Consider the following 144,179-nt stretch of genomic DNA (forward strand, 5'->3'; position numbering starts at 1 on the left):
ATAGAGATTAGCTAGGAATTGACACAGCATTATTTTGAAAATGGAGGCAAAAGATTAGAGTCACATAGCCAAGGAAATTTGATGTGTATGAAAAGAAATGGTTCAAAAGTATGTGAAGCTGTGAAGAGCAGATTGTTTGCTCTCATCTGTAATGACATAAGAACAATATGAATGCAAAATAGACCTTTTTTAGGTCTCAAAAACAACAACAAATAATATAATATGGTTTTCCAAGAAATGCAGCACTCATTGTCATAGAAAGTAAGCAAAGCAAAGAAAGTAGGAACTAGAAATTTGTACGAAGTGGTAAAAATTCTTAATAGAAAAAGTAAGGATGGGGATTGTCTACACATTTAAAATCAGTGAGGATTGCTAAATTTTCAATTTCATACTTATGCCTCCTTTTCAACACTGGGATGAGACTAAAGGCAGGAACAGGTTATTGCATGCTGTCTACTACAGGCTTCTTTAGTCTTCCTCTGAAGCATCTTGTGCTAGCCCCCCATTGGAACAGGTACTTAGATCTGAATTTGAAATTTCATCTGAAATTTTTCTAGTCTTCTAATCCTGTTTTATATTTTTCCAATCCCAGCTAAACTATTCAAAATAGTCTGAGGATCTGTCTCTCAGAAGCATAAAGTTAAGGGAACAAAAGACAAAACAACCCATACACAAACTTTCCAAATAAGATTGATTCTTTTATAAGTCAACTTAAAGTCTTCTTATGAGTTACCTTTTTCATTGCAGGAAAAAGATGGGATCTGAAGATTCTGTTCTATAAAGCCCTCTAAAGAGCATCACAATTCTATGCAATAATCTATAACTGTATTTTCATTCTAGATATCTTTTATTTTATAGTAGCATTTTAGATTCCCTTGAGTCATGAATCAAGCACCAGAGGCAAAATTCATCTGCTGAAGATGAAAAGAAGCAGACAACACCCCTCTGGAGTACATAGTTGATATTCTGTTTCAGCTGTAGAAACTGAGTAGTTATCTTTCAAGAATAAAGATGACTTTTTTAGCACTATTATACACAATTATTCTCTCTTTTAAAGTAAAACTGACAGAGCAAAGTCTTTGCAAGTTCTTGTGAGATGTGTGTTTGTATATAAGTATATGTTTAATTTTAAATAACTTTTTGTCTAGCAACAGGACAAAATTTAGGGTGAAATACTTATATTTTCTTAAGTAAAAATGATTTTATTTCTCCTTTCTCCTTATTTCATCACAGAAGCAGATTAGAGTAACGAATTCAAAATGAGAGGTTTTGCAAAGCACTGCAAGATATAGCTTTAGTCAGATTTATTATAATTTCTAACACTCAATTAAAGAAAATAATCCTTCTACTAATAGTCCAGTGAATAGGTCTATCAGCCCACAAGTGTGGCTATTGGACCAGCCTTGGGACTTTCAGCCCTCAAACCAGCTGGAAAACAGACTATCATACAGAAAATGTTCTGAGACTCGGGGAAAAGATATATAGAGTGCACTGTGTTTCTGTGTTCCCCCAGCAGCTGCTTATAGAGTGGTAAAGCAATCTCAGAGGAGTCTGCCTGCCATTTCACTTGTAGGGTGACTGCAACTATCACAGCTGCTTCAGTGAGATAAATAAAGAGGAATGGAAGGGTACAGAAGTTAACCCTTAAGTGATGTAGCTGAAAAAAAAAAAGAAAAAAAAAAAGTTGTACAGGCAGGGATGCTGAGTTGACTACCAACTGTGGGAAAACAATCTCTCTTGAAATACATATACTAAATGAAGATGTTGAATGACACATGGTCCATTTTCAATGTTTACTATAAAAATCTCATTTGCTACAGATATACTTTTTTTTTTTTCTTTTTCTTTTTTTTTCTGGAGATATACTTATGTGTTGGCTGGTGAGCAGTGTTTTGGTGTGAAAAGAAAACAGCACAAACTGAAGAATTCATCTCCATATTCATAAACTGTATTTGATTAAACACAAATCATTCAGATAAAAAGCAAACAATCAAAAAACAACAACAACAACAAACTAGAAGATGCTTTGTTATTTTCTAATTAAATAACTATTGTTTAACCTACAGAAATCCTATGCATTTTGAAATATCATTGCTTCAGTGAAGAAGTGCCTAATTCACAGATTTACTTTTATGGTAAATGAGGTTTAAATGTCTGTTGTTAGCTACCATGGAGAGAGGGAAGGGAAGGGAAGGGAAGGGAAGGGAAGGGAAGGGAAGGGAAGGGAAGGGAAGGGAAGGGAAGGGAAGGGAAGGGAAGGGAAGGGAAGGGAAGGGAAGGGAAGGGAAGGGAAGGGAAGGGAAGGGAAGGGAAGGGAAGGGAAGGGAAGGGAAGGGAAGGGAAGGGAAGGGAAGGGAAGGGAAGGGCAATAAGTGAATAAGTGTTCATGAAAAAACTGGTTGGTGAAGAAGTTTTGATCTCACTGAGCTAAAAAATGACCAGTGAGAAGCTTCTGCGAAAGGAGAAAAAAAAAAAGGGGGGGGGGGGGTTGGAGGAAATACATTTATTTTGTATTCCCTATTGCTATATGTGGCTGAAACAGTGGGTAAGTAACCCACCAGCTTGTGTCTTGGAAGAAAATTAGACATTGTTTTATACATTTGATGTATATTTCTCTGTGTGTATCTGTGTATATACAGGCATGTATATGCTTGTTATCTACTGAACTCATGGTTTCATGACCCTCCTTGACCAGGGCAATCCTAAGCTAAAACAAAACCACTGGTCCACCTATCTGGGCTTATTTCTATAATTCTGGTTAAAAGCAAAGTATATATCACACTAATAAAATCTAAAACTATCAGCCAACACATGGAATTATGTCAATATTACTTAAGGGTAAATCAGCAAAGACAAGTCTATGCATGATCTATGATAAACGACTTTTTAGACAACAAAGCCATGTCTCAGGGACCTGTGGGCACCAACAGGTTTTCATTGCCAGCCTCAATCGACACTTTCTAAAAAGTGCTTCCTACCCATGGACCCAGGGGCTTAAAAACAGCCTAAGCTGAGAAGTAGGTAGTGCTGTCTGGTTCTGACTTGCTGACTGAATGTGGCAGATTGACCATATCTGACCTTTGTGACAATCTGGTCCTGTGACCAACCTTGCTTTTCTCAGGTACTGTGTGTCTGTGCCATGTTTAGTGGCACAATGTTCTGCCTTGGCTGTGGCCACAGTTTGGTTTCCCAAGTGGAGCAGCCCCTTATTTCTTGCTCCCTGATACCAATTCAAATAAGAAACACAACACAATAAACTCCTTTTCTTTTGGGGAGGGAACAAAAGAATTAAAGAATCACAGAATCATGGAATCATAGAATGGTTTGGGTTGGAAGGGACCTTAACAATCATCTAATTCCAAATTCCCTTCCATGGACAACAAAATCTTCCACTACACCAGGCTGCCCAAAGCCCCATCCAACCTGACCTTGAACACCTCCAGGGATGGGGCATCCCCAATTTTTCTGGGCAACCTGTTCCAGTACCTCACCAACCTCAGAGTGAATTTCTTCCTTATATCTAATGTAAATATACCTTATTTTAGTTTAATAAGGTAACTTCTCAAGCTTGTCTAGGTCTCTTTGGATAGCATCCCTTCCTTCTAGCATGTCAACTGCACCACACAGCTTGGTGTCATCAACAAACTCCCTGAAGGTGTACTTGATCAATGTCCATGTTACCAACAAAGAGGTTAAATAGCCCTGGTCCTAATACTGACCCCCTGAGAAACAACACTTGTCACTTGTCTCCACCTGGCCACTGAGCTGTTGACATCAACTTTTTGACTTCAAACATCCCATCAATTTCTTACCCAATGAGTGGCCCATCCATCAAAACCATGTCTCCCCAATTTAGAGACAATGATGTTGTATGGGCCAGTGTCAAATGCTTTGCACAGGTCCAGGTAAATGATGTCAGTTACTGTTCCCCATCCACCGATGCTGTAACCCCATTGTCGAAGGCCAACAATTTGTCAAGCATGATTTGCCCATAGTGAAGCCATGTTGGCTGTCACCAGTCACTTCTCTGTTCTCTGCGTGCCTTTGAATAGTTTCCAAGAGGATTTGCTCCATTATCTTGCCAGATGCAGACGTGAAACTGACTGGCTTGTAGTTCCTCGTCTTTCTTTTCTCCCTTTTCGAAAACTGAGTTTGCTTCTCCTCTTCCAGTCAGTGAAAACGTCATTGGTTTGACGTGACTTCTCAAATATGATGGATAGTGATTTAATGACTACATCTGCCAGTTCCCTCAAGTACCTCAGATGCGTTTCATCAGGTCCCGTGGTGTTGTATACATTCAGGTTCTTTAGATGGTCTTGAACCTCATCTTCCCCTACAGTGGGTGGTTTTCCATTCTCCCCTTGCCTTCTGGGTCTTGATATTTGTGGCTAGAGGTCTTGTCAGTGAAGACTGAGGAAAAAAGTCACTGAGTACCTCAGCCTTCCCATATCCCAGGTGACCAGGTCTCATACTTCTTTCTGTTGAGGGCCCACAATTTCCCTAGTCTTTGTTTTATCACTGACATACTTAGAGAAGTCTTTCTCGTTGCCCTTGAAATCCCTGGCCAAGTTTAATTCTAACAGGGCTTTAGCTTTTCCATGACTGCTTGGATCTCAGTATTTCTCCCAGGCTACCTGTCCTTGCTTCCACCCTCTGTAGGTCTCCTTTCTTCTGTCTGAGTTTGTCCAGGAGCACCTTGTTCTTCCATGCAAGCCTCCTGGCATTTTAACCTGGCTTCCTCTTTGTTGGGATGCATTGCTCTTGAGCTTGGAGGAGGTGATCCTCAAATATTAACCGTCTTTCCTGGACACCTCTTCCCTCCAGGGCTTTTTCCCATCTAGTCTGCCAAGCAGATCCCTGAAGAAGCCAACGTCTGTTCTCCCAAAGTACAGGTCTGTAAGTTTGCTGTGCTACCTCCTTGCTACCCTCAGGATCCTAAACTGCACCATTTCATGATCACTGCAGCCAATGCTGCCTTTGTCTCACATTCCCCACCAGCACCTCCTTGTTGGTAAGAATGAGGTCAAGCATAGCACCTCTCCTTGTTGGCTCCTCTCTCACTTGGAGAAGGAAGTTGCCATCGATGCATTTCAGGAACCTCCTGGATTTTCTGCTCCCTGCTGTGTTGTTCCTCCATCAGATAACATACTGTGTTGTCCTTCCAACAGATATCTAAGTGGTCAAAGACCACCATGAGGACCAGGGCTTGTGAGGCTGTTCCTTTCCATCCATGGTGGGTCTATCTGCTTGGTCAGCCTATAGCAGACTCCCACTATAATGTCACCTGTTCCTGCCCTCTCTTTAATCCTGACCCATAAATTCTCTGTTGGCTCCTCATCCACCCCCAGGTGGAACTCTCTGCACTTCAGCTGATCACTGACATAAAGGACCATGCCCTCTCCTTGTCCTTCCCCTGCCTGTGCTTTCTAAAGAACCTGTATCCTACCATTCCCACACTCCAGTTATAGGAACCATCCCACCTCAACTTTGAAATGCCAATGAGTCATAGCACTGCAGACATGTATACATGGCTTTTTTTTTTTTTTTTTTTTTTTAACCCAGAAGATAACAAATGTAAAGTTTTATGTATGTTTATAAGTAAATCTTTGGAGGATGTTCATTGAGTATTTACACAAGATGGCCAGGCCTAATGTCTGATGTCTAATGAGGAGTTTTTCCAATCTGGAGCCCTCTGGAGAGTACATCTCTTATAATACCAGGTTAGAAAGACTAGAACAATGCAGTTGTTTTGCCCAGCTCTAATTCCTGATAACTTGTTCCTCCTGTTAAGTCTGATCAGACATATTCCCCTTTATATATGTAAAACACCAGCATCCAGGCCATTAAGAATTATGGTGTCCCTTTGATCAGAAAGTACAACCTGAACAGTCAGAGCTATGCAAGAAAAAAAAAAAAAAAAAAAAAGTTCCATTAAATTGTTTTTGGTTCTGTCTCTTGAACAAATTTATTTTTGTCAGGTTTCTAAAAAGTGGTGAATATGTGTACTGGGTCTGGCTGGAATGTTAACTTTCCCTGCAGCAGCCCATACAGTGCCGTACTCTGCACTTGTAGTTGGAACAGCAGTGTTATCACACCAGTGTTGTGTCTACTGCTGAGTAGTGCTGGCACAGCATTGGGCCTGTCTTTAACCCTCCTAGGGGGTGGGCAAAAAGTGCGAAGAGAAACATCACTAGGGCAGCTGACCTAAACCAACCAAAGGGATATTCCATACCATGTGACCTCGCACTCAGCAATAAAAGGTGGAAACAGGAAGACCAGGGGAGGGGTGGGCTCTCGTGAAAACATTGGTCCTCCTCCTGAACACCGGCTACGTGTGTTGAGGCCCTGCTTCAAGGACGTGGTCAATCATCGCTCATTTGTGGGAAGTAGAGAGTAATTTCTTTCCTCCACACTTCCACATAGCTTTCATTTATTTTATTTGTTTTTTTTCCTCCCTTCTTCTTATTTTCCCTTTCCCCCTCCCTTTTCCACTTTCCCTTTTTATTTCCCTTTAGTTAAATTGTTTAGTTCATAATAATCTTTATTTAATTATTATTTCCCTTTAATTAAATTATCCTTATCTCAACCCGTGAGTTGTTCTTTGCTTTACTTCTCCCCCTCCTCATCTAAAAAGAGGGGGAGTGAGAGAGCGGTTGTGGGGTTTAGCTGCCCAGCACGGTAAAACCACCACAATATGGTACTCACATTACACCTACCTCATCACAATTGTGGCTTGAAAGGATGTTCCTTCCTGAGATTCAGTTGTTATCACTTATATCCCAAAGCATAAAATTATCTCCCTCAGCTCTTATCATTTTAAACTAACTGCAGATGATTCACATTTCTGCAGATGTCATGCTTATCTATCAAATTTATCATATTTCTTAAACTAAGGTAAATGAATATCTGTCATTCTGTTTGTCATATTATTTTTTTCACCTTACTAACTTTAATAGAAGAGATTTTTATTTCTTTCAAACAGAATATATCTCATTGAATTAATCTTCTCATTACTGTGAAATTTACTGTCTTTTTTTACTATATATTTGTTGAAAAATAACTAATACAACAAAATATGGTGGGTTTAGAACTATGTTTTTAGAATTATTTTTTTCTTAATTTATGTTTCCATCATTGATATTGATTTTGGACTGCACACGTTCTTAAGTATATGACTTAAAGGTTCTTTAGTGATGATATTTATCAAATATTTTCACTCTAATATTTTCATTTTCCTTTTACTTTGATAAAGCATAGTAATATGATCATAGTGTATGTGAGAATCAATCTCTGGGTGTCAAATTGTCCATAATATCTGTAAAAAGCAATTATGTATCATGTCCACACATACCAAAAACATAGAGATCAGAACCTTTCATCCATACAATTTTTATATACTTCATATAATAATAATAATAATAATAATAATAATAATAATAAATATTAATCTGCATAGCTAGTTTATAGCAGTTGACAGTTTGTCCTTTACAGAGTGGTCACCAGAGGGGGATAATTATGACAATAGATAATACTAAAAGTAAACTCAGAAGTTATAATTTTCTCTAAGGAAATATTTCTAAACCTATACCCATATTGATTTTTTAATTTAAAGTACATGCTGACATGTACAATCTACAGTAATGCAGACAAGTAGTGAAGACAGAAGACAGGTGGAAAGTACAGTATTTTATGAAGTTAAGAAACACAAATCTAAAAATTATTCAAAAAAAATCTCACTAAATTTCGTAAGACTATTTATAATCATTTACCATGTGGTAGGTTGACTTAATATTAAAAAAAAAAAGGAAAGGAAAGGAAAGGAAAATAGTTTGAATGGAGTCTCGGAAAATATAGTGCCTTCTCAAGTTAAGCCACAGCATCATCAGAGTAACATGTATGTCACAAAATGAGAAAGAATAAAAAAAAAAAAAAAAAAGACTGATAGCAATTGACAGCTAGATATGAAGCTGTAGAGATGTATTCTCTAATTTACAGTAGCTATATAAGTTACGTATGGCAGAGCTAAAACAAATAAAACAATGATTTTAACTATATAAATACAGTACCTTTACAAGAAACTCATTTTATTTGTTCACTATGCATGATGTGTAATTTTAAGGATACTTTTTACTCTCTAAACACCATACAAAAATGAAAGATTTGGGAGAAAAATTTTACCACGAATTTTCAGTAGCTCATAAGTCTATTTATAGAATGACATAGCTAGGATATTCAGTAAATATTTTCCCTCATCTGCTTACTCTGAAACACTAAGTGTAGGTAGACAAAGTATGTTGAGATATCACCTTTTGTGTAACCTACGTGTATTTCTTACATAACCATGGAAGAAAGATTAAATTTATTAAAATAACAACAACAACAACCACCTTTAGAAAAAATTACTTTTCCTACAACTTAAGTTATGCTGTTATTGAAGAAAAAATATATCATTCAAATTATATCCTAGGCTTTTAAAAAGCTTCTGTTCTTGAGTTGCAATCACCTAACTGGATTGTGTGACAGAAATGTAAGAAAGCAATATCTGAGATAGTCCAAGAGTGGCTTGGAAACAGCAAAAAAGAGTGCCAAATAGCCTTCATTGACATAGTGTTGGCATAATTTATGTCAGAGTTTGTTGTTTGCAGAGTAACACCTGGAATTTTATACTGAAATAAGTGCTAAACAAATAGGGTGCTTTGTTCTTGAATCTTCTCTCTTGTAGAATGCTTCCAACTTCTTTTTCACTGTATGGGAAAAAAAAGTGATTCTGAGAAATACCCATTTTCCACTGTTCTCACTTAGGATGCCAACAGGTAGGAGCATCCAGCTGTGAAGTTCAACAGCCTACTAAGTTACTGCATTAAATCTAATGTTTCTCTCTCTCCCACCTCTCCCCAAAACAAAGAATCCTTGTAGTAAGGCCCCCTACTCTTGTGAAGTTTATCTTTTCTCAGGTATGCAATACTGCTAGCATCTCTTGGTCACTTCTAGATTTTAAACAGTGATTACATTTGCTATTTGCCAATTTCTTGTTTGCGTGACAGTAGAAATAAATACAATAATGCAACCCAATAAAAGTCAGTATCTGTTATAAAAAACTTGCATTCTGAATACTTGTAGAGTCAATGAGAACCAAAAGCTCATGCAACTGGGACTAAGACTGTGCTCTAAGAGTCCAAATCTAGTGATTTACTCACTGAATAATTCACTGACCTTTTAAAATTTTTCTTATTATTTACTTGCATATGTTTAGATGAGTATACAACAATAGATCATTAAAAGCCCAATGATGTTGTGTTTTAAGAGGGAGGCCACAGTACTGAGAGCTTTCCTTGGAGGGGTATTCACTATTCTAAGTCAAATTGGAGGTGCTTGATTTTATCAGATTATTCAGCATTTTATAGTGCTTGTACTTTATATGTTCACAGCAGATCTCCCACTGACTTCGGTTGCACCCTGAAGCTTCGTTATTTTGCTAATCAGACTGCGGTTGTCTCAAATAAGGTACTCTATTGTATAACTCCCAGTTAGACGTTGTAACTGTGAAACTTTGATTTATATGCCAAGTATCTCAGGAAGAAAATCCATTTGTTAGGAACATTATTTTGTTATTTAGGAGACAGCTGTGAAATCCATTAGAAAACTGAGTGACTCCACCCACATGGAGTGAAAAGCTCATATACCAGACGTATTTCTCACTACCTTTTTGGATAATAGGATCTTCAGCCTGTTGACATGTTCTCCATGACAGTTCTCCATGACAATACGTGTTTTCCAATTAAAGATGTATTTAAAGGAAAAACAAAACCAAACTCTTGTGGTTTAACCCAGTAGGCAGATGAGTATCACAGAGCCATTTGCTCACCCTCCAGTGGGATGTGGGAGAGAATAGGGGGAAAAAAATTAAAAGCTTGTGGGTTAAGATAAAAGCAGTATAATAGGACAGAAATGAAAGAGAAATAATAATGATGACAATAATAATAATAATAATAATCAGTAATAATAGTAGTTATTACTAATTACTAATTAAATAGTAATTACTACTAATTGTTACAAAGCAAGTGATGCACAATGCAATTGCTCACCACCCAATGACCTATGCCTAGCTCATCCACACCCCCACCCCAACCCATTTCTCCAGAATATTCTGGAATATTCCTTTAGCCAGTCTGGATCAGCTGTCCTGGTTCTGTCCCCTCCCGGCTTCTTATGCACTCCTCACTGGCAGAAGCTGAAAAGTCTGTGACTTAGTTTAATCACTGCTCTTGCAAAACTAAGAAATGGAAGCACATAAAACCAGGTAAAAAGGAAACTGTGAAATAAATCCTTATATAATCAGCAACCATTGATCATTCCATTCCTTAAGAAACCAACTGTAGAAGTTGCCTTAGTGGACAGTACTATCATCACTCATTCTAGCCTTTTACTTAAATTGGAATGCAGGGATTTGTGAGGATGGGAAAATTTGGCAGAATTTCTTCTCTGGTGAAGGCTCCTCATTCACATTCTATGATTTTTGAAAAGTAGTTCAAAAATTCATCACCAAAAAGTATATGTTGTATTCTCTGCAAAAGTTAAATATTTTCTATACTTTATTTCCACTTTTATAGAGAAACTTTAGTATTGGGTTGCTAGAACATATTTAGTGTTTTTTAGTATCTAGAAGGTCCTTACTAGACAGGTGGGATATCTCTGTTATGGTAACAAGAAACAAATGCCAGAAGACTAATCAAAAGACTTCAGTGCAATCCATGTGTCCTGACTTTGTACAGGATAATTTTACATGAACCTTGGCTCTTGAAGTTATATCAGATAATAATTGACAGTTCTGACACAGGAACCTATGGGGGTTTCTTCTTGTGACTGTCTACTGAACTGACTGAATCAGCACCTGTCTATTGTGACAACAGAAGACAGATTGTCATATGATAGAAGTCAAAGTAAAGAAAATGAACGTTCTTATAACAGATTTATTTTTTTAGTCTTGCATGGGTGTCATTATTTTCTTTAACATTATAATCATGTGATACTTATAAATAATTTTAGGTACAATTTTAAACTGCAAGTTAATCAAACCTTCAATTTATACAAATAGATATCTACATATTAGATTTGGTCCATTATCTATAGTTGGATTTACCTGTAGACACAAAAGAATGCCTATAAAATTGAAAACTGTGTTGACATAGTTTAAAATACTTTGTAGAAATTGAATCATTACAACAAAGTTAAAAGGAAAACTGGAGGACATTAGTCTGTTCATGTCAGGAGGTGAGAACAGCAGAGCTGGAGAAATTAAGGATAATCACCATTTCTAAAAAGGGGAGACAGCTGTCACACGAAATTGCAAATGTAATGGTAAGGATTTTTAAGAAGTCTATTAAATCAGAAGGGTCAGTAATGATGCATTTTCCCAGTTGCAGGTCCCATCTTTGTTATTCTCTAATTGTAAGAAAAAATGTATCACAGAATCACAGAATCACAGAATTTCTAGGTTGGAAGAGACCTCAAGATCATCGAGTCCAACCTCTGACCTAACACTAACAAGTCCTCCACTAAACCATATCACTAAGTTCAACATCTAAACGTCTTTTAAAGACCTCCAGGGATGGTGACTCCACCACTTCCCTGGGCAGCCCATTCCAATGCCTCACAACCCTCTCAATAAAGAAGTTCTTCCTAATATCCAACCTAAAACACTCCTGGTGCAACTTTAGCCCGTTCTCCCTCATCCTGTCACCAGTCACATGGGAGAACAAACCAACCCCCACCACGCTACAGCCTCCTTTAAGGTACCTGTAGAGAGCGATAAGGTCTCTACCCTGAGCCTCCTCTTCTCCAGGCTGAACAAACCCAGCTCCCTCAGCTGCTCCTCGTAGGACTTGTTGTCCAGACCCCTCACCAGCTTTGTCACCCTTCTCTGGACTCGCTCGAGCACCTCAGTGTCCTTCTTGTTGTGAGGGTCCCAAAACTGAACACAGTACTCAAGGTGCAGCCTCACCAGAGCCGAATACAGGGGGACAATCACTTCCCTAGCCCTGCTGGCCACCCTGCTTCTTATGCAAGCCAGGATGCTGTTGACTTTCTTGGCCACCTGTTGAGGGATTTTTGAAACAGCAAAAATCCCATGGCTTGCTGTAGCTGAGCAAATCAAGCTACCAGGGCAACTCTGAGAAGTTCCCATGACAGTGTTCCCACATCGCCCAATTGAGGAATGCAGAAAAATATTGTTACCAGTAGTTGGCTTCAAGGACAAGGTCTACGTGACTGCTAATCACAAGGGGGTTGTTTTCACAGAATCACAGAATCACAGAATTTCTAGGTTGGAAGAGACCTCAAGATCATCGAGTCCAACCTCTGACCTAACGCTAGCAGTCCCCACTAAACCATATCCCTAAGCTCTACATCTAAACGTCTTTTGAAGACTTCCAGGGATGGTGACTCCACCACTTCCCTGGGCAGCCTGTTCCAATGTCTAACAACCCTTTCAGTGAAGAAGTTCTTCCTAACATCTAAGCTAAAACTCCCCTGGCTCAACTTAAGCCCATTCCCCCTCGTCCTGTCACCAGGCACGAGGGAGAACAGACCAACCCCCACCTCGCTACAGCATCCCTTGAGGTACCTATAGAGAGCGATAAGGTCGCCCCTGAGCCTCCTCTTCTCCAGGCTGAACAAGCCCAGCTCCCTCAGCCGCTCCTCGTAGGACTTGTTCTCCAGGCCCCTCACCAGCTTCGTCGCCCTTCTCTGCACCCGCTCAAGCACCTCGATGTCCTTCTTGTAGAGAGGGGCCCAAAACTGAACACAGTACTCGAGGTGCGGCTTCACCAGAGCTGAGTACAGGGGGACGATAACCTCCCTAGCCCTGCTGGTCACACTGTTCCTGATACAAGCCAGGATGCCGTTGGCCTTCTTGGCCACCTGAGCACACTGCTGGCTCATATTCAGCCGACTATCCACCATCACTCCCAGGTCCTTCTCTGCCTGGCAGCTCTCCAACCGTTCCTCTCCCAGCCTGTAGCTCTGCTTGGGGTTATTGCGCCCCAGGTGCAGGACCCGGCACTTGGCCTTGTTAAACTTCATGCAGTTGACCTCAGCCCATCGGTGCAGCCTATCCAGATCCTCCTGCAGAGCTTTCCTACCCTCAAGCAGATCGACACATGCGCATAGGTTGGTGTCATCTGCAAACTTACTGAGGGTGCACTCAATGCCCTCATCCAGATCATCGATGAAGATATTAAAGAGGACCGGCCCCAGCACCGAGCCCTGGGGGACGCCACTAGTGACTGGCCTCCAACTGGACTTGACTCCATTCACCACGACTCTTTGGGCCCGGCTATCCAGCCAGTTTCTAACCCAACGAAGCGTGCGCCAGTCCAAGCCTAGGGCAGCCAGTTTCTTGAGGAGAATGCTGTGGGAGACAGTGTCAAAAGCCTTGCTGAAGTCAAGGTAGACCACATCCACTGCCTTTCCCTCATCCACCCAGTGCGTCACTTTGTCATAGAAGGAGATCAGGTTCATCAAGCAGGACCTGCCTTTCACAAACCCATGCTGACTGGGCCTGATAGCCTGCTTGCCCTGCAAGTGCTGCGTGATGACTCTCAGGAGGATCTGCTCCATGAGCTTCCCTGGCACTGAGGTCAAACTGACAGGCCTGTAATTTCCCGGGTCTGCCCTCCGGCCCTTCTTGTAGATGGGCATCACATTTGGTAGCCGCCAGTCAACTGGGACCTCCCCCGATAGCCAGGACTGCTGATAAATGATGGATAGTGGCTTGGCCAGCTCCTCTGCCAGTTCTCTCAGTACCCTTGGGTGGATCCCATCCGGCCCCATCGACTTGTGCACATCTAAGTGCCGTAGCAGGTCACCAACCAGTTCTTCATGGATAGTGAGGGCCACATCCTGCTCCCCATCCCCTTCCACCAGCTCAGGGTACTGAGTATCCAGAGAACAACCGGTATTGCCACTAAAGACTGAGGCAAAGAAGGCATTGAGCACCTCCGCCTTTTCCTCATCTCTTGTAACTAAGTTTCCCCCCGCATCCAGTAAAGGATGGAGATTCTCCTTAGTCCTCTGTTTTGCATTAATGTATTTGTAAAAACATTTTTTGTTGTCTTTGACGGCAGTAGCCAGATTGAGCTCCAGATGAGCTTTAGCCTTCCTAATTTTGTCCCTGCACAGCCTCGCTACATCCTTAAAGTCGTCCCTAGTGGCCTGCCCACTTTTCCAAAGCTTATAAACCCTCTTTTTTCTCCTAAGATCAAGTCATAATTCTCTGTTGAACCAGGCCGGTTTTCTTCCCCACCAGCTCATCTTTGGGCACTTGGGGACAGACCGTTCCTGCGCCATTAAGATTTCCCTCTTGAAGAGCGCCCAGCCTTCCTGGACCCCTCTGCCCTTCAGAACCGCCTCCCAAGGGACTCCACCAACTAGTGTCCTGAGCAGCTCAAAGTCAGCCCTCCGAAAGTCCCATACAGCGGTTTTACTGGTCCCCTTCCTGGCCTCGCCAAGAATAGTGAACTCCACCATTGCGTGGTCACTCTGCCCAAGACAGCTCCCAACACTCACATCCTCCACCAGTCCTTCTCTGTGAAGAGAAGGTCTAGCGGGGCACCACCCCTGGTAGGTTCACTAACCAGCTGCGTCAGGAAACTATCTTCCACGCTCTCCAGAAACCTCCTATACTGCTTTCTCAGGGCTGTGTTGTGCTTCCAGGATATGTCAGGGAAGTTGAAGTCCCCCACGAGTACAAGAGCTGACGATTTTGCAACTTCTGTCAGCTGCCTGTAGAGTTCCTCATCCGTCTCCTCATCCTGGTTCGGCGGTCTATAGCAGACCCCGACCAGGACACTAGCCTTGTTTTCCCTGCCGATCCTAACCCAAAGGGACTCGACCTTGTCATTCCCAGCCTCGAGTTCTACAACCTCGAAAGACTCTCTAATATAGAGAGCCACCCCACCACCCCTTCTCTGCTGCCTGTCCCTTCTATAGAGCTTATAGCCAGGCATTGCAGCACTCCAGTCATGAGACTGGTCCCACCACGTCTCCGTGATGGCAACCAAGTCGTAGCCTGCCTGCCGCACGATGGCTTCCAGGTCCTCCTGTTTGTTACCCATGCTGCGTGCATTGGTGTAGATGCACTTCAGCTGGGCCATTGCCTTATCCTTCGGCCTTGCCATCGTTCCCCCTGGCAGTTTTCTTGCAGGTGGGGTTGTTTTCTTGTAGTTGTTTTTCTGAGTGCTTTTGACCAATAATCTTGTGTGAGACACTATCTGCCCCTGTTAAGTTCACTATAAAAGTTAGGCTATTCGGGCGATAAAATGGAGCATGATCTGACTCTACTGGTGTCTGTCGTGCTTTTGGCTGTGCTTCCTGCAACAGCCACCTGAGCACACGACGGGCTCATATTCAGCTGACTATGCACCAGTATTCCCAGGTCCTTCTCTGCCAGGCAGCTTTCCAACCTACTTTCCAACAACTCCCAGCCTGTAGCTCTGCTTGGGGTTGTTGTGCCCCAGGTGCAGGACCCGGCACTTGGCCTTGTTGAACTTCATACAGCTGGCCTCAGCCCATTGGTCCAGCCTATCCAGATCCTCCTGCAGAGCCTTCCTACCCTCGAGCAGATCGACACACACACCTAACTTGGTGTCATCTGCAAACTTACTGAGGGTGCACTCGATCCCCTCATCCAGATCATCGATAAAGATATTAAAGAGGACTGGCCCCACTACCGAGCCCTGGGGAACACCACTAGTGACGAGCCTCCAGCTGGATTTGACTCCATTCACCACGACTCTTCGGGCCCGGCTATCCAGCCAGTTTTTAACCCAACAAAGTGTATGCCAGTCCAAGCCATGAGCAGCCAGTTTCTTCAAGAGAATGCTGTGGGAAACAGTGTCAAAAGTCTTACTGAAGTCAAGGTAGACCACATCCATGGCTTTTCCCTCATCCACTAAGCACATCACTTTGTCATAGAAGGAGATCAGGTTTGTCAAGCAGGACCTGCCTTTCATAAACCCATGCTGACTGGGCCTGATCACCTGGTTGCCCTCTAAGTGCCGCATGATGACACTCAAGATTATCTGCTCCATGAGTTTCCATGGCACTGAGGTCAAACTGACAGGCTTATAGTTTCCTGGGTCTGCCCTCTGGCTTTTCTTTTAGATGGGCGTCACGTTTGCTAGCCGCCAGTCTACTGGGACCTCCCCCGATAGCCAGGACTGTTGATAAATGATGGTAAGCGGCTTGGCCAGCTCCTCCGCCAGTTCTCTCAGTACCCTCGGGTGGATCCCATCTGGCAACATCGACTTGCGTACATCTAAGTGCCGTAGCAGGTCGCCAACCATTTCCTCATGGATAGCGAGGGCCACATCCTGCTCTCCATCCCCTTCCACCAGTTCAGGGTACTGGGTATCCAGAGAGCAACTGGTTTTGCCGCTAAAGACTAGAGCAAGGAAGGCATTAAGCACCTCCACCTTTTCCTCATCTTTTGTAACTAAGTTGCCCCCCACATCCAGTAACGGCTGGAGATTCTCCTTAGTCCTCTGTTTTGCATTAATGTATTTGTAAAAACATTTTTTGTTGTCTTTGACGGCAGTAGCCAGATTGAGCTCCAGATGAGCTTGGCTTTTCTGATTTTGTCCCTGCACAGCCTTGCAACATCCTTATAGTCCTCCCGATTAGCCCGTCCTCTTTTCCAAAGATTGTAAATCCTCTTTTTCCTCCTAAGATCAAGCCACAACTCTGTTCAGCCAGACCGGCCTTCTTCCCCGCCAGCTCGTCTTTGGGCACATGGGGACAGACTGCTCCTGCACCATTAAGATTTCCTTCCTGAAGAGCACCCAGCCTTCCTGGACTCCTCTGCCCTTCAGAACCGCCTTCCAAGGGACTCTACCAACCAGTGTCCTGAACAGTTCAAAGTCAGCCCTCTGGAAGTCCAATACAGCGGTCCCATTCCTGGCTTCTCCAAGAATAGAGAACTCCACCATTTCATGGTCGCTCTGCCCAAGACAGCTTACAACCATCACATCTTCCACCAGTCCTTCTTTGTTTGTGAAGAGAAGGTCTAGCGGGACACCTCCCCTGGTAGGCTCACTAACCAGCTGTGCCAGGAAGCTATCTTCCATGCTCTCCATTCTCTGGGCTGTGTTGTGCTTCCAGGATATATCTGGGAAGTTGAAGTCCCCCACAAGAACAAGCACTGACAGTTTTGCAACTTTTGTCAGCTGCCTGTAGAACTCCTCATCAGTCTCCTCATCCTGGTTAGGTGGTATATAACAGACCCCCACCAGGACGCTAGCCTTCTTGGCCTTCCTGCTGATCCTAACCCATAGGGACTCAACCTTATCATTCCCAGTCTCAAGTTCTGTGACATCAAAACTCTCTCTGATATAGAGAGCCACACCACCACCCCTTCCATGCTGCCTTTCCCTTCTGGAGAGCCTATAGCCAGACATTGCAGCACTCCAGTCATGAGAGTGGTCCCACCACGTTTCTGTGATGGCAACCAAATTGTAGCCTGCCTGCCACATGATGGCTTCCAGGTCCTCCTGTTTGTTACCCATGCTGTGCGCATTAGTGTAGATGCACTTCAGTTGGGCCATTGCCTTCTCTGCCAGCCTTGCCATTGTTCTCCCTGGAACAGCTCTAACAAGCCTTCTTTCAGCCCCATCCCCCTTCTCACCTAGTTTAAAGCCCTCTCAATGAGCCCCGCCAGCTTCTGGCTCAGGATCCATTTTCCCCTTAGAGATAGGGACCCATCTGTGGCCATCAGGCTGGGTGCCGAGTAAAGACCCCATGGTCATAAAACCCAAAATTTCTGTGTTGGCACCAGCCTCTGAGCCACATGTTTATCAGGTGGGCTTTCTGTGTCCTCTCAGTACCCCTCCCTGCCACCGTAGGGATGGACGAAAACACCACCTGTACTCCCGCCCTATCCATTAACTGTCCCAGTCCCCTAACGTCCCGTTTGATGGTCTTCAGGCTTCTCTCTTCAATGTCATCATTGCCAGCCTGGACTATTAAAAGAGAGTAATAGTCAGAGGGGAGAACCAGGTTGGGAAGCTTTCTGGCAATGTCCCTGACCCTGGCCCCAGGGAGGCAGTAGACTTCCCTACAGGTAAGGTCAGGCCAACAAATAGGTCCCTCTGTTCCCCTGAGAAGGGAGTTGCCCACAACAATCACCCTTCTTTCTGTCCTGGTGGAGGCAGTCCTGAGGTGTGGAGTCGACTTCCTCGCCCTAGGCATCCTCCTGGGTAGACTTTCTACCTCGTCCTCAGCTACCAGTGTCTCAAGCTCCAGGGCCTCAAACCTGTTGCGTAAGGGCACCTGGGAAGGTGGGGCCGGTGGGGGAGGGCATCGCCTGTGATGTCCAGCAAAGATCCGTCTCCATTCCTCCTCAACTCCTAGGTTCCCTGCCTCTGCCCGACAGCAACAGGGTAGGGGGTCCACCCCCATTTGGGGTGTCTCACCCCAGGACCTGTCCTTCAGGCTGTGCAGGGAGTCGCTCCACAAGTCTATCTCCCGCTCACACTCCCTGATATCCCTCAACCTCTTGACCTCCTCCTTGAGTTCTGCCAACAATGTGGACCAGGTCATCCACCTACTCGCACCTCACGCACACAGTCTCTCTGCCCCCCGCAGGTGGTAGCAACAGGCTCAGGCACTCCCTGCACCCAGAGACCTGAACTGCTGCAGTTTTCAGTGGGCAGTCAGTCTGGCTGTATACAGACTTCCTGGAGAGCACACTATGCCTGGTGTACGACATTGCAGCTGAGCTAGCGGTAGACCACTGCTAGAGGAGGCGTTCATATGGGCAGGGGGGAACACTCTGCCCTTCCTGCTCGCCCTGCCTTCGCGAACGGCCACGCTAACTGCCGTGCCACTCCCTTCTGATGCGCCACGCCCTGTTTGCCCATCCTGGTAGCCGCGCTCCTGATCGCTCGCGCTCCCTTGGGGCAGCTTATGAACGGCCGTGGAGAGGGCGCTGCTGGCTCTGCCTACGCCTCGTTCTCACCTCGTTCACCTCCCTCGCTAGGGCTGCGGGGTCCTGGAGGCTCCCTCGAGTGGGCTCAGTGCTGGAAAAATTAGCTCTGCCTGTCTGATCCCCTGCTCCGCTGCAGAATGCGTCTGCCCCGGAGCCAATTGCCTCGGCAAGTGACTAAGGTGTGAAAAGCTTTTGGATGAATTTAGACACTTCAAGAAAACATGCAATGAAATTGATAGATGAAGGAACGAATCCAAAAATGGATCCTGCAACCTCATCTCATATTCTTTTTTTATTATGCAAATTATTTTATGGAAGAAAGATAGGAGATAATTCTTTTGGGGGTTAGTATTTGACATAACAGGAGAAATAATAAGTTAGTATTTGACATACAGGAGAAATAATAGCAAAAATGAAGATCAAGATGTAAAGGCTTACAACATAGGTTAAAAGGTGCTTCTAATAAAGATATGTTATTCTGAGAGAACAATAGGTTTGGACGAATGTTTTTGACAAGGATGAAGTTTTGGTGTATTTAATATTCAAATTGATGAAATTGACAAAAGTAGTTGAAGTTTGCTGACTAAACATACAGGAAATGATTTTGTTATGCAATAGAACAGGAGAGGGTGTGAATAATATGTACATGTATGAAGAACCATATCAATCTGTATTATGAACTGAAACATAGTTTACAAAGCAAGGGTAGGTTTCAGTTTAAGGTTATGTTTTTACAGTCACTTTTCTCAACTGTTCTCATTTGCAGATATTCTTAAGTGTAAATGTGAAAGAAAGGGAAAATCCAGGATATTATTAGCCTTTTGTGGGATGGTTATCCTGTGGAAAATAAGCATAACTGTAAGGAGGTGGCCTTGAGGGTATGAGGTACATAATGAAGACAATCTCATTGTCAATATTGTAGACAATTCTGGCTATATATGGACATAAGAGCAAATAAGCACAAGCTGGGCATTAATACATTTAGGTTGGACTTCAAACAAACAAACAAAAAGTTGTAGCCACATGATTAGTGAGATTTCTGAAACAAACTTCAATAGAAACAGCGTGGACCGGAGTATGACAATTAAATACTAAGCTTGAAATAAATTATAGGCCTACATACTTCAGTATAGGATGGGATCTGAAGATCAAGCATGTCTGTTTATAATACTTATTATAAAATGCAACCCTGCAAAATGTAATTAGATGATGAAATATGCTTATTGGATGGAAGGCCATTTTAAAATTTTGGGTTTTGGGGAGGTGTGTGTGTTGGGGGGGGGGGGGGGAGGAGGGAGTGGAAGGGAGGGAGTATTAACTCTTGTTGTATTTTCTTTTTCTTCTATGGCCAGGAAGGTTTAAAATTTACTTTTTTCTTCAGCTTCATGATCTATTTTACTCAGTATCACTTAATAATAAATACATGAATATATATATGTTTATATTAATCATTCCTTGATTTTTCTTCCATTGGAAAAAAAAAAAAAAAAAGAAAAAAAAAAAAGTAGAGAGAGATAGAATAAGGATGTTTTCCATAAATTACCTGGAAAGCAAGCTGCCCTTGAATCTCATCCAGACGTGATATCACTGTCATGCATGGAACACAGGACTATCAGCAGTATACACTATTTCAAACACCTTTCCTAAACAATGATCTAACTTATCAACAGAATAAGAACCTAAAATAAAAATATTGTAAGAACTTGTTACATTCTTTCAGCAAATAAATTCTCCGAAGAATTCTATCTCAGTCAACACAGAGAAGTTCTCTTACATCTTCACAGATGTCAGATAAGACATTCCCTAGTTTGTCAAGTGACCAAAACTATGACACTTCATATCATATTGAAATAATTTCAATAAGGGATGTTTTGTAAAAAGGAACCATATACGTATGTCTCTAAACCTAGAGAAACGTTAACCAAAAAATACTTATTTATATACTTACTATATGATAATATAATAAGTATATAAAGGGTTGTAAGCTTTTGCTTACAACCCTCCAAAAAGTTATCTTCCTTCCAATGGGAACACTGGCATTTTATTTCTGTCTATAAACTAGATTTTTTTTTTGTTTTCCCCTACTGATACTACATGTATATATTTAAGGATATACATATATAAAGGTAGATACCTTACCTTACTTGTATGATATTGCTGATGTCATATTTATACCGCAGTACTATATCTTTCCTCATCTCAAGGCCATTTTTTTGTGGAATAGACTACTCAACAGAAAATGGAAAACAACTCAGAGAAGGTGGCACAAAAGGGAGCATTTCTTCCTCACTGCAGGCATATAAGAACCTTTATTTTACTTTTGCCTGTGATATCCTTGTTCAAGAAACTTATCTTGTTCCACAACCCTGCCAGCTGCTCTTCCAGCAGCTCTCCATGCCTGTCACAATTTGCTATGACTAGTCATATCATCATAATGAACAGCTATCTGTTTGGATCCTTGGCCAGTGATACATTTAGAGATTTCAGTCTGGCCACTAGTAATGATCTGTGACATTGGAAAAGCTCTAAAAGGCACGGGAGGGATTTACAGGTAAAGAGGAAAATGATTCAACTCTGTAGAAGCAGCATGGAGTTCAGCACCTAGATGTTTTCTCCCAGGTCACTGGGCTCCCTCATCATGAGGGTGCCACCCCCTATCCCCTTCTACAGTTTCATCAGATAATAGTGCCTGGTGATTCACTGTGGTGACAGTATTATAGATGGGTTACATGTCTGGCTCTTTTACAGCAGGGATATTTATTTGTTATAATGTCATTTTGCATACCCATTCGCAAAGCTGGGGAGAAATGAGTGTGGCACCACTATAGGGTTGCCTGCTCCACATGGGTATTTAAAATACTATTCTCCTTTACTTTTGCCTGGCAGTTTAACTGTGTGTCTTTGATAGTTATTCAAGTTTGTAAGTGTAGTCAAGAATAGTCAAGGCTTTTACACAAGGAGTGCCATGAGATTAAATTCCCAAGACTGTGTGGACAAAATCTGAATGCCTTGCAGTCATTATCACTAAACAGAGATAATAGAGGTGCAGAAAAGCTGTTTCAAAATAGAAAATTAAAGATGGGTGACTTGTGGCCTATTCTAATGTACTAGCTATCACATCATACTTTCCTTCTTAATAGTCTTTGGAGAATTAGTCCCTGCTCAAACATTTAAAAATAAATAAATAAGTAGATAATTTTAAGGTCTAAAACATAATAATAATTAAATAATAATTCAAACTTCATTGAATCTCCATTGACTTTCTGGATTGCAAAAGAAATATGAGCTCATCTCACTAACAGAGAGAATTATTCATGTCTCTGTGGTCATGAAGAGGTGTGTTTGCAGTAGAACTAGCATGGTTTTCTTTTTGAGTAAATGTAAAGGACATGAGTTAATGAGGTTAGTGGGAAAAATGTATAAAATGGTAATACTAAGCTAAAATTACTAAATGTATACTACCGAATATTCTGTATTGTAAGTACAAGGAAATAATAAAAAAGGTTGCTTATAACACTAACTGCTGTGTTGTAAAATAGTTTATTATGTTGTGAGTATTTTATTTTATTTTTTGTTGCCAGGAAGAAAGTTTTATTTAATAAGCAGCATTTTGCTGCCTTTTGCAACTTATTATGGGCATTTGTATACAGCACATACCTAGAAAAAAAATAGGCCTATAACTAGAGTATGCAGATTGAATCTACAGCTAATCGTCTCTATATCTTTGTACTTAAAGTACTGAATTACAAATGAAAACCTAGGCAAAATGTATTACTTCCATTTTTGTTTACCAAGATTCTTTCTGTACCCGTGAGATTCATACGAAATTAGACGATGTCTGGAAAGCTAGGATTTGTAATAATGGCCAAGATATTATACGGATTAGAGGAATTTGAATGAACAATCCCTTAGCTCATAAAAGAAAATGATAAAGGATAAAAGGTAGCATTAACTGTTCAAGGGTCTTGGCTATGTACTCTACTGCAGCTGCACAAAATTAAAAGTCACTCACTAGATCTCTTAACTAAATACAAAGCAAAAGGTCTCACAAGCAGGATGTTAATGAAAATAAAGTTATTAACTGTGTATTTAATTCTTTTTTCATGACATTGGTTTAGGTAGTGGCCATTCTCTAGCAGTTTTGCTTTTGTATGTTTTAAAATCAGTTTAGGATTATTATTCCTTCACTGAAGTCTTATGTTAAGACTCATATTGCTAGGTTGGGGCAATGCTTTGGCCACAAGGCAGAGTCACACAAAGGATATGTTAAATAATTTGAAAAGAGTAATTAAGAGATATTGCAAAGTACCAGGTATTGCTTCATCCCACTTCATCAAAGTTATCAGTGGCACATTAAATAATGATTAAATAACAAATGCTGTCACTATTGAAATGATAATCTGTTGCAGCATACTGTAAATTAGCTTATATTTTCTTTAACTAGAAAAGATGGTTAACACAACTCGTCTCCTTACTTCAGAGTGATTTGGAGGCCAGCAGAACCCAGGTCTTTGTAACTTTTGCATAAAATAGAGCTGAAAGAAGTAATTTAAAAGTGGTAAATTTCTTCCAAGAGGTCAGTGGAAATCCTTCAGTCCAGGGTTTCAGTTTGAGGTTATTACAGAAATGGTTATAATTGTGTCATACATATATTTTTATAAGACACTTTTAAAAGTCTGATTCCCATTGATAACCATGCTCTGTCTGTAACTTTCTCTCAATAGAGTAAAGCTCATGTGATTTTTCTTTTATATAATACTGTATAAAATTACAGAAATATTTGAAGTCATGGGAAATACTTGATATTATACTGGTATATTAGTAAAATACCTATACTACATTGGATATTTTATTTCCAGACAAAAAAAAGTCTGGAAAAAAACTCTTTTTCATAAGTAAAAGTTTATTTCAGCTTAGAAACCACTGCCTGTTACAGGGGTTCTGAATTATCAAATATATCACACAGTTCAAAAGACATACTCAGAGAGGAAATATGCAAATAAAATGTGGGTAAAACATGCAAATAAAATGTGGATAAGTAACGTGTAAATGTGAATAAGTAAACGTGCAAATAAAATGTGAGTAAGTAACAAGATAAACCCTTAACAATAACAATAACTAAAATAACAAAGTAAAGCATTTTACCAAAACCTTATACAAAGTCTTATATCTGGACAAGACTTCTTTACTGTGATGATGGTGAGCCCAGAGGAGCTGTGGATGCCCCAGCCCTGGAAGTATTTAAGGCTAGGCTAAATGGGGCTTTGGGCAACATGGTCTAGTGCTACGGGGGTTGGAGCTAGATGATCTTTAAGGTCCCTTCCAATCTAAAACATTCTATGGTTCTATGAATAAAAAACTTAGATACACAGATATTTTTATGAATTATTTGTTAACTTGTGCCCACCAAGAAAAATAATCAATGCTATCTGATGTAATAACCATGTCTAAGACGGACAGTTGGATGGACAGATCAGTGTGTGTATGTGTGTGTGTAGAGACTGACAGATGCATCTGAGACAGAGAGAGGTGGTTACCTGTATATCTACCGGAAATGATTATGGATTTCCCTTCTCTGTGATATGTTACTGTCATAACTTGTCAGTTAAAACAAATTTCAAAAGTTTACATGTCTTTTTGTTTGAACAACATTGCTCAACACAGCCTCATTCCCATTTATTACTGTTCAATAATAACATTGAAGCATGGAATCCAATACCTCCCACCAAAATAGATAAATAAATAAATAAATAAAGCAACAAACTAAATGAATGAGCTGTCAATAGATTTGTTCAACAATGCAGGAATTGGTAAATTAAGCTTTGAAGAGTGATATGATGTTAGTACTGTCTGTCAACCCAAGAAGAAGCTATAGAGGGATCACTGCGTCTTTCAGCATCACTGTGTTAACTATTAAAAAGAGAAAAAGAGTGCATGTATAACTTCTATAATATGTATATATGTGCAAAGAGAAGCAATGAGTTATGCAGGTGCTTTGACTCCATGTCTTTATCATTGCACTTGGGCTAGACTGGGATGGTAAGCAATGGTAATCTATTTTATTCAAGAATGCTATGAGAATAATTATAAAACTCTAACAATAAATATATAAAGAAGAAAAAACACAGCTTCAGATGAATATAACTGAGTAGAAATAACACGAGGGATTGCACACAAGTTAGTATTTAAGCAGATTGATTATTTTTTTTTTAAAAAAAGCCTTTTTTAATGTGAAAAAAAGTCAGATTACACGTGTTAAAAGTATTATATATAGACAAAAGTATTCAGAATACTTTGCTAGATAGTCTTTCACAGGTAACAAAGTAACCATCTTAAGTAGCAAAGAAATACAGACTTTTGCTGATAAACATCTCAAAACAGTATAATAGAGCAAACATGCATGATTTATTAATTAAGTAAGAATTTCAAATAAAATGCTACAACAGGATAACAGTAAAAGATGCAGAAAGAGACAGTGGATGCAACAAAGGAGGAAGTCAAGACTAAAAAATAGATTAAAAAGATAACTGGGGGTGGTTTATAATGGTCCTTATTCATTGGGACACAAATATGTTCTGGACTGCAGCTGTACAAATAGTAAATTTTAACTGGAAACCAAAACAAGTATATTTCAAGCAAAACATTTTTTTTTTAATTATTTTCAAAGTTCATTTAATCTTCTATATTCTACCTTTTAAAAATATTTTTCAGCTTAAAAATGTAACTGTAAAATTAACTGTAAATATAAAAATGTTAAAAGTAATGATTTTGGTTTAGTTTTGTTTCTAAATATGAAAAAAAAAAAAAAAAGACTTTCCAAATATGAGTAAATAAATGAATAGTAAACACCATGTTTTTAAACTAATCATCTTTGCCAGTTCAACCCAATTTGAGAACAAATTTGCTTCCTTAAAGCTGCATTTTTCCTGAAAGCTGCATTTTTTCAATATATGGCTTATTTAATAGGGGTCGGGCAGAAGCATTTATCTGTATTAATCTTTAACCCCGTTCTATATTACTTGCCTGGAGTCTGTCCAAAGATTATTGCAGTTGACTTCAATGTGTGTTTTGATCAGACCCTGAGTTGGGAAATATTCCTGAATCAAGGTCTGTAAGAGGAATCTTGTTCAAGGTAGAGAACAAATTGTGAAGGTGAAAAATGAAAGGGCAACTGAGAAAAAGGTCTGATAGACTGGGGAAAAAATAAAAATAATAATAAAAAAATAATAATAATAATAAAAAAGATCCAAGAAGCTCAAACATGAGAGAAACTAGACTGAAAACTGGAGATTTGTGTCTAACACGATGAATAATTTACTTACTTGGTTTGGTTCACAATTAGACAACATAAATATGGCTGTAGTAATTCTGCTGTGCAATAATGCTTTATAAACAACTAGCAATGCTTAGCTTTTTCCTATTATGATATAGATTGGTTGACATTAATAATATTCTGAGTCTGAGGCAAGGGCAATGTTTTTAAACTTCCTCTCCTGTATATACGCTACTACTTAGAATCAGAAAACACCAATATATAATCTAAGCTGTGAAGTTACCTCTGAAAACAGTGACAAGTCTGTGAGTCTATAATACGTGAAATAGTCATGGTTATTCTAGGACTGATCCAAAACATATTATAGATTTTTCTGGCGAAGAGCACAGAGTTTGGACTGAGCTCCAGTACCATGAAACACAGTGAAATAAGAAAGGATGATTAATTGCAAAGGCACTTCTGCAGCTGTTGCAAAATGTTGTATAGAAGAGGAGAGACTCTTTGTTTAGAACAATGCAATTAAGATGCAAGGAATGAAAAATAGCACCTGAGCTAGCATTTGTTTATCACTAGACTAAATGCTTGCATGTAAAGAAGCTTCAAGTTGTGAATTGTGAAATGAATTAGGAATTCAGTGAATACAGCCTTGCTTCACAAAAAGGATGATTTTCAGTGAGATATGTCTGTACTTTTGAAAAGAACGTCACATTATAACAGTATATTGCTATCTTATAATGAATAGGACACATGAGCAGGATTTGGGGAAAAATAATGTTTAGAATATTTTATGATTATGAGGAGTATTGAAAGGGAAAGTTACTTAGAGAGTATTTGGATTTTAGTAGAGAAAAAGGTACTTTTGGATACAGAAAATTGATACATATATCTCTGATTCCAGATAGAATTGAAACTGGACTCAAATGACTCAAGTCCCAGATCAGGGAAGACTGAGATACTTCCTTAAGGTTAAGAGAATGCTTGTGTTCCCTTCGTAAATAGATATGAATTTAAATGCATTCCTGAATCAAAGCCAAGGATACTAGTTTATTTTTCCTTGGGCCTCATCCTGGAAAGACTTTAGTGCAATAACTTTTGAAATGTAAAATATGTGAATGATTGCACACATAAGCAAGTACACACACACATGCTGCTGACTTTGAAAACTTTTGAGATAAAAATCTCAGATTAAATACTCTGACATATATTTATATACTTAAAAATTATTAATTTTAAGAACCCCCCAGATAATGAAAGGACTTTCTACAATGTTCTCTCTCTCTCTCTCTTTTTTTTTTTTTTTTTCCTTCCAGAGTTACTCCGTTGTAAGGCATGAGAAGAAGCATTCACATTTTGATTTTCACAGTGCAAAAAGCAAGACGTACTACTGCATTCATTGAATTTAGTCCATGTTTGGTGTAAATAAGGTATTTCCGAATAGTTTTGTAAGACTTCTTTCATAAGCATATCTCGCATAATAAGAATAATATGAACACATATTTGGTATTCCAGCTAAATCATATTTAGCAACCAATAAAGAGAATAGACAAAAGATTCTGATTAATATTATTGTGTTTCATACTTATCTATTTCTCTATTTTTATGATAAATGCATTCAAAAAATATCCTCTGTCACAATGCAAATACTTTTTTTTTCTTTTTTTCTTCTCTACAGTAATTATCAGTTCAATATAAAAAGTTTAGCCTTTGGACAGATTTATGGAATCTTTAGAATATCTACTTTTAATGCCAGAAATGTGATACAGGTGTGATATATTTGAATTTCTGACAGGAATAGGATTGAGACTAAATGGAATGTGAGAATTTTGTAAGGATTTGAAGAATCCTTAAGGAAGAAGAATGAACTGCAACTATGTGCTTAATCTGTGAATTTGCCAGATTTCTAAATAAATTGGGGGGGGAGGAGAGTGAAGAAGGGGAGTGAAGGCGGGAGGATAACAACTAATAATTGATGTTATTAGTATATTATTAGTAGCTTGGAAAATTGGAACCAAGGCCTTAAAAGACATCAGGAATTTGATAGGAGCCAGCAAAAGGGCTGGATATGGATTGTAGCACTCTGTACTTCAGGAAGCCTAGCCATTCAGCTTTACATATAATTAAAGTAATCCAGCCTAGTGGGAAGAGAAAGTTAGTAATGTCCTTTTATTTTGTACAAAGTTTCTGTGCAAACTAAAATTGAAATAAAATCATTTTGGACACAAATGCTATCAGTCCTATAAACTTATCAAGGTATACAAATGCAGTATTTATAAGAGCATTACTTGGATGAAAGAAAATTTGTGCTTTATTGGTGAAGATAGGAATTGGCCAGCACTGTGGAAATATTCATTCCTTTTTTAAATTGACATTCTGTCATTTATGATTTGACATCACAGAGAAACAATTACTCTATCTGGAACAGATAATTTCATTATTTTTAGAGCGATTGTTGTTGCATTAGATGAAAAATAGATGAAATAAATGAATATTGTTTTTCATTTTCTTAACACACGATTCTTGATCAAATTAATATAAATGTTGTGCATTATGTACTGTCATGTAAAACTAAATCGAATAAGATTAAAAACATAATGCTTGAAACTTAGATTTTTATACAAATCCAGTATGATTTAACAAAAATAACTTACCTGCACAAGCTTATGTTACACTATAAATCTCTGTCAACAGATATAGGAAAACAAACAAACAAAGAAACAAACAAAAACGAAACACCAAGATTAAGAATGTAACTGGTATCTTTCTGAAGACAAATGAGGAATGATTTGAAATTACACCTTCAGAGAGATTTTTGTTAATGAAAGCAAACAGTTTGTTTTGGTCCCCTGAATTTATTCAATTCAAGTTCATTTAACAAACACAAAGCACATGCAAGCACTAATATAGGCTGTTTCTTTTTAGAATGAAGCTACAGATCATGGAAAGATTTTTTTGATTAATCTAATATGTCTTATACATTACATAATAATTAGAAAAAGAAGAAAAAAAAATATCCTCGTGTTCCTACAGGAGCAAAAAGAATTGGTCTTGATGACAAAGCCAAAAGAGTAAATATTTAGAACTTATCGTGACCTTTTATGAGTCTCTATTCTATTACACCCTCGTATTCAGCAGAAAAATATTCTATTTAACTCACAACATAGATTTACTAAGTAGTACAAAATATACTTCACCATTGCAATGCCAAAAATAGCACATTCATAATATTGCATATTCAAATGCCTCTGCAGTCTCAGAGGATCTTTCGTATTGCATCTTGGTGAGTGAAAGACTTAGAAACAGCCTTTAAAAATTCCAGGTATTAATGATGGTTTTCTGATAATATCTTTATTGCCTCCTATTAAAAACTTTATTACATCAGTCAGACACAATGCTACTATATTATTGCTATAACACAATATGATGAATGAGGGCTACCTCTCCCTTATTACATTAACAATATATTAAGTTAATCAGATGCAGTCATAGCTTACTATGATGGATGAGATGTACACTATTGTCAGCAATTATGTATGAAAAATAAAAGTTCATAACATATATTCTCACATTTTTTGCTTTAAAGAGAGTTATATGCAGTTCACAAAAGTAAAAAGAAAATCTAACACCAGTTGTTTTTCACATTTATCAAAGCACTCTCAAAGTCTTCATTTAGAGATGGGCAACTAAAAGCTGATGGGATTTACTTCATGTTGTTGAGATTAATTGCAGTGTTGTGAACAGAACTTGTGATTATGAACTCACTAGCAACTTGACATAGGTATAGCTGTTATTGGCTGAAAGTGGAATCCCATTGAAGTTAATGAAATCAAAAATGTCAATTTTTTAGCATTATCCTCCATTATTCATGGTATTTTTTCACCTCATGAGCATTCACCATCACACAGAGGTACTTTTTAGCTAATTCAGGAAGACTAATTCACATCCAGAGAGATCAGCAAGATGTTTTTCTCAGGTTACAATGGCATTACACGTTATTATACATATACTTTATAATATAGTATTTTGCTTTGCAAGCTTATTATTTCTCTAATATCTGAAAGCAATAAGCATTTATAAAGTTTAACATGTGCATAAAGGGCATAAAGGATATAGAGACCATTTGCACGGTTTGACATTGATAAATATGTGAAAATTATAAACTTTTAAGATTAAAGGGTAAAATGTTGCTGGAAAACTATATTTGAGTGGATGGAGGTTACCTTTGATGGAGCCAGGGGAGTTTTAGGTTAGATGTTAGGAAGAACTTCTTCACTGAAAGGGTTGTTAGACATTGGAACAGGCTGCCCAGGGAAGTGGTGGAGTCACCATCCCTGGAAGTCTTCAAAAGACGTTTAGATGTAGAGCTTAGGGATATGGTTTAGTGGAGGGCTGTTAGCATTAGGTTGGAGGTTGGACTCGATGACCTTGAGGTCTCTTCCAACCTAGAAATTCTGTGATTCTGTGATTCTGTGACCTCAGAGCAGTGCATGAGGTTCTCGATATCTTAGTGATTAAAAGCAGAAACAGTTCTGGTCTCTGTGAAGACATCATAGAACAGGCTGTTAATAGTATGCTTAATTTTAAACATGCATGGCATCATTCACACTCACTCTGGTAGTATCATATTCACACAGTCTACTGAAATTAGGTCCAAAGTGAAGAAAATTAAATAAAATACAGACAAATATTTGCATTAAAGTACAAGTTATTCACTATATTTTATATACACTTTGTGTTCTTTTCTGCACTAGAATGAAGAATTTACTCAAAAACAAAATTTCAAAATCGAATGTACAACATTTGTAGAAGCTAGAGCTGAATATTTATGTCTTTGGGAATGTATATTTATATCATTCTGAAACAGCTATCTAAGAAATCACATTGTCAATCAGCTCATCAAATGTAGCAGGGAAAAAAAATGAGAGAGAGAGAGAGAGAGAGAAATAGCCATAAGAGTGAATACTTACACATAGAAAAGACAGAAATAATTTCACACATTGACTTGATTAAGCCCAGAATTTAGCACCTGCTCAACATTAACATTAAACCCTCTCAAAATTGTAGAGATTTAAAGCCACTCTTAATTGTTGTGCTGAATAAATACATTTCCAATTATTTGATGTTAAACATTTCAATGTTTGATTTTGAGTCATTAAGAGGAGTAGAAATGATTGGCTTGTTATTAATAATGAATAATTTCACCAGTATTATGTATATCCTAAGCAAGGGAAAACTTCCAAGTACAGCGACTAAATGTCTTATTACTTTCTCTGTTATCTGAAAGAAGGAAATTCAAGGCCTGAGGTTTTGATGTTTCTAGGACCTGAATAAGGAAACAAACAGAGTGAAATTACACTTTAACATATTATATTGCTTTTGCCAGTAAAGATCAACTTTAGCTGATTTTTGTACTTTTAATAGATATCTCAAACACAACATAATAAGATGTTGTTCAAATATATGTGTTCAAAATGAGACCTCCAAGATAATAACTTTAATTTATTTTAAAGTAACATTACATATACTTGATTTTATCATTACTAGATTTTTTATCATTACGCATTCCTTCATTAAGTTCTCTCCCAATGATTTTTGTGCAGGTAGTATTTAACATCATACAACTGTTATTTGACAATTACTAATGATTGTCCTGTGGATTAACCATGATTTTTATTTACTGGGAAGAACTAGTGGATACCGAGAATCAATATTTATTATTATTATTATTATTGTTGTTGTTGTTGTTGTTGTTGTTGTTATTATTATTATTATTATTATTATTATTATTATTATTATTATTATTATTATTATTAAGTAGATCTTTCCTGGGAAGCAATTTAAAATGGAAACACAGCTCTGATCATAGAACTGCATTCTATTTCAGGGTGAATTTTCTGAAAGATACATAGAAAGGCAGCTCAAAAACAAAACCACAGTAAAAACATTCCTAGCAGAACAAAACGCTTTGTGCAATGCACTACTCTCCCTTTGGAAAAGGAATCAGAGTAAGAATGCATTGAAAATGTGAAAAACGTCAGCTATTTTAGTAAATGCACTACTGACAGGCACTTAGATTTAAGAAGATTTAAGAATGTTTATAGGGAACATGGTACTAATGCAGCAAATGGCATTACATTTCAGGCTATAGTAGTTTATTGGAGCTTGTAGACCTCCATCTCCACATATATTTATCTTCATAAGAAATTCTGTACTTTTTTTAATCTCAGATTGTAAATTTTCTGTCAGAGACTAGATAAACATCAGCAAGAAAACAGTACAGGTAATAAAAGTTCTCTGAATTCATGATATTGGAACTTAAAGACTAACATCCGTACCATAAAAAATAGCAGAATCGACTTTGTCCAGGTTTTCTATTGATAAGTTTATCCTTGGGGCTATTTATTTCTAGACACTCTCTTATTTTGACAGAAGGTAAAAAGGGATTATATGTACTCTGGCTTTCTTTAAAAGCTATAAGCAAGATTATTATTATTAATTATTATTAATGTATAAAAATTAGAAAAAAAGAGAGAAGAAATAATAATTTCAGCAGGACAGATGCATTCACTAGCTTTTCTAAACCATGCTAAAATTGTTACGTCTGTATCTCCTGATCTGTTTATAATTATTAACCTAATTCTGTTTGGTTTTCAGTGCATGCATTGGGAGTTAACACCTTGAATATCAGTAATTGATGTGAGAATACTTCTCTCACCTTACACATTTTCAGGCTAGGGGGAATGATATTGCAATCAGGTATTAGCAACTAGACTATAACATAAATAAGTGTTATTTTTAAACCTAGTACTAATGTTAGTAGATTTAATAGCCTTTCAGCTTTAAATTAGAAAAATATTCTAATCAGAACGTGGTTTATATCCTTAAATATTTCACCAATTATATTATTTCCCAGTCTGAGCTTGTTTAACAAAATTATCTGGTCAATGGCTGACCATGACATTTCACACACAAGACCAAAGAAATTTTACCCTATAATTTATTATCAAGGTACTAATACATATTTAGCATGATTTTATTATTATTGTTGTTGTTTTTGTTATTATTATTGTTGTTGTTGTTATTATTATTAATTTCTATTATTATCTTTACAAGCACTCTCAGAAAGATGTCAATGTTGGCAAATGCAGGTGTATCCAAAGACAAACTTTTTTTTTTTTTTTTTTTAAAAAAAGGACCAATGAGATGAAATTTGATTTATGTATATATTAACTCTATTCATATTAGTGCTACACAGTGCTATCTGAATCTCTGATATGCATAACAAGTACTAACAGACTGACATTAAGTGAAAAGAACCTATTAAAATTTCAGTACACAGTTCACTGGGTATTTGAGTAAGTGTGGGTTTGAACTCTACCTCATTAACCTCCTCCTTTTGGCTGGTGTGTTATAGGAGGGTAGAATATGTCCCTTAGGCAAACATTCCAGGGCAGGGCATGCTTTTTAAAAAGTACCTCTAAGAATCTTTTATTTTTTTTCCTATCAATTTTTGGAAAAAGGACTTCTCTCCCTGCAGGTGACTTCCAGCACTGCCGGAGACACTCCTTCCCATGCTTCACCTCCTCACCTCACGGCAGTACTAATCTTTCATCTTCTCACATGCACAGCATGGGTACTCCTTGCCTACAAGCATGAGAAACAAGCAGCACTGCAGGAAAGGAAGGATAGTGTCCAGAGACCTTCACCTACTCACTCCATTCCTGGTTCACAAAAACTGTGGAGAAAACTCTGGAAGAGGGAAGGAGGCAGTTCTGGAGTCAAAGCAGAGTTGGACAATACAGGACTGTACACCAGACTAATATCAGTGCTTGATGCTTAGCAGTAATGCTAAGTATTATTTATGTTTAGAATTACAGTAGCACGGTGGTAGAGGGATGTCATGCACCACGAATCTATGAAGAGAAAATTAAAAGATTTCCTATGGGAATATTCATACTGCTGGGATCAGAAATGTTCAATGTCACAAGGATGGAGAAAACTGGTAGATTGGAAGAGAAGCAGCAGTACTGGTTTGTTCATCTATTTTACTCTTCAGTTTCAGAGGGACTTATACTGACATAGTTAAACTTACAAGAAAAGAAGGGACCTGTCATCTGTTTTATGACCTTTCAGTGAGATAGTGAAGTGTAAAATTTACTTAGAGGTAAATTGATATGGGTAGTAACTCTTCTCCTTCTATTAGGACATGGACGCATACTTCTCAAGGAGGTAGCCTGCTCACTTCCACTGTGTTAAATTCAGAGGATAACTCACTTGCTCTTATGGAGATTTCCATTGACAGCTTTCAAAAATGGGGGGGAATGGAGAGGCCATTCAATACTTTTTCAAACACACCACAACTCTGCAGTATATGCATGTAGTAAAACCATGTCATGTACACATTTTTAAAACCTAAAAATATTGCCCAACATTTTGGGAAGGATATTGAATAGAAAAGAGTTCTGTTTGTCTCATTTCTTCCACTTATGAAAAATCTTATTTTGTTGTTGTTGTTCTTTGAGCTCTCCAAAGGCTTTTGTTATATGAATCTATACCAAAGGTTCTACATAATTTTTCTGAAGTCTATTTTTCTTTATAAAAACACTTGCATCTATAAGTTTTTTTTTGTTTTGTTTTGTTTTTTGTTTTTTTTTTTTTTTTGTTTGTTTTGTTTTGTTTTGTTTTTTTTTAACGTTCTTTTATTTGAAATAAAGAACATGGTGGCTTAGATATACTTTAAGATTCTGTGCAGATACTTAGTGCATAAAATAAAAAAAAATAATAAAAATATTAAAAATAAGTCCCTCAACCACACAGCTTTCATAAAAGCAGTACTCTAAAAATATATATATTACAGTGTCTGAGCTGGTTATGCCATCCTGATTACAATTTGTACAAAATTCATTTATTCTCCCTAAGAAATATACTGGTTAGTATATTAGTATCTTTGGTAGAATATGCTAAATTGACTGAAGCTGGTTTAAAGATGAATAAATTGTACCCCTTGTACCAGATTTGCATTTTGCATCCTTAACAGATATTCACCCTGAAGAAGGGCAAGTAGTTTTTCTGCTGTCTTTTCTCTCTAGAGATGTTTGTTGTGATGAGGTGGCTGTAAAATTTGCTAAGTGTTTTCCAAAAATTGTACCTGTAGAGAGCATGAAGGGATGCTGCAGATCTGACTGTCACCACAAGAGCTCTTCTCCTGAGAACGCCTCCCTCTTTGAGTTGTGTGAGTTACATTTTGAAAGGCAGGGCATCTCATCTTTACTTGGAATATAAATGAATTTAAGTAAAGCTTTCCCTATATTCAACTTTTGCTGAATTGCCTAGTATAATTTGATTCCTGATTGAGCTATGACTATTTGGCCTTGGAAATGCAGGAGAAGAGCCTTTTAAACTCTCTAGCTGAATGTGTGTCTCTTTGGAATATTGCCAAAGTTTTAATACATACTTGTAATTATTCTGTGGCATTTAAATCTATTTGGCTCATTCTCTTTTATTCTTCTTGTGAAATTGTTTTCAATCTGAAACATAGTCTATGAGGTATTCTATCCAGTGAGTTCTGAGTACAGAGTTAATTGTTAGTAACAAAAGACCCACTGACGACTCATGAAAAACTTTGAAAATCATTCTATTTGTTGTTAATTTAGAACATACGCATAACTTACATGTTTGTGTACTGGGGTTACGTGGCGAGGTTTTTGTAGCAGGGGGAGGCAGGGATGATTTCTGTGAGAAGAATCCAGAAGTTGTCCCATGTTAGATAAGGGCCAGTTTCAGCCAGCTCCACAGGGACCTACATCTGGCCAGAGCTGAGCCAATAAGCAACGCTGTTTGCACTTCTGTGAGAGCACATTTAAGAAATGGAAAACACTGCTGCACAACAGCATCTGGGAGAGCGAGGATAAAACAGCCCTGCAGACGCCAAGGTCAGTGCAGAAGGGAGGCAGGAGGTGCTCCAGGCATGCAGCAGCAGTTCTCCCACAGCCTGTGGAGAGGCTCCTGGTGGAGCAGGCTGTCCCCCTGCAGCCCATGGAGCAGATCTCAGCCTGTGGAGTAGCCCCCAGTGGAGCAGGTGGATGTGTCCTGGAGGAGGCTGAGGCCCATGGAGAGCCCCTGCAGGAGCAGGACCCAGGCTGGAGCTGCAGCCCATGGAGAGGAGCCCACGCAGGAGCAGGGAATCCAGGGGGAGCAGACACTTGTGGGGACCTGTGTGGGAACAGTTTGCTCCTGATGGATGGACCCCGTGGTACAGACCCATGTTGGAGCAGTTCTTGAAGAGCTGCTGCCTGTGGGCAGCCCCCGCAGGATCAGTTCGGGAAGGATGACATCCCGTGGGAGGAAGATTTTTTTCCCAACATAGCCTTATTTGCTTCATTCTGATTGTTATATTATTTTTCCTCTATTTCATAGCCAGTCTGTATTAGCCATTGTTACTAGATAAAAGCAAATTTGTCTTCCATCTGGAAGCCTTGCGTTCTACATTTTTTATTATAAAGAGTTCTTGTAGGAAAATAATCAGGGGAATGTTCTTACTGTCTTGTGCACGTGAAATGACTAAATGACTGGGAAAGAAAAAGAAAACCTTTTTTTTTTTTTTTTTTTTTTTTTGCACTAGTCCTGCACCTAGTGAGGAATAACCCCAAGCACCAGTGTTGGCTTGGGGCTGACCTGCTGGAGAGCAGCTCTGCAGAGAGACCTTGGCGTCCTGGTGAACTACAGGCTGATCAAGAGTCATGTGCCTTTGTAGCCAAAAAAGGCCAACGGTATCCTGCACTGCATTAAGAAGAATGTTGCCAGCAGGCCAAGGGTGGTGATCCTTCCTCTCTACACAGCCCTGGTGAGGCCATACCTGGAGTGTTTTTCTGGGCTTCGCAGTACAAAAGGGACATAGAACTGCTGGATCAAGTTCAGAGGAGGGCTACAAAGAGGATTAGAGGAACGGATCACCTGTTGTATGAGGACAGACTGAGAGAACTGGGCCTGTTTAGCCTGGAAAAGAGAAGACTGAGGGGAGACCTCATTAATGTATATAAATATCTGAGGGAAGGGTGTTGAGAGGATGGAGCCAGTTCTCTTTTCAGCTGTGCCCAGTGAGAGGATGAGAGGCAACAGGCACAACCTCAAGCACAGTAAGTTCCATCTGAATATGAGAGGGCACTTCTTTACTGAGATTGACAGAGCACTGGAACAGGTTGCTCAGAGAGGTTGTGGAGCCTCCTTCTCTGGAGATATCCAAAACCCATCTAGATGCCTTCTTGTGCTATATACTCTATGTACTCTAGGTGATCCTGCTTGGCAGGGGGCTTGAACTATATGATCTCCAGAGGTTCCTTCCAACCTCGACCATTCTGTGATTCTGTGATCCCCATGTGCTGAGTAAAAAAAAAAAAAAAAAAAAAAAAAAAAAAAAAGGGTTGTGAATTTGTACAGAGATAGAAAATGAGCTCTCTAATCCTTCAGAAAACCACTGTAGTACTAATAGGTGATATGATATAGAACAATAGCTTTATGTGCATCATCAAGAATGGTGTTGCTATTTGATCAAGGGAAGTGATTGTCCCACTCTGTGTTGGTGCTGCCTGATCTTGAATATTGTGTGCAGTAGTTTGGGGCACAACAGTAAAAGAAAGATATAAAACTGTTAGAGAGTGTCCAAAGGAGGTCAACAAAGATGGTAGAGTCTAGAGTAGAAGATGTATGAGGTGTGGCTGAAGTCACTTGCATTGTTCAGCCTGGACAAGAGGAGATTGAAGGAAGACGTCATTGTGGTCTACAACTTCCTCATGAGGGGCAGCAGAGAGGCAGGCACTGATCTCTTCTCTCTGGTGACCAGTGATAGCATCCAAGGGAATGGCATGGAGCTGTGACAGGATGTTCAAGCTGGATATTAGAAAAAGTTTTTTCACTGAGAGAGTGGTCAGGTGGAACAGGATCCCAAGAGAAGTAGTCACAGCACCGAGCCTGATGGAATTTGAGAAGCATGCTCTCAAACACATATTTATTTATTTATTTATTTATTTATTGGGTGGTCCTTTGGGGACCCAGGAGTTGAACACGATGATCCTTGTGGGTCATTGGTCATCGTGTGGGTCATTGGTCAGCGGGTGGTGAGCAATTGCATTGTGCGTCATTTGTTTCGTACACATTATTATTACTACTACTACTACTACTACTACTACTACTACTACTACTACTACTAATTATTATTATTATTATTATTATTATTATTATTACATTATTATTTCTGTCCTAATAAACTATCACCATCTCAACCTACAGGCTTAATTTTTCCTGATTCTTCCCCCATCCCAGAGAGGAAGGGGAGAGGGTGAGCAAATACCTGTGTGGTGCTTGGCTGCCGGCCAAGTTAAATCACAACAATATCCTATGATTCTATGATTCTGTGATGATTCTCTTTTCCATTGGAGCCATTCTACATTTAAATGGAAGATTTATGACATTTTAATTAATTCTAGGTGTCAAAATATAAATGTCTCCATAATCTAGTCCTTATAGATTTATCTGTCTTATCCTTCATTTTATTTTAAAAAGTTGTGCACTTATTTGTCAGAAAATATTAGAGTTAGGAGTCTTGCTGCCATGCCAGATTCAATAACCCCATGGATATATTTCCTTTCTCATGGGAGAGCTAATGTAAAACATTCTCTTTTTCTCAATTCCTTTAAGTCACAAAATATATTTTGATAATTCTAATATTTTTATTTATTTTTTACTTAGAAAAATATATATTTTAATATTATTGTGGTTATTCAAAACAAGTAATGTAAATAATAATAATTATCCAGTGTTACTAAAATAATATTTTGATTTAATGGGACAGAACTTAAATACCTTTATATCAAGGGAGTGAAAGGTTTATGATCTAGTCCTTAATGAGTCTTTTGAAGTATATTTATTGTAAAATGATTTAATTTCACAGTCTTGCACTTTAGAGAATCTAATGGAACAACTTATCAAGAACACGACAAAGTCTGTAGTCTTACCCATGAGCTGATCTGCACTGTTAGATTTTAACAGTGAGAAAGAGAATTACATCTATATTATGTTTTATACATGTATAAAGAAAATTAAACGTTCTGTTGGAACGCTATTATATGTAATATATTTTTATGAAAACTATCTGCAATTTTAATTAGCCTGTATCCCCTTGAGATCTGAAAGATCTAAAGAACAAAGACTCAAATTCAGGAAAAGATGCTTTGGTTTTCATTAAAATATAATGATACCCTTAATGCTTCTTGATTTCTTTCACAATCAAAGAGTAACAATAAAAGATTGGAGAGGGATACAGACTTTTTTGTTCTGGGGTGTCATATTAGAAACATAAACCACTTTTGCCTATGAGAATAGTAGTATGATATGAATAGTAAATATGAGAGAAGGAAGGGAAGGGAAGGGAAGGGAAGGGAAGGGAAGGGAAGGGAAGGGAAGGGAAGGGAAGGGAAGGGAAGGGAAGGGAAGGGAAGGGAAGGGAAGGGAAGGGAAGGGAAGGGAAGGGAAGGGAAGGGAAGGGAAGGGAAGGGAAGGGAAGGGAAGGGAAGGGAAGGGAAGGGAAGGGAAGGGAAGGGAAGGGAAGGGAAGGGAAGGAGGAAGGGGGAAGGGGAGAGGAGGGGAGGGGAGAAGGGGAAAATATCTTAAAAAAAAAAAAACACTGACTAATAACCCACATCTGTAGAAAATTTTTCAGCAATAGGAAAATCGACTCTGGGGCAGATGCATTCCTCAGCGGATCAGGGGATCAAGGCGGGCAGGTTTTTTTTCCTGCATTGAGGCCACTTGAGGCAGCTGAGGGAGCTGCTGACCTGGCAGCAGCTCCCTCGGGTGCAGCACAAGGGTGGATGATGAGGCACTGGCAGAACCAACAGTTCCTCCCACTACAGCAGCCCCTGGGGACAGTGAGCAACCAAGAGCATGATGAACATGGCGTGGTGCGTCAGTCAGGGCCTTGTGCTGCACTTGGTATAGCAGTTTGCATGGCAGTGCACACAGGCAGGGAGAGCTGTGAGGCTGGGCAGGATCAGTCATATCTGTGTATGACCAGCCCAGACGCTCAGTTCCAGGGAGCTCCAGTCTCTGGAGGTCCCCCTAGGGTCTGAAGACAGAGGAAGATGTCATGGGTGCAAGTGTGCCCAGCTTGATGAGCTCTTCAAACAGATGGCTCAGTTGCAATAGGAGCTCACCAGGCAGCATACCATTTGGGAATCTGAGCAGGAGATTGACAAATGGTATTACATGCTGACACAGGCCGAGCAGAAGCCCTGCCTGAAGTCCAGGCAAGGAGTAGGGAAACAAGTGTGCAGCCCAACACATTTAAAAGACTCACAGGATGAGGGAGAATAGACCCTTGTCTCTGATCTGAGATGGAGGAGGAGTCTCCCCCTGATCCTGAAGTGCTCCTGCACAGTAGATGCGGGTTTCTCAGGCAGGAGAAAGGTGACTCCAAGGGAACTAGTAAAGACCCTAGAAAGACCAACCACATGGAACTCAGAAAGACTGACCACACAAAGTCGGCTCAGTCTCCCAAATGCAATAAAGCCAGTGCCACAAGAAGGCTTGAAGGGTGTTAGTCATTGGACTTTTCTCTCAGAGAGGCACTGAGGCTCCCATTTACTCTCCAGACAATCTCTCCAGAGAGTTTTGCTGCCTGTCTGGGGCCTGTATTTGTGATATTACGAAAAGGCTAACGAGTCTGGTAGGTCCCAAAGACTACCACCCCTTCCTACTTTTTCAAGTAGGATCAAATGAAGCTGTAACGAGGAAACTCCTAAATATCAAAAATGATTTTATGTTGTTCTCCTCAATCCTCCCATTTGGTGACTGGGACCCAGGAAGGAGACAAATGAGACTAGTGAATGATTGGCTGAGAAACTGGTGCCATGCCTAAGGTTTTGGGTTCTATGACCTTGAGTGTGCTTTTGAGGGACCAGACATGCTGACATCGGACGGGGCACAGCTGTTCACATTAGGCAAGAGTGTTCTGGGCAGTAAGCTGTCTGAGTTTATCAGGAGGGCTTTAAACTCAACTTTGTTGGGGAAAGGGAAGCACCTCTGAGCAAAGAAAGCATACACGAGAACACTATCATTCTAAGCAACAGCAGGGAAATACTTGCAAATTGTCCCAGTGCAATCAGGAAGGACTCTAGAAACACGATATGACTGAATGCCCAGCTGAAATACCTCTACACTAACACACACAGCATGGGAAACAAGCAAGAGGAATTGGAAACTTACCTGCTCTAACTGGAAATTTATCTGCTCTAGGGAACCTGCTTTGGCAGGGGGTGTTGGACCCGATGATCTCTGGAGGTTCCCTTACAACCTCTACAATTCTGTGTGATCCTATGAAACTATGGAGCAATTAGACAAATATGAGCTGATGGCTATTACAAAAATTGGTGGGATGGATCACATAACTGGAATATTGGAACAAAGGACTACAGACTCTTCAGAAGAGAAGACAGGGAAGGAAGGGAGGGGATGTTACTCTCTACATTAGGGAAGGAATTGATTGTGAAGAGTTGCCTTTGAGAAACAACCATGGACAAGTTGAGAGCTCAAGGCTGAGAGTTAAAGACCGCATCAATGAATGACAGCTTGTGGCTGGGGTCTCCTACAGGCTGCCTGATCAAGGGGAGCCTGTGGATGAGGCATTCTTGCTTCAACTACAAGAATCGTCACACTCACATGCTCTCATCCTGATGGTGGACTTCAACCACCCAGATGTCTGCTGGGAAAACTACACAGAATGCTGTAAGCAATTGTAGAGTGCATTGAGGATAATGTCCTGGTCCAGGTACTAGACAAACCAACCAGAGGTGAAGTGTTATTTGACCTGGTGCTCAGCAACATGGAAGAGCTCATTAAAGAGGTCAAGATTGGAGGCATTCTGGGCTGCAGTGACCATGCCCTAGTTGAGTTTGTGATCTCGAGGAATATGGGCCTGGCAAAGAGCCAAGTCAGGACCCTAAACTTCCGAAGAGCAGACTTCAAGCTATTTAAAGACCTAGTAGCTGAGATCCCTTGGAACACTAACCTTAGGGACAAAGGAACTGAGCAGAGCTGACAACTCTTGAAGAATGCTTTCCTTAGAGCACAAGAACTCTCCACCCCTCTTTGTAAAAAAGCAGGCAGGGAGGGCAGACAACTGGGATGGCTGAACAAAGACCTGCTGGTCAAACTGAGGTGCAAGAAGGAAGTGCACAGGTACTGGAAACATGGCCTGGAATGAGTATAGTGATATGGTCCGGATGTGCAGGGATGGGATAAGGAAAGCCAAGGCACAGATGGGATGCAAAGAATAACAGGAAGGGATTATATCGGTACATTGATCAGAAAAGAATAGCCAAGGAGAGTGTACCCCCTCTGATGGATGAGAAGGAAGAACTGGTAATGACAGACATGGAGAAGACTGAGATACTCAACAACTTCTTTGCCTCAACCTTCACTGCCAATCAGGCTTCCCAAATCTTTCGTTTTCCTGAACCCATAGACAGAGGCTGGGGGAGCAAACTCCCATCCACTGTAAGTGAAGAGCACGTTTGAGACCACCTGATGAAAATAAACAGGTATAAGTCTATGGGGCCTAGTTACATTCATGCCTGGTTCCTGAAGGAATTGGCTGATGCAGTTGCCAAACCTTGCTCCATTGTATTTGAAAAGTTCTCACAGTCAGGTGAAGTCCCTGGTGACTGGAAAAAGGGAAACATCAATCTAATTTTTAAAAAGGGAAGAAAGATGGTCCTGGGGATCTACAGACTAGTGAGCTTCATCTCTGTGCCTGGCAAGGTTATGGAGAAGGTCCTCCTGGAAGCAGTGTTAAGGCACATGCAAGACAAAGAGGTGATCCAAGACAGCCAGCATGGCTTCACCAAGGGTAAATCATGCCTGACCAATCTGGTGGCTTTCTATGATGGAGTGACTGTATCAGTTGACAAGGGAAGACCAATCAATGTCATCTACCTGGACTTCTGCAAGGCTTTTAATGCAGTTCCACATGACATCCTAGTCTCCAATGGATTTGATGGGTTGACTATTCAGAGGATAAAGAATTGGATTAAGGGTAAGACTTGTTCTCCAGACCCCTCACCATCTTCATTGCACTTCTTTGGACTTGCTCAAGCACCTTGATATCCTTCTTGTAGTGAGGGGCCCAAAACTGAACACAGTACTAGAGGTGCAGCCTCACCAGAGCTGAGTACAGGGGGATGATCACTTCCCTAGCCCTGCTGGCCACACTGCTTCTTATGCAAGCCAGGATGCCGCTGGCCTTCTTGGCCACCTGAGCACACTGCTGGTTCATATTCAGCCAACTATCAACCAATACTCCCAGGTCCTTCTCTGCCAGGCAGCTCTCCAACCACTCATCTCGCAGCCTGTAGCACTGCTTGGGGCTGTTGTGCCCCAGGTGCAGGACCCGGCACTTGGCCTTGTTAAACTTCATGCAGTTGACCTCAGCCCATCGGTGCAGCCTATCCAGATCCTCCTGCAGAGCTTTCCTACCCTCGAGCAGATCGACACACGCACCTAACTTGGTGTCATCTGCAAGCTTACTGAGGGTGCACTCGATCCCCTCATCCAGATCATCAATAAAGATATTAAAGAGGACTGGCCCCACTACCGAGCCCTGGGGAACACCACTAGTGACGAGCCTCCAGCTGGATTTGACTCCATTCACCACGACTCTTCGGGCCCGGCTATCCAGCCAGTTTTTAACCCAACAAAGTGTATGCCAGTCCAAGCCATGAACAGCCAGTTTCTTCAAGAGAATGCTGTGGGAAACAGTGTCAAAAGCCTTGCTGAAGTCAAGGTAGACCACATCCACAGCCTTTCCCTCATCCACTAAGCGCATCACTTTGTCATAGAAGGAGATCAGGTTCGTCAAGCAGGACCTGCCTTTCATAAACCCATGCTGACTGGGCCTGATTGCCTGTTTGCCCTGCAACTGCTGTGTGATGACACTCAAGATAATCTGCTCCATGAGCTTCCCCAGCACTGAAGTCAGACTGACAGGCCTATAGTTTCCCGTGTCCACTCTCCGGCCCTTCTTGTAGATGGGCATCACACTTGCTAACTGCCAGTCGACCGGGACCTCCCCTGATAGCCAGGACTGCTAATAAATGATGGAAAGCAGCCTGGTCAGATCCTCCACCACCAGTTTTCTCAGTACCTTGAGAAAAAAGCCCTGCCTGCCTCGATCCCACACTCCACTGCAGAATGTGTCTGCCCTGGAGCCGACCGCCTTGGTGGTTGCTAAATGGCGGCAACCAGTTTAAAGGGCCTGCCACTGCCACTGCTGACTCCACCCACACTTCATCAGCCTCCATGGCCCAGCTGGATGCAGCCTCTAGGATGGCACTTCCCTGGTCAGCCTGTTGTAATGCCACACAACCCTTTCAGTGAAGAAGTGCTTCCTAATATCCCACCTCAACCCTGGTGCCACTTGAGGCCATTTCTTCTTGTCCTGTCACTTGGTGCCTGGGAGAAGAGACCGACCCCCCACCCCGCTACAACTGCCTGTGAGGCAGCAGTAGAGAGCGATAACGTCTCCTCTGAGCCTCTTTTTCTCTTGGCTAGATAAACCCAGTTTCCTCAGCCTCTCCTCACAGGACTTGCTCTCTAGACCCTTCACCAGCTTCATAGTCCTTCTTTGGACATACTCCAGCATCACAATGTCTTTCTTGTAATGAGGGGCCCAAAACTGAACACAGGTTGAGGTGCAACCAAGAGTCAGATCCAAGTACAGGGGGACAATTGCTTCCCTGGTCCTGCACGCCACACTGTTTCTGATACAAGCCAAGAAGCTGTTGTCCTCTTGGCCATCTGCCCATACTAGCCAGCACACTGGCAATTCCCAAGAGACACAAAGCACTGCAAGGTGCTGAGGTTTGGCCTATGCCTACCGAGATGCACTTGTGAGAAACTAAGTTTTGTTTTTGCAGTAGAGAACCAGTTTTCTGTATTCAAAGGTAGTTGTGTAGTCGTAACAAGGAGAAATGCTAAGTAGGTAAGTGGACAGTAGGAGGCCTCACTGTTCCAAAATAAGGTAGAAGCTTGAGAAAAACAGGAAGAGCAGTGTGAGAACAGTAAAACAAAGACCACAAGTTCTCAAAACATAAAAAAAGGAAAATGGAGAAATTAAATGGTTGAAGAAAAAAAAAAAGGTACACATATGGTATAGAGGAGCATCAAGTAGTTTGTGAACCTGTAGTACTAAGCCAATAAGGAAACAGAGGAGGTGATAAGGTGTCAGGTAATAGGGAATAAAAGGTTATGATTTGTTTACTATAATGCGCTCCTGATTGTCAGGATGCCCACCATTGCAATCGTGAATAAAATAGCTTCACAGAAGATCCTGTCTGAAGAAAATTATTGAGATTTTTCTCACACACTCAATACTGATCCAACTCCACAGCAGACCCTGCAGCCACTCCAACCCTGGAAGACCCCAGCTGGGCCCAGAATCTGCTCCTGCTTGTGCCACCAAAGCCCCTGAGCACCCCACCAGTGCTGTGGGCAATGTCACAGTTGCCCCACAGCCTGTGGGAACAACACGGAAGGGCAAGCACGTGTCCAGGGGGCCTGGGCAATGACCCTGCACTGCCATAACTCCTCCTCACTGAGCATTTTACTGCACAGCCCCTTGCCCTTAGGGCTCCAGCCCAGGTCCCAGTGTCAAGACAAACCTGCAGTAGGGGGGGAATGGTTGTGGGAGCAGTCAGAGGAGAAATTCAGCTCCCCAGGCCCTGCCTCCTGGCCAAGACCCTCCCCTCTTGCGGGGTGCCCCACAAAGGCCTGTGACATCACAGGGCCATTGGGGACAGCATTGTGGGGCTGCTGACACCATCACCCACTCATCGTGCAGACAGTGGTGCTGCTAGTGACTAGCTGAGCTCAGGCCAGGGTGACGGCCAGAGATTTGCCTTCCTTGAGGTCAGAGCTGGGGAGGGGGTAGCACAATGCTCAGCCTGGGGCTCTTTGTGCTCTGCATGGCCTCTCTGCTCCCCAGCAGCCTTGGCTGTTCCAGCCGGCCCTCCTGCTCCACGGTCATATGGGATGTGGCTCCTGAGGACCTGGAGCACCAGGACATTAGCACAGGGTGTCAGTGTTCCTACTTGCCCTACCTGCTGGACAAGCTTTGGTCCTCCCTGGCACTGCTGGATACAACTTTTGGGTCCATTGAAGTGCTATACAGAAGCAGCCCAGCCCAGTGCCTGCTCAGCCTGCTCAGGTTTTCTTGCAGGGATTTACATATGGAGAAAAGCCAGGAGATGCCAGAGAGAGGTGAGTGGGTGACAAAAACAAAACAAAACAAACAAACAAACAAACAAAAAAAGAGCACCAGATATGTCACTGATACCTCAACTGTACATGAAAGATGTCTTACCAACTTTTCTATGAAAATCAATAATCTATTAAGTATGTGCCATACTCTGAAATACTCTTGTGACTTCAGATTCCTCTAAAGAGCTAAAAACAGATTTTGTGCATAGCTTCTTAGCTGCAGTTATAGATTGTTGGATTGTTTTTTTACAACTATACAATTCGCTTTTTTTTTTTTTTCTTCCTGTTTTCAGTTTTACTTGCCATTTGTTCTGTTTTATTCTACTTTGTTCTTCCAAGGTGAACACTTTTCAATATTCCATGAATAAATCATCATCACTTATTATTGCTCAGTGGGTCCTTTGGTATCTATAGCTTAAACTCAGTAATTAAAAGAGCTCAGAAAATCCTTAGCCTAAGCTTTCCACAAAGCAGAAAAGTGAATTGTTCCCCTAGTGTCTGTTGCTGAAAGGAAGGAAGGAAATTGAGGAAAATGGACAATTAAACTTTACACCACTACCTCATATTTTATTCAGTATGATCAGAGAATACTTAGCTAGTTCACCACTGTGGGGAAATTTTTCATGTTGATTTATATCAGTAGTTCTTAGTTTTAACTTGAAAAACTAAGATTTAAAAATATGTAATGATTTTGAACTACTTCAATGTAAAAGGCTGTTTAAGGAACCAGCTCTCACTCCAGTACAATCTCTAATACAATTCAAATTCAAATGATAAATCAGGAAGTGACTGATCACTATTTGAATGCATAGTAACTCCCAAAACCTGAATAAGTACTTCAGCAGATACTGCTATTCTAACTCATAATACAGTTTTTTTTAAGGGCTTTCATGTATAAGCGAATCATTCTGTTTGGTTGTCAATCATTCAATTAAATTCAAAATATATCAAAACAACTTAAACCAGACACCTAGGGAAGAAGACATTCTTTTCATCTGATTTCTGTTTTGATTTCATTGCAATGATTAATTAATATTCATATGTTGATTAATATTCCTTATTATTCTAAGCTCATAATGACACAGACAATGTGGAGATTTTCAGGGCCTTTGGATAGTATATTTATCTGCTTAGATGGAACATTTAAAAACCAGTATCTATCTGTTCTCAGATATTTGGGACTGCACATCTGCAGAGTTAAGCATGACAGTAAGTATTCCGTGGGTGTGCATCCAGTTTCACACAATCGTGTATTTTATGTAGTGAAATGCCATGAATCAGGTCACTAAATAATATATTATTATATATGTAATATAGTGTACAGGATTAAGATTTTTTTTTTTCTAAATTTGATTATTCATTTTGGCAATCAAAATTCCTGGTGTACTGTGAATATACTGATTTACCATCTACCTTGAACTACTGTGTTGTCCAATTTTGCATCACAAGATGGACAATGCATTCTACACTGCAGAGAGGGAAACAAATTTTTTGTAATTAAAAACTCTTTCAGAGTCAAATACTTAATATATATTTATTGATACATTAATAAGTTTGTTACAAATTTTCCCTACTGATATAAACCCTTAAGATTGTTGAGCAAGGACATGTTTTAACTCCACATTATGATTTTCTAATGTAAAGTTAGAAATTATCCACCATTGAAGAGGACTTGGACACATCAGAGGACCTAAAATGAATGTAATTAATTCAACCACAGTTAATAGGAAGACTAATGTCCAGGAAACACTATGTGCATCACTGATTCAGTACAGTGTCATAGATGGTTTACAGAACTCAAAAATTTACTCATGTTGCAGTTTTGTTCTTTAAAGCTTATTATTATAAATATATACCAGATTATTATAAAATGTAGTACACTACGTTGGCTGTAACACAGTATACAATATGAAATGAAAAAGTCCTAAAAGCCATCAGTACTCTTATTAATCTATCCCTACTTGTGCAACCAAAGTAAAAGCCCAGTTGATCAGAATATTTTCTCTCCAAATAAATGTTTGATTTCACTTCCTTCTTAACTCATTTATATCAGCTTTTTTTTTTCTAAATTAAGTGGTATCTATCCTACATTGAAAATACTCAATACTGTTCAGAAACAAGATATGTTACAAGTATTGTTAAAAATATTTGGAGATTGCAATTCTTCAATAGTATTTTAGAATAGTTCACAACATTGATCAAAACAAACATTGACTGTTAAAAAGTGTCCATGAATGAAAATAATTAATCTCATTTAGAAATTTTGTTAACTATAAAATATTCATTGAATTTCATAACAGTTGATTCATGTAATATCTATCAATTATTTTCATCCTTATTTGTTTTCAATCTCTTTCAGGTTCCTCTTTCACACAGTACTCCTTTGTTGGCAAAATATTGAGTCAAATTCAAAATCTAGATCATTTATTTATTTATTTATTTATTTATTAATGCTGAACAATACCTGCAAAGTATTTTTGCTATTTTTTGTTTTGAATTTATGGTTTTGACTACTTCTAACCTGCCACAGTTATCATGACTGCCAAGAAAATAAAAATAATTAAAATGAGGAACAGGCTACCATAGATCATATGGAATATTTAAATTGATTGCGACCTCAGAGGGAAAAATTATAAATATATGTCAGTTTTTGTGTTTCATTCCTGTGTCCACAGTACTGAAATATCACTGAAGAATAAGCTGATATTTTTACAGATGGACAGAAATAATCAATATATGAACTGCTAAGTAACTTACTCCCCATTCCACATTTCTCTTCCCCTACCTCCCACCCTCACCTACCCAAGAAATAAGACATACTTACTTGATAAAGTTGCAGAAGTGAGACATTGCACTTTTCTGCTTTAGAGCAGAGTCCAGAAATTACTTCTAGTTCTCTCACTGTTACAGGGAGACTAAAGTGAAAACATTGCACTTCTCTTTATTTGCAAACAAGAACATTAATATTTACTGTGTACTTCTCCAGGTTGCTTTGAGGTTTGCTTAATGCTTGTAAAATACTCTGATGTTCTTTGGCAAATCTTTCCTTATCCTGCTTCACAGCTGCAATTGAAGAGTCATGGTGTTTCTGAAAATAAAAGGATTAAAAAAAAAAAAAAAAAAAAAAGTTTCCTAGGCCAGGTGAAAGGGTTAGGTGAAAACTTGTGTGCTGTGCTAGTTCAGATCGTAGTTAAAGTAAATGATAATTTTCAATTCATAAGGAAATCTAGAACTCTCTTTTTAAAATAATTGTTTTATTACTTTTAGCTGAGTAGTAGCAGTACTTGCAGTGCAATTTTTAAGGACCCTAAAAAGCTTAATGTTCAGATCTGCTGGACTCCAGCAAAGGTGGAAATCCACCATACTATGGTTCTATTTGTGATACTTCATACAGAGTACGTCTTCTGGGTACGTGTTAAACCTGAGATGCCTCAACCTCATACTATGACAAGACCCAAATGTGGACCAGTGCTCTTCCTCTCCTTTCCCGTCAACACCCATTCCTTTGCTCCAAGGGAATAGCTTGGAGCTACTGTCATAGGTTTTGAACAAGTATTGGTTTGGCTAACTGGAAGGAAGCCTCTGAGAAGTACAATATCATGGAATCACAGAACGCCCTGGGTTGGAAGGGACCTTAAAAATCATCTAGTTCCAACACCCCTGCCATGAACAGGGATGCCACCCACTAGATTAGGTTGCCCACGGCCTTGTCCGACCTGATCTTGAACACCTCCAGGGATGGGGTATCTACAACCTCTCTGAGAAACTTGTTCCAGTGCTTCACCACCCTCTGAGTGAAGAATTTGCTCCCAGTATCTAATCCAAATCTCCCCTCTTTTAGTTTAAAACCATTTCTCTTTGTCATGCCATGCTGCCCTAGCAAAAAGTTTCATTCCATCTGTTTCATAAGCCCCCTTTAAGTACTGAAAAACTTCAATAAGATCACCCCAAAGCCTTCTCTTCTTTAGGCTGAACATTCCCATCTCTCTCAGCCTTCCTTCATAGGAGAGGTGCTCCAGCCCTCTGATCAACTTTGTAGCCCTCCTCTGGACCTGTTCTAATGGAACATTCTTCTTATGCTGTTCCTACAGCAACTGGTATTCCCTGGTATTATCCAAGCCTGATCATGCTTTGCTTCCAAAATCAGATGAAATCAGGCTTTGCCAGGGTGGTATGGCCATAGATATGTACCAACATATACTATACCGAACCAGCATAGGTTGCAGCCTGCAAAAAAGCCTCCAAGATAACACTAATTTTCTCCTTTTTACATGTGAGGTAAACCAAAGATGGAATATTTCTGTGAATTTCAGTTAGGAAGAACAATTTGTGCTGATCAAGCATCATTTAAAAAAATCAGTTTGCTTACAAAAATGCACATAGATTTTTATTCCTGAGTACAAACTGCCTACCTCAATTAAAAACAGGAACTTGTTTCAAAACCCCTTATCTTTCAAAGAGTTATAGGCAGGTTGTTCATGCTGTAAAAGGTGTTTCTCTCTCCTCTTATTCACTCTTACACACCTCCTCTGCAATATTATCAAGTTGGCCTAAGACATTGAGTTTCTGAACAGTCCTAAGTTTTCTTGGATGGAATATGAGTGCTAAATATATCTTGAACAAGGAAAATTTTAAGTTTCAGAAAACCTCAATACAACATCCATGGTAGAATTACTTTTTTATTACTGTCACATAGTCTAAAACACATTGATGATTGTTGACCTTGAGATCAGCTGATACAAATATTGGTATTTGAACATGATCTCAGATAAACTTCTATTCATCAAAATATTTTCTTTTTTTTTTTTTTTTTTTACTACTTTAATTTCATTTCTTTTCTCCTTCCCTAAATGCACTAATAATCTATAATAAATTAATAATAAATAATGTATTCCAGAATATATAATCCCATGACAATGTCACCAATCCAATCTATGAGGTGCATAATATAAATTATTAAACACTGAACAAATATATATTAAATTAATATCTGGAATTAGCTCCATCTGATAAAGTTATGTTTTGCTACATTTTACTCTCTCTCAGTAATTTATTGTACATACAATATTAATTCTAGAGTGAGAGGAGGAGAAAAACAGGAAATATATTAAATATATATTTCATCGTACATGAAGCTAATCGGTATTTTAATTTAATTAAACATTCCTAAGCAGTTTAATTCTACTTGCTTCAAAACTTCTAATTACAAACTGGTTGTCTTCTTATGCACTCTATTAAACAAAACAAACAAAGCCAAAAATAATAAAATAAAATAAAATAAAATAAAATAAAATAAAATAAAATAAAATAAAATAAAATAAAATGTAATCATAATGTATTCAAAATGTATTCAAAATGGTTCAGAATAGGATATGATATTGAGAACATAATTATTCTGTAATCTTCACCTGACACAGATTCATTCTGAACCAAATTTGGATTTTACAAATCAAATTTCTGTTGGTTTTCCTTTTCAGTAGTTCAAGCACAATTACTTATTGTTCCTACATCCAATGGGATTGACTGTTAAATTAAATCACAATTTAGCTGTTCAGTATCTCACTAATCATGGTTGCAGAATTTTTACATTAGATGGAGTCAGGCCAAAACTGCAATACCTTCAGGCAATGGGAGTTTTAAGTAGTGACAGTAAATTCTCAAGTGAGACCCACAGAGTGATTTTTCAGGTAGGACTGTCAATAACAGTTATGAATAATAATAATAATAATAATAATAATAATAAATAAAAAAAAAAAAACATAGAAATATTTGTCACTACTTTTTCCATTACATTTTATTCATATTTACAGGGTAGGAAAGAAAGTGATGAAAATAAAAATCCCCATTCAGAGAGTCCTGTCTGAAATTATACTTGTAAGGATAAACTTAAATTTCAGACTACTTGACTCTTTGCATTTCCTGAAGTGATACTGCAAATGATGTCACCACAGTAACAAACACCTTTCCTCTCAGAGGCTGTCTGAGCTCAGGCACTGATTCAGCAAGAACAGTTTGACACTTTAGGACATTGTAATACCAGAAACTAAAAACTGCTTATTTAAAATAAAATTCAGACTTTTGAATTATTCAACAATAATTGATTACATTGAGTAAGAGAAACCCTCACTAGAACTTACACACATTAGTGTATTGGAAGTAAAGAACACTGTCAGAATAAAAGTATAACTGCAGCTAAATTTGCCATCAAAAGTACTTTGCACTATACAGCAAGGACTGCGTAATTGGATAGTGCAACCTGGCAGCATGTTAAGTGTTGTGAACATGGAAGATCCATCTAGTGTTAATTGTGCCTAGGAAAGCAATCCTTATGAATAGCCTTTCAAGTCTAGGTATTTTTATAAAGAAAATTCATCATGGCATTTACATTCTCATCTATTGGCATTGTGTCATAAAAAAGCAAGTCGATTTGAAAGATGAATCATATGCAGTTTTTCTGTCATGATTATTGATTATCTTTCAACCTATAAAGAATATGTAAGGTTAAGAAGCTCTTAGAGATTTATTATTTTTATTGATCTATCTTTTCTGTGGTGGTGAAAGTAAGCATAAATCTCTGTTTTACTAAATGATACATTAAGCATGATTGCTTCAAAGAATTAAAAACACATTAAACATAAAGAACTAACACTTTTTTTTTTTTTTAATTTAAGCATAGATTTGGATAAACATTTTAATGCTTTGAGAGCTTTAAAAACATTTCTATTTTGCCCTTTGTCAGAATGTATGGAAATGTTATTTAAAAACCAATTACATGCAGAAGCCTAAAAACTTATTGGGTTTTCTTCTGCATTCATAAGGAGATGGGGGGAGATAAGTAGGATAGAAGGGGAACAATAACAAAAAAAGTACTTAAAAAGAAGCAAGAAGAGATCACCATCAACTGAGTTGAGCCTTCTTATCAACTGCTAATGCATTTCAGAATCTATAGACATTGGCAAAGTAATACAACTACAGGCATATATGAAACTTGCAAACAAGGCCAAGAACAATGATCTATTTTTGGTTGACAGCAGTTTCCCATCTACTGAAGGTCATCCCTTCTCTCTATGCCTGTAGAACAGCTACTGTGACCATTCTGTAATCAGTTTCAGTTAAACTTAGTCACATCAGCAAATTTTAATTTTTAAAGCTGTTTAAAATAATCAGGATCATTATTTCTAAAATGGACTAGGTCTTGACAGCAGCTGTTCCTAGGTTATGAATGACAGCCAGTGGTGAACAGGTTCCTACCCATTCCGACATATCCAGAAAGCTATGGCTGCCCATACACAGTAAAGTAATTATTAAAAGGCAAATTTAATCTTAAACTTATTTTTTTTTCTCAACGTTCTCCTTCTTCTACTCCATGGTATTGTACACACAAAAGCATGCCCAGTCCTAATTTAATCCTTATGTTACAATAAGAAAATGATCCAGTTGCTACTCTATTTAATCTCCTATTAGTACACACACAGGTGTTGCTGATAGGGGATTAAGAGCTGTTCTTGAGAGATGTTTGCAAATGTAAAGGAGATAACTGAAATGCTGCAAAAATGTTCAGTGTTGTTCTGGACAAAGAGTAAACTCTGCTCCTCAAAACATCGTTTACAGTGAGATCATTATAGCTTTATAAACTTACAAGTTTATAGGGCTTTATAAACTTACAAGTCTTTTACTTCTTGATCACCCTCAAGAATTTGATTCAATTCAGTGGAAATTATCCAGTGAATAATGGTAGCTCCTAAATTAGACATTTTGTTAACTAAAAATCATAATAACCCAAAATCACCCTTTGCACCAATTTCTAGATTCAGACAGAGTGCCAAGAACAGTACAGGCCATGGACAATGATCATTTTAGATCAGGCGTGATCTATATGCTGGAAGAAACTGTACACAGGAAATCTGACATACAGAAATAAAGAAATACGTTGTTTAGTAGCATAATGCATAATATCTGAATAACTAACTAACTAATCTAAACTTCTGTTAGAAGTTTATATGGATCTCTGTTATGTACATGTACATCAAGATCTATTGTATGCTGGAAAATCCCTTTTTATGGAAAGTTTCAGGTCATAAATGGGATGAAAAGTTGCAAGTAATGTTTTCTCTTAGTAGTTTCAAATAAAGTAAAATCTATTTTTTACTCTTAAGAGAAATGTTGTATGGAGGCTGCTTTTAACTTATCTAAGATTAATGTGTATTTTTGTCTGTCTGTCTATCTACCTATCCATCTATCTATCTGTCTAATCTGTGTAGATCTGTATGTGGATTACATGTTGTATGTTGTTTGTATATATTGTTTATATATATATTGTATTGTTGTTTGTATGTATATTGTATGTTATTGCAAAATGTAATAGATTTTTCTTTTGTGGTATCATTTAGAAATAGAGCAGATTAATATAAATACATAACATATCTTTTATTACTGTTCTCTTTATTAGTACTTCAGAGATGAAACAGATTTTTTAAAAGAGCCCATAGAACTAGGTTTATAGCATTTGTTATGTACAAGCCAGAGATGCTTGAATATTTCTGGGAATCCTCTACATTAACAATTTTGTTAGAATTGATATTTACTCTCCATTTGTTTCCAAGTTACATTTCTCAGCTCTCTAAAACATGTCAACCATTTTTTCCTTCTTAGAAAACCTCATTTTAAACACACTAACAGTATTGTTCTGACCTTTCCATGACTTTTCACTTTCTCATAGACCTATTTGAGAAAGTAACTTTGATCTAGCCTTAAACCACTTTGCTCCATGGTTATTGTTCATCTTTTTCAGTCTGGATTTGGTCTTAGCATAGTAAGAAAACAGCCCTTCTTTGTGCAAGTAACTATTATTCATTGATTTCCATAAAATATCCAATGATTGTATTCTCTGTCCTCAACATCTTACGTGTCTATGTATCAGCAGCTGTTAGTAAACTTCTACTTCATCTACTCATCTACTCTTTTTTTTTTTTTTTTTTTTTTTTTTTGTAATTGTCATTCATACACAAAAACTGACTTTACAAGTAGGCCCAGATATTTGGAAGACAAATTGAAAGGTATTAGATCTTTTTGCAATTTTCCTAACTTGCAAGAAACAACTTCCTTATTTCTCACAGTACCTAGTAGGTTGCTATTCCTCCCTGAAATTTCACTGTAGTTAGATTAAGTATCCCATGAATCTCTTCAGTTTGATACCAAAGAGGCAAGATGATAGTTTCCACAGTAACTATGAATATATTAAAGTTATGCCAATGATACAAGTTTTCTCTTTAGTGACTGGACAGACAAGCATTGTGAAGGCTGAATCATCCTGTCCTAAACAAATGGCAAGTATTCCTTTGAAGATTCCTGTCCGTTTCCTTTGATGGTAGAAGGAGTCCAGGTAATAAACTTGAATGATTATAGAGATGAAATTAAACTTATCCTGCTTACTGTACAGCTATTAATATTTTTATTATACTTATCATTTAAGTATGAATTAAACTCAAGCTTTGGGATGTAAAGAGTGAATCAACCCATTCAGTTTCCTTCAGATATCACCTCAATTAATTTTTTTCTCTCTAAGTTTCATCCTTCCTTTGTTAAAACATTATATTGGGTTTCCAGATGGAAGAGTGAAACCACTGAAGCATTTTTTTTTGTAAAGTATCTTTGTAACATTTTGCAGCTCAGGTCAAAGGTTATTTCAACAGACATCAGAGAGCAACATGTATGTGACTTGCTAAACAGTAAATAATTATTACTTAAAAATATGCAAAATGCAATAAAAATTACATACTGAAACTGATCTGGTGGCTTTCCTTCCCTGCAGTGTGGTTGTCTTCTAGCTACATTCCATGTCTGTTTTATAAACCACATCCTAGCTCCCATGATGTGACAAACATCCCAGGCCCTCATTTCAGTGATAAACACTCACTCATATTTAACTGTCTCTGTCAACCTCACTTTCATGTTGCGTGACTTAATGCTTTAAAGCTCTTTAGGATACCATTTGTGTTAAGGATTCCCTACAAAAATAACAAATGTTTTTATCCTTGGCAATCCCAACAGACACAGTAGGAGGAGGAGTAGACATTTCGGGCATGGTAATAAAATACAGTATCTTTCCCTGCTTCATAAGTCATTGCTGTTTAGGCAATTAGGCACCTTATGTTATTCACAATGGCTGTGTAAGCGTTTGTCATTAATTAAAAAACAAAACAAAACAAAAAACAAACACACAAAAAAAAACAAACCACAGTATCAGTCCAATTCCTAGTAAGTACATCTGTACATTAAAAATTATAGTTGTTATTGTTAGTCACTTATGTTGACAGTTTTAGCAGAAAAGCCAAGGAAATAAATATCTATTAAGACTGGATTATTCTTTCAGCCATTGGAAGGGCTCCTAAATGTTAGAGTGAGAGCATTGGTTTCAAAAAATCTTGCTTTTTGCCTATTTCTGTGTGGTTTCTCCTACACAAGCATGCATATTAATATAAAGTGTTTCATTCCGGGACTTCTGCTTTCATAAGCTGCCTATTTGGCACATTTTACTATATAAGTGCAATAAGTGCAATGTGTTAGTTACATTCCCTGAGATAGGTCTAATCTTCATAATTCTTTTTTTTTTTTTCTTTTTTCTGTAAGCAACATAAACTATATAAAAACGCTAAATGTAATAGATTCTTTTCTTATCTAACAATGTTGGCAAGTACTTGTATCTGATTAAAAGATCACATTAAAATTCTTAAACTCACTGAATTTATATAGAATAACTGCTAAAAATATGTCTGTCTAGGAAAGAAAAAAAATCTGTATATTTATATACTTTTTTTTTCATGTAACCACTTTGTCAACTAGCTATCAGTATTCAAAGAGTTCATCTGCCAAGAAATACGAAGAAGAAAAAGATATCTGTTTCTCAGTCAGTGACATTTTGATGTTTTAAGAACAACAAAAACGTGCATTTAAATAACTTTAATTAACTCTAATTAGGTTCTTTAAAAATCCTACATGCATTTAATTGCACCATCGTGCAATTTTGCATCATGTTTGTTTGTTTGTTTGTTTGTTTGTTTATTGACAAAAAAATATAATGGGACATTTTAACAGTTTATCTTGTGAAGCTACCTAAAGGCCTGACCTTCTCAGAAAAACCTTTGACTAGATATTCTTCATTTGGGTGATCTTGACTGCAAGAAAGCATAACACGAAGCCATGAAAAGCCATGTACTTACAAGGTTACTGGCAGTATTGGTGTGTCACCTGCTGGATGTCTTAGCTTTTCCTTATCCATCACACCTTCCAGAGCATGGTATATAAAAGAAGTGTTCAATGATGGACATAACGGACAGAAATAATGAAAGATGAAGTACCATCTCATCTTATGTGGATTCATTATAAATAAACACACCAGTTACATTGGTATAGTTTGTAATGTCCAGGTTAAAGTCACTTTATATGACTGCTTGTGTTTGAATATTACAGTCAGTAAAGCATTGAACTGAATTCCTTTCCAACTTTATTAGGGCTGTATTTTCCTCACTATGTACATGAACAAAGCAACCACTAAGAATTTAAATTTAAGCAAACAAACAAACAAATCAGATATTAGTAATCATAGAACTTTGTATTATGAATCAGGTATGGTTTTATTTAGGAAAAAGGATTACTGTGAATATTATTACTTCTTTTTAAGTATATTTAATTAAAAGCAGAAAAAAAAAAAAAAAAAAAAAAAAAGCTTATCCATACTTAGATATTTATACTTAGATATTTTTAATTTTCTTGTCAGATAAGCTTCATTTCAAAGTAGAGTATTTACAGTCTTACATGACTTTTCTGTACAGTCATACAGCCACTCTTTACTTTTGTGCTCCTAATATTTTCAATTTAATTTAATTAATATTAAAATCAAAATGCCTAGATTTCTGTTGTTTCTCCTAAGTACTTGTCTTCTTGGAAGAGTGGATAGAGCATGCTACCATGGAATAATTTTTTTTCCTTCTAATAAATTATTTTCCTTCTAATTTCAGTTTCTTCTGGTTAGTAAAACTTGTGCATGCAAGAAGAGTTTAAAAAACAAAACAAGCAAACAAAACTACAACAAAACACAATCCTTTATGGTACTTTTTTTTTTTTTTTCTAAATTACTAATTTAGCAATAGTAAATAACTATGTAAAAAAAACACTAATTAATTGTATTGATTATTTATAATAAAAGTTTGATGGTGATGGTGATGATGATGATCTCCTTGATCTTCATTACATTGAAAAACATCTTTTCATGCTCCAGTGAAACTTCTGTCAGTGGGAGAAAGAATTTTGTGCCTTCTCACCCATCAATATGTCTTTTCAACTGTTGATACAAGAGATTGGTACAATTTTGTGTTTTCAATTTTCAGTAGACTGAAAGTTCAGGCAATGTTGTTCTGTTTGGTTGTTCTGTTTAAGACACATATCTCACCATCTCTTTTCTGGCCAAGTATCCAGACTATCTTTTCCAGAGTTGTTGTCTTCTCCTTTACTTCTGACTTTATCAGCCTGCTTTATATCTATTATGTCTACATCTATGTGTCCCAGAAAGAAAATGAGTCTGGTTCTTGTAACCATAATCATACTTAATAAAGTTATCAGAGTTCTTTGTTAGAGTGAATGAGTACAAGACAAAACACAATCCAATTAACCTACTGAGCTTTGCAAAGTCTTGCTATGAAATCTGAGCTGTCAAGAAAAAGATGGAAAATATTTACATTGATTAATATGTAAGATATTTATATTGATTAATAACCGACTAAGAGGTAGGAAATGAAGGAGAGAAGTTAGTGTTGATGACCTGCTATCAGATCAGACATTTATAAACATCCATAAAGCATTAATTATTAGAAGATTGACATTAAATGAAACAAATATATTTATGATAACACACACTGAAGTTAATGAAGGAGTTCTGGAAACATCTCATGATATGAATTGATCATGATAGATCATGATCATGGTAGAGACCAACATTTTTTCAATCAAATTCTCTTTCTCTGTTCTCTTCTGTGTGAATCTGACTTTTTTTCTCCCAAAGTAATATTTTTGCCTTCTTCCACACTGCATTTTGGACAGTCTGAGTCTTTTCTCTTCAAATATGGTCCACTGAAAACAAATTATATCCTTTTACAGCTTTCTTCATTATTTCCTTACTTTTTTAATTGAAATAATATCCCATGTCTTGTTTTGTCCTTTACAGTAGGACATGGAGGGGGCAGAGGGAAGACAGTATTTTATTATCTACTTGTAAAGCACCGTGTAGTTTCAGTGCCACATGTCCAAAATTTAATAAACATATGATACCATAAAATTAAAAAGTCATACCGTTGGCAAGGTGCTCATTTGGCAGAAAATCTAGACTCTGGGTCCAGATGGGTTCTGCATTATGAGATGACTCCCTTATTCAAATTTTGATAGAGGCGCCCAGAATGTGTATTTTGATACCCTCTACAGGAACTGCTTTTGGTTTGTGTCTCTGTTGCCAAAACAGTTGATGAAGTAACAGTAGGTTCTCTCTCTTCATGTGTTTTTGTACCGGGAAGTCAGAACTTTCTTCATCTGCTACATGTGAAGAAAAAAAAAGAAGAAAAAATATAATAAAATAGTAAATAAATCTTAAATAGCTGTGTACTTTGTTCTTGCATACATTAATTTCACCAAACATTGTCATAGCTCAAACGTATCTAATTCTACGCTTTTACATAACTAAGACTGAAAGAGTAGTGCCCTAAGAAAGACAGTTCAAGTATTTGGTGGTCTGAACTGTCTCCTGGAGAGGTCTAGCTGTCTCTATTGCCTATGGGAGAAACTTAGTGATGGTATTTCTAGGTCAGGTGGGTGTCTAAATTTGTGTGGATTGAATGTACATATCTGGATAACTCCCTGTTACTATAGTACTATAAAAATGCATTTCCTTAAAAAGAAGGCTCTTTTTGTTTGTTTGTTTGTTTGTTTGTTTGTTTTTAATGTTATTATTCTATATAAATGCAGGTTTTGCAAAATGCAAAACAAACCAACAGATTTCATGCAAACCATGCAGATTTCATAGGTCTTCTTCCTGCAATCATTAAAATACACTCAGGTATTGCATACTAACTTCATTCCTCTGGAAAAATATAATTCTTGTTTGAATAAAAACAAGACCAACTTACAGATCTTCACTAGTAATGAGTTTAGATGATTTACAGAATCAGAATGTTTTATTCAGTTCCTTTGTAATTCCATCTGTACAAATCAATGAAAGACACTGACAATACAAAGATGAGATAAGGATAAAAGGACAGAATGGCTAGAAATAGAAAGTAGTAAATTTCTGAAAAGAATTGAATGTGATATGTAAGAGATGGATTATATTGTGGAAGTACAGAATTCGAAAACATTTATTTTCTCGTTCAACACATTCTGAATGAAGTCTTTATACATGTACATTGATAAATTGAACAACTCATTCAAGTTTTAATTTATCTATATATACATCCGAGTCTTCCTTGAGTGGCCCTACCCACACAGCAATACCATGAGCCATAGTACCTTTATAGTGCTTTGCAGATGTACAGTTTCATAGGAAGAGGAATGGCATATCTAAAACTGATCCTCATAAAGGAGAGTCAACTTTAACCTCTCTCCCACCCATGACGATAGCAGTGAAAGTGGAATACTTGGAACAGCAGGCAAGAGGCAGCAGCAATAGCTTCAGCTTGGGCTATAATGTGAACCCCTAGTAATAATCTAAATTAAAGTTGTGCACCACCAGACATTCATTGCAGTTGTTAGCTGTGTTAGTCACAAAATATTAGGGTGTTGGAGGTATCTCACCAGAGTTATACTGTCTAATAGCAATGAGAATATCAAAACATTACATAGCCGTTGGATATCCATTACCAATAAATAAATATCTGGGTAGAATTTCTTTTGAATTTACTTCTACTTTATTTTAAATACCATTAAGAGCTGAGAAGCAATGGAAGGAGCAAGAAAAAGTAGCAATTTTCACAAAAGGAAAATTCAAAACCAAAGGAAATTCTCAATATTAGCAACTTAAATTTTAACTTTTAACTACTGAAATTGGGAACAAGAACAACAACAAGATAAAACCAGTAAAAAGTTTAGATGGCAAAAGAACTTGAAGAACAGGATTTGAGAGACCATATAGACTAAAAGTCATACCAATTGTACCACTGTTACAATGTACATTGTAATGCAAATATGTAGATATAATATACATAAATAGTAATAATAAATATTTAGATAAAATTTAGTGGATGAAATGTATAAACATTTTATTTAATAATTTTATACTGTTTTGTGAAAATATTAGTCTACATATGTGATATAAGAACATTATTTTGCACCTTGGAAATGACTAAATTCTAAACAGATATGAATAAAGTTTGTAATGAGAAAGTACAATACAGCAGTGTTATGTGCACCATGTGTTGTTAATCACTTTTTCATTTGCTTGATTAAGAAAAAAAATATCTGTTTGGTAAATTATAAATATTTTGAATATCATTAAGTACAGACAATGTTCCAAGAATCATTGATTATAGTAGTAAAGAAAATCATATTAACAAAAAGCTTAAAATTTTAAGCATGGGTAAAGAAAAACAGTGGCGAGAGAGCAAAAGAGCTCTGATATTAAATTTATTTTTAAACTGAGAATGAAAATAACATTTATTGCCGTATGATATTAGCTACTAAAGCTATCATTAATAGTGAAGTGGAAAGGGAAATGACACAAAGCGAGATCATAAATGTAGACATAATTGAAGAGATCTTTACAAAGAAACAATCTCAAATACTACTAGCTAGGATTCTGACAAGGAAATTATATATTGTAATGCAGGTGAGGAAAATGGCCAAATACACGGAAGGAAAATGATGTAAGCCATAGACAAGAAAAGACTCCAGAGATAAACCAGGAAGGTACCTAAATCATAAACATAATCTAACTATAAAGACAGAAAATAAATAAAATATATAAAGAAGATATTAAAAATATAAATAAACTATGAATACAATTTTAACTTATGAATTTATTTTATTTCATTTTATATCTTTCCAAGCATTTTGTATGATGAACATTTCTCCTAATTAGAAAAGATACTGGGTACTCACCAGGATACTGTAATTAATAGGATTTTACTGTAAGAAATACTTGCACACTATGGTGAGACCAAAGTTTACAAGTTAAAGATGAGAAAAAGGAACTCTTTCACAGCCTTGCTAATTTGAAGATAAATGGGAAACAGAAAAATGAAGGCTTGAGACTTTCATTAAAATGAGATTATTTTTGATATCCCAGAGTTTGGAAGCATTCTATGCAAACATATCTAATCTTAAGAAAAAAGTTGTTCTAAGGGGTCTTACAATGAATACTTCTCTTGTTTTTTTATTTCTTTGTTTTTCCTATAAAATTTTATTTCGTGTGTGTGTGTTTACTGTTGTTGTTTTAAATTTTATATACATGATAAGTGAGCAGTCTCAGAGTACATGGTGTCTGACTAACATGGTTTGGGCTGTATTTTGAAATGAATTAAATGCTCCTTCACTGAATGCATCAATCTAATGGATACAAGGGCTATTTGAAATTTGCGTAACTTAAGACCATGTCAAAAAAATTATTATGAAGTACGTTTTCCTTCTTACCCTACATCCTTTTCCTGCAACTTCCTTTTCTGTTTCTAAAAACTAATTGTGAAATGTGCTCATTTTTTTACTACTTCTACTGATTAAATTGTCATTATAATGATCCCAAAAATAACATCAATGATGTAATGCCATTACAAGGAACTACGTTTTGGTTGAAGGGAATACTTCAGACCCTATGTATATTGCGTTTCATATTTTCATAAGAGATAGTCGTAACATTGGTAAGAAAGCAGGAATTAATGGTTTTGAATTTATGAAAGAAGAACTTACAGGAATCCTATGGCCAGAACAGTGCAAGCTGACATTTTGATAACAGGGGTGTTTTCAGGTACAGAGAAACTTCTGAACATGTTGCATTATGGAAGTGAGATTTTTGAGTTCAAACCTCCTATCTTGTTTTGGAATTCTTCTCCAAATGCATCTGATTTATTTATTTATTATTTTTTATTTTCCATGTACAAGCTGCAAAAACAGAGACACACGCTTTGAGAATACAGCACCAATGAGCCGGGCAGCACCACTTCAAGAGAGGCAGATGGCTTGTCTAAAGATTTCCTTAGTCTAAATCTTTGTCTAAAGATTATTTTAGTGCAATTTCAGTGGAAGGAAAACCCATCTGGACTACAGTTTTACTTTCTTTCAGGTTACCTACCAACTGGAAACACACTGCAGGCAACAGTAATTATCTCCTTTAAAACAGGTACAGGAAGTTGCCCTGATAAGACATGACTTAGCAAACACATTTTAAAGTATAATTTATATGAAGAACTGAACAAGTTTTACCATACATACCTACATCCTATAGGGAAGCTTGCACAAAACTATCCATCACTTTGTTTCCTTCAAATACACTTACTGCAAAGTGCCTTTTTCTTTTTTCTTTTCTTTTTTTTTTTTTTTTTTTCTCATTCTACTTTCTAGATATATAGATGACTTCGGGAATTCAGATGCAATTAATACATGATCTAGCAATATCCTTTTTGAAGTGGAGTTTTCAGGTCAAGTGGCATCATTTGCATTTGTAAGAATATGTAGTTAGTGAATGAGAAGACATTTTTGTTCAGGTCTTCCAAGGAATGTAAGTTTTATATATCCTAGCTCTTATATTAGTACAGTATGTAAGACCTATCTGGTAGGCAAACAATTGCTATAACGAGATTGCCAGTCTATTGCATGATTTTATAGTATTATTAGGAGTGTACTTACTCCCACATATGTGCTGGCATTTTTACAAAGAATCCAGCAATGGCTATTTATCATCTTGTTACTATGAATACATAAAATGTCACCTTAATAAGGTATTACTCTAAATTTTAATATTATAGTTATGAAAGTCTATTTTCTCTTTTCAGTTAGTTAGTGCTTTCAATTCACAATTCATTAAAGAAAACAAAATTATATATTTTATCATAAGATTTGCCTTTTCTCCATTTTATTGTCTTTGCCTTCCTCAGTAAAACAGTAAATTCTAAATGGCCATCTGTCTAAAATTCTCTCATTGCACAGGTAGAGCTGATTTATTTACAAGGCACATCTTGGCAAGCATTTTTAGATCTCACTTAGGATTTCAGGAAAACTGGGACTGTTTTATAATTCACAGCTATCAAGTGAAAGAACTTTACACTACTTTGTGTTGCCTGCACAGGGTATATAAAATATTTAGATGTTACAGTGGGGCTTGGCAAGCCAGTATTGTCACATCCATTTGGGCATTTTCTGTTACACATGGTCACAACAAACAGTCAACACTTAATCCTCAAATGCATATTTTGAGGAAGGCAAAAAAGAAAAAAAAAGTCCCGGAGGTAAGAAAGGAGGAATGCAAAATACTAGTATCAAACAGGCAAGAGAAATGAATAATCCCTGAGTTTTATAGATATCATAGATATCAAACCAACTAAAGAAAACAAACATATATATGCATATATTTATTTTATTTTATTTTATTTTATTTTATTTTCACATTAGGTGTTCTTCTTTCTGCAGTAATAGACAGAATACTGCATGTTAACATTAAGGTACGCATGAAAAAAATATATATATTTGATGCAAAGTTAAGCTCAGAGTGGAGACTAAGTTTTTAGTGTATGATAGACCAATGAGCTCCACTATTTTAAGAGGGACAAAGTAATGTTAAAAATTATCCGAAGATACTGAGAGTTAGTTTCCGCAGATGATCAAGATCAAGATCAAGTTTCCGCCATAATCAAGAGCCAACTATATAGACCCTAAGGCTTATAGGACATTAATGCAAAATGTAATTTGGAGAGTCACTACACCATAGTATGAGGCCCAGGTCCAGACTATTGCTCCTATTGGAAAGGACATAAATTCAAAGGAATAAGGGAGCAGGAGTTAAGCTGAGAGCTGGAAAATGGCATCTTGCTCCTTTTGGCAAGATGAGAGTAACTGATGTCTCCAGGGTGGGCTACTATTGCTGTCAGAGCACTATGCTTCAAACCATTCATTCTTGTCAGCCAACATCAGTCAAGTGTATACCCAGTGAAAGCAGCTGCCTCTGGTACTTTGCTGCCCTGGGTCCTGCTTTGCCTACTCAACCTAAGCAAGGCACACGGCATTGCCCCAGGAATGCTGTTGCATTTTATGTTGAATTTTAATATTTTCTGAGATGTCAGGAGGTTAAGAGTACGACACCATGGATGAGGACATTGCAAAGCTGAATGTAAGTGAAACTTAAATGTCTTCTGGAAACTGTGATGCAGCAAAGAATTCCTTACAGCAGATTAAGAAATTAATCAGAACATACAAATGGTCAGTTAAGACTGATAAAAACAGCAGTATCCCTTAATTAAGAGTCTAGCTTGTGTTCACAAAGACAAAAACATTTTGTCTGCTTCCTTGTTTGATAACCTGTTCCAGACCTATTTGCAATTATTATTATTATGTAATATTACATCTGGAGTAATAACAATCATATCTATTACTAAGATGAATAGTGATATTTAAAACTGTGGCTGAAGCAGGCTTGAAATGAATATCAGCTCCCTTAAGCCATGTAAACCCTACAGAAATGTGTGGTATGTTCTATAATTGATTCTATAGTGATAGAAATACCCAGTAACTTAAGGAATTCACTTTGTAGGTACAGTTAGTACTGAAGGTTTAAAGAACAGACATAAATAAATAAGAGGGGAAAATAAAAAGAAACCAACCAACCAAACAAACAAACAAAAAACAGATTGGTGCATTAGAGGAAATTTAATAATGAAAGAATCCTGAACTTTGAATTAAGTGCCTAAACACCAAATTTATTGAATATATTTATATATTGGAAGTATATAAGACACAGAATACAGAATAAGGTATGTTGGCTTCTGCTTTTTATTCCAGTCTAGTATTTCACTCCATTCTAACATTAAAACACTCCAATATTAAGAATTTGTAGAAGCATTATTTAGGTTTTATTTATTTATTATTTTTTAACTGTGGTCTGGAAAGGAAAAACCAAGAGAAGAGCAGGGGCGGTGCCCGTCACAAGGTTAATAATCAGTTTTTTTTCAATTTTATTAGCACCAAAAAGCTGTTACTGCTATATATATTTTGACTTACATATTTTATATATTTAAAAGAGAACTCATAATGCATGTATGCATTGATCTGAGCCATTTAATTGTATTAAGTAAAAATAACATTTATTTTAATGAAAAATTCAGTCTGGGTTTTAAACACTTGTCTCTACTTGCAGCACCTCAGAATAGGCTCTCTGTTTGTTTTTCACTCTGACAACAAAGACCAAGAATTTTTTCCTCTTTTGCATCAAGGCAGGTGGCAGTATTAAAAGTGAAGAGAAAAAGAACAAAGAAAAAGAAGAAGGAGAAGAAATAAAAATCACCAATTTGAATAATACTTCAGCTGGGTTTTTAGTCTTAAAGGCATTCCAAACTCAGATCTCTTCATCTGTAAGATAGACTGTAATGTCACTTGTGAACTGGATCTTTAGCTCTGAATTCCTAACCTTGTCAGAACAGCTCTGCTCAGAAAAAGGAAACCTTGGAACTCATCAAAACAGTATAGGAGAGAACAAGGTATGCTTTTACTTTTGTTTTGTAGGCCTGTGTTTTGCAAACCTTCTGGACAGTGTCAAGGCAGGTGGCTAGCATACAATTGGTTGCCATTAAAGGAAGGTTTTTTTTATATAAGTACATGATTACTTACATGTATATAAAATATCAATGGCAATATCAACTCAGCAGAATGTCAAGACCAGAATTAGGTGTTTGTAACACCATGGCCTAAGCAGAAATTTCCTGGGAGCCAGCTTAGTCAGGAAAACTCCATTGGTGATGGTACAGCACTGAGAAGAGATTGAACCTGACTACTAACTCAGAAATAGGTCTCTCAGAAATAGGTATTTTAGAGAAGTAGCTTCTGTTATCTACATATATGCTTATTACCTAGAATGAACTTGTTTTTCTTCTGAAACAGTAACATTCTTAGCATTACTCTTCCTAAAGATAAATCTCAATACCACAAACATAGCACTATGTAGACCTTAAAGAAAAATAATTCTTAATGGAATATAGCACAGCAATTTGTGTTTGTGTGCATGCATAAGAGAGAGAGAGAGAGATTGAGTAAAACCTATACATAATCCACTCATTAGTTTATTTTAATACAGATTTTAAGTGGCTTTGCATTTTCCGAGTTCTGAAATGGAGTAAAATTCCAGCACTTTGTGCAATCATCTTCAAATTCAACCTGCTGGAGCAGGTATTCAGCTGGAGCAAACTGATGCAAATCCACTGTTCCAGTAGTGATAATGGAGCTACGTCACACCTGATAAAGATCTTTGCAATATATTAATTAAATTCACTATGGGTTTTTGTAGGACAAGTACTCATACTTGACATACAATTCATAGAATTTTTTCTTTACATTTTACATGCCATTTAAGGAGGAAAAAAAAAAGGGGGGGGGGGGGTGGGGGGGCTTTAATAAAGGTTCTCATTAGTCTGTTAGTCTATTGGACCAAAAAAGGTTTTCAGTGAAATATAGACACTTTCAAACTGCTTGTACCAGGAGTCAAAGCATTCAGGAGACAGTGGTGACTGAAAAATCCTAATCATTATAAAAAAAAAAATCCTGATAATATATTCTATTTTTTTTTTTCCTTTGTGTCATGAATTGTAAAATATCAGCACTTATTTTCAGGTCGCACAAGTCAAGGCTAGCAGAGGAGTAGAGGCTTCCAGCGGGGATGATGGGTCAATCAGACACCTCTAGTCTCAGCATGAAGCTTCTACTGCAGTGAAGGTAAAGCAGCCTTGGCCTGGAATTTTCCCAACAAACCAATGTTTTTTATTGGATTGACAGACTTTTTTTTTTTTTTCCTGATATTTTACAAGAGAAAGCATAAGTAATTTTGTCTAATAGGGAATTGTTTAAGGTTCCACATTGGTAAAATGTCAGTACCATCTGAGAAAAAGTACACATTACCTTTTTTAATGACGGACATACTGACATTTTTTAATTATTTTTTTTTCATTTTCTTGGGTACTGTGATAACATATTTGCCCTTGAAAAGTCTGTTTAGGTGCATGTAATTTATTTTCAGCTATATACAGTGTAATGAGATGAATCAGAAGATGAAAATACATACCGCTTTCTGCATTTGACATAGCATTAATAATAAAATGAAGCAGGTCTCAATCTATGAGAAGCAAATATTTTAGCTCCAGGCATTTTTCCAGAGGCATACAGATTTCTGAGTCCTCTGTTATGCTGCTACTATGACATCATTATCCCTCAAAACTTATCCTTGTTGTAATGCACACATGGACACATATAAAAGCTGCATATAGTGAAACATAGCTGGTGCAGAAAATGTGCAGAAAAGAAAGAGAGAGAAAGAAAAAGGAGAGGAATTTGCTCATGAAAATCCTGTCAGTCATTTGGAATAGAATGACAATTACAACAGTCTTATATTTAAGGTTTAATTGTCTGCTTGATGAGACAATGGGAGGGGCTCTGATGATAATACCATCCTTTATTCAGACACCATAGGTAAACATTGCATTTCTCTGTCTTTTCTGCAACCTAGAAAATGCAGTATTATGCTGTTGAGAATAATTATTGCACAAAACAAACAAAACCAATTTAAATGAAAACATGATTAAGCTATCAGTAGTGCTACATGTCCACAAAGATACTATACAACTGTGTAGAAAAGCATTGATCTGGGTTTACCATCACTATGTACAGCTCCTGCTCTGTTTCATTTTATAGTCCTCTTCCAACAGCATCATTAACTTTTCCATAAGACAGGGTCTATGACTAGAGTAGTTCACTCTACTAGTTGCTCGGTAATAATGATTTGTGTTGCATATTTTAGGCTCTCCTGCTGCTGACCTGGCTGAATGAATTCCATTTAGGGCACTTGATAGTAAGTGTACATCAATGTATTCATCAGTTACACTAAGAATGAAAGCCTGTATTTCTTTCCTTGTTAGAATGAAAAGTCAGAGCGGTGCAAGGAAGTAAATTATATACAAGAAGGGAACACTATTTTTTTTTTCTTCCTCATTGCACTGATATATTTTACCACTTCAGCAAGTCACCCGTGTATTGTGTTGTACACACATACCTCACTTTTGACTTACAACACTGTATATTTCACATCTCCCTCTCATCTGCAGAGAAAATAGTGTTCAAGGAACACTTGCAATTTTCTCCACACCGGAAAGCAGTGTACGATCTTTACTGGATCAAAGTTCTTACTTCAGAAAATATATTCCAGGACTTTATGCAGAAAGATACTTTTATTATTCAAATGATAAATGAAGTCATTTCACTTAAAAATATCTCATATTACTCTTCAAGTTTGGAAAGTGTGATCCTCTATAGACAAATATGTACATTCATAGCAAAAAAACATTTCATTTCCTACAGAGAATATTTAAAAGTACTAGGTCTTTGTGCATGGTGCTCTCTATGGCAGTGGTGATCTCAGGACAAATATCAGAAAACATTTTCTGTGTATCATAATGACATCCTTTCAACAACAGCCCTAGAGGAGATCCTCTCACACACCCATAGATACACATAAAGAAAAAAATAAATAAATAAATCTCTGGTAATCATAGAATCATAGAATAGCTTGGGTTGGAAGGGACCTTAAAGATCATATAGTTCCAACCCCCCGTCATTGGCAAATATATCTGTTGATTTGTTAATTCAGGAATAGGTATTAGGAGAAAATTGTGCAATAAATATTCCTATTCCAAGGAATAGTCCATTATCCTATTCCAAGATAATGGACAAAATGAGGCAATCACTAATCTCAAGCAGAGAACTTTGACACCTATACTTTGAAAATCTTTTCCCCTCTGGACCTCCAGGCCTTCTGCACACATAAAATATGAAGAAAATAAGTAACTAGATATCTAAATACATTTTTTTTTCTTTGTCACTATCCATCTTGATTAACATGTGTAAAGACAGGTTTCCAGCACCATTTAAAAAGTCTAAGAGTATTTAAGAGTTCCCTATCTGCTAGCAAGCAGCTGACAGACAAGTCAAAGGACCTGTAGGAAACCCATCTCTTCAAATCAGTATCCTAGCAAGAATGAATGATGAGAGACATCTGATATGACACCAAACCTCTGTAAAGCCAGTCAACCCTTCTCTTCTCATGTGGTTGAGAAACAATAGACATGATGAAACAACTTCTCATGAACATTTAGCTTATATTACATATAATTTTTTTACATGTCATTTTGCTTAAATAGATTTTACTTTTTATGTTGTATAAATACATATATATATTGCAATTAGACAAAATAAGGTCAGTAAAGGCACTGGAAATGACATTAGTGTTTAAATTTGTGTAATAAATAAACTTATTCCAGATAACCATTTGAAAACCTTTTACAACTATTGACAATTCATTAACATGAATAAATATAAATATCAAAATACTTTTTTTCCCCTTTCTTTTGTATGTTCCTCATCTTCTAAGGCACAATATGTGTGATACTGATATATATATATATGTATATTTCCAAGAATTGAACATATATCTGCAGACATTATATACAATTAACAGAAAAGTGCTGTGACTATTTGCCTCTTTCAAATTTACACTACTTGTATGCTTGCTATTACCACATATGTTGTAAATATACTTTTTCACTTAATCACCATAAACAGACTATAAAGAACTATAGTAGCTTACATTTGATATGCAGTTTTTGTTGTTGTTGTTGTTGTTGTTGTTGTTTTGTTTTGTTTTGTTTTGTTTTGTTTTTGTTTGTTTGTTTGTTTGTTTTTTGTGTTTTTTTTTTTTTCCCCGGCAATATTATCTAAAAGCAAATTTAAGAATATTGTTAAAAGGAAATCTTTTTAAGAATATAGCAATATCACATGAATTGCTAGTTATTAAATATATGCATTTTTGCATCATTTATTCTGAAACAGATTGAAAAATGTATTTTAAAACTTTTAATATCCATCTGCAAGCTACAATTTTACTGCATTTTAGTGTCAGAAAAGCTAGCTTCATTCTTAAGAGAAACTGAAATCTATGACAGCCTAATGCTTCATTTATTGAAGTCTGTAACTATGCAGTATTTCGGAGACCATTCAATCAACTACTAAGACAGACGGATTCCTATCTGGACATTAAAAGCAACCCAACCAAACCCCCCAGAAAAGCAGCAAAGAAAGCTTCCTGGAGAAACAAAGAAAGGATTAAAAAGTAGTTGTTTGAAAGTCTTTAGATCGGACAAGAACAAAAGTTTCTGTCCTTATTTACCAAATAAATAAATAAATAAAGAGAGAGAGAGAGAGAGAGAAAAAGACTTTTTCCTCACGTAAGCTTTAGACATTCAGCAAGTATTTCTCAAAGTTCAAAATACTACTAACATCGAATGTGTTTCCTAGTTGGATTCACAACTTTGAAAAAATACAGCCTGTAAGTAGCATGTATTGCTTTATGATTTGTTTACATGTTGACAGTGTAGAGTTTGAAGAGCTCAAGAAGGTAATTAAATGACTATATTTTAGATAGAAGAGGATGGCTTGCATAGCAGACTTTGAGATAAAGTTTTTCTTCATGTTCCATTCTTTCCTTCTGAAAGCATAACCATTCCTGACTATAGCATGGGTATGAACAGGTGAATCTTCATTTAGTACTACTTTAAATAGCTGTACATATTCATCACTAATCTTTTAGAGGATATGGGTTGTGCACGGAGGCACATATATATACTCAAACCTATCTATATGAAATACTATGAAGAACTTGTGACCAGTGAAAGGTGACATTAATATAGGAAATGCAAGTATGTTGGTACATAGTGGATCATCTGCCTTGTTTGCCTGACAGAGTATACACTAACAGACAAAACACTGAAGCAGCTGATGGTGTTCCTGCAATTTGTTTACTGGACAACTCGTTTAAGACATCACAAAAACACATATAATTAGAGGAAATATTATATGTATAATACTATATATATATATAGTATATATATAATCACAGAATCACAGAATTTCTAGGTTGGAAGAGACCTCAAGATCATCGAGTCCAACCTCTGACCTAACGTTAGCAGTCCCCACTAAACCACATCCCTAAGCTCTACATCTAAATGTCTCACTCTAGAGATGTAAACATGCCTACAGTGCTGTGACATCATTGAAATTATGGAAATGTGGATGGCTTCCATGACTGAAGTGTGAGAATGGAAGGATACAGGTTCTTTAGGAAGGACAAGCAGAGGAAATCAACAAGGACATAGGATCAACAAGCACATAGAGTGTGTGGAGCTATTCCTGGGGATGGATGAAGAGCCAACAGAGAAAAGGGGAAATGCAACCAACATTTTTAGAAAGAAAAATAATGTAGACCCAGGGAACCACAGGCCAGTCAGTCTCATCTCTGTGAGTGGCATGATCATGCAGCAGATCCTCCTAGAAGCTATGCTAAAGCACATGGAAAATAAGGAAGTGATTGGTGAGAGCCAACATGGTTTCATGAAGGACAGATTGTGCCTGTCAAATATGTTGGCCCTCTACAATAGGGTATCCACACTAGTGGATAAGGGAAGAGCAACTGATTTCATTTACCTTTACTTTTGCAAAGCATTTGACACTGATCCACATGACATCCTTCTTTCTAAGTTGGATAGACACTCAGTGAGTATGGAATTAGCTGGATGCTTGCAGTCAAAAACTTGCAGTCAACACCTGTCCAGGTGGAGACAAGTGATGAGTGGTGTTTCTCAGGAGTTGGTATTGGGACCCACACTGTTTAAAATTTTTTGCTGAAGACACCAAGATGTGCGGTATGGTCAACATGTTGGAGGAAAGGGATGCTATCCAGATAAACCTTGCCAGACTTGAGAAGTGGGTCTATGTGAAACTCATCAAGTTCAACAAGGCCAAGTGCAAGGTCCTGCACCTGAGTCAGGGCAATCCCAAGCATAAATACAGGCTGAGTAGAGAATAGATGGAGAGCAGCCCTGAGGAGAAGGACCCGGGGGTTATTACTGGATGAGAAGATCAACTTGAGCTGGCAATGCGCACTTGCAGCCTAGAAAGCCAACCTTATCCTAGGCTGCATGAAAAGAAGCATGGCCATGGCCATGGTGGATGGTTGAGATTCTCCCCTTCTACTCCACTCTCCTGAGACCCCACCTGTAGCACTGCATTCAGCTCTGAGTCATCCAGAACAAGAAGGTCATTAACGTATTACAACAAGTCCAGAGAAAAGCCATGATGATATCGAAGGGTCTGGAGTACCTCTCCTACAAAGCAGGGCTGAGAGAGAGATGGGGTTGTTCAGCCTGGAGAAGAGAAGGTTCAAGGGAGACTTTATAGCAGCCTTCTATTACCTAAAGGGGACCTACAGGAAAGCTGGGGATGGACTCTTTATCAGGGAGTGTAGTGATATGACAAGGAGTAATGGTTTTAAATTAAAAAGGGGTAGATTTTGATTAGATATTAGGAAATTCTTTACTCTGAGGGTGGTGAGGCACTGGAACAGGTTGCCCCAAGAAGCTGTGGAAGATTTCAAGGCCACGTTGGACGGGGTTTTCAGCAACCTGGTTTAGTGGAAGTTGTCCCTGCCCATGGAAGGCGGGTTGGAATTATCACAGAATCACAGAATGGTTGAGGTTGGAAGGGATCTTCAGAGATCATCCAGTCCAACTCCCCTACTAAGCAGGGTCACCTAGAACATGTTACAAAGGATCACATCCAAGTGGGTTTTTAATATCTCTAAGGAAGGAGACTCCACAATCTCTTTGGGCAGTCTGTTCCAGTGCTCTATCATCCAAACTGTAAAGTTCTTCCTCATATGGAGATGAAAACTCCTGTGGTTCAATTTATACCCATTAATCCTTGTCCTATCACTGGCCACCACTGAGAAGAGTATTCTTTACATCGTCTCTCAGGTATTTGTAGAGGTTAATGAGATCCCCTCTCAAACTCCTCTTCTCTAGGCTAAACAGACCCAGCTTGCTTAGTCTTTTTTCATAGGACAGATGCTCCAATCCCTTAATCACCTTTGTGGCTTCCTCTCTAGAAATTAGATTAGAATATAACTTCTAATCCCTCTCTAGAATTAGGTGATCTTTAAGGTTGCTTCTAATCCAAACCTTTCTTTGATTCTATGATTCTATATAATATATATAAAACTTCATAAATGGGGAAACAAAGTGGTCTTTTAGTAACAGAAGTTAAAGAATGTCTGCCCAACGTGTTACTCACTTTTTTTTTTTTTTCCATCAGTCATTTAGCTGTCATTTGTATTGAAGTTGCTTGTCATGATGCAGGGTGGAGACTTGCAGATTTATGAGATTCCCAAACTCATTTTGCAGATGGGAAAGTACAGTTGTTGTGTGGGCTGTGGGAGGGAAAGTTCTTACTTATCTACAGGCAATGGCAAGGGTCTTTTTAAAGACCTTTTTATTAAAACAATCAAAAATGTAATCTAAAATGTAATTTTGGATTTTTAAATAGCTTATAAGAATTTTTATCTAAATGCGTAAACAGAGATGGGCATCTTTCCCACTGGAAAATCCTGTAGTTTATTTTTTGTTTAAGGATGTCTGTTGAGAATGATAGTTGTGTCCCATTTATGCATCCTTCTTAGGGAGACTAACTCTGAAAATTGAGCATTATGATGATGGAGTAACACAGAGAACCAAATAAAAGGTAATACTTTTTCCAGTCTACGTTTTCAATTTCTTCACCGTGTTTATTCAATTTCTAATTAAAATTTCTTGTCCCAATCTCTACCATTTATATAGTCTTTATGGTTTTCCTATACTACTTTTCCTGTCGCTTAACTAAATAGGGTTATGTTAAAAGCCCCTTAATTTTTCCATTGAATATTATACTCCTACGCATTCTCTCTAAAATATTTCTGTGGCATAATAAGTACTTTCCCTTAAAGGAATGTAAGCACATTTCCTTAAAGGGCTCATTACAATCTGCATTTATATTTGGTTATATAACAAAATGGCTTTGATTAATTATTCAGGGCCAGTAATATTTGTTTCAGATGACAATCCATTTCATGTTGTTGCTTACTGCAACACAGGCATGTGATTATTTTCTATATCCCCAGGAAGACCTTCAAAGTCAGTGCATGTTCATGTTTACTCACACATCAGACAGCCTTTGTTGAAGAGTGTGTGGTATTGTGGTGGTTTTACTTGGTTGGGCAGCCAGGCTCCACCACAACTGCTCTCTCACTCCCCCTCCTCAAAGGGGGAGAGAACACAATGGAAAGGGCTCAAGGTTTAAGGACAGGGATATCACTCAACAATTATTGTGATGGGCAAAACAGGCTCAGAGTAGGGAGACAGTAAAGTTTATAACGTATTACTAATAAGCTAGAAAAGTGAGAAAAGAAAAAAAAAAAAAAAAAAAGGAAAGACAGCAAAACACCTTCTTCCCATCCACCCTCTCCCCCCGAGCGGTGCAGGGGAATGGCAAAATGGAGGTTGCAGTCAGTCTATGGCGCTTCTCCTCCACCACTTCTTCACAGTCACTCTCTTCCCCTCCTCCAATGTGGGGTCCCTCCCATGGGATGCTGTCCTTCCCGAACTGATCCTGCATGAGCTTCCCAAAAGCAGCAGCTCTGCAAGAACTGTTCCACATATGGCTCTGTACCATGGAGTCCATCTATCAGGAGCACACTGCTCCAATTTGGGTCCCTCACAGGCAGCAGCTCCTGACAGATCCTCTGCTCCTCAATGGTTCCTTCTCCACAGGCTACAGCTCCAACACAGAATCTGCTCTAGCAGAGGTTCTACACAGGCTGCAGCCTCCTTCAGGCCACATCCACCTTCTCCACTGGGGGTTCCTCCATGGGCTGAAGTGTGGAGATCTGCTTCGCTGTGGGATCCATGGGCTGCAGGGGGACAGCCTGATCTGCCATGGGCCCCTCCACAGGCCGCAAGGGAACTTCAACTCTGGTGCCCAGAGGACTTCCTCCCCCTCCTTCTTCACTGAATTTGGTGTCTGCAGGGCTGTTTCTCACTCCTCACTCTCCCAGCTGCTGCTGTTCAGCATTTTTTTTCCCTTAAATCTGCTCTAATAGAGGTGCAAACAATACCGCTTATTGGCTCAGCTCTGGGCAGCAGCAGGCCCTTTGGAGCCAGCTGAAACTGGCCCTTATCTAACATGGGACAGCCTCTGGATTCTTCTCACAGAAGCCATCCCTGCAGCCCCTACTACCAAAACGTTGCCACATAAACCCATTACAACCTTATAAGCTGAATTTGAACAACACCATTTCAGACACTTGCTGGTATAGTTATACAACATTCGCCCTTATGTTTCAGTAGATTAAATTAACCAGCATCTAACTTCTCATCCGGGGAATTCAGTTTCTGTTCATAAGAGACAAACTATCTCCTCTAGTGTTTTTTGTAAAATCTACTTCCCAGTTTGAGGGCCCAATAACGAAGTCAGAGGCTAACAAAATAAACATTTTGAAGATGAGATTGCTAGGAAATTCTTTGGTATACAAATAATCTACTCTGATATCAGAAGAATTTTATGGCAACCAATAGGCACCTGTTAAAGCATTAGCTCCGTCTTCATCCAGCAATCTTGTGGTTAATTTATTTAATGGCCTTGCTCCTCTGGCATACTCTGTAAGGACAGTTATGCAATTACTTCTACAATAAGAGACAGGACTTCTAAGTGTTATTGGGAGCAACAAAGAGCTAGATATCAGAAAGCACGTGTGAGTGAGCTCCAGATATATCTTCTCAAGCCTACAAGGGATAAAGTTTATGATAAAAATTCCTAGACACCTGAAATAGTTTTAAGGTTTGTTGATCTGTCAGCTTGTTTAAATCACATCTCAATCTGTCTGAATAGTCTTTATTTTAGATTTTATGGTGCCATCTTATAAGAAAAATAAATTCAGAGAGGAATTGTTTTGGTACTGAGAACTAATCTTAAATAAATACATTTCTTTCAGATGTTACAAAAGTAACTTTGTCTGTTCATTAGATGGCTGTTTTAGTTGGAATAATGCTCATCAGTGCTGCTGGTTCAACACAAAGTCTGCTGAAGGAAGCTGAGACTCCAATGTACTACAATGAGTTCTGGATCAAATAAAAGTACTTCAAAGAACTGACTAGTGCTCAAATATTCAGTTAACTATTATACTTCTTTCTTGCAGTTGAAAAACCTTTCAGAAAAGTTCTGTGTGCTGGTTATCCTCAGAGGTTGCTGATCGTCTGGACATAATGAAAGAGAAGTGTACTTTTCAGCCATATTTATGCCATAGCTACACTGCAATTACTGCAGTCAGTGTTGTTAAGAAAATCTGTCCAAAATTCTGGGCAGACGCTATCTTATGCTTAGCTTTTTCTGCTGTGGCTATGGTAGAACAGCCATACTGAGTTACAGTAGCACTATCCCAGATTCCTGAGTCTGACAGAGGCCTGACGGACCCTCTGGTGCATGCCTGCAGAGAAGGAATAAGGTGTGTTTTTCATCAGCAATGGATTGGTACTTCTGTTTCCTCCACCCTAGTGTTTCCAGGCAGACATGTTCAGAAAACAAAACAAACCCAAACAAAAACAACAACAACAAAAAAACATTCAGGAAGAACTAACTTCCTTCTCCCTCTCCTTGACAGATACCAGTAGCAGCAGCTTTGGAAAAACGGAGTAGATGAACAAAGCAAATACAGAATTACAGCTTCTGGTGCTGCAGTGTGGAAGTATTTTCTGACTCACATGGGGTATCACCTCTTCTTTTCTTAATTGTCTTTGATGGACTTCCTTTCATACTTATAATCACTTTTTGAATCCATTTATATGTTTGGCCTCCACAACATCCTGTGGCAATGAGTTCTACAATTTAATTACACTCTGTGTGAAAAAGCACTTCCTTTTGTTTGTTGAAAATTCTCTGGATGATAATTTCATTTAGTGTCCCGTGTTCTTGTTTTACAAAAATAGTGCATAATTGCTCTATAACCTGCTTATTCATGGCTTTTATAATTTTATATATCAAGATCATATCCCTTCAGTTACTTCTCTGTGTTAAAGATTTCTAATCTAATATCTCCTTCTACAGAAGCATTTCTAGATTTGATCACACACACACCCCTCCCCCCCCACCACCCCACTTTTCTCTGTCTCATTGTAGTTTTATTGTAGTCTTTGGCAGATGTGGATACCAGAGTTGCAAGTAATAGTATGCACATGGTCAACTTTCAACAGTGCACTGAGCACCAAAACAGTTAAACAAGGCTCACTGGTATGAATCTGTAGCATTCACAGTCTGCAATATGGGGATATTAAAATGTTTTGGTATGGCTTTTGTTTGTTTGTTTGTTTCCCTTCCTAAGTAGAAATCTGTACTGCCTGCCTGAGTCCTTGCTCTGAAGAATTTCCATGGTATTAGCTGCCAGGAAGCTAATGCCATAATAAAGGACAACTTTTTGATAAGCATATGTTTATTTTACTTTGATATCCCTATTGTTTATGGTAGCTTTTCAGGTAGCTCAGTAGCAAAATCTTATCTTCATTGATAGGAAAAACAACAACAACAACAAACAGAGAAATATTATGATAGCGGGTCATTTTTACAGAATAAGACTGCAAATAAGAATAGAATTTCCAAATGCCATGACAAAATCATTGGATTATTCCTTTTAGCTTAAATTCAGTGGTTGAAGTAGTCCATCATCATTTAGATGAGTTTCAAAGAAAAGATCTGAGCTTTCTCACTGAAGGGTTTTTAGTTCACCTCACACTATAAATGGCAGGACATTCCATCTGGAGCCCTATGCTTCATATATTCATTCTATTATCCCCTCAAGGAGGTTGAAAATATATTTTTTCCAAAAGTTGGAAAAAGAAAAAAACAAACAAACAAAAAAACAACAGCAACCATAATTTGAATTCCATAAAGATATATGACAATATAATAATTAAATTTGTATGTTGTCGGTGAATTTACTGCATCTGTCATTATTGGCAACATCTGTCATTTCCAAGCAACATTTGAGTGCCTCCTTCTGGATCATACTGGAGCGCCCAAATGAAGAGTTCTTTCCTAAGACAGTGTTCTTGGATAGCAATGCTCCCAGGATTCAAGACATATTGCATATTCTGATGAAGAGCAAGAAATTGCTTTAGTGAAAGGATATATATAAATATATATATAAATTTATTTATTTATTTATTGTATTGTTACTGTAAAGCCAAGAAGCACTCAGGTTTGAGGAAGCAAAGAAATAGAACTGCAACTGCAACATCTCCAAAAATAAAGCCCCAGATTACCACATCATTTGCATAGAAATCTTTGCATGTTTATACAGGTATAAAGTTTGAATCAGTTCAGATGCTTTGGAACAAATAGACAGTATTCCTAGATCTTCATCTGATTTCCTTCTAAAGGGATTCCGTTAAAAAACTGTGAAATTATTCAATAAATATCTCATAACTTGTGAGGTTGCCAACCATTAGAGATACTTTGATTATTATTATATATATATTTTTTAATCCTTTTTCTTTAATCCTTAGATGGTTTAAAAATATGCTCTATTTAAACTATAAGATCCAAAGCATTTTTCAGATTTTTGAAGATGTATCTTGTTAATACCTTTTGAGTGGTCAGGCACAATGTGGCAAGGCACTATAAGCGTAATAATTATCAAAAGACTCTTGCAATTTAATTACAGGAAATGACATCACATATCTGACTGTACTCAGCGGACTTCTGCTGTGAATTATAATGCCAATTGCACTGTATTTAACTACTATCCAGGTATCACAGTCTTCTTTTTAATGACTCCCTTTGTGGAAGTTCAAGTCTTTTCTTTTAATAAAACTATTTCACATTTTGTCCTTGCCAGTGTCAGTTTAAAAGAAATGAATACTTCCTATCTGTCTTGTTAAGGGAGATGACCTGTCCAACCTCTCAATGGAAGGTTTGGATTCCCATTAAAAGTTTTCAACTCTTTCTTTTCCTTTCTGTTACTATGTGCTTTATCTTTTGTAGATACTTTTTCAAAAAATAAATGACCCGGTCAGAAGTAGAGAAGATTTTGCCCCAAATCTTTAAATTTGTTACTGGGTGATACTTCTAGATCAATATTTGCATTAAATAAAGTGAATTGGTTGGACAAAAGGAGAAGATCAAAATGAAAGATGGTTACCTTGTACAGAATTTAACCTTTAGGACCCAAAACTGTTAGTGAATGTGTAGAAATTAGTAGAAAAATTGTGTGTTTTGTTTAATATTTCAAGATGAATACTAATACCAGATTTTGCTAATTGAAAAGAAGAATAAAGACATAATTTTCTTGTTAAGTGGAATGTTTATCCATTTGATAGGCCTGATATTGGTTAGCAACGCAGTTCATTTTTAGGAGGTGTTGATAATATAAATGTGGTAACATAATAAGTATTATTTAAATTTGTCAAAAGTAAATTATCTGGTCAATGAGAATTGCATTCTAATGTAATAGGCAATATCACTAACAGATGGTAAATATATGTTAGAGGAAATACATTAAAGGGCATATTGAAGATATCTCTTCCCCGGCATATATTTCTGTCTAGGCTTTACCTTTATTAATGCAAGTAAGGTGAGAAATTCTTGTGATGTTAGCAATGACTATTAATTCTACCACCTGTTTTCTGCTAAAGGATTTTTTCAGTAACTTTAACATAATATAACTGATCAAAAATATGTATAAAAGAGGTAATAAATGTTAAGTGATATATTTAAGTGTTTCTAGCTTAATCTAGTGAATAAAAACAATCACCTCTTTGTTTTATGAAAACAGCAGTTATGGTCAGAGCTAGACTCCAGAGTACCATCAAATCCATGGTTTCTGAGTACAGGAATCATATGACAAACCAAGCTAGTGGTGTCAAAGAGTAGGAAATTACAATTTATCATCAACAGAAATTAGAAATATAACATCAAAGGGTGCTGCCCCACAGCCGGATTGTTACTGCTTTCTACTGAATTTATTATTATAGAATCATAGAAACATAGAATCATTCAGGTTGGAAAAGACCTTTGTCATCTAGTTCAACCTTTAAACTAGTACTGGCAAGTCCACTACTAAATTATGCTAAATTCTACATCTACACTTTTCAAGTGGAGAATAAATTGTTATTTTTCTGACAGGAATCGTATGGGGATGAAACAAGACTAAGAAATGTAGATCTCAAAAAGAAACTTTTGGATACATATAACATTTTTATTTTTCTAGAATAATAATAAACTTTAGCATGTCATTTTGGATGGATATTCTCGGTCTTCAAGGGGTGTTTTGATTTGACATTTTCATGTCAAATAACATCAGGTGCACTTGCCTTTTATTGTGTATGTTGTGGGATACCTGCAGTTAACCCTTCTAACTTAGAAGCCTGATGGCTATATCATTTCCCCAAAGACTCGGTTTCATATCACACTGTCTGAAGTTTAAGCCAGGGTGGCCTTCTTCCAAGAGGAATAATATATTCTGAAATGAACTGGAAGCTTCAGCTTTGTGTAAAACATAAAACTCCAAACTGAAACTGATCAACAGAAAATCTTCGGCTGCTTTAGTAGTCAGGGCATTTTCACAGAACTTGAAAATTGTACATCCTAATCCCTCTGGTAACCTTAGTCTGCCCTACTTTATGCAAGAGGTCTAACTGCAGAGGTACTTAATAAAACAATGTTTTTTCGCATTTTCCTTCAGCTCTCCTAATTTTACTATTTTATTTTTATTTTATTTTATTTTATTTTATTTTATTTTATTTTCTGCTTTGAAAAAGTGTTTATCAAACTGTGTCTCTAAGATAAACAGTAATGATGTTAAGCAGGATCAACCCCAGAAGAGCAGCCTTCTGCTTTCAAAGAAAGGATTGAGGCATGATTTTCCTCTTGTTGAAAAAAAATATAAATAAATAAAAAGATATCAGTAAAATTATTTTTCATATTTTATTAAAATATGACTCTTGACAAAGATAATTTCAAACAATTTCAACAGGTGTTTAAGTGGGGTTTAATGATCTGTAGCTGCTTGGATCATCTGTAACAGCATTTTAAAATACAGTAACAACACTTAATTTACTTCTTAAGTAAATTAAGTAACTTCTTCTATTTAATTTTAATATAAAATTAAATATTTTTAGCAGCTGAACAACCTAGTTGCTCTGCTTCTGCAGAAACTAAATTTAAAGAGATGTAATACCAACGTTAAATTACACATATATCGACTTGTATCTACACCTTTTATTTTAATTTATTGTTAGGCTTTTTTATTTATTACTAGAAAAAGAAGTACAAGGTAAGCAACTTCTTAAACACAGGATGTGGTAAAGTCTAACAAACAAATTTCACTTTTTATTGATATCTCTAATTGTTTCCTTTCCCCATCACTTCTCTGGCATACTTTCTATCTTTCTCCCCATACTTCCCCTTCTGATACAGATTAAGAATTTCCTGATATTTGATCATTGCATTAAGTGTTTGATCTTTATTTTCATCTTACCCTTCTCATCTTCCTTCCTACATGTCAAGTGCCAAGGGCATGGTTCATTTGTTCTGCACTTTAGCATAATGGCCCCTGGAGGCAAACCAGCAGATTTTAGAGTATCCTTGAGACTACACTGAACTTCACCAGAAGCAGTAATGGACCTGGGATTTCTGAAAAAAAAAAAAAATATATATATATATATATATATATATATATATATGCAAATATATATATATATCTATAATCTTTGATCTTTGTCTTCACCTCTTCTCTGCTATGCAGATTTCTGTTACAACTAAAGAACTAGAAGCTAGTATTTTACATTGTGTTGAAATAGTATAACACAGATTTTTCTACCATTAAGTGCAAAACACTGAGCCAGAACAAATAGAAATGTTTAAGTAACAGTTTAATAATTCTGTCAGGACCACTGGATCACCACCTTTTCTTAAAGTAAAGATAGAGAGGGACTCTTCATTAGGGAGTGTAAGAAGAGGAAAAGGAATAATGATTACAAGTTAAATGGGGGTAGATTTAGATTAGATATAAGGAAGAAATTATTTACTCAGAGAGTGGTGAGATACTGGAACAGGCTGCATAGAGAAGTTATAATTTTTTTTTTTTTTTTTTTTCCATGTAAGCTACTGAGTTTTTGAAGACTATTAGGTAATACTTCTATAAAAGACTACTTGAATAGTCTGTGTTCAAACCTCAAGGGCTTCTTTTCTAAGAAAAGCTCCCTAGTGTAATCTGAAGGGTTCCCAGGAAAAAAAAAAAAAAAAAGAGGAAAAAAAAAAACAACAACTATCTACTTGGTGGTATCCAGTATTCAATAAAATATAGATATATATATTTATTTGAGGGTCTTTCCTTTCCTTTCCTTTCCTTGCCTTGCCTTGCCTTGCCTTGCCTTGCCTTATCCTGCTCTCTCCCTGCTTTTCCTCTCCCTTCTTTCCCTTCTCTCTCCGTTTCCAGACAAATGTCTGGAAACAAAATTCATGAACAAAAGTAAGCAACACAAAACCTAAGCTGACTTTAGTTCTGAGGCCATGTAGTTGTAGTCTATATGCAAGACATTTTTCAAAAGCTCTGGCTGTCAAATAATATTAACCAGGTTAAATTATACTTCATGAATATGTAGTATATTTCTTCATTATCATGTAATACACTTTCATTTATAAATAATGATCAGGTTTTATTGCTACCATAGATAAATATTAAAGGTATAATTTAAATAGTTTTATTAGCAAAGTGGTACCTACAGTCTTCACAGAAATACATACATTTTTATGCCACCATTTTCTATCATCTCCTTTTGTTCCTTTATTAAGATATGCCTCAAATCTATTAGATATACATTAAATACTTCATGTCTATTTCAGAGAAAATTAAACATGCATTTGGAAAGATGTATCGAAGTATTTTCATTCCAGAACTTTCACATTTTAAGACTAATCTTATTGTCTATGATTAGTCTAAATATGACAACCTTTACTGCTACCATTACAAAAGATTTACTGTTTAACTCTTCAGATAAAATAAATAAATAAATAAATATTATTTCAGTTCTTTTGACTTTCTGTCTGTAGTTTGATATGTTGACTTTTATTTTCTGGTCTTTCATGTGAAGTGATAGCACTCAAATAGTTAACCTCAAATTGCTAGAATGTTGAATTGTTGAAATGTATTTTGTTAAGCTTCCTGAAACTTAAGAAATACAATATTCAAAATGTCTTTAGCATTTTGAAGGCAGACATCAAGAATATGTATGGTAATTAGAAGCTCCTCAACTATAGTTGAAGACACAGAAATTTAAGCTTGTTTGCTTTGCATTTCGTATCTGATAAAAATCAGATAGGGTTACTGTCAATGTCTCATACACATTGTTGCAAATTTTCCTAGTTATATTTAATAATCATTAATAGATGATCTGTGCTTGGGAAAGATGCTGATCTTCTGGATATGTAGGTCTGCAGTCCTTCCCCAGTAGCACTTCAAAGCTTTCATAAACCCCCTGATAGCTTCTGCTGGCACAGGAGGAATAGTGGAGTCCATTAATACTGTTCTGCGGGATTGAAGAGGTGGCAAGAGGGAGACTGGGAACAACAAAGCCATGTTACAGAGCTCCCAGCTGCTGGAGACCCGGGAAATGGCAACACTTTGCAATTATTTGTATTTCTTTAGTGTTTAAAGACTCCAGCTGGGATCAATGCACCACTGTGCATTGTTTACTCTTACAGTGTAAAAGATGGGCCCTATTCCAAAAAGTTTAGGATCTGAAGAGACAAGAAAGCAAGATAAGAAAAAAAGTTTCTAAGAAGAGAAAGAGAAGACATGGTTGGCATGAATTGTTCCAATCTTAGGTATAAAGCCTATGTTTTGAGATTATTTTTTTTTAGATAATTAGGATTTTGGATGAAAGACAGGGAAAGATATGCAGGCAGTAGTATCTAAATGGCAGGAACAAATGGAAAGGGAAGACATTGATATGGAAAGCATTGAAATTCTATACTACCCATTTTTTCACTAATCTATAATAAAGTACCTAATCATCACCAAATATGGTAAATGTGTACATCTTTAAAACAAGTTTTTCAATCCATGTGGTTTACCTTTCTGACAACACTATTGTACTGCTTAGTCCAGCACAGTTGTCTAAGCCACTTATGGTGATAGAAATTACCAGAATTCATCATGTTTTCCTTTTTTATACCAGGATCTACCAGGTATATGAAATCACAGCCAACTAACAAATAAGCAGAGCAGATCTAAGTAGTGGTTTTGTTTTAAGTGGATTATACTACTGAAAAGTAAACCAACTGACATAATTCTGTCAAGAAAAGAAATGAAAAAAAAATATATATAAAAAGTACAGTAATAAGAGAAGGTAGTTTTGGTGATGTAGACAGGAATACTGTCCAGCAAATTACAACTATATATATATACATATATATATATATATAAAACAAATACCCCAAACAAACAAACAAACAAATAAGCTAACGTTAGCAAAACTAAAAGGTTCTAAGGTATTGCTCAAGTGCAATGCTATGGGTCCTGAAGAATTGCATATATCAAAACAGTTGGCTAGATTCTAGTGTTACATTTCCAGATTTGTTTGCTTGTTTGTTTCTATCTGAAGCTGTATATGCAAAGAATAAAACTACAGCATGCCTACAACAACTTGAATGTAATAAAACAGAAACAATCAATGAAACAAAATTAGATTGCTCTTTCAAAGTGACTTCCTTTTCTTTCTTATTGTATAACCATTAAATTAGTTACATTAATAGCCTGTCAATTTTTTTTCCTATATTGATAAGTGATTTTGAATAAAAGTTGTTATTATTTACCATTTCATGGAAAAAAAAAAAAAAGAAAAAAAGAAAAGAAAAGAAAAAAAGTCTTGAATAATTGTTTCATGCCCAAACATTTTTTAATATATTTTATTTAGCAAAAGTATTTATCTAATCCTTTTGAAAATATTGTGGCTATTTCTGTGTGCTTCTGAAACATATCACTTTGCCTTATTCTCCCCTAACGAATCTCCCATATTAAGGAAGGTAAATTTAGTGTTGTAAGTATGATGGGGAAAAAATAAATACATAAACACACAACCTTGACTTCAGCAGAGTTATAATGACATCAGAATTGATTACTATGTAGGATCTAAATACCAAGAATAATCATTCCTAGTGAATGTACATATGACATATGTACATATGACATAAAATTGGGAGGAGTGGCTGATAGGCCAGAGGGCTGTGCAGCCATTCAGAGGGACCTGGACAGGCTGGAGCATTGGGTGGTGGGGACCTTCATGAAGTTCAACAAAGACAAATGTAGGGTCCTGAACCTAGGGGGGGATAACCCCATGCACCAGCACAGGCAGAATAACCAGGAGCCAGCCGTGTGCCCTGGTGGCCAAGGTGGCTAATGGTATCCTGGGGTGCATTAGCAAAAGCATTGCCAGCAGGTCAAGGGAGATGAGTGATCCTGCACCTCTACTCAGTCCTGGTGAGGCCTCTCCTGGAGCATTGTGTTCAGTTCTGGGCTCTCTAGTACAAGAGAGACATAGAACTGCGGAAGCAAGTCAAGCAGAGGGCTATGAAGATAACTAGGGGACTGGAGCATTCATGACAGGAGGCTGAGAAAGCTGGACCTGTTTATGTTGGAGAAGAGAAGACTGAGAGGGGATCTGATCAACATATACAAATAACTGAAGAGAGGTTGTCAAGAAGATGGGACTGGATTCTTTTCAGTGGTGCCCAGCAACAGGACAAGAGGCAATGGGCACAAACTGAAACACCAGAAATTCCAGCTAAATATGAGGAAACATTACTGTAAGGGTGACAGAGCACTGGAACAGGCTGCCCAGAGAGGCTATGGAGTCTCTTTGGAGATATACAAAACCCACCTGGATGTGATCCTATGCAACATACACTACGTGATCTTGATTGGCAGGGGGGTTGAACCAGATGATCTCCAGAGGTCCCTTGCAACCTCAAACATTTTGTGATTCTGTGATAAAGGAGATCTTAATTCATCAGTGTTTAAGAAGAAATTTGTGATTCCTTAGGCATACACATATGAATTCTGACTAATTCTGATTTAACAGTACTAGGAATTGAACTTAATCCTAGAGTTAACCAGATTTTTCTCTACCCCTTCATTCAGAATTACCACATATGCTTTGGCTGTGCACAACTTCCTACAATCTGGTCATTCATTTACACAACTAGAAAATATGCTTTTCTCAGCAGTTCTATGGAAAATGGTGGTACTACATCACTGAGCTAGCTTTTCTTGTACATTACAGTGCAAACACTGCAATGTATTTTATGTTTTACTTTGGTCTTATATATTAAATTCACTTTAACATGGTTCCAGGAGGTGAAGGTGTTGCACAGGAGGTAGTTTAGAGGAAATCTTGGAATTTGAATGTTCAGCGTGTCTCAAAGTTTGATCCTCTTCTGTCATATCAGGTCAGCATCAAAGGATAAACTGAAAATATGAATAAATCTCCTCTTAGTATGGAGCCAGTGCATCAAATAAAATTTCAAATCAGTTTGTCTCCATTTGAGATGATTTTTTTCAGGGAGGTCATAGATGGAGGCTGTGATTGTTTAATTAGCATGTTATAGTCTTTCCAATAACACAGAAACAATAAATACAAAAGTTAGTAATGAATGGTAGCTTATTTAGGAGGTGATCATGAAAAAGGGGGGTTAAATTCCTTACAGAAATAGAATAACAATATCTGCTGCCCTGGACACATATTTTCAGATAAATAATATTTTCCTGGTCATTCTACATCCATTGTTTTCTATCATAAAAAGAGAGGGTTTAGTTCCTTTTGCTGAAAAGCACAGAAAGGTTCATAGAACTAGAATTTCAGCTGCATAGTCCCCAAAAGAGCAAGAGGAAAATAGCTGTACTGTTCCACTAAGCAATGTCTTTCTCTTTGTTTACATACAGTATGGGAATAGCAACTGCATTCTCAGTTTTCCTCTAGAAAATACATCTATCTGTTCCTCTTCAGGCCAGAAGTCCAAGTTATTATATTTATATAATTATTATATATCATTATAAAAATAATAATTATTTATATCTAGATATTATAAGTAATTGTGATCCTAATATATGATTTTAATTAATAATTATAATTAATGTAATAATATAATATATAATATAATGTAATATAATATAATATACCTATGTATTATATTACATTACATTACATTACATTATATTATATTATATTATATTATATTATATTATATTATATTATATTATATTATATTATATATTACTTCCTATAGTTTCAATTAAACTTTATCTATCTATCTTACAAAACTGGCACTTATATTTGTTGGAATTTTCATTAGAGGCTATGAATCCTGGGTATGCAATGAGTTTACTTTCTGGACAGTGGAGAAAACAAGATGGTTGTCACCCTCAGAAATTCAACCTATAAGTTCCTGTGTAGAGAATTCACATACTGACTCTTTAAACTGTTGTCTTCCACTGTAAGCATAAGCCCAATTACATCTCATGTCACAGCTAACTAGTTTACAGTACAGAAGTGACCTGTTTAAAACAAGCCTATTTACTTATCCAAAATTGATTTGCCCTTTTCTTTACTTCTAAGGTCTGATTTCCAGAAATTACCCTCAAAGTGTTCAGTTGGCATTATCTGCTTCATTTTCAATCAGTGCTTGTGCCAGTACTTTCCATCTTTATTGCTGCTCTATATTACTATAAACATGCTGAGCTCTCCCAGTAGTTCAGAGATGTGGAGCACAAGTGGCCTTCAAGGTGACTAGAATAGAAGGAAAAATAATTTGTTGTTGTTCTGTTGTGAAATATGACTTGTTTCCAACCTGGGTTTAAAGCTATTGAAGTACTTGAATTATTATTGCTTCTCTGACAGAACTAAAATACGAAGATGTATGTGTGTGTGTATGTATGGCAGCGTAACTGATATCTTCCTCATTAAAATGCCATCAGGTGCAAAGGAATACTTTTTTTTTTTTTTTTTTTTTTTTTTTTTTAACAGCTTGCAGGATAAAGAATAATATTTTTCTGAGAAATTTAGTTGTGCTAGAGGAGGGCCATGAGGATGATCAAGGGGCTGGAACACCTCTCTTATGAAGACAAGCTAAGGGAGTTGGGGTAGTTCAGCCTGTAGAAGATAAGGTTCCATACAGTGGCCTTCCAGTACCTGAAGGTGGCCTACAGTAAAGCTGGGGATGGAATTTTTGTCAGGGAGTATAGGGAGAGGCCAAGGGGTAATGGCATTAAAGTAAAAGAGGGTAGGTTTAGGTTAGACATAAGGATAAATTTCTGTACTCTTTCTGGGTAGTGAGGCACTACCCAGAAAGGTTGTGGCTGCCCCATCCCTCAAAGCTTTCAAGGCCATTTTGAGTGGGGTTTTGAGCAACCTGATCTAGTGGAAGGTGTCCCTGCCCATGGAATTGTATGATCGTTAAGGTCCTTTCCAACCCAAACCATTCTGTGATTGTATTATTCCATGATCTTTGTACAGGGGTCATGTCTTTGTATTTCTTTATTTTCTATGATTCTGGTGATTCTGTGATTCTTTGCTGTTGTTTCCTAGCTCCATGGACATATTTGAAAAACATTATTATTTTTGTTTTCCATAGAAGATCATAGAGGAAATTTTCATAATGACTGTTCAAGTCTTAGCAAAAGGCATCCACATACTATCAACAGAGACCTAGCAGAGTTAACACCTGAATTTGTTTTATGAATATGTCCTGTACTCTTAAATAACAGAAAAAAAAAGTGATGATATCTGCAGGATACAAGTAAACTTAATTTCGGATTCAGCTTAAGTTTGGTACTGACTGGTTCTAAAAGCAAACCATGTAGAGGAGAAAAAATGGTAAAAGATGACAGTAAGACTTTTTAAGACTTTTTATTTATTTATTTTTCCTCCTAGAGAGACAAATCAACTCGAGAAAAGGTATTGTATGTTTGGCTTTTGTTGTTTTAAATAATTTTGAACAATTATTCCATGTTTATAACTATTTTAAATATTTTTTTTTCTTTAATGTGATCTTCTTTACATCTGACATGAAGGAGACATGCAGTATTTACTACCAACAAAATAATTCAGAGTATAATTGAGACATTAATATCTGCAATACTTTAAGATTTACATCTTAACTATCCAGATTCTATTTTTAACTTATGGGCCAGTTCATGGATAAAAAAGAGAAGCCAACAAGAAATATATATATATGTATACACACACACACACACATATACATACGTTCGTAAAATGCCCATGTTTGCTCACTGTAACTGTATAAAACTCCTGCTTGCACTTGACAATGTATTGGTTCAGTTGTCACATGGCCCGAGGAAAGACCTTTTTTTTTTTTTCTTTACTTTCTCTGATCTTTACTATACCAATTGTTGATTCTTTATAAATACATTACTTTTCCAAAAATATGCAGGTTAGAAATAAAATCGTCTTTCCCTGTTAATATATTTATTGTTTGCTGACCAGTAACAGTTTGGGGATTGTCATTTAGAAAGGAGACTTTATGATATACTTCTACTACAAAAGACTTCCTATTTTTCATAAATATGCTATTACTCACATATTTTGATTTTCTGTTTTTGCTAACTGAACCAGTCCTTCTAGAAAGTCTAAACAAGCCTTTTCCAGTGGGAAATATAAACTCATATCACTTTTTCTCTGAGAGTTTCCAATTTTGTCCTATTGTTCTCATGATCCTCATCATTTTACCTATTCAAGTTTCCCTTATATTAAGTTTCTGGAGCATTTATAAAGTTAGATATAAGAAGACTTTTCAAACCATACTTATTCTTGATGAGCCCTAGACTACCCAGATGAAAGATTCCCATTCTTAAGGACTAAATCTAATAGAACTATTTTAGCATTCTGTGAAGCAAGTTCAAATTTAAAGAAAGTTACATGAATAACCAAGAAGAATTCAGTATGTCAGGAGGTTAATAGATATATTTAGACAATTATATGTATATGCACACTGACAATGTATATATTTTATATAATTTATAAATTTAAAAATATTGATATATATAAATTGTTAAAATGTTATAATTGTTTTACCAATGTATTTACATATGTAAATGTTAATGCTTTAAGTATGCAGGTTTCAAAATTATCTCCTTCAAATAATCAAATTAAGCTGAAGCACATAAAGCAAACTTCAGTTTCCTCTATTTTATTTTACTCGCTTATTTTCTACAACTAAATGATTTCTTCTCACCCCATCCCTCACAGTACCCTACTGTATGTGTATGAATGACTTGTCTTTGTTCTAACAGAAGTGTAGAGGAATGATCTCAGATTTTACAATAGTATAAGATGATTCTTGTAGTGTTTAAAAGTGAAGAGACAGTGAGTACTATCAGTGTATTATTTTGTTGTTTATTATAACTAAGGTTAGAAGTCACTCGAGCAGTATTCTTTTGCACTGAAATTTCTGTGTGATGCCTAAATTACAGATATTAAATAGCTGAAGTAACATAAGAAATATTAGATTAGAGGCATAACTGCTTGAAATTCATAGCAAGTAGGAGCATCTTGAATAGTGACTGAATTACATTACAGATTTACATCACAGATGTACGTTAAAGATGCATATAAGGATTTCATGTGATTTCTCAAGGTTATCCTGGTTCTGCTCAAAATTTAATTTCTACATTTGTATTGACAGTTTTCTAAGGTGATGAAACACTAAGTCTTTGTTCTTTATTATTCCTTCTGTTGCCACTGTTTATTCCCACCTGAAGTCAGATTCTCAGATTGTGGCATCAATCATAGCACAATGAAGAGTGATGTCACGAAGGAAGGATTATTATTTCAGGTGAGAGAAAGCAGATAAAGCATATTAATTTTTCAAAAACAAAGAAATCAGGTTTTCATACAAATGTCCTTTGCAATACCGAATAATGGAAATGAAATACAGTCAATATGTGTTGTGAACATAAGTAGATTTGTTTCTTAAAAGGGTGCTTTTCAAAGCTGTACCACATGAAGACAGAAACCTTAAAGGTGACTCAAACAAAACCAGATGAATGAAGGGTGGAATTGCATCTCTATGGAATGACAAAGAAGCTAGAAAGTTCTATTTCTTCGCTTGTTTATACTTTGTTATTTTTTTTCTTTTTTTTTTCTTTTTTTCTTTTTTGCTTTTATTTTCCTATTTAAATGATGTATGGCTTGTATTGAAAATTTAACTAAACTGAACAACTGAAAATTTAACAACTGAAAGTTTAATTAAATCATGACATTATCAATTAACATGAAAACAAAAATGCACAAATTCAAAAGTTTTTTTTTTTTTTTTAGGTACGTTGCAGTTCTTTCTTAGTATCTGGTTAGTTTAATTGACAGAATGCATAACAATGAGATGCATCTGAGATTTAAATGTATACCACTCAACAGTAACAAAGTAGAGGACCTTTTGGAATAGTAATTGCTCGTGAGAGTCTTGTTCAGCCAAAAACTCAGTATCACAAATATTTTGGACTACACTGAGTACAGCACAATGGGGAAGAAATTATAGATCATAGAATTATAGTACATCTGAGTTGGAAGGGACCCACAAGGATCATTGAGTCCAACTCCTAGGTCCCCAAAGAGGACCACCCAAATAAATAAATAAATAAATATCAGATTATGTATGTGAGAGTGTTGGCCAAACCCTTCTTGAACTCTGGCAGCCTTGGTGCCATGACCACTGCTCTGGGGAGCCTGTTCCAGTGCCTGACTACTCTTTGTGAAAAACCTTTTCCTAATATCCAACCTGAACCTCCCCTGCCACAGCATCAAACTGTCCCCTTGGGTCCTGTCACTGGTTGCTAGAGACATCAGTGCCTGCTTCTCTGTTCCCCCTTATTAGGCAGTTGTAGTCCGCAATGAGGTCTCCCCTCGGTATCGTCTTCTACAGGCTGAACAATCCAAGTGACTTCGAATGCTCCACATACCTTTTCCCCTCTAGATTCTTTGCCATCTCTGTTGCCCACCTTTGGACACTCTCTAACAGTTTTATATTTTTCTTATGCTGCGGTGCCCAAACCTGCACACAATATTCAAAGTGAGGCCTCACCAATGCAGAATAGAGTGGGACAATGATTTCCCCTGACCAGCTGTCAATGCCATTCTTGATTCACCCCAATCTGTCCTCCTTGCCAACAGGGCACTCTGCTGGCTCATGTTCAGCTTGCTTGATCGACAGATCAAAACTCCCAGATGGCTTTCTGCAGGGCTGCTCTCCAGCATCTCATTCCCCAGTCTGTACATATAACCAGGGTTGTGTCTTCCCAGGTACAGAATCTGGCACTTGCTCTTGTTAAACTTCATATTGTTGGTGATTGCCCAGCTCTCTAATTTATCAAGATCTCTCTGAAAGGCCTCACCACCCTTGTTGGAGTCAACAGCTCCACCCAATTTGGTTTCATCCATGCACTTGTACCAAAAAAGCTCCAAGTCCTTCATTCAAATCATTTATGGAAAAAAAAAAAAAAAAAAAAAAAAAGAGGACTGGTCCTACAAGCCCTGGGGAACCCCACTAGAGATAGGTCACCAACCTGCTGTAACCCTATTTACCAGAATCTTCTAGGCACATCCCATTGGACAATTGTTCATCCACCTTACTATGCTTTTATCTAAACATATTCTGGTCATTTTGTCCAGAAAGATACTGCGAAAGACTCAAAAGCATTACTGAAATCCAGAAAGATTACATCAACTGGCTTCCTTTGGTCAAACTAGCTGGGTGATCTTGTTGTAGAAGGAAATTAAGTTTGTTAGACATGACCTTCCCCTAGAGAATCCATGTTGACTCTGACAAATGACTGCTTTGTCCATTAGGTGTTTTTCAATAACTCCCAGATGAGTTGGCCTTTTAACTTTATGCAAACTAGAAAGGTATTGTACTCAGTAAGTAAGCTGTCTTTCCTTCTGGTTACACGTATGAGAAGATTGAGAGAAATAAAAACATGAAGAAATCAGAATTCCCTCTTCTTTCTTCTGTTAGTGCCACCGACAATAGTGCCACTGACAGTATTTTCAAGCAAGACATGGCCTTCACAGGAACTCCAGGAAATAGACTCATAAACAGTCAAATGTGACTGTAGTAACAACACAATTTACTTTCTTCTGTAGACGTTTTGGAACTCAGCAATTGTATACTATGTGGAATAGGATTTGTTTTAGAACCAGCAATCATTCTTGATTTTGGAAGAGGTCCTAGATGGAGGACTAGAACATAGGTCATAGAATAGGATGAGTCATCTTTCAGGCTTCTGTTGTTACATTACAAAAGACTTACCTAGAAAGATTTTATTATTATTATTATTATTATTATTATTATTGCTATTTTCAAAAACCATATGGGATTCCAAAAAATGTGAGAAAAATAAAAAATGTGGTAACATTTCAGAATTTCTCTTCATCACTAACATAAACTCAGCAGGGAGAGGAGGGAAGAAGTCTTGAAACTCCAGGAAGTGGAGAGGCATGTGAACTTATCAAAAAGGGATACATCTTAATGAAAAATCAATGCCATTATTATCTCCAGAAGAATGAAGCTTTCACGTTTTCCCTTTGTGTTCAGAAATCTTTAAAATAGTATAAAAGTGGATAGTAAAAAAAGCTGAGATATTTTTTCCTTTCTTATTTATTGTCTAAATTTTCTTTTATGTATTATACATAATACATATGTATATGTATTGGTATGTATATGGTTAGTTTGTTCAGTCAGCTACTTTGCTTGGAAATCTGCATCTTTAATTTCTGGTAGTTGTTGTCTCTTATAAAAGTCTATTTGGTTTAAATAATAGAAACCATGACTTCAACTGGTTTACTTAAGAGGCGGCTGTTTGATTTCTTTGAAAGGATTGATGTTTTGGGCCTCTTGAATACGATAAATAAGAAGTAGATTGTACGTTGGTTAATTCTGATGAATATGTAAATAGATTGCAGCACCTAGCCTTACAGGGGCCATCATAACATTAAAATTAATGTTAGTGCTAAGAATAAATGCAAAATAACAGTTACAAACAAAGTTTAAAATAATGTTCACTTTTAGACTCACAAAATCGTAAACAATAATATATGTTCTAAATATATATGTTCTAAACTCAGGGATTACCTTCCAGTTTTGTTGACACTTACAAAGAATAAAACACTGATTTCTGAATATTTGGGGCAGAGTGTACACTCTGAAAGTTTGAGGATTGCACAAAGCTGGGAGTGACCCAAAGCCTAGAGGGACCTCAACATGCTGGAGAAATGGGGCAATGGGAAGCTCATGCAGTTCAACAAGAAGAATTTTAAAGTCCTGCCCAAGGGGAGTAACAACCTTGTATCAGTATCAGTAATGTATCAGTAATGTATGAGTACAGGATGTGGGTCACACAGTTAGAAAACAGCTTTGTATAAAGTGATCTGGGGAACCTGATGGACATGAAGTTGAACATGAGTCAGCGATGTGCCTTTGCTGCAAAGAAGACAGATAGTATCCTAGGCTTCATAGGATAGGAATGGAGGCTTGCTCCATTACCAGCAAGTGGAGGGAAATCCTTCCCCTCTAATCAGCACTGATGAGGCTGTTCTGGAGAACTGTGTCTAGCTCTGGGCTCCTCAGTACAAGAGAGATGTACATATTGGAGAGAGTCCAATGAAGGGCCTCAAAGATGGTGAAGGGACTGGAGCATCTCTCCTATGAGGAAAGGAAAGGCTAAATAGCTAGGACTATTTAGCCTAGAGAAGACAAGGCTTTAAGGAATCTCATCAATATATATAAATACCTAAAGGGAGGAGCCCCGCCATTGCCTGGTTCCCCATTTGTGACATTGTGCCTGCCTCCCTGCACAGCCTGGTTCCGCAGGGTAGCAGTCACTTACACTTTCTGCAGGGGTCCAAGACGGCATTGGGCTGGCAGAGTGAGGTGAGCCTGGTGGCGTGAAAGGAGCAATGCTGGCAGCAGGGGAAGGAGCTGCTGGTAAATGCCAAAATTAATTATGAGAAGGAGAAGAAGCACAAGTTAAAAAACATCTGTGAGGTGAAGATATGTGGCTGCTTCCTGATGTGAATGAACATGTGAAACAACTGCAAAAGGAATGTTCTGTGCAGCAAAATAAATAAATAAATAAATAAATAAATAGAAATAGAAATAAAATCTGAAAAGAAGGATGACTTCACTGCTGTTTTTTCAGATTCTTCAGTTGAATGGGTTGAGTCAAATGTATCCCAGTCAGATAACAGAGAAAAGGCTTGGAAGGTCAACAAGCAATCAGATGTTGTGAAAGAACCCTCCTTGCAGAGAGAAGAATGAGTGAATTTAGACTTTGTGTCTTTGAAAACTGTGTCACTAGCATCTCTCAAAGGTGAAAGACAGAAAGACAAAATACTGATATGACAGAAAGCTCAATAAATTGAGCAGGTTATGTTTTTTTTTGTGAGAGAACTCAATCCCTATTGGAAAGACAGTGGTACATTTTCCACCAGTAGACAGTGAATCAGTTTCAGTCAAAAAAAAATAATTATGGTGGTAGAAGATGCTGGATTAAGTTGGTTACAAAAATCTTATCTCAGGATGAAGGAGCAGGCTGAGAAAGATAAATAAAATTTTGAGGAAATGTTGCTGAGAGATATGAGTCAATTGAAGCATTTCAGTCACAGTTAGAAGAGGATGAAAAAGTTGCACCCACAAAGGAAAATTATTATAGTGGTGGTAGATTGAAGCAAACTTTGTATTCAGAAAGTGAGAAGAAAGAACAGCATATGAAAAACAACACACAACACAAAGATGGTAGGAACGTGTTTGGGAGACATAAGAGAGAGAGGTATAACAAAGGATGGATGCAAGAATACAGAGGTTATAAAAGAATTGGATCAAGAGAAGACCAAAAATGTGGACACGGTACCAGAGACTTGGAACTGGGAGGCTACAGCTCCAAAGCAGAAAAACACATGGATGAAAAACAAAGTCAAGAAAAGAGTATCACAGAATCACAGAATCACAGAATCACAGAATCACAGAACTGTAGGGGTTGGAAGGGACCCCAAAATATCATCGGGTCCAACCCCCCCTGCCAAAGCAGGTTCCTCAAAGCAGGCTGCCCAGGTAGGCATCCAGATGGGCCTTGAATATCTCCAGAGGAGACTCCTCCACAACCTCCCTGGGCAGCCTGTTCCAGTGCTCTGTCACCCTTGCTGTGAAGTTCTTTCGCATGTCAGTGCGGAACTTCCTGTGCTCTAACTTGCAGCCATTGCCCCTTGTCCTATCCCCACAAACCACTGAGAAGAGGTTGGCTACATCCTTCTGTCCCCCACCCCTCAGATATTGATATACATTGACGAGATCCCCTCTCAGTCTTCTCTTCTCCAGGCTGAACAGATCCAGGTCTCTCAGCTTTTCTTCATAGGGAAGATGCTCCAGGCCCCGTATCATCTTTGTGGCCCAGGGATCTCTTTCCAGGAGATCCCTGTCTTTCTTGTACCGGGGAGCCCAGAACTGGACACAGTACTCCAGGTGAGGCCTGATCAGGGCAGAGTAGAGGGGGAGGATCACCTCCCTTGACCTGCTGGCCACGGTCCTTTTAATACACTCCAGGATTCCATTGGCCCTCTTGGCCACAAGGGCACAGTGCTCGCTCGTGGTCAACCTGTAATCCACCAGGACCCCCAGGTCCTTTTCATCAGAGCTCCACTCCAGCAGGTCATCCCCCAGCCTGTACTGATACTTCGGGTTGTTCCTTCCCAGGTGCAGGAACAACCTAAGTGATATAAAACACAATTTTCTGAAACCCTCTGAAGATGATTTATCATCTTACAGTGTTCATAAGGACTACAAGTCACAGTAGTCCTCTTCAAAACTGCATGCTCATAGCTCTTTGAACAGTCATTTCCAAAAAATCTAATGAAGATACTGCATTGTGGACCAAAACACACACACAAAATAACAACAAAATTAATATCTGATCAAAAGTCTTCTGATGTTGTGGCAAAAATTGATGGTGAAACTCCAACTGATGAAAAAGAGAAATCACAAGAAGAGTACGCAACCAATACCCCGAGAAGAAATAAACACCATCTGATAGTAAAATACCATGTTCCAGGTTCATTGCAACTGGTACCAAGGTATACCTGTCTCTACCAAGACACCAGCCCCATATTGAAGGTCACTGCCTGATAGCCCCCTTACAGGACCACAGTGAAGCCAGACTTTTGGATGAAGACTTCTGGGAAAAAATCGAGATGTTCAGAACAGCTTTGGTGAAAATATTTGAAGCAAGAAGCTTGGACTGTGTCTTCATACAGGTATGAAGTTCTAGAACTTGACAGTCAACAAAACAATGATGTAGACAAAAGCCCATCCCAGTTGGAAGGGGTGCCTAAGGATTTAAAGTGTTTGGACTATACTCAGTCACACGATATGAATTTTTGGGTAGACCTGTGTGGAGCCAGGAGTTAGACTTGATGATCCTTGTGGGTCCCTTCCAACTCAGGGTATTCTATGATTCTATAAGGAGGACAAAGACAGGTTCTTTTCAGTGGTGCCCAGGGACAGAACAAGAGGCAGTGGGCAATAAGTGAAACACAGAAGGCTCAGTCTCAACATCAGGAAACACTTACATACTGTGCACATGCTGGAGCACTGGAACATGTTGCCCAGAGAGGTTATGGAGTCTCTCTAGTTGAAGATATTCAAAAACCATCTGGACAATGTCCTAGGCAACCAGCTCCAGACGACCATGAGCTTGGAGGACCAGATGATGCACAGAGCTCCTGGCAAAGCTGTTTACAACTCCATGGAAGATACTGAATGGGAGATAACAAAGCAAAATCATGGAACACCTTTTGGTTCTTCACAGTGTTGCAAACATTTAGGAACTTGTTTCAGTGCAGGATGGGGTTAAGTGGTGTAGCTTAACTGATCACAGAATCACAGAATCACAGAATTTCTAGGTTGGAAGAGACCTCAAGATCATCGAGTCCAACCTCTGACCTGACGCCAGCAGTCCCCACTAAAACATATCCCTAAGCTCTACATCTAAACGTCTTTTGAAGACTTCCAGGGATGGTGACTCCACCACTTCCCTGGGCAGCTTGTTCCAATGCCTAACAACCCTTTCAGTAAAGAAGTTCTTCCTAACATCTAAGCTAAAACTCCCCTGGCTCAACTTAAGCCCATTCCCCCTCGTCCTGTCACCAGGCACATGGGAGAACAGACCAACCCCCACCTCGCTACAGCCTCCCTTGAGGTACCTATAGAGAGCGATAAGGTCGCCCCTGAGCCTCCTCTTCTCCAGGCTGAACAAGCCCAGCTCCCTCAGCCGCTCCTCGTAGGACTTGTTCTCCAGGCCCCTCACCAGCTTCGTCGCCCTTCTCTGCACCTGCTCAAGCACCTCGATGTCCTTCTTGTAGAGAGGGGCCCAAAACTGAACACAGTACTCGAGGTGCGGCCTCACCAGAGCTGAGTACAGGGGGATGATCACCTCCCTAGCCCTGCTGGTCACACTGTTCCTGATACAAGCCAGGATGCCGTTGGCCTTCTTGGCCACCTGAGCACACTGCTGGCTCATATTCAGCTGACTATCCACCATCACTCCCAGGTCCTTCTCTGCCTGGCAGCTCTCCAACCATTCCTCTCCCAGCCTGTAGCTCTGCTTGGGGTTATTGCGCCCCAGGTGCAGGACCCGGCACTTGGCTTTGTTGAACTTCATGCAGTTGACCTCAGCCCATCGGTGCAGCCTATCCAGATCCTCCTGCAGAGCTTTCCTACCCTCAAGCAGATCGACACACGCACCTAACTTGGTGTCATTTGCAAACTTACTGAGGGTGCACTCGATGCCCTCGTCCAGATCATCGATGAAGATATTAAAGAGCACCAGCCCCAGCACCGAGCCCTGGGGGATGTCACTAGTGACCGGCCTCCAACTGGACTTGACTCCATTCACCACGACTCTTTGGGCCTGGCTATCCAGCCAGTTTCTAACCCAACAAAGCGTGAGCCAGTCCAAGCCAAGAGCAGTCAGTTTCTTGAGGAGAATGCTGTGGGAGACGGTGTCAAAAGCCTTGCTGAAGTCAAGGTAGACCACATCCACAGCCTTTCCCTCGTCCACCCAGCGCGTCACTTTTTCATAGAAGGAGATCAGGTTCGTCAAGCAGGACCTGCCTTTCATAAACCCATGCTGACTGGGCCTGATCGCCTGCTTGCCCTGCAAGTGCTGTGTGATGACTCTCAGGAGGATCTGCTCCATGAGCTTCCCTGGCACTGAGGTCAAACTGACAGGCCTGTAATATGATATATGATTGATATATAAATGATATATACATTTATCTGAGCTGCATACTTAACTATTTGTAACTCTGAAAAGTGCCCCATGAGTATCTAAGTGCTACATTAACCATTCATTTCAGGTGAAATTTAGATTATTTCCTTTTTTTTTTTTCCCTTTTTATTTTATTTATTTATTTATTTATTTTTACAAGGGATAACTTCAAAATCTTTCACTAGGGAAAAATGGATGTCAGGGAGCAGAAAGAGCAGGGCACGTCCTGTGGGTCAGGGCACCAGGAGCAGCAGGGGCTTACCACAGGGTCCATCAGGGCAACTGCAGGTAGCCAGGCCCCATCCCACTGCACAAGCAAGGAGTAGGGTAGCCCCAGCCACAGGAACCTCCTTGGGGACAGGGACAGGCCCAGGCCAAGGCTGGACTAGGACATGGTCCTGGGGGTAGGCCCAGACTGTTGGGACCCATGGTCAAGCAAGATAGGGCTGTGGGGAGCTAGAGCCAGGCCCTGATGCAGCCTTTCTGAGGCAGGGACTAACAGCCTGATGTGAGAACATGGGCAGGATGCCCTGAGGGTGGGCAGACATGGGCAGGCTGGTTCTTTAGGACCATGGCTGTAGAGAACACATACTTCTTGTTGATATGACATGGTAAAATAATGATAAACAACACATTAGAGACACAAGATGACCAAAAAAAATAAAAAAAAAGAATGCTGGAGAATAGAAGGATAGAAGGGATGCAATTTGATAAGTATTTGAGATAAATGACGTAGATCAAACTCTTTGGTGGAAGGCACCCAATATCAGTTTTGTTTTGCCCACAGCAGTTTTCCCCATCCATCCTTGATATTTCATTTTATACAGTCTTGCTCCCCAGGCTTTGTTTTCAGATTTAGACTAGAAGAAAACCAATTTCTTTTTGGTTGGTTGGTTGTTTTGTTGTTGTTGTTGTTTCTAACAAAACAAAACAAAAAACGAACACACATACAACCAAATAAAAACATTAAAACCTACAAATCTTCTGGTACACATTTGTAGAAACTGACATTGGATGGATTTTCTGTCTGAGTCCATAAATATCTTTTAAGCCTTAGCTCCTAGTTTCTCAGAGAATTCTTCCCCAAATCAGACAAATCACAAAATATCTCTTTTTTACTGTAGAATTACTATAGAGCACCTAAAACAAATTGTAGAACACCCAGCTAACTTCTGTGGTGGTTTTACTCAGGTGGGCAGCCGAGCTCCACCACAACCTCAAAGAGGAAGGGGGAGAAAATACAACACAGAGAACTCGAGGTTTGAGATGAGAAAGGTTTAATTAAAGGGAAAGGGAATGGGGAGGAAAAAAAGAAACAAAAGAAACAATAAGTCTGCACATAAGCACAGAGAGAGGGAAAAAAATTATTCTCTACTTCCCATCAACGAGCAATGATCGGCCACGTCCTGGGAAGCAGGGCCTCAAAACGCATAGCGATTGTTCAGGAGGAACAGCCCCCTCCCCCACAAGAGCCCCCCCTTTTATTGCTGAGTGTGACATCAGGTGTCATGGAATATCCCTTTGGTTGGTTTAGGTCAGCTGTCCCAGCAATGCCCCTCCCCGTCACTTGCCCACCCCCAGCCTGCTGGCTCTTGGGAGCTCAGAAGGAGTCCTGATGCTGTGCCAGCACTAAGCAGCAATAGACACAACACTGGAGTGATATCAGTGCTGTTCCAGCTACGAGTGCAGAGCACAGCACTGTGTGGGCTGCTGCAGGGAAAAGGTGACTCCAGCTCAGACAGACCCAACACAACATCGTAACTCATGAACTGGGTTACAGTACCAGAGAAAGAAGAATGTTTCAAGGACAGGATGAAAAGACAGAAGCCATTTGGAAAAAAGACGTCCACTACACTTTGCTATAAATGGTCAGTACTTTTTATACACTTTTTACACATATAAAGCACACACAGATGGTATACCAAACACACACATCAATGATATTAGGAGCACAAAAATATTTTTGTAAGAGTACATAGAAGAAAAATGTCTGCTCCTTTAAGGGTATCTGACAAAGGACATTTTCTGATGTAACAAGGGATAATAAGAAAGGAAGAAGTGATATAAACCAAGTCTGGTCAGTCACACAAATTTAAGACAGCATGCTTATTCCAGCAGGTTTATCTGATTGAGGACTTGTAAGGTGAGAGATAATCACAAGAAAAAATCTGTCCAGTCACAATAATTGGTGGGCTAACAAGCTACAGATACCTCTTCCAGGAAGGGTGAGCCTTGCAACTAACAAGTGTGTAAACCATGGGGCCCTGGACTGAGATGGTGCAGGAACTGCAGAGCTCTGCAAACATACAAAGGCTGTGCAGGGGGAAGGGAGAGCAGAAGGAACAAAGAGGGGATAGGTAGAAAAGGGTAGAAAAGGGCTGTTCGTATGTACGATGGAGCTGATCAGTACACTTATGTGGCCAAGCCCTGTGCCTGATCACCTCAGTCTGCCCTATCTTATATTTTCTTATTAAATCTTAACTATCTGTGTGTTTGCACTTTCTATACTACATGTATATGAGCTGCAAGGGTTAAGCATGAGCTACTGGTGAGAACTGAATGTGGGTAAGTGAATCTTTGTGACAACTACTAGAGTCAGTTTGGAGATGTGGGCACCCACAGCTGATGCCAGCTACATAGCTGTGGTGCCAGCTACTGGAGCAAATCTGGGGGTCTCAGCACCAGTTGCTGGTGGGACCTGTGTTTGTGCAACAGAATTGGTGCTAGCTACTGGAGTGAGTGAGAGTCCTAGTGTCAGTAGTTGAGGGGCCATAGCTCCCTTGATCTAAAATCATCTTGCAGACTTTGAGCCTGGAGTGCCAGCTACTGTGGGACTGGCATGAATGAACTTGATACCAGCTACTAAAGTGACACCTACTGGAGTCAGACCTGGAGGTGTAGGCCCTCCAGCCTGTGGTGTCAACTACTGGAGTGAATGGAGTTTCCTCCTCCCAGCCACTGGGGCAGGCGTGCTACTGGTGGGGATGGAGGTAGGGTTGTGAGTGAATTTTCTGCTAGCTACTGGAGTCAGGCCAGAGGTATAGGTGCTTGCAGGATGTGGTACTAAATACTGGAGTAAGTATTATCTAATAACTAGGCACTGGAGGGAGTCCTAACATCAGTAGTTGGAAGGGCCATAGCTCTCTGAAAGGGATACTACAGACTTTGAGTCTGGAGTACCAGCTACTGTGGGGATCAGTGTGAGTGAACTGGGTGCCAGCTACCAGAGTCAGACTGGGAATGTAGGCCCTGCAGCCTGTGGTGTCATCTAAGAGAGCAGGTGAGGGCCCTATCATCAACAGCTGGATGATCTTCTGTATACCTAGGGAGAGTCCCATGGACCCTAAACCTGGGGGGATCTGCCAAAATACTGGGGGATCAGTGTGAGTGGAGTGGCTGCCAGCTCCTGGAGCCAGGCCAGAAGTTTGGATATCCACAGCCTGTGGTGCCAACTACTGTAGTGAGTGGGGTCCTAGCATCAACTACTGGAGTGAGTGGAGTCATCTACTCCCAGCACCTGAGTAGGAACAGTGTGTCTTGACAGAATGTCTACCAGGGGAGGACCAGTGTGAGGAAGGCAAACATAGGGTTCTACACCAGTGGCTGGTGTGGGGCCATGGATCACACAGCCTGTTGCCTGGTGCCATCTGCTGGGGGCAGCAACTGTCTGTATCTTCCCCAAACTAGGTGTGCATGTGTATTTGCTAGCAAACTCTTAGCTGGAGTATTTGGCAAGCAGCAGGGGCCTGGGGGTCTGGGCTGGAGTATCATGTAGTTAGGGGGTTTGGTACTCCCACAGGGACTTCCAACGGCAGTGTGCCTGAGGGAAAAGTGTGTAAGTGCATGTGATTGCAGTGAACTTCAAGTGGACTTATAGTGAACTACTAGTGAATTACCCAGTGAGTAGGTGACCTGTGAAGAAGGTAAGGGGACTGGGATCCAGGCAAGGGTGCTGGGTGGACAGAAGGGCAGCACTGTTACTCAGAGCATCTGTGAACCTAGAGAGTGCCCTGTGTGTGTGTGAACTTCACTGGTGAACTTCTTCTGTACTAGCTGGAGAGGAGGAAGTGGTCTCAGCTATCTGTGTGTTTTATGTGAGTCCTGTGTGCAAGTGCTGCTGAAGGCAGTCCTTTTGGCAGCTTTTGTAGATGGTCATGTCAGTGTTTATCTCTGTCCAAGTGTCTCTGGGACATGTGCTCAGCTTTCCTACTGGCTGAACTTGCAAAGGGAAAAGTGGTAGCAACATCCACCAGCCTTGGCCTAGACTCTGGGTCCCTGGCACCACTGAGAGGGGCCCCAGCAACGAGATAGGAATAGTCCTGGGATGGAGCAGTTAGAAGAGGCAGTCACACTCACTCTAGTCATTCTTTATTTTCACTTAATAATCTAAATTTTTATTTCCAGGCCCAGAATTTTGTATATACATAGACAATGCAAAAAAAAATAAATAATAATAATAATAAAAAAAAAAGGTTGCTACCATGATGGAGATGTTAACATTTACAGACTTGAAGACTTGAAACAAAAAAGTCCTGAATATTCTATAAAAAAGCCAAGTCTAACTTGCTCAAGATAGCCAAAATTCAAGTGTACAGATTCTTCAAACCATGTTCCCTAAAGACTTGTTTCTGTTACAGTTCTGTTATAGCTTAATACAAATACATAACTAATAGATTAATGGAATCTGCTGTAATTCTGGAAATGTCACTAAATGAGATTGCATTTGCTTTTGTGCATTCCAGATAGAACATTCACGTTTTAATTAATTAATTTATTTATTTAGGCTAACTGACCTTCTCTTTGAAAAAGCCTTGTTTATAACTGATCATGTGTTTTAATCTATGACATGATACAAGTTTCTGCCTCTAGATATAAGCCTCATATCCTCCTTCCTAGTGTTTTGTTTTGTTTTGTTGTTCCCTCCAAATAGCTGATATACAGTTATTGTCTTACCTGCCATTTTTCTACACTTGCTCTGTGAAGAAGGACAAACTAAGGCTTTTTAAAAATACCTAATTATGATAGTTTCTTGCAGCACTACATGCTTTCTTTTCATCTTGGAAATTTTGTCCTTTCTTTTTTTCTTAAGAATAAAAGGTGTGTTGTTTGTGTTTTTTTTTGTTTTGTTTTGTTTTGTTTTCTCTCAACTTGTATAACCCAGTATTAAAGTGTTATCAGTTTCTGTAATTTATTGACTGACACAAGTCTGCCTTCAGTTGTGTTGTTAACTAAATCCTATTCAATTTTAGAAATACAATATTGAGATTATCCAAGGAAATACAACTTTTCACCTTTAATATAGAAATATGTTTTTAAACATTTATCCAGGCAATGGTGTCACCATCGTGTCACCATTATGTTTACATCACTCTTGAAGTAAGGCTTTGACTCTTGAGGCTTTCAGTATAATTTAACACTTTTCAGTACAATTCAACTACTTGGGCTTGTGCAAAGTGTTTGATACTATCCTGTACAACACCATTGTCTTCAAACTGGAGAAACATGGATTTGATGGATGGTCATTACTTACTCAGTAGGTAAGGAATTGGCTGGGTGGTTACACTCAAAGTGTTTCAGTCAACAGCTTGATGTCCAAATGGAAAATGGTGACAAGTGATGTTCCTCAGGGGTCTGTATTGGGACTACTACTATTTAACATGTTTTTCTGGCGACATGGACAGTGGGATTGAGTGCACCCTCAACCAATCTGTGGATGACACCAAGCTGTGTGGTGTGGTCAACTCACCAGAGGGAAGGGATACCATCCAGAGAGATCTTGACAGGTTTGAGAGGTGGGTCTGTGTGAACCTCATGAAGTTCAACAAGACAAGGTCATGCACATGGGTCAGAGCAATCCTAAACATTAATACAGGATGGTCAATCAGTGGATAAAGAGCAGGCCTGTGGAAAAGGACTTGAGGTACATGTGGGTGAAAATTCATTGTGAGCAGGCATTGTGTTCTTGTAGATCAGAAAGTCAACCATAATCTGGTCTGCATCAAAAGAAGTGTAGCTAGCAGGTTGTAGAACCAGTTCAGACTGGGGGGTGTCCTGCCTGAGAGCAGCTCTGCAGAGAGGGACCTGGGGGTCCTGGTGGACAGCAGGCTGACCATGAGTCAGAAATGTGCCCTTGTGGCCAAGAAGGCCAATGGTATCCAGGGCTACATTAGGAAGAATATTGCCAGCAGGTCAAGGGAGGTGATCCTCCCTCTCTACTCAGCCCTGGTGAGGTCACACCTGGAGTATTGTGTCCAGTTCTGGACTCCCCAGTACAAGAGGGACATGAAACTACTGGAGCAAGTCCAGAGGAGGGCTGCTAAGAGGATTGGAGGACTGGAGCACCTATAGTATGAGGACAGGCTGAAAGAACTGGGCCTGTTTAGCCTGGAAAAAAGACCTCATTAATGTATATAAACATCTGAGGGGAGGGTGTCAAGAGGATGGAGCCATTTCTCTTTTCAGCTGTGCAGGACGAGGCAACGGGCACAAACTAAAGCACAGGAGGGTCCGGCTCAATATGAGGGGGTCCTTTTTTTGACTGTGAGGGTGACGGAGCACTAGAACAGGTTGCTCAGAGAGGTTGTAGAGTCTCCTTCTCTGGAAATACTTAAAACCCGCGTGGATGTCAGCCTGTGCAACATACTGTAGGTGATCCTGCTCGGCAAGGGGCTTCGACTAGATGATCTCCGGAGGTCCCTTCCCATCCCACCCATTCTGTGATTCTGTGATTCTGTGGTTCTATGACTCATCCCCTCTACTGTGCTCTCATGAGACCCCATCTTGGAGTACTGAGTTCAGCCTTAGAACATGCAGCATAAGAAACACATGGACCTGTTCCAGGTCCAGAGAAGTGCAGTGAGCTGTAGAACATCTCCTACACAGAAAGAATAAGAAAATGGGATTAATTAGCCCAGAAGTCCTAGAAAAGAGAAGGTTCCAGGGAGACTATATAGCAAACTTACAGTAGTTAAACAGAGTCTTCAAGAAAGCAGGAGAGGAACTCTTTGTCAGGGAGTGTAGTAACAGGACAAGTGGTAATGGTCTTAAACTAAAAGTGGGTAGATTTAGATGAAATATTTGGAATAAATTATTTACTGTGAGGGTGGTGAGGCACTGGAACAGGTTATCTAGAGAAGCCATGGATACCCCATGCATGAACACATGAAGTGTTCAAGGTCAGATTGGATGGGGCAGCCTGGTGTAGTGGAAGATATCCCTGCGCATGACAGGGAGTTTGGAACTAGATCTTTAAGGTCCCTTCCAGTCCAAACCATTCTATGATTCTATGATTCTTTTTATTCCAAACTTGTGAGAAATATCTTATATCTGGCAACAAAACAAAACACTTTCTTTCTCTCCCTCTCTCTCTCTCTTTCTTTTTTCTTTTTCTTTTTTTTTTTTATTTCTCTCTTCAGAACCTTTGATAAGACATGAAAGCCAAAATGCTACTACGTTTAAAACTATTATATTTTATTTGCTGTAGTATACATTATTGGAAAACAGTGTGGTTTACTCCATAGACCCTCAATTTTTCTCTTAATGGGATTCAATTTTCAAAAAGAAAAAGAAGAATCTCCCAAAGTCAAAAATGGACAGTATCATCTCTCAGGTAAGATCAAGATGACAAAGTAACCATAATACTACTTGGTTAAATGTAACATCCATTCAAGCAGAGCAGTGCTTGACAGATAAAAATTTGGGGCAGCAAGACACTTGGTGTATCTTCGGAGAAAAGTATAAACACCATAAATGCTGTATCTATAGTCATACTGCTGAACAGACACGCAATAGAATCTTGTGGTTTTCTATGAATGCAGTATAAACAGCTGTATACTTTCATTTTGATATTGAAGAGTCCAGTGCTTTTTTTGTTTGTTTTTGTGTTTTGTTTTGTGTTTTTTTTTTTTTGTTGTTGTTATTTTGTTTTGTTTTGTTTTTAGATCTCCTAATCTTCGTCTTAATTTCAACAGTATGTCAAAAATTGCTTTACAGGAATTACATTTAGGCAATTATAATGCATCAAAAAAAAAATTTTTTTTAATGGAGTACGGTAACATCCTATCAAATAGATAAAAACTTTTGTAGATTGCTATAGAGAGTAGTACAACTAAGACACTGGTTTAATTCAGGATTACCAACTCTTCTGAAGTATGAATAACTATTCCATTCTCTGAGGTAATTTTATTTTCCAATTTTATCTTTTCATTACATAGAGAAATGTCTCTAGTTCTTGAGAATTTATTTATTTATTTATTATCCAAAGAAAGCCAAAGCAAATGGGATATCTTGTCTCATCATTGTGCATAGATTAAAGTGTACTTTGGAGTCAGCCTCTGACAGGATGAGTGCTAGGATGAGTGCTGACTCAGAGCTAAAGGATAACAGATGTTCTTGCATTTTTCCTAACTAAAAGAATTTTTTAGTTCTTGAAAGTATTGTTTTGTATTGTTTTGTTTTTTTCCTTTTTTTTGGATTCCAAAGTGACCTATTTGCCTAGGAGTGCTTCCTACAATACATGAATATATTGGATCCTTCAAGAAAACAAATCAAATCAGATAAATATCAAAATTTGGCTGTTATTAGTTCCAGAAACACTGGTCCTATCCAGTCCTATTATAGTTTCCAGTGACAATTATAAAATATGAACAACCACCACAATGGTACTTCTACAATTTTAGGAATATTCACCGCTAATTTGTATTCACTGTTATTTCACAATGAACTATGAGTTTCAAATAGAGAATAAGACAATTTCAAAATTGTAAAGAAAAAGAAACACTAGTGATCCACGCTAGTGCTGAAGTCAATATATTGGTTCCCAGTCTGAACAAATTAATTGGGAAAAATTAAAGAACAAAATGGTATATACCATTAATAGCAGCGTATCAAGAAAGGAAACATCACTAGGGATAATGTATTTCACAGCAGGTACTACACAGAAAGAATTTATTTATTTTCAGGAAGATGGAAGTAAACATGCAATTTCTTCAATGTTGCATAGATTTCTTTTCCAGCAGTTTTAAAAAAGGTTAACATAAACTAATGAAAACTGATTGGACAGGTTTATAATTTCAGTAAATTATCGAATTGCAATGAAAGAACTTGCAGTTTATTTCTTTACAATATTTTTCACAAATTAGCAACAGAAGTCATCAAACTTTTTGTCTCTAAAAATATTTTTACAAGTCATTTCCTTGTCATGGTTTTGATCATAGCAGGGATATTATACTCATACGCTGGAGATGTCAGAACATGTATGCAGAATTTGGAGAGAGTGGGTTTCAATTCTCCTTCAGCATGGAAGATTTAAGCCTGAATTTCTCAACTAATTCAGGATATTCAGAAATTGAATTTAATCCTAATATTGTTCTACTCATTAAATAAGTAAAATTAGCACTAAAACCAGTGTCAGGATTACATGGAGACGCTGTTCAATGAAGAGTATCAGGAGAGTTAATAAAACTCGATAGCAGGTAAACAGACTTTTGTTGTTGTTTTGTTTTGTTTTACAGTACATGTAGAGGGAAGGCAAAAAGAATGCAAATGTTCCATACATTTTGAATATTACTGACTCTTCCTGTTTGCAATGTTGGGTGGCAGGCAGTGAGTGAAAGAAGCAGAAATACACACCATAAAAATACAAAACATAAAATCATTGTTGACTCTGAAGAATAAGCATATAATTTCCACTGTTTGCCATGCATTAAGGAAGTGATAATAAGCTATCAACGTGTCATTTATGCTAACATTTCATAGTACAAAGCACCAGCAATCCCAAGCCAGAAGATACCACTAATAAAAATGTAAAATAGAAATATTTTTGAAATCAAAACAATGTTTAGTGGCTCAGTAACAACACATATTACAATTCAAAGTCTGATACAATAAGTACAGTTTGAAATCAAAGCTATGTCAATAATATGAAGAGTGAAAAGGGAGGATGGGAGAAGGATTGTTGAAGATGTAGAGATATCAACTGGTAGAAACGCACTATTTATCTATAACTTGAAAACAGCTTAGCCTATTTTCTTCAAACACCACATTATTTTTGGCTTTCTTGGGAAATTTTCAGATGGAATACACTTCATAAGAAAGGTTAAGGAAATGTTGAAGCATGACTTCAACGTTGAATTAGTAGGTACTGTTACAGCACACCTATTGAATGCAGCTTTGAATGATGAGCTCAAAACCGAAAGATTTACATTACAGTCAAAGCACTGTTCTTTCATTCTTTTTTTTTTTTTTTTTTGAAGTAAGATGTCTTAAAACACTAAAGTATTTAGCATGATGCAAATGAAATATCCAAATTGTGTGAATTTGTAATTACCAGCTGTGTTGATGCTTACATTTCACATTAATATATTCAAATTTACTGCCATATTTGAAAGACATAATCAACTTGCAGCCAGATGGAAAAGCTGTTTTAAAGTAGATAAAGTTGCAACCGTAATCTCTTATGCTTCTGAAATAACCATGTTAAATATTTTGAAAGATAGAAACTTCAATTCTTGCTGGCATAATTCAATCAATTTGTCTTGTATCATAGTCATTCAAAACCACATTTATATGTCATCTCCTACAAATGGATAGGGATTATGTTTGCTGTGGTCACTAATGTCATAATGAAACATAGTAGTTAGTAATTTTGTTTTAAAAGCTGCATAAAAAGAAATATTTTTCTGCCTTTGTTAAGTAGATATAGGAATGCTTGTAAATAAATTATTGTTTTATTTAAAGATCCTGAAGACATTACTGGAAAATAGAAGATGAAAACCATGTAGACTATTCTACAAAGTGAAATGATGGTGGTTGAAAGATTACCTGGAATTAAAAACAGATATATGTTTTAATATAAGTAAGCCATTATGTATAAAACATCCAGTAATAACTATTACTAGCAGTTAATATAATGAATTGCAAGTATGGATCTTTAGTGCCTTTATCTTTTTCATGCATCACTATTACACGCATACTTGGGCACCTGAATTTCCCTTGCATACTTTTAAAGGCTGTATTTGCTAGTGTAATGAGAGAATAATGGGATCTAATAAAGTAAATCTGAGTAATGTTATTAAGATTCCATAGTAACATTAAAGTCAAAGTAAACATATTCTTCATTATTAACTTGTTACCAAAAGCTGCAAAGGAGAAAAAAGTATGCTTCTATATTTTTATTTACTGTATTTGGAAACCATGGGCAAAAGAATATAAAGTTTTCTTCTGCTGTTTATGGAATTTTTGTGGGATGGCAAGCCCTCCTATCCATGTTTCTGAGAGATTTTCAAGAAATCATTCAGAAAACATTTGCTTCTCTCATTCCTGGCTTAAGGGAACAGTTTGTATTATAGACCTTCTTATTCTCATTTAGTCATTTCTACTGTCAGACTTTATTATTAATTAATAATATTTATATTATAATATGTAATATTATAATACATAATATTATAATATATTATAATATATATATAATATTAATAATAAAATTTTAGGTATTTCTACTCCTCACAGGAATTAAATATCATTCAAATGTTGAGTAGAAAGTGGAGAGCTTTATGGTGGATAGTCTTCCATAAGACAGAATGTATTTGTTTGTTTATTTTATTTTATTTGAGAGAAGGGGTGGGGGCTATGAACTAAGCAAAATTTTTTGTTCAATTCTTCTTCTAATCCTGACTTATCCTCCTTACTTCTTTCAAAAGAAACCACCTTGAAAAATTCTGGTTTGGATCAAATTACATGTTTTTGAATTACTTAAGTGGTGTGAGTGGTCTAGGTTTAAACTCATGTGTAATACAATATATTTAGAAACATTAAGGCAAACAGCAATCAAGTCACACATGTGGAAACAAGAATAGGTCTTGTAAAGATATTAGAAGGCAAACATAAAGAAAAATATAGGTTCATTGTCCAATGGAAAAAGTGGATTTTGGCAAAACAAATTCAGTCTCCTGTCTTCAGCATTCTTTCTTTCTTTGTATCAAGACCACACGTACTTGTCTTTAGCACAAAGAAGATTCATCTTTGTCATGATTTCCATATCACAGTTAGTCTCAGGATGCTAAACATACATACTGAGACATATTTACAGAGTATTGTATTTTGCTGACTACTTTTTTTCTTTCCTTCTTTTGGTGCAGATTAGTCATGAAAGACTATGAGTTCCATGGGATGAACAAACAGAAATATTAAAAGTGTGATTGAGCATCTATCCATTCTATCCATAATAGCAAGGAACTCAAAAAAGTCTGTATTATGGATGCATTTTTTTCTGTGACTTTATTGTAGACATTTGATGAGAAGTGTTACAGGCATTGTAATACAGATAGGTGTAATCTAAGCTTAATGAAACCCACTAAGAAACAAAACTTATGATGAAAAGAACTGAACTCCAGTATCCTGATTATAGCCATATTGTAAGAGATGCCATATATTGTACATCAGAGAAGTGTACGTAATTTACTTCTAGAGACAAGCTACTGAAGAACTTCCATTGCAGTGAAATTAATACCTATGTGTGTGGAATAAAAGCCTACTATCCATTTCAGAATTTTACACATCATTTCCTGCATTTATCCCTCCTGGACAACAACAAATGACTTCAAGACACAATTGAAACTAGCAGCTTGAAAATGATAGTGCCTATCTAAACTGGTTTAAAATAGCTCCCCTCCCAAGGAAAAAAAAAAAAAAAAAAAAGCCCATACTGGTAAGAAAATCATCTCTAGGTTTATAATCAATTTCTCCTTTTGTAGTTGCTCACATTAAAAGTTGAATTTTAAAATTGCAGATTCAGATTATCTTTTGTTTGTTTGTTTGTTTGTTTTCCTTTAATGGAAATTTGAATGTTGTGTTTGTTATTTAAATTTCACTCATGACCCACAGAAACTATATGTTGCTCTTCATAAGTATTTAATTTCTATACATCACACCTATACTGGAAAGAAGGCCAATGAAATGCTTATGTGGGAAACCAATGAATGCATAGTCTTGATAGTTATATGGTGTGTCCCTAAGAAAGTACAGTGATGACACACTGCACTTGCAAATGCTGGGATTCAGCTGAATGAAAATATTTTCTTAAAGTACAAACACATATTTACAAATATAATCAAGTTGTTGAGCAAAATGTAAATTAAAGATATACTCTCAATATGAGCAAAAATAACGAGAGTAAGCTGAACAAATTATTCAAAGCAAGTAAAAAAAAAGAGAGAGATTGGTGAGATTGAATGGCTTATGAGGCAATCAAAGGCTTTGAATTTTTCAGTTCTTAACTAGTGCAACTTTAAACTTGATCCTGGTTACTATTACTGAACATTTTATTACAATTTCATGACTTCCTCAGACCAAGAAACTGAATGAAGACTCTCTTAGTTAAATTACTGTATTTATAGTAAATATATGGCTTGCACAATTTGTGTTCTTCCTGTCAGCCTTAGTAGATAGTTTTATGAATGCATATCTCAGTCACTCAATTAGTTCTTCCAGCATCAAGTCAGGAATACTGATGATGCAGAGTGGAGAAAAAAAAAAAAAAAAAAAAAAAAAAAGGGGGGGGGAAAAAGGAAAAAAAAATCTTTAAAAAGGTGTATTAGCACAATACTGTTTTTCTGGATTATCATTCTGAAACATTTCATTACCAGTAGATTCATTCAAACAAATCCCAACAATATAAAATGATTACATAACTCAAAACTTCACTTGAACTTAAGGTCTAGGTAAAATTAAGTCATCCTTTTTCAACAGACTCAAGTAGAAAATCAAAGGAAAAACAATCCCATTTGCACTTCACAGAAAAGAACATATTCATGAAATGGTTTAAACTAGCTTCAAGTTCTTTAGGGCCCTAACCACAATAAGATATTTATCTTGTATGGTATGTTAAAATGTACATGCTATCCTCCTGCAAAATGATCTGGATGTCTTTGTCCCTGAGTTAAACAGTCCCACAGTTGCTTCCTTTTTATTTATTTATTTATTTATTTATTTATTTGCCCACAGAATATGGAGTAGGTGAAGTAGAAAAAATTATTATATGCCAATATAAACTAGATGGAAATAGGTTATTCGTGATATCTAGATTTAGAATCTAGGAAGTACTTCTATATTACAGAGCTGTCTCAGGAAAGGGCCTCAGAGATAGCTGAGAATGAAAGAACGGTGCTGAGTTTTTTTAAGCTGAAACATAAAGTTCAGGGTTTCAGACTCAAAATTCTGGAAAACAAATGATACATTGTGCCAACAGTATCTTCCATCAGTAATGGAATCCCTAAGGACAGAAAAGAGGTCAGAGAATGTGCAAATTAAGATATAACATGATATCTTATTCATAGATTTAGTCCATCAAGAAGCATAGCTCAATTATAATAGGAAATTAGAAGGTAATTTTCAGAATTTTAACTCAGACTGTTTCATTTCAATGCAGAAGGAATAACATCTTTAAAAATATGAGGTTTTCTTCTATCAAGACATAAAACTCAAAGAAGCAGTTGATATTCAAAGTAGCGAATGGACATTCACAAATGGAAAACCAAAGCCAAAGTGGTTCTGAATAGTTTTAGGTTTTTCATCAGGCCAAATACAAAACGAAATCAAACCAAACCATCTTGCAACCCACTGTCTCATGGCAGTACTCTTTAAAATGACAATGAATAAACAAATCAACCTTGTTGCTGTTTAACTATTTGCACTGCTGAGCAACAGGAGTTAAAAAAAAAAAATCTTCCTTCTTTGCCTGAATTACATGGTAACTGTAGAAGTTTAATTCCAAATCTAGTTAATCTGATCTGTCCTTGATTTGGTCAAATTAGAAATTAATAAGTGTTCTCAAAGCCTTTATTAATCTTAACATAATTGCTCAGAATTACATATTTATTGGGCTGTAGCCAATTCTGACCTTGAAATAATGCTGTTTGAAGAAAATAACATAAAAGAGATAAAACACCTTGAGTTTTATATATTCTTTTAACATACTTATTTCCTAATGTCTACATTTAAACCCAGACAGCACATTTGCTCAAGCCATCTAAAACAGTATGTGTATTCTTCTGCTAGCCATATAATTCCCATTCCAGTCATGTAATTGAAATACATGCTCTTTTTAAGCTCACACTGTAAATTAACTCAAGAGTATGATTAACAAGTCACTATCTGTAGCTACATCTTTGCTGGTTATAAAAGAGAAAGATCAAGTGAAAACTTCTTTTTATTACCACTGTAACAAAATCATTTGTGTCCCCTTTAGATTTGTATCTATCATATTGTCTTTTTGATAAGCTTATTCAGATTTAAGAAACCTTGTTTCTTATTCTCTTGTCTCCTGAAGAACAGAACAAAATATTTTTCTTTTGAAGAACTAGGTGATTTTTTAAGACATTATCTTAAATGTTAAGAAACAAAGGCATAAATGCTTTGATAGAGCTGCTCTTGAGTAAATAGTACATTGTGAAAGCAAGTAACCACTTCAGAACATATTAATAGACTATAGACTCTTTTTTTTTTTTTTTTAGGTTAGTATTCATATTTTTTTTTCTTTAAGAGAGTTTTCACAATAGAATGCATATAGTCTGAAAGGTGATTTTTTATGTGTATCTAATAGAAAAATAAATTTTAACTACATAATAGCAATATTATAAATAAACCCTGTTCAAATTCCTGTTTATTCTAGCCAAAGTTTGACTAGGCAAAATCAGACTGAATCCATTCTAGAATCTGAACCTCCCTTTCTTTTTTTAGAACTTTTTAAACATCCCTTTTTAAAATTCAGCATTTGAGACAGATCTGTGGAAAGACAGAATTCCATTTTGTTCCTCTTGTGAGAAAGCAGAATTGTGCAAATCAACCGTCTTCTTACTGGCTTTGTTATTATTAACATAATGTAATGCACATAGGAAAATTATCTAATTAATTGTCACTCACTGCCTATAGCATGTACATATTAACCAGAGTCAAACCCATTGCAAACAAATGCAACTTTCTCTGTGGAAAGATTCAAAATACACTAACTTAAAGGAATAAAATTGAAACACCAACAGTAATTCATTGAACTTTTTGCGTAATACTACCACTGTTCTGCAGACTGGCAAAATGAAATACGGGGCAATGAACTGGCCACAGTTACCTGGGAAGCTATGGCACAGCCAGTATTAAAACTCACAGTTCAGAATTCCTTCAAGAGCTACTCCATGCAGAACAGCAGAAGAGAGGGAAGAATGTCAATGATATCATGATATCTATTTCAGCAGAGTAAGAAAGTAATAGTTCATAGATATATTTTTTTTCTGTCACCATGAAATACACAGAATTGTCCCTTTTTTCCTTTTTTTCCATTTCCTTTTCATTTTCAATTTTTTCTTTTTCCACCACACAGAAAATGAAGTACTGAAATCAACAGGAGTTTTCTCATATATGGGCTGATGTGTCTGTGACAGACCACTCATATATTTTCCTGAATGTCAAACTATTTCAGACTTGTGAAAAAGAGCTCCAATACTCACACTTTAAAATGTTATCAAAACTAATGGACAATCTTTAAACCAACAGCCAGAGAATATAGTACTTAATCCTTATGAAAAGAATATCAAATCACTCCAGCTAAGGGAATGAATGATTCATCATCAACTGCATTTATTATTGTGGACTTTATAATGAAATAATCTTGGTGGGGTGTTTTGTTTGTTTGTTATCTTGCTTTTTGCTCCTTAAATCATAGAGAAATATGAACTTCGAATGTTGCCTCATATTCTTTTTCTCTCTATTTTTCTTATTTTTACTGTTTCTTAATTACCTACTAAGAAATAAAGAAAATAAGACATATCCTTTTGCATTCTTAGAATAACCTTTTTCTGCTTGAAAGTCTCCTGAAAAACACAACCTACTCTGCAGCAGGTGTACTTTTAATGATGCTTTGATGCCATATGTCATATTTCATCACTTGCTGTGAAGAGTGACATTTCTTTTGATAGCTCCTAGCAACAGCAATAGCATTTGTTGGTGGTCACCTCACACTAGACAAATAATTCCAGTAGCAAGAGCATTTAATTTCAGTTTCATGCCAGGGTGCACACAATCTCTGCTGCTTTCCTCTGTATGTAATTGTTTTAAAAGTAAAATATATTCGCCAGAGTATGACTGCATTCTGCATAGGTATGTTTCAAAGCTGTCTTCAGGGCTGGATTTCTTATCGCTATAAATAGTGAATATGCAAGCATGGTGCAAGGTGCAGCAAGGGATGATGTTCAAGAACATATTTGCCCACAGAGGCCAGGCAGTGAAAGTGCATGACTACTACAGGGTTAAATTTACTGGTATATCAGCAGACATCTGGAACTGCAGGTTGTCTGCAAGACCTTCACATACACAGGGTCTTAAGGAATATGGCATTCCCCCCTTGCCACTCCCATAATTATTCTTTAAGAGTCATACTATTAGCACCTACAGATAAAGGAATTGCTTGACAGTCAGCTTAATTGGCACTTTACATTTCTTTCTCTTTTAACATTACTTTTATATCAAAAGCATATAATGAATGTGGTGGTTTTATTCAGGTGGGCAGCCGAGCTCCACCACAGCCACTCTCTCATTCCCCCTCCTCAAAGGGGAAGGGGGGGAAAATATGATGGAAAGGGCTCAAGTATTGAGATAAGGTTGGGGACTTCGCTCAACAATTATCGTTGATTGTGAACACTTCACCACTGCTCCTTCATGATCACTCTCTTTCCCGGCTCAAATATGGGATCCTTCCCATGGAATTCAGTCCTTCCCAAACTGATCCTACGTAGCCTTCCCACAGGCAGCAGCTCATGAAGAACTGCTCCAAATATGGGTCCATAACACGGTGTCCAACTGTCAGGAAAAAACTGCTCCAACCTGGGTCCCCCACAGGCAGCAGCTCCTGCCAGGTCACCTGCTCCTGCATGAGCTCCTCTCCATGGGCCACAGCTCCAGCCCAGGGCCTGCTCCAGTGGGGGTCCTCCACAGGCCACAGCCTCCTTCAGTGCCGGTCCACATGCTGCACTGTGGTCTTCTCCACGGGCTGCAGCATGGAAACCTGCTCTACCATGGTACACCATGGACTTCAGGGGGACAGCCTGCTCCACCATGGTCCTCACCACAGGCTGCAGGGGAAATTCTGCTCTGGCATCTGGAGCACCTCCTCCCCATCCTTCTTCACTGACCTTGGTGTCTGCAAGGCTTTTCCTCACTCCTCACTCTCACAGCTGCTGTTCCCCCTGCTGTTTCTCTTTTTTTTTTTTTTTTTTTCACTTTCTTAAATATTTCATTATAGAGGCACAAACAACATCACTTATTGGCCCAGCTCTGAACAGCTGCAGGGCCTTTGTCTAACATAAGGGTCAGCTTACTCCAGCCCCCTCCTCCCCCCTCCCCCCCCGAACCTTGCCACGTGAACCCACTGCACACTTCAGCTTTACAAATCCAATATTGATTATTGCTAATCAGTCAGTGACACCTTTAACTTTCACAAATAAATAGAAGAGCGATCATTTCAAACGTTCCTTGCTATAGAAAGTAGATAGGAATGCCATCAGATTTTAGGGTCTCTGAGGAGAGGGAAAATATTTTATATAGAATCCAATACCCATACCATATTGTAGTTAAAAATTATAATATTTGGAAATTCTAAAACTTGTATCAGATGTTACTGTTCTGCACTTCATAATGGGACTATAGAGTGTATTATGAAATACAGAAGTTTTTTAACATTACGGAAGTTATTTTTGCAGAAGTCCCATTATAAAGTTCAGAGGTTTGTATGTGTGTGTGTGTGTGTTTGTTTGTTTGTTTGTTTGTTTCATTTATGAAGATGTAATCTGAAGTTTAGTGATCACATATGTTTGCTCAAGGTTACATACAATGTCAGACCTTGTATATGGTGTGGATGAATCTGTTGCTTTCAAGTCAACTCAGAATAATATTCGTGCTTTATTGGTTGCTTGGTTGTTTTTGTTAGTTTGTTTGTTTACCCCCAGCTATAATCAGATTATATTTTGACATAAAAATGAGAGTCATTTGTGACATTGAAAGTCAAGTTAAAAATGCAGTATTTAATATATTTTACTAGCTGCAGCATACTAGCTATAAGCATCTGCAAAAATTCTTACATCTAAGAGTGTCATTGACATGTTTAAATGTTATTCAAGGCATTCATCAAAAATTATACTAAGGCCAAAAGTGGGAACTCGTACAATAGAGAAGATGGTAAAAGAAGGTTTATGATAAGGCAAGTCAAGGAGAATTATGATCTTTATGACTGGAAAAACAGTAGAAATTATGCCAAATAAATACAAGGTGTCAAAAAAAATAATAAATAAGGCAAATCAATAAAATTTCAAGGGCAAAGGCACAAAACAAAATAAATATATGGATAGCAAAAATAAAGTTATAAGAGGCAAAGGAATGAAATGGCTCAATATTTGGGTGCTGGGTTCTCTGGGGCATAAATGACAAGGGAGAGCTGGATTAACCTCAAAAAAAAAAAAAAAAGTCCAATGTAACAATAGGAAAGATTAAATAGATCACTTGAACATTTGAAACATTTAACATTTTAAAACTGTTTGAATAAGGCCAGAAATATCAGAGCTTCTGGACTGATATATATGTAGTTGATCTAGTCTTCAATTCCTATATGTTTGTTTATGCAACAGGTATTATTATTACCTCCTGTACTTTAATACTGGGAACTCACCATAGAGAAATAGAACTTGGAATAATTCCTGTTGGAATTATCATGAGTGTGTGTAGAAAACAAAAAAAAAGAAAAACAAAAAAGAAAGGAAAGAAAAACAACAATAAACACAAGACTGCTTAAATATGTATGTTTCTCATGGTCTAAAGTTTAAGATTACAAATCAAAATAAACCAGAATTTCTGTTAGTCAAAGTAACAGATTTTGCGTTTCATGAAACTCAGTAGCAAATTCAGAGACAAAAATTCAGTTGCTTCTTTGGGTGTTCTTTTTCTCTTGATTATTTTCTTTCTCAGTCTCTCAGTGTTCTTGTAAAGTTAATATGGCCAATCCATATTCATTCTGCACGTTGATGCCTCCATTAGCTGTGTTGTTGTACAGCCTGCAGGCAACATATACTGTGACTAAAGAAAAAAACATGAAAGACATGTACAGGATCTATGAGGTCCCTTCCAATGCAAGCCATTCCATGATTCCATGATTCTAAGAGAACTTGACTTGTGACAAAAGCAACATATTGTGAAATAATTCTTTCTCTATCACAGATACTTCATTTTCTCTGTTAAAACAAAAATGCTTCCATAGGGTATTTTTGCAATTTAAAATTATACTAAATAGTGTAATGTCTATGCCTTAGAAAACATTTGGAACATTATATTTTCTTAGTGTAAAAATGAGAATTTTTCAGGAAACTTTAATAGCCAATAGCTATGAAGTCTAAATTTCAAAATTATTAACAATTTAATCTTAGTTTTGATTTCTTAAGATATCCAGCATTGGAAAAAAAAAAAAAAAAAAAGAGCAAACAATAATAAAATAATAATTAAAATCTTAGTATTCAGCAATTAATTAATTATGAATCATTCTGAGACCTAGAGGACACGTTGTATAAATGGAAAAGAGAAGGAAGAAGATAGGAATTGAATATACTAAGACAATCATATCAAATTTTCAATTTGAAAAATGGGTCCAGCTTTTCTAAAGCTGCAAGAGCTGGGATTCATTACTGTGAAATTTAGCCAAGCATCTCTGAGGAAGACTGCAGATAGTAATCTAAATCCAAGCAAAAACTTCCTCAGATTGTGTAAAAATTGATGGCACTACTAGTAAATATTCCAGTGTCATACATAACAGAGGTCAGTTAGTCTCTACTGCAAAGACAAACAGAAACTATCAATGATATTTATTTTGTATAGTGAAGTAATCTATTTTACTTACAAAAGGAATAGGTGTATAAATACAAATAGTTGTTCTTCATGCTCCAGAGAAGGCCTTGTCTTTCAACTATAACTAACTATAAAAGATCTCTGTTTCTTTATGAATCTTTTTTTTTTTTTCCTTTAGATATTACCAGTACAAAATAATTCTCTGTTCACCAAGGAAAGTAATTTAAATGGCCTGTAATGCTCAGTTTTGTCAGGTTGCTTTCTACTGTTCCATTATTCCTGAACACTTTAGAGTAAACTGAAAAAAATATAGTTGGGTTTTCTGTAGAGACCTAGAAAAATAGGCAGGATGTGTGCCTCAGGCATTACTGGGAGGAAGAAGAGAGGGGTAACCACAATCATCTCTGGTGAACTCTTTCGAGCCAGTACATATCCATAATTCATACTTTATTTCTTTTTCAGTGAAATGTTTTTAAAAATTTTATTTATGTATTTAATGCCTATAGTATTTGGTAAAGAAGAGCTAGAGCAATCTAACTGTGCACTCAAAAAAAGTCTGAAAAGATAGGATGATTTTCATGCCTTGATTAAAAATAAAATCTTGAAAATTATGCTTTGCCATCTTTAAACTACATGTTGTAATAAATATAAAAAGAATCTTCACAGAGTCCTATACAATAAACAATAAAAACAAAGATTTACCTCAAAAATCAACTGTAAGGTCAGGGGTGTATGCACTGGTCTCAATTTTGTTGTAATTTAAAACTTCATAATTTAATTCTGTAAAGTAAAAATTTATAAAAGTAGTGAGTATTATGTAGTGTTTGATTAGAGGAAGGACAAGACAAATGATTTCTCAAAATATGTGTGTGAAATAATATCTAATGTTTGTATGTTGGCTGTCATCCATCTTTAGCTTTTACCCTATTAAAAGGAGATTTTAAATACATCAACATTTGTGACCAAAAGAGGGATTAAAGAAGAAACATAATTCCCTGAAATGGGAATAAGATGGAGAGCAATAAGAGCAAATTTCAATGTATACTACTGAGAAGTGGAAGTTACTTGTAATGTACTCCCCTGTAAAATAAGTGATTACTTTAATAACTATTGAGGGTACAGGTACAGTTACTTCAATTTATTTTTTATTTTTTAAAGCAGTGTTGCTTTATCCCGGAGCATGACAGATCATCCTAAAGCATCAGTCCTGTTTTGTAGTTTGATTTTAAGAGGTGGTGAATAGCTTAGGGAGGTGCTTATTGCCCTCAACTCCTACTGATTTCAGTTGTTCAGTACCTAACAGTCTTAATCTTTTCATTACTAATACCTACAATTAAACTGCAAAACATTTCCCCTGAGCCACATTGTTTTCTTCCATTTGGCATCTATTGATTTCCCAACCTGTTACTATCACCCTGACTTCCAACTGAACTAAAACAAAGGGTGAATCATGTTATTTTTATTTCCTTGTTGGTGTTTTGTACTAACATCATTGACAATGTCAGTGCAGCTCTGGGAATAGTTAACAGCTTTTGCCAAAGACAGCAGGGAACACTGAACAAACTGAACAAAATTAAGAGGTAGGTATTTATAAAACAAATGACATTTCCAAAAGTCATATATTAAAGGCAAGTTCACATGTAGAAACAAATCAGGATTGTTAAAACAAAACAAAACAAAACAAAAAAACACACACACACACACACACAAAAAAAAAAAAATCACATGACTACATGACTAATGGAAAGCTTTCTGCCTAATGGGTAACCCGATGCCTAGCAGTACTGATGCTGAAATAATCAACATTATTAAGCAAACATTGGATCTAAAGAAGTGAGAATTTCTGAACAGAAGTGTTTTTTTCTGATGATAAAAAAGCAGGAAAATACAATCCATGAGATTATTAATAATTACATACTCATTATTACTCATATTATATTCAAGGCTGTTCTCTCTTTCCTTTTGAGAGTCTTATTTAGCAAGCATGAGGTGTAGAATCCCACAACATTCAGTCACGCTACCTCTCTCTCAGTCTGATAACACTAAAATGTAAATTTATTTTCATAAAACAGAAGGTACTGCTCTAAAGCCTAGAAATAAGAGGGGATACTCACCCTCAGCCCTTCATAAATGGCAGCCACTAATGGGTGCAGTATCCATGCACAGATACAGAGCATGGTTTAACTGATATATTGCCATGGGTTTAGTAAGCTACATACAAGTGTACTTCATTGGATGATATTGCCATTTGTTGCTAACTCCTAAATGCTCTTTCTACCTGTGAGAAAAGTGCATATGTACCGTAATAAGCTTTACTTATCGACAAAACACTTAACTATGCATCTGAATATTTTGGACCCCATCCAAGTCTTTTCAGGTGCATCCACTGTATCAGAGTGGCAACAAAACAACTCCATCAATACATGTAAGATCCATGTATTTACACATTTTGAAAGAGGAAAACCATTAAGATTAGCTAGTTATTAGTTGTGTCTTGAACTCAGGTGACAGAAGAGAGAGCTGCTGTTTCTAAACTACCATCACAAGGAAGTTCACTAACACCTTCTGCTGAGCTCAAATGCATTTCTACTGTTCTGTACCAATCTTGGTGGGAATGTGTGTGTCTCCTAATACGGTTTTCCTTCTTATTCTTCTGATATCAGTCTCTCTTCTTTGTTTTGCCGCTGGAAAATATTTTTTTTATTATTTTTTTTTTTTTAAGAAAGTGCAGGGCAAAGAAGGTGTATGTGTGGTGTTTATATAGAAATATTTTTATGCCTTTTATATTCTGTTGTTTTTCTCCCTGTTTTGGATTTAAGATTTTTTTTTTTCTTTTTCCAGTTACATTGTTCTAGTCACCCTCACATTCACAGTTCTCCCTTCCTCTTTAAATTCTACTTCAAACATTTAACTGAAAAGGTGCTCATTATTTTTTATTTCAAGGTCTAGTCAAGTGTCAGAAATAAAGGGGAGATATCTACTGGCTCTGCAGCAGCAGATGCCACTTTATTCCTACAAATATGATTCTCAGTCTCTATTTTCTCTTTTCAAGGTATTGAGACACCTATGCCACATAAATCAATTTTACTTGCACCAAGATTTTCTTATCAGGGCAATGTTGCTGAGTATATTAATAAAATAAGTGAAGAAAATATGTGGTCCACAATGCTTGAGGTAGCTTGATCACAAGTGTTGATCACAAAAACAGGGTTTAAAGAATTAAAAATTAATAAAGGAGATTAGTGGAGAATAAACAAGATAGGTAAGATGCAAGTATAAATTACCAAATTATTTTGACATTTTTATAAAATAATATAAATATGAAAAATAATTTCCTTCATTTTCACTCTTCCCAAAAATCTTTTTAAGGTTTTCTTGTTAAGTTAGATGGACATGTTCAAAGAATTTGACTTCAAGGGTTTGGCAGATGAAAAACATTCCCCATAAGGTGAATGACTCAAAATGGGTGCTCAAAACTCCAGTTTTATTGAACATTACAACTGTTCCCCTTTCTGGAAACTTTATGACTTGGACATCATATAAGGGCTGTGTGGTCTCATGACCTATCAAATCAGTGAAAACTATTTACTTCTGTAATCTCTCTTGATCAGTGTTTTTTAAAAAATATTGCTGTCATCAGTTTCTGAAATTGCACTTCAGATTCTATTCAGTGTTTTCTCAGTTTAGTGACAGAAGTTCTTCAAATCACAATATTTCCCATGCTATTCACACTTTTAATTAATTTAACACCTTTCTCAACTATTGCCCCAAGACTAACTTCACTTCTGTATTCTGTCCATTCATTACGTTGTTTTGGTTATCTAGTAAACTTCCTGCTTCATTTCCCTATTTCAACCTCTGTAAATATATAACGTCCTGTATATAATATTTCATTATAAAAATATATGGTAATAATAATAATTGTAAGAGTAATAATATAATTATATATGAGAATTATAATGTAGTTAAACTTTTGTTGTTTCATACTTTTATTCAAACTGCCTGCTGCAAGAGTATTGCTTGGCTTTTCTCCCTAGTGAACAGGTAAGTTGGTAGAAAACCAGGCAGAATTTTTTCTTTTAGGCTAGGCAAATAAACTTTTCTGAATAGTCTGAACATTCACTCCAGCTCTGGCAATATCTCATGGCTGATGTTGGTAGCCATTTCATTTTGCCTCTGAAAGCAAACTTACCACACAAAAACACACAGATTGAGTTGCCCCTAACCTAGTTGAAGCCTACTATTTGGTCAGCTGCCATTTTGTAAGTAACTTTATATTGTCTCCTAACATTTATTTACTTCTTGCAGTTACATTCTTCCTTTTAAATATCATTGATTATCACAGTTTCAGGTACCTTTTTTAAATTATCCATGAGAACTCAAACAGTCTTTTATTTAGTTTTCTGTTACTCTATATTAAGGACTCACAAACTAGTAACCATGGCTAATACAACAGAATTAGCCTGTATGGTTGATAATTTTCCTCTTTACATCTTTATTTCCTAACTTATTTGAATGCTTGATTTGTATTGTTTCTTTCCACTTTTTAAAACTCTTTTCACTTTCTTTAAAACTACTGTTTCTGTCATTAAGCTTCCTTGAGGACGCTCGTTCCTAGAAACCAATCAGATACATTCCACATAAGTTAGCCTAATTAACTAAATATATAACAACCTTATATGTTTAGTAACTGACTGTAACTGTACTGTTACTGTAACTGGCTACCAGCCTTTTGTTGTGATGTATCTCTTAAAAAACAAAACAAAAAACAACAACAAAAAAAATTCTAACAGTCTTTTAAAAAGATTTTGTAATGCTCTGTAAAGATAAAATGCTCACAAAGACTCATTAAAATATATAGATTGTTTTGAAGCTATATATATACACAAATGTATAATATTTGCATATAATTAGATACACTATTTGAACTACAGTTTGTGCTTTGATTTTTGTGGAAGCTGCACATGTCAGAATATAACCTGTTTGCAGCACGAACCACAGTTTTGCCATATTCATATCTGAGGTCACTCAAGGTTAAAATAATTCAACCTACAAAAATTATATGATGCAAATAAATGATTAAAAATAACAAAAGTACTGAAAAAGTATTTTGTACATGTAGGCATACATTTTAACACATGGTGAAATGATTTGTATTCACTCTAAAGTACCATTTAAATATCTTTCCTACTAACTCCTCATATCACACTGCAGCTTCCTAAATTGTCAGATCAATTCTTCTGCACATACACACAGCCACACCTGCACATTGCATCAATTCACCCTATGTAACAAATCTCAATAACATGGCATACATGAATATGAGCTTTAACTTTACTTTAAACTTTTTAATAGTGGTCAAACTCACTTGAAAAACTTGCTAATTTTTCAAATGACATTGGAAAGAGATTTATAACTCATACACTTGTCTATTTTACCTGTTTAGTTTATCCAGTTGTTAAAACATCTTGGATTTTTTGTTTGTTTTAATACAGAAGGGATAGCTTTATCCGCATAAGGGAAAAACATGAAAAACATGAAAGTTCTTTGTGTGTCTGTTTTTAAGTTCAGTGATTCATACAGAACTGAATTTAAATTCTCAAAGTCACGCTGGCATTTTCCCTTTTCCCTTAGATTTGTGTTTCAGAGTTGGGTCGGAAGTGCTGCCATCCGAGAAAGGTCTACAGTAGCAATTTATTCTTAGTATTCTGGCATTGAAACAGTGCAGGAGACAAATAAGAGACATTTCTACACTGAGAAGAAATCCTGTTTGGTTTACATGTTTGATCCTTAGCAATGCTATAAATGTTGCCCATTTTACCATTTGTATTTACTTATTTGTTGGTATATTTACATTCACTCTTTCTCATGACAAGATTTGTAGAACTTCTGAGGTACTGGATTTACCAACCTTTCAATTTTTTGCTCAAATTCAAAGCAACCTATCATTGCCTGAGAAGATAATTTGGTCAGTTATTCCATTTTCCACCAGCTTTATGTGCTGAAAGATCTGTCTACATACAATCTTTCTTATGCTCCTAAAACTTCTTCATAGACCAGCAAAGTGTGTTGGGTCTTTTCCAATCACACACAGCATGTATCTGACACCAAGCTTTATTCTTTAAATGTGAATGTTGTATTAATATGCAAATAGCTGATTTTTGTTTGAATAACACGAATAACTGAAATTCTCAGAAAGCTGGAACTTTCTGCTCAGTAGAATAATCTTACTTTTTCCTTCATTGCATATTTTTTCAGGTAATGTACAATTATATTAAAAAAAAAAGAAAAAAGTAATAAATAGTGCTGACTCCTACATGTATTATTACCATTATAAAATTAATCTTAAAATCAGACAAACAGCCACATGTATCAAGACAAATGTCTTCAAATTCAAACTACTTCTACTTAGTGCATGCCTGCTTTCCCCTGTATTCATACCTGAAAAAAAAAAAAAAATCCAAAATTCAACTACCAGAAATAGTGACTTAGGTCACTAAGGTTTACTTTTAAATGTGTTTTGACAACACCTCTGATTGTTGTATTCTAACATTCAGCATATTCACCATAGTCCACACTGTGTTAATAACGTGATTCAAGTGAACAGTTTGGTAGGTATCAATAAAATACATTTTATAATATATTTTATAACATATGCTTAAAAATGAGATAGGTTTACTAGCTTTTTAACCTAGGATTGATTAAAATGCATTAATTTTTCTCCTTGTATGCTATGGATGAAAAAAAGAAAAAAAAATCTGCTTCTTGTTGGGTATTGTTATTGGTGGTGGTGGTTGTTTTTTGTTTGTTTGTTTGTTTTTCCCTAACGTATTTTTTGAAACAAAAACCTACCATCTTCAGTGGATTTCCAAATGTTGAATTTCATGCCAAGTCTTCATGCCTGAAGTATAGCTACTCTGTTCTTAAAAAGATGAAGATCTTAGTTGTCGTAAGGCATTTGTCATTCCTCTGCTTATTTGCTGAAGCTGAAGTTCTGTTAGCATTTTTCCTGATTTTTTTATTTTCTTCAAGGCTAAAAATGACAGGAAAGCCACAAAAGGGGAAAAAAAAAAAAGTCATCTCTGTAGCCAAGATGCTACAATGATATACCCAAGGATGGGTTAGCTGTGAGCAGGAGAGAAAAAAAAATAGAAAAATAAAACAAACTCCAAACCCTCTGATCAAATAAATATTTTCTGTAACTTGGGGCACTTTAGAATCTTCCATGTAATTACATGTACTGTTCAATAGCTGTTAGAGCTAAAGAAAACAACACCATGGAGCAGAAGGGAGAAGCGATTTATTACTAAATCCTGTAACTGAAATAGGAATGAGGCAAAGATGCTTTTGCTCCAATTTCCTAGTTCATGTTATTACCACACCTAAATGAATAGAAAGGAATGATAAAGTCCATACTTTCTGTAGGTTTCTTCTTGCTTCCCAGACCCTTATATTTTTTTTTTTTTTCATCTTATTCTTCATTTTCCTCAGATCTAGGTGCCAAATGACATGAACCTAATTCACTTTTGTCATCATCTTACTGGGAAAAGTTGTCATTCATAATAACCAGAAGATGAGTTCTTACCAATATGAACTCTAGCCACCTGCACTGACACCTATGCAGTGTGCAAACTACACATAACAGCTGACATATACAGCATCAGAAAGTAAGCACTCCATCAGTATAATTCACTTTGATGAAGTCTCTAGCTCTACGGAAAACAATCTGGCTGCATAAGGAATCACAGTAAGAATGGGAAGCTGTAAAAAATATACACAAAGGTCTGTTTCAGAACTTTTGGGACTGTCGCGTTAAGGGGTGTAGCTGGTTAACCATTATGGGCCCGGTCGGATTCAGGGTATTGAACCAGTCGGACATTCACCAAAAACGCATTAACTGTCTTGGGGTCCAGTCAGACATTCACCATCAACGCATTAACGGTCTGGGGGTCTGTTCAGACATTCACCAAAAACGCATTAACCGTCTGGGGGTCTGGTTGGATTCAGAACACTGAACTAACATGGATAACCACCCTTACCCTAGTTGCACTTAATGAGAGCTATCACAATGCAATCAAGTATGGTTTATTACAGCAACAGATAATCAGGTTCTGTTGGATTGCCAGCGATAGTGACTGTCTGCAAAAGCAAGCTAGCATGCATGAAATACACAGGTGTTACAGGTGTTATAGGTGTTACAGATGTTACAGGTGCACGGCCTAGAAATAAACGCGTTAAAAAGATCAAAGACTCTAGAGAGATTTATAAGCAAGTATTCAGATCTCACCCAAAGTCGTCCCAATGGGGGGGGAAGAGAGGCTCAGCCCGTCGACTGATCCCAGGAGTCAGGAGGTCCTAAGGATGTTGTATTTCCTCGGGATGGTATCTCCCTAACATCCCCTCTCTCTTAGGTCAATTTATACTATTTTCTATCTTTTAGGTGGAGCTTGAGTGGCTCTAGTCAAGCATATCTTTGTTATGATTGGTGAAAAGTTATCCTGTCTCCGTTTAAAGTAATAGACTCCGAGAAATTCAGGGTGGATGCTCAGTGAGGGGTGGTCGCACCTTGGAGGCGGGTAGCTTTTGGGATGGAGGTGTGTTTTGGTATTATAATGATATTATAATGAGCAAAAAGTGCACTAGGGTACAGCATTTGTCAAAACATGACAGGTCTTTGGCTCAGGGTGGCAAAAAGTGCAGCTTTGTGCACAAGAACAGTCGAGTCCCCACCTGATTACAGAGCCTAGCCGTGGTGTCTCCACTCCACTCTACGCTCCGTGCTGTTCCTTAGGGCTAGCACACCAAGTTTCCCCAGCGCGATAGTATCTAAGGTTGGGAGCCTAGGGAACGCTCAGGTAATGCGGTTATGCCCTACTCTGAAAGCCTCTTCAATGCTGTACCTTTTCCTTAAAAATGGAAATGTTAGTTTTGTTTTCCTAGTTACTTCAGGCAATTACACCACAGGGACATAAGAAACTCAGCGTTTATGAAATGCCTAACCTCTAGAGCACTGCTAACTGGCCGTTTAAATAATCATCAAGCACCATAAGGCAGTCAATTGGAATTTAGGAAACCATTTGCAACAGGAAAAAATGTTACTTTTCTCTCTCATGAATGATTTGTGGAACAAACTACAGGTTTTCTGTATTTTCTTGTCATTCAATAATCTACTTTCAAACATTTCTTGGCCCTGTTTTTCCCTTGGCTTACATCATGAAATTTCATCTGTTTTGAGTGAACATGCAGGAATTTTTCAAGTATTCTGAATGAACAGACTCATGCTATTAGTTTTTCAGTATAAATGCTGTTGAATTCCAATTCCAATTGGTTTTCCACTATTATCTTACACTTCTCTGTCACAAATGTCATTCACAGTGGTGGTTTTGATTGGGCTACCAAATGTTTGAGGCCGCACCTCGAGTACTGTGTTCAGTTTTGGGCCCCTCGCTACAAGAAGGACATGGAGGTGCTTGAGCGGGTCCAGAGAAGGGCGACGAAGCTGGTGAGGGGCCTGGAGAACAAGTCCTACGAGGAGCGGCTGAGGGAGCTGGGCTTGTTCAGCCTGGAGAAAAGGAGGCTCAGGGGTGACCTTATTGCTCTTTACAGATACCTTAAAGGAGGCTGTAGTGAGGTGGGGGTTGGTCTATTCTCCCACGTGCCTGGTGACAGGACGAGGGGGAATGGGCTTTAGTTGCACCAGGGGAGTTTTAGGTTGGATGTTAGGAAGAACTTTACTGAAAGGGTTGTTAGACACTGGAACAGGCTTCCCAGGGAAGTGGTGGAGTCACCATCCCTGGAAGTCTTTAAAAGACGTTTAGACGTAGAGCTTAGGGATATGGTTTAGTGGGGACTGTTAGCGTTAGGTCAGAGGTTGGACTCGATGATCTTGAGGTCTCTTCCAACCTAGAAATTCTGTGATTCTGTGATTCTGTTTGGGTATTAACTTCCTGCTTTCAAAACAGTGTCCCCAGAAATAGTGTTTCATTTTCTGGCTCAGGGTGCAATACTGGAAGAAAAAAAAAAAAAAAAAAGTTTTATTTTCTTAGATACATACATAATTTCTGAATGAAAAAAAAAAAAAAAAAAAAAGTCCCAGTGAAGAGTATCTACAATACTGTAGATGGGGCTGAAGATAGTGGAACAAGCCTGTTTGCACAGGAAAAAATACTGCTGTATTTGATCACTTCCACAGACCCATGACAGCAAATATGTATGAAAGAGAAGGCTAAAAATAAATGACTTACAAGGACACTAGCATTGATAGTAGAGTAGGAGAAAGAGTTTAAAAAAAAAAAAAAGACAGTGTCAAGAAGGTATAGGGCAAAAGGATAGAGGGGTAAAGGAGAAAACAGAGGAAGACAAGATTCAGACACATGGGAATAAAATTTTGCCACAGAATTTTAACAGTCAAAGGGGAAACAGAGGAAGAACCTAGGAAACACAACTGTATTTATCACAGAATACTTAACTCTCTAATGGCCTATTATCCCAAAGACTACTACTAATCATGTTGATGGGATGTACGTGAGACCAGCGATGACATGCTTCATTATATTTATATGTCACCTCTCAGTAGAACTGAATTTGTGCAAGTGGTGACTAAACAAGAAGATAATTTGGCTATAAGGCTTTAATCTCAGCTTTCCCTTCAATCAGCCTAGGTGGCAGACAACTTCTGATGGCTTCCTGTTGTCCACCCACCTGATGTAATGGTCCTTTGCCATTTAGACTTGTCTTATCCCTGGCATGAGCTCCCTGCTGTTCCTGACATGCTACTATTGATTCTTGCACTCTTGCTTGTGATGATGTGTGTCTGCTGACCTTCCTTAGACTTTGTGCTGCTTTACCAGTAGCTCCAGCTTCTTCTTCCCATTCTTTCATTACTTACTCCCATTAGCTATATTTTGTTTGTTCTGTTTGCACCTCTATGACCTGTTCCATTGGTGGGTACTGCTGTCACGTGAAATAGATTTTAGTGTTCTGTAGGCTGGCTTCCAAACTGTTTATTTACATCTGCTCAGGAGATAACACATCTTCCACAGTTCAATCATCTCCTAACCTCTGCACTGTCAAAGACACAGGAGAGATGAGGGCTCCATGGTTTTTTTACTGCATTGTTCAAGACTTCTTGCCACAGAAGCAGTTTTATTGTATTTTGTCAAATTACAAGTCATCTTCCAACCAGTCTTCAATTAAAGGAAGAAGTTTGATTAAAGATGAGCAATTCTTGCAGGCAGATTCTATCCCGCCCTTTCCTCCCCCCCGCCCCCCAAAAAAATAAAAAATCTTTCTTAGGCTTGCTATACAAGTGGTTGTGTTTTGTTTTATGTTTGTTTTGTTGTTGTTGTTGTTGCTGTTGTTGTTGTTTTTAATGACCAGGATGAATCATTCAAAATCTGTGTCTCATGGATTACTTAGAAACATGAAAACAATGGTCAGTTTTAAATAACAACAATGTGGTATTTCTCACATTGTGACCTGACAAACCACAAGCACCTCTTAGCTCACATCAAAGGGAACTTTAAGTATTGCTCAGATGATATCACCAACATTTCTGCTGCATACCCTAGGACTAAACAAACCATCAGGATTAATCAGTATTAGTAATGTTACATGGCTTAATCTATGTTGTGTGCTCCTGGCAAAGGTAACCATAGATATAATTAGCCTAAAGGTCAAACTATGGAAAAGGCAGTACTCATTTACTTTTGGGGTGCTGCCATCATCACTTATTGTATTTTTTCTAACTTCTGTAGTGTTTTAGTCTTTTAAATAAATAAAGCCTATTAACATTAGTCTTGTCAGTCAAATGAGGCCTATTAACAACAGTAGAAAATCATGCTTAATTTATATAAATTGAAGAAAATGTGTAAATAATGATGTTATAATGATATATATTAAGTTCAAATATATTATTGAAATTTAGTTACTAAATGTGTTTGCTTCAAATAGTTGCCAGGAAATCTGAGAATTCACCTCACTAAAACAAACAAACAAAAAACAAAACAAAACAAAAAACAGAACATGCCATATATCAAAATGGATTTTCAATATGTCTTGATTCACAGTTTCTTCAAAAGATTTCATTTTCTTTTACGCAGTATTTGTGGAAATAGACAATAGATATAAATGGCATGGGAAGTGGTTGACAAACATTCCTTTGTCCTCAGACTTGCATCTGATAATGTACCTAGTGTTTTTCTTAATATGTAAATATTCATTTATATTTATTTATCTATGGATATTTAAGATATATCTTAAATAAGATAAAATTAGTTATAGATATACTTAAGTAGATCTACATCTTAAGTAGATCTAAATAACTAGATGAATAAATAACTGGAAATTTATTTATGAATCTACATAATTAATGATTTGAAATGCCACAAGTCTGTGGTGAGTGTTTTTATTGTGTGTCATTTGCATGTAATTTAGGATTTTAAGAGGAGATGGATTAATTACAATAATATCACACTGGTAACATCAGTCTTTTGTGACCCTGAATTTTCTGAGGTAATTGAGTTAGATTTAGTTGGAAAAATTGTTTTTCTAACCTGAGAAGTTAATTAATCAGCTAAGCCACATCTTATTCTTATTTAGATACATCAGGTTCAGTAAAAACTTCTAAGCAAAATTTCATGTAAAGAAATAGCATATATTTTGAGTAATTGCTAACTACAAGCATCTCTAACTTCAAATAATTGATGACAGGAGAAAGAATGAATACATTTACAAGATACAGTTTGGGGTTTTATTTTCTTCATTCACTGGAATCTGAAAGTTCAAGTTTTCTTTTTTTTTTTTCCCTGCAACTATGAACAAGAGCAACTACTATTTAAAAGTAAAAATATACATTTTCTTATGATCCTACACCTCCAGAAGGAGTAATTATGCTACATCATGAAAAATTGTATAGTGTTTCTTGTTGGATTTATAAATATAAATAATTTAGCCTAAATTTTTAATTGAAATTGAAAGTCAAATAAAAAGTAAATTTTAATAGAGTATAACTGAGCAAGGAGACTTCTTAGTCCTGAAAGACAATAGGCAGAGTATTGGAGGAAGCAAAATACTTTCTGATTTTTTTCGTAGTCCGTAGCTACTGAGAAACCAGAGTTGATAAAGTCCCATATATGAGGCAGATCCACAGCCTCAGGACATCTGCAAAGTATTTAAATAGAAGTACAAAAGCATATGATAAATTTCTGTTACATCTTTCAAAAATGTTACAAGTATTTCAATGCACGGATGAAGTTAATTAGTGATAGCATCATCCCTCTTTTGTAGGAACTTGACTGGTTGGTTAAATCAGACGCTTATTATAACAAAGCTAAGTGTCATGAATTTGAGGAGTTAACAGGTGGACTAATTAAAGACTGAATGTGTGGCATAACTGATAACTATGTTTCTAATGAGAGTAACATAACTTTACAAAAGGAAGTATATACTTGCATTGTTGGTGAACTGCATGTCCTGAATAAAAGTGATAATGAATAGGGAAGAAACGAAGTCCATGCAATTAAAATGCCTGCAGAGAAAATGTAAAAAACTACAGAAATTATATTGTTTGTACAAACCATATGGGTGATTCCTATATATCAGAAGAGTGTCCAGCAAAAAGAAATATCAAGGGGATCAAATTAATTTTTCAGTGTCAGTTACTAGGTGGTCAGGGTCATTTTATGGTTGATAGTGCCCATGCAATATTACACAGATCATTGTAAAGCTCCGTATCCTCTCATAAGCTGAATTTCCAGCAGTCATTTGTCCAAGACAGGGGAAAGCCTGCTAAAGTCTCTTTGCTATGCTGATGCCACAATTTTTTAGTACTTTAAAAGCATTTTTATTTTTATTTATTTTTTTTGTAGTAGTAGGGTGAGGGGAACTGCAGACTTCAAATGAGGCAGAAAAGTAACATCCTTTCATGAGTGAATTTGACACTTTTAAGTGATCTTCATACCACAAAACAGCGTTTCAGAACTGGTATATCATGCTAATTTCAGAGGGACAAATTCTGAGCCAGTGCCCATTTCCAACAGTGTATGACCAATAGCAGTAACTGAAGATGCATTACCAGTCAAAGATGCAGCTCAAAGCTCCTGACAGAGAAAGAAGGCACTGGCTTTATTCATGACTACTTAATAAAGTCCCAGAAGGTTGGTTCTGCAAATTGTAATTTCACTGCTGTTTAATATTCATTAATGCTTAAAGCAATGACAAGAAGTATGTACATATTATAAATATATAGATTAAGATAGAGAATCTTCTATGTCCATTAATTTCTTTCCCCAGGGACATACAACCCAATTCTGTAATACAAAATATTTCTGAATGCTTGGAAGCCACATTAACAATTTTCAGAAAGGCTTCAATGTTAAATAAGTTTGCAGAAGTTTTAGTTTTCCTGTGCTGTCATAAGTCCATGTTAAGGAAAAATAAATAAAATAAATAAATAAAGTTGCTAGCTCATTTAATTTTCTTTTCTCGACTAGCATCTATTTTCTAACATAAGAATACGTTTGTTTGTTGTTGTGTTTTTGTTTGGTTGGTGATTTTTTTTTTAGCACACTGTATCTACTAGGCTGATCAAAAGTTTACATAAGTGATCATGTGGTAAACTTTGATTTCACTAAATACATTTAGAGATAATTAGAATTTTATTATCTATATAGAGCCATTATTTATGGCAGTATAACAAAATATATTGTGTAAAATAAAAAACTAAATAAATATATGCTGGGGTGGAGTTAATGTTCTTCATAGCAGTCCATGTGGTCCTTCATTTTAGATTTGCAATTAAAACAGTACTGATAACATACATGTCTTTTAGCTACTGCTGGACAGTGCTTGCAGTCTCAAGGCTTTCTCTGCCTCTCACACAGCCCTGCCAGTGAGGATGCTGGCAATACACAAGAAGTTGGGAGAGGACATGACCCAAACTGACTTAAAAATGTTCAATACCATACGACATCACAGTCAACAACAGAAGCTGGGGGCTTTTCACCTTCTGCTCTTTCAATTTTGTTCCACCACCATTCTGCCAAGCATCCTGCCAATGAGCAAATAGCTGTGGTGGGGTTTAACTACCAACTGGGGTCAGCCCACCACATTAGGAAGCATTAATATTGAGATTAAGAGATACTAACAGTTAGGCATTTTAAAAGCCAGTATACTTGTCAAAGGTAGACCAAAATGGCAAGTCCACTTTGCACTGAAAATTACCACATGCAATTATATCACGTTCTGGTTTCAGTTAGGATATTTTTCTTCCTAGTAGCTGGTAGGGTGCTATATTTTGGATTAGGAGTCATGATAACACACCGACGTTTTAATTGTTGCAGAGCAGTGCTTACTCCAAGCCAAGGACTTTTCAGCTTCTCACTCTGTCCTGCCAGCAGGCAGGCTGGGGGTGCAGAAGGAGCTAGGAGGGGACAGATCCAGGACAGCCGACCCAAACTGGCCAAAGGGGTATTCATACCATCTGACATCATGCTAAACAACATAGAGAGGTGGCTGGCCGGGATGGGCGGGACTGGCTGCTTGGGGATATGAGCAATTGCATTGTGCACCACTTATTTTGTACATATTATTATTATTATTATTATTATTATTATTATTATTATTATTATTATTATTATTATTGTTATTATTATCATTATCATTATCATTATTATATATTATATTATTATCCTTTTGTATCCTTACTGTCTCTATCTCAACCCACAGACTTTTATTTTTTTCCTGATTCTCTCCCCCATCCCAGAGAGGGAGGGGGAGGGGGAGCGAACGGCTGTGTGGTGCTTAGCTGCTGGCCGGGTTAAACCACAACAATCATTACGGTGACTGCACTCCTGTAGATTATGCCACTGAAACTTTATACAAAAAACATTTCACTTAGTGCTTTAAGAATGAGGATAACACTTGGCAGACTGAGGCCTATCTAGTCTATGCCTAGTCGCAAAATGTTAATCTTTCTGATCAAGCCTAAATAACTATACAGCTATTCATAACAAATATACAGACAGTCCTAATGAAATATGGAGCTCAATTTGCTTGAGCTATTATCGAATGAGATACCTCAAGAATTCTACCTGGTAATCAAGGCGTACTTCTATTAGAAGTTAAGCATATTGCTACCACCAGACTAGACACTCCCAAACAAGCATTACTTATGTAGTACTGAAGGATTATGAAACTTTTACTTTCTCCACACAAGGAGTTCAAAAATCTTCTAGTGTTTTCTATCTGCCAGAGTTCAGTATGAAATATTAATAATAATAGAATGTTTTGGGTTGGAAGGTACCTAAAGATCATCTATTTTCAATCACCTGCCATTGGCAAAGACACCTTCCACTAGACCAGGTTGCTCAAAGCCCCATATAACCTCACCTTAAACACTTCCAGGGATGGGATGGCCACAACATCTCTGAGTAGAGAAGGTTCCTCTGGTGAGGAACATGTCTTAATGGCTGGAGAACAAGCAACTCATCTGGAGAACAAGAAACCTGAGACTGCATGGAGTCTCCTGAATCACCCTTCTTTGTTCCCTCTAAACTCTTTTATATTCCTGATGGCCTTATCGTTAAGAGTTTAATGTTATCTCAACCACGGGGCTTTCCAACCCCCATGGCCACACTCCCACATCTCCCCCTACTTTATTAATATCAACCATTTTCTCGACACGAATTACCACTCCATATATAACAAATAACAATAACAACAATAATAATATATTTATACTACTAATATATTTTTTTTTTCAATTATTAACAATTCCCGATTTGGAAACCAAAGGTTTTCCTGAAATAAATATAAAAAAAACTAAATGAATTAGATTGATGGCTGTTCAAAGCTCCTCAAAGCTTTGTTACGCTAAATAAGATCTATTTTTTTTTTATGATTTGAAGTATATTTCAATGTAACTATATTGAAAGCTCAAAGCTATAAACCTCAGACTATTTTCTACACTCTCTTCCAACTTATACTATTCCAACATATTATTACCTGCCCTGTAGTAATGCATCAGCCTTAGCACAAGTTTCTGTTATGAAGCCACCTATGTGCCAACAGTTTTGGAGCTCTAATTTCTGTGGTGTAGTGACCACGTGGACACCAGTGTTCTGTTAGGATCAGTAACTGTTACTTCTTTATTGATGACATAACTTCATCTCTCTCTTACTAAGGGCCTAACTTCATCTCTCATATTGAGGGCATAATTTCATTATCACCCTCCCTTATGGCCATTATGCCATTATACCATTTGCCCCATAGCAGTCCTTTTCCACTAATTATGCATTGGTCAACAACTTTGACCGGCAACAGCAAACACCCAGAAACTTCCATGCCTTAATGGATGGAGAAAAGGAACCTGAGACTGCATGGAGTCTCCTGAATCACCCTTCTTTGTTCCCTCTAAACTCTTTATATTCCTGATGACCTCATCATTAAGAGTCTGATGTTATCACCAACCATAGGACTTGTCGACCCCCATGGCCACACTCCCACAAATTTCTGTTTATAAATATGCTTTACAGCTAAGTGATTCATTAAAGTGTTTTTGCTTTGTTCTGTTTTGTTTTAAATTGACAGCAAAGGGGCCCAGCTGCAGATGTTGAGATACTATTGACAGAAGTAGCCAAATGTGACAGTTCCTATTTTTAAAAACAGCAGTTGTTTTATGAATTCATTTATACTGAGGTTTAATCTGGGAGTGATATGTAATCCCTGATCCTGTTTTCTTAAAAATGCATTAGAGTGTTAAGAGACCAGCTAAATTCTGCCTGCCAAATGCTGGGAAAAAATAAAGCTCTTTAGCTCGAAAGTTGCTATTTAAAGAAGTCTTGTGACATACCTAGAAGAAAAGATGGTACATTCTTCAATGAAAATATTTACGCAAGTCTTTAATAAAACACATTTTTCTAAGTGCTGAAAAGAATTTGTATTTGTTATAGGAAGATTCTGAATGTACATGTATTCTTGGTGTTTCAATCACCGGCCACAGCTCTGTCTTCTGCAACCCAAAGCTTTGACTCCTTGACATCAAGTGTACCCATTTTTTAAATCCAAAAGCCTTCATACTTTTTCTTTGCTTTTCTTTTTATATGCTCACTCCCTTTTCACCATGGCAACAGGTGTGTGTATATAGAAATTTACATAGAGATATATAGTTATAGGTATAGATCCTAATCAAAATTCAAAATACTTACATGGCCTCCCACAACATCCTCATAGATAAACTCAGGAAGTCTGGATTAGATGAGTGGACAGTGAGTTGGATTAAGAGAGCTCAGAGGGTTGTGAGCAACAGCACAGAGTTCAGTTGGAGGCCTGTAGTTATCAGTGTCCCCCAGGGCTAAAAGTACTGAGTCCAATGTTCAACTTATATCAGTGACCTGTATGGCAGGGCAGAGAGCACTAAGTGACTTTCTTGATGATACAAAACTTGCAGATGATACAGGAGTGGCTGATAGACCAGATGGCTCTGCTGCCATCCAGAGCCATCATGAACTTCATGAACTTCAACAGAAGCGAATGCGGGGATCTGCACCTGGGAAGGTATAACCTTCCAGCTATTCACCAGCACAGATTGGGGGTTGACCTGCTGCAAATCAGCTTGGTGGAGAAGGACCTGGGAGTTCCAATGACCAAGTTAACCATGAGCCAGCAATGTGTACCTGTGGCCAAGAAAGCCGATAGAATCTTGTGGTGCATTAGAGAGAGTGTTGCCAGTAGGTCAAGAGACGTTATTCAGCCCTCATGAGACCTCATTCAGCATTCATGAGGCCACATCTGGAATGCAGTGTCCAGTTCAGGGCTCCTAGCACAAGAAAAACGCGGAGCTCCTGGAGAGACTACAGTGGAAGGCTACGAAAATGATTAGGAGACTGGAGGTTTTTTCCAACCTCAATGATTCTATGATAAGGGCTGAGTTCATTGCATTCTTTAACATTCTACATCTGTCTACATTTATAGATCCCAATGAAAGAGTTTCCATAGATTTTCTAAATGTGAGAGCAGAAGCATCTACTAGAAAGCTGATAATTCTCTCAATTCCATCATCTCAACCTTGCATAAACTGAAATAATTGGGAAAAGCAAAGGAAAAATAATACTTTTACAATAGCTATTTATTTTTGAAATGCATAATTCTAACTGCATATTTTTCCTTGCAATGTCTTAAATAGAAAAAGAAGTATTTTAAATTTAGTGGAACTTGTATAGTGAATTTTACAGGGTACTTTTTATAGATATTTTATAAATCTATATAAAAAAGTAATGGAATTTATTTTTTTAGTAGACATACTTTCACATTCTTTTATTCAGAGGATGAGGTGAGATGTTACACAGGAGAAATACATTAAATGTTATTTACATAATGAAAACATGTTTGGGAACTTGCATTTGGGAACTACATTTAAATTAAAAAATAAAATAAAATAAAATAAAATAAAATAAAATAAAATAAAATAAAATAAAATAAAATAAAATAAAATAAAATAAAATAAAATAAAATAAAAACTATTTTCTATTTGACAGTGAAACAAGGTTTGCTAGAGATGTATATTCAAAGGTGACTATAGGAAAATGATATCCAGAAAGACTCAAATAGTTTTCCAGCAGTATAGCCTTAAAATAAACCCACAGGCTACAATATATTCCTGTCTCAGGAATACTGTGGAAAAACAGAAGCTACTACAATAATCCTTTAAAAAAATGTATATGAAATCTCAATACCAGAAGGTTGTTTGTTTGTTTGTTTGTTTGTTTTTTGTTTTGTTTTCTTCTTCTTTTCCTTTAATGGGGAAACTCTTGCAGTGTTCTTACTTCTCAAATTTTAATCAAATAATTTTATGTGAAGTATCAACTAGACAGCATTCTGCTTATTATTATATAGATTTAAAATACTGTTAGCAAAGTGTTAATGAAATAGATGCCTCACCATAACAAAATGTGTACATCAATAGTGTAATAGGGCTGGGATATATATGAAATGGAGGGTGTAGACTATATTATGTAGCTCTCTTACTTGTTTTTTCCCTGATTGCTTCAGTAGATATGCAATTCATTTTAATGAGGTGGAAAAAAGTGACTTAGAAAATGATGTAAAAATTTACCACCTTTTTTCTAGTAAAATAAATGGTATTTGTCAAGGATACTCAATTCATGATTAATCAAATTTTTGTTGCACAATTTAGCACAGCTCAATCACAGTCCAAAAGATCAGAGCTTCGGCATTCATGCAGATGAAATGTGAACAGGAAAAAAAAAAAAAAGTAGAAATGAAGAGAAGTTGAATTGTTTCTGATGTGCACTTTTTTTGTTTGTTTGTTTTGGTTTGTTTGTTTGTTTTTACCATTCCTCTGGTGTTTGATGTTAAAAATACACTTTATGTTTGTTTGTTTGTTTGTTTGTTTCTGATTTCTGATAATTATTGAGATCACTCAATAATCGTTGTCACGGGCAAAACAGACATAACGGGGAGATTAATATAATCTATTGCCTATCACTAGCAGACTAGAACAATAAGAAACTAAAAGCAAAATAAAACCACCTTCCTCCCCATCCACCTTCTTCTACCTCCTCCCCCCAAGCGGCACAGGGGAATGGGGCATGGGGGCTGTGGTCAGTCCCTAATGCTGCGTCTCTGCTACTTCTTCATAGTCACTCTTCCACTGCTCCAACAAGGAGTCCCTCCCAACAGATTACTGTCCTTCCTGAACTGATCCTGTGTGAGCTTCCTGCATGCAGCAGCTTCTCAAAAACTGCTCCAGTATGGATCCACACCATGAGGTCCATCCACCAGGAGCAAACTGTTCTAACATGTGTCCCACACGGGTGGCAGATTCCCCCAGATCCCCTGCCCCTGTGTGTGCTCCTCTCCATGGGCTGCAGCTCTGACCTGGAGTCTGTTGAGTCTGTTCCTGTGGGGACTCTCCATGGGCCACAGCCTCCTCCAGGCCACATCCACCTGCTCTATGGGGGGCTACTTCACGGGCTGCAGTGTGGAGATCTCTTTTGCCACGGTACACCATGGGTTGTAGGGAGATAACCTGCTCCACCATGGGCCTCTCCACCAGGGGAACTTCTGCTGTGAGGCCTGGAGCACTTCCAGCCCTCCTTCTGCACTCACCTTGTTGTCTGCAGGGCTTTTTCTCACTCAATCTCCCAGCTGCAGTTGTACAGCTGTTTTTTCCCTTTCTTATATTTGCTCTCAAAGAGGCCCAACCACAGCTGTTCATTGCTCAGCTCCAGACCTAACTACCCACAGCTCTGGCCAGCAGCAGGTCCCTTTTGGATCCAGCCGGAGCTGGCTCTGATCTAATGTGGGGCAGCCACTGAGCTCTGCTCACAGAGGCCACCCCTCCATCCACCCCCAATGCCTTGACACATAAATTCAGTACAATCATATTAATGCAAACAAGAAACAGCTCACTAAGTACTAAATTCATTATTCTAGCTCTGTTACCTGACCAGAGGCCTTCCTGATATTTGAAACGACATATAGTGCAAAGCCTATTTTTCAGTAGCAGGCAATTGGGACATAGACTCTAGAGACCCATTCTGGGTTTGCAGCTGGACGTTAGATGTGATTCTATACAAAGTGAGAATTAGCAACAGATGTCTGTGGTTACCAAGCCCGGTACTGACAACAGAATTTCTCCTTGTAGTAACATTTCAAGTCAAATCTGAAGTCCAAGCTATCACTTTCTGACATGAAATATGGGTGCTCAGCATTCTCTTTTATAAATATGAATTTCATTGGTCATCATTTCTTTCACTCAGAGTTATGAGCATACCAAATATATAAGTGCAACAGGAAATGGACCACCAGACTTTCTTGAATGTTTTGAGTAACAAGCTGATTTCTAATAAAACATAGAACATGGCATATAAACTTTTTTCTTCAGTGCTGAGCTTAACTTCAAGTTTTTCTAACTAAAAAATAGATAATAATTCTGTAGCATAACAGTTCTTCCTGTTCACAGTAGGCTTCCTATTCACCAGAGGCTACAGAAAGATGATGAAAGAAAAACTTTGCTAGATGGGAGAATTTGTAGGCTGACATATGGCTTCAGAGTTCACTTAAAGACAAATGTTTATCATACTCAAACATCATTTACTGTTTTGCTAATCTGAAGGAGAAGAACATTCTTTTTTGCACTAGCAGTAGGAGAATGTTGTGGTTTAACCCAGGCAGCAGCTAAGCACCACATAGCTGTTCGCTCTCCCCCA

This window comes from Netta rufina (genome assembly GCF_964035555.1).
Source record: "Netta rufina genome assembly, chromosome: 2".
Lineage (NCBI taxonomy): Eukaryota > Metazoa > Chordata > Aves > Anseriformes > Anatidae > Netta > Netta rufina.